Source organism: Globicephala melas, chromosome 5 (assembly GCF_963455315.2).
Source record: "Globicephala melas chromosome 5, mGloMel1.2, whole genome shotgun sequence".
Taxonomy (NCBI): domain Eukaryota; kingdom Metazoa; phylum Chordata; class Mammalia; order Artiodactyla; family Delphinidae; genus Globicephala; species Globicephala melas.
The window spans coordinates 73,916,034-74,060,212 of record NC_083318.1 but is presented as its reverse complement, the minus strand read 5'-3'; the positions used below and the strand labels follow the sequence as shown (position 1 = coordinate 74,060,212).

Here is a 144,179-nt window from a genome sequence, read left to right as displayed (position 1 = left end):
TCTAACATATGAGTATTCCTACTTGAATGACAGATCGTTTGTGTAACAGGTCCCTTTGTGATAAAAATGAGGTACTTGGGAAGATCGAAAGCAATTTGGGTTTAAGTCATTGTTGGCTTTGTGAGCCAGGGGGAATCAGCAAATGGACGAACATGTGCCTTCCTTAAAAATTGTATCAAAAATGTCATCACTGGGCAAAAATCAAACCTCCACATAATGGGATATTTTGGTTTCAAATCCCTAGAACAGCGATCACATCGTCTGCAACTTCTGGCCGTACATTATTAATAGATTTTCAGAGAAAGGGTTTTAGTAAATGCAGGTTTTATGGATTTGACTTCAAGCACAAATACTTTAGAGATGTCGCGTTTCTTCACTGGATGGGTTTTGGCAAGTGAGAGGTGCAGTGGTAGCTGGGACTCAGGAGATTAGCTCTGTTATATTTTAGAATTCAGAATTTTTTTGAACGCTTGTATAAATACAATAATGTGGACTTTAGATCTAAGTGTCATATTTTCTTTAAGCTGACTCTGCACCCTTCCTGTCATTTCTCCTCGGCAGCCCTGTTCAGAATTCCAGCGGCATTCAGGGTGGGAAGGCAGCGTGGTGATGTAGTGAGATGGGTGCTGGGGTCACATAGCTTGTCACCTGGGCACACCTCATTATATCAAAAGTGTTGAAGTGTTGTGTCCAAATCTTGCCTCCACCCTTTATTAGCTGTGTGACCTAAGGCAAGTTGCTCAACCTCTCCGAGCCTCAGTTTTCTTAACAGTAAAATGGAGATAATAGTGCCTACTTCAAAATAATATTGCAAGGATAAATGAGATGATACATGTGAAAATGGCTGGAATGGTCTGAGACCTGGGGGGCACCACTTACTTTGCCAGTTATGGGATAGAAAGTACTGGTACATGGACAATGCAACCTTGTATTTGTCAAACTTTTTGACAGATTAGGTTCATGGGTTCCTGTTGGACTCGTCCAAGGCCAGTCTTCGGAATGTATGTGTATGTGTCCACATCTGCATGCTGTTTGGGAGAAAAAAGGATTAACTTGTGATACCTGGAGAAATGGTTAAGAGCATGAGTTCTGTAGCCAGACTGCATTGGTTTAACTCCTTGCTCTGCCTTGTACCTGCTGTGTAGCCTTGGGCAAGTTCCCTAACCTCTCTGTGCTACAGTTTCCTTATCTGTAGAAGGGGAGAAATAACTTAGGGTTGTTGTGAAGAGTCATTGAGTTAATTCGTATAAAGTACTTAGTAGCAGCTATTTTTATTTAACCTTATATTTGTGATTGAGCTGGAAAAAGAGCTCTCTTTGGCTTTTAATCACCCAAGTCAACAGCTATGTTCTCCATTTTTAGGATCAGCAAGACATGGCAGAGGAGAAAACTGGGGCAATGAAAGTGACAGATTCCAGGGAGGCTTGTGCTCAAGGAGGTCCCAGGGCAATGATATGTGATGGGCACAGGTAGTGGGATAGAAGCCAAGTGCCTGCAGAAGTGCCACAAGAGTTGGGGAGGAAGCAATGGTATAGGGCAGCATCCAGGACCCGTGGGCTGGGGTCACTCTCTGCCTCCCGCTGATGACTCAGGATTTGAGACTTGGGGTTTGGGAATATGACAGGTTTCTAGGGTCACCCACATGGAGACATAGTTAGGCAGAGTGGAAGAAGCTTGTAGCTCCTCCTTGATGTCTGTAGAAGTGTTTAGGTCTCTTCCTAAAGCATTGTGTTCAGGGTACTGGCTAGTGGGGAAGGGAGAGGGCTCCAGGGGGTGCATTTCCCCAGGAGCTGGAGGAATGAAGCCACTGGGGCTCTTGGTGGTGACCTGGGTTAAAGGCCCCCAGGACAATTAGCAGGTGACAACCAGGGTTAAGACAAAGGAGAAGGGTGATTACATAAAGCTACCCCCACAAAGCTCAAATCTGTGTTTATAGATTTACTGCAACTTAAACCATTAAACGTGTGGAGTTCTGGGAACTGGGGCCTTATTGTCAAGCTAAATTTATTAAAGATGATAACATGGAATGGAAACACGGAATGTGCCGTGTTTCATTGCCTGGACTCAGGAACCAGACTTCTGCTACTTCCTCACTGTGTAGTTTTGGGGAAAATTACTTCTCTTCTGACCCAGTTTCCTCATTGTTATGGGCTGAATTGTGTTCCCCCAAATTCATATGTTGAAGCTCAGGAACCAGACTTCTGCTACTTCCTCACTGTGTAGTTTTGGGGAAAATTACTTCTCTTCTGACCCAGTTTCCTCATTGTTATGGGCTGAATTGTGTTCCCCCAAATTCATATGTTGAAGCTCTAACCATAGTACCTCCAAATTTGACTATATTTGGAGGCAGGGCCTTTACATAGATGATTCAATTAAAATGAGGCCATTAGAATAAGCCCTAATCCAATCTGACTGGTGCCCTTATAATATCAGGAAATTAAGTCACAGACACCAGGGATGTGCAGGCACAGAGGGAAGACCATGTGAAAAGGTAGCAAGTGGGTAGCCACCTGTAAGCCAAACAGAGGCCTAAGAGGAAACTAACTCTTTCAACACCTTGATCTTGGACTTCTAGCCTCCAGAATTGTGAGAAAATTCATTTCTGTTGTTTAAGGTACCCAGTCTGTGTTGTTTTGTCATGGCAGTCCTAGGAAATTAATATACTTGTCTATAAAATGAAAGTTTAAAATAGTACCAACCTTGTGGGTTTGTTGTGAAGTTTAAATGAGATATTCCATGTAAGGCACTTGTTATCTTGCCAGGGACATCGTTAACACTCAATAAACGTTAGCATCACAGAAGGTGCATCTGCAAGTTCTGTTATATTGTGGGGGTTGGATGGGATGGGGAGAGTTTCTCCAAAAATGCATAGGTGATGACTTAAGTGACACCTATCATGTACTAAGTGGTTATTATGTTCCAAAAATGCATAGGTGATGACTTAAGTGACACCTATCATGTACTAAGTGGTTATTATGTTTAGGGTCCTGTTTAGGATGAAATTTGACTGCAAGCAACAGAAAAATAATACAATACTTAGATGAAATGTATTTCTCTCTCCCCTGCCAACTTCTGGAGGCAAAAATCCGAGGCAGTTATGGTGCTCTGTTATGTTAGGGACTTGAGCTCTTTCTATTTTGTTTAATTGTCATGTGTGGATTTCATGCACTAAGTCTCCTCATTGTTTAAGATGGCTTCAGGAGCTCCCACCATTGCATCCCAATTTTATACAAGACGAAGGATGAAAGGATAAAGTACAAACCTGTGACTTCCCTGGTGGCACAGTGGTTAAGTTTCCACCTGCCAATGCAGGGGACATGGGTTTGAGCCCTGGTCCGGCAAGATCCCACGTGCCGCAGAGCAACTAAGCCTTTACACCACAACTACTGAGCCTGAGTGCCACAACTACTGAAGCCCATGCACCAGAACCTGTGCTCTGCAACAAAAGAAGCCACTGCAATGAGAAGCCCACGCACCGCAATGAAGAGTAGCCCCTGCTCACCACAACTAGAGAAAGCCCGCACGCGGCAACAGACCCAACACAGTCAAAAATAAATTTAAAAAGAAGTGCAAACCCTCAAGTTAAAGGCACTTCAAGGAAATTACCCACACCTCTTCCACTTGCGTTTCTTTGGCCAGGACTTAGTCCCATGGCCACACTTAGCTGCCATGGAGACTGGGAAATATAATCTTTATTCATTCCAGACTGCCAAGAAGCCAGCTGAAAATCCAAGATTCTATTATGGAGGATAAAAAGGAGAAGAGATATTCAGGAACAACAATTGATCTCTGTCACAATGGAATGTGTGTGTACTTATGAAACAGCCATCATTATTATGTTACCTTTTTTGGATGAGGAAACTGAGGCTTGGTTTCTTCTTCAAGGGCCATACAGCTAGGAAGTGGCCGGGGTTTGATCTGATCCCCAATATTTTTCTGCTACAATCTGTCCTCTTAACAAATAAGAGCGACTGCTTCTCACACAATCAAGGGTCCTCAAGGTGATGACAACAAGCTCCCAAAGCCCCACTGCCATCAGGTGGGAGATTATCAAGTTAGACGGCCATCACTTGTCAGACATGAAGAAGAACTTTCCACGTCTTACCACAATGATGCGTGGAAATGGGTCTTGAAGAAAAGTCTAACATCATCTTGCCCTTCCTGGGAGATGCTCAGAGATGGGCAAGAGAAAACTGCCTGGGATCTGGGGGGCCCTCTCCCCTGAAAGTTAGACTGCTAGTGAATCTGTGATTAGAAAGAAAGGGGCATATATACATGAAGAAAATAATAATAATAATGATTGCTGGATCTGGTTAGCGTAAAGGTTTCCAGGGAAAAATAAGTCTGACAGAAAAGCTGAAGGGGTAGATGTTAAATTGGAATAGGAAAAAAAAAGCTTTCACCAAAATGTCAGGGGAAAAAGAAATGCTGGGAAGTGAAGCCATTAACAAATGAGCGCTGGGTAAAGTTGGCGACAGTTCTTCAAGGGGAGAGCTCCTGGGCTACTTTTCTTGAAATGCTCATTTCTCTTGCTTTTTCTTCAGTTCATTTATAGGTGTCCATTACAGAACATCTACTCTCTTACAGGCAAATAGACTAACTGGAAAACATGAAAGAAATCTCACTCTGATGAATTAGGACAAAGCTGCAGCTCCAGGCAGCCCAGGAGACTCTACGGGGTGTTGGGAGTGAGAGTCTCAGAAAAAGAAAATTCTTGCCAACTCCAAAGCCATCAATGAGGGCAAAAAACCAACAGTGACGCATTGGACTAAGGGAGGATGCGTGGGGTGGAGGGTGACTGAATCCAGACACTGTCAAGGTACATGGACAAGAAAGAACAACCAGAATCTTGCCGGAAAGCTAAGATCTTTGTTGGACTTTTGTTTTAAGGTTTATTTTATTTTATTTTATTGAGGTATAGTTGATTTACAATGTTGTGTTAATTTCTGCTGTACAGCAAAGTTACACATATATGTAGTCTTTTCATATCCTTTTCCATTATGGTTTATCACAGGATATTGAATATAGTTCCCAGTGCTATACAGTAGGACTTTTTGTTTATCCATTCTACATATAATAGTTTGCATCTACTAATCCCAGCCTCCCAATCCTTCCCTGCCCCATCCCCCTTTCCCCTTGGCAACCACAAGTCTGTTCTCTATGTTTGTTGAGTCTGTTTCTGTTTCGTAGATACGTTCATTTGCATTGTATTTTAGATTCCACATATAAGTGATATCATATGGTATTTGTTTTCTCTAAGGGGTTCTTCAAAAAGGCCCTGACTAGCATATTCTTTCATTGGCTCAGAGGAGAGAAAACAATGCTAGGACTCATGGAACAATGTCCCTCACATGCCAGGGATCCTTCAAACGGTGGCTGGGTGGCCCTGATGTGGTCTGAGGGATAGAGAGCAGCCAGTACCCCACACGGATCTGTCTCTGGCCCTGCCCTAGTGTCTGATACCTTCTTGTGCTAACCCCCCTTTGGGGTAAAGTGTTGTTCATTCAAAGCGCCTGTTGAAAGGCAACGATTCCCCAGGAGGCTAAGCCATTAGCCCTGCAGGGCATTTAGCAGGCCACTGTTTCTAAGATTAGAGGGCTACAAAGGCCTGAAGTTGGGTGAGTTGACCTGATTGGAGCATTGGTGAGGAGTAGGGAAAAAGGAGGGGCGAGGGAAGGGTCCTTACAGGGAGAAGCATTGGGCCCTTGAGACGGGAGGGACTGGAAGAGGGTGAGATCAGTTATAAATGGGAATATGTGGGGTTCCTGAAGGTTTCCTATTTCTCCCCACAAGTTCTACCAGGGTTAGTTAGACCTGTTCCCATCTAAGGGCTCTTATTCTTCCTCAAGCCCGCTTATGAATTCACCTTGGGGGAGTCCCTGGAGAGCAGATGCCTCGCTTTCTTTTAATTATTAAAAGAATAAAATAACAGCACAATCATCAAGCATTAGTTCTTAATTTGGGAGGGAAGTGATCGATCATTCAACTCCTCTGGGAATCTAATGAAAGTTATGCTTTCACTTCTCAAAAAATGCATTTTATGTACAGCCACACAAAATATTACATATTTTCACTTGATTTATGGACACTGTGGGAGCCCATCTCTGGATCCCATAAGAAGTATAGTCCCCTGGTTAAAATGCTCTGATTTATTTTTTAATAACCCTAACAGAGGTTTCATTTTTGCACACTTCTTCTGAGTCTTCCGTATGCATGCATAATTGTTAGCATGCAATCATAATCTACATACAATTTATGTGTTCTAGTTTATAAAATCTAACATTATCTTGTAAACAATTTTCTGTGTTGCTGTATAGCTTTCATAATTATAAATTGAGTGAATGCATAATATTATATTGAATTGTGCAGCATACTTTTCTTAACTGTTCCTCAATGATTAGGTGTTTAAATGGCTTCTAATTTTGTAGTAGAGATAACGCTGCTTTGAATATCTTTATACATTTATCTTGCTTCTGTTGAATGTTTCCTTAAGACCAAATCAAAGGTTAAAAGCATTTATACAGCTCTTGAAATATGATGTCACACTGGTTTCCAAAGGGGTTATAATTTTTGCTACTGCAAACAACATAGAAGTGTCCCAGTTTCACTATACCTTTTCCTATAATGGATATTGTTGGGAAAATTTTTATTCTAATTTAATGTTTGCCATACCATCAAGGGGACAGCCTGATGTTAGGTTACCGAGGGGTGAAGTGGAGAATGAGAAGAATGGGTTGAGAGAGTGGGAAAAATCTGAGTCTATAATGGGAATGGGTAAAACTTCTCTATTTTTAAAAAGAGCTGGATCCAGGCAGGAGACGTGCCTTAAGGAGAACATCTACTCACTTAGGAAACAGTGTATCCCCGTCGCCTGCTTGTTCAATGCCTTCTCAAGCCTTCTTTGTAAATTCCACCAGTCAGAATGGAAACTGGGAGCTGAGGTTCGGGCAGGACCAGCAGAATTACCCTGGATCGCTTTATAAGGCTACTATGATGTAGTCCATGTTAATGGTCTATCCTCATGGGTATACTGTTCTCAAAAAATTGCCTTGTGCTAGATAGCAATACTGTCCAATAGAAACATGCAAGCCACGGGTGGACTTTTCAATTTTCTAGTAGCCACATTAAAAAAAGGAAACAGGTGAAATTAACTTGACTAGTATATTTTCTTTAACCCATCATATCCAAAATACTATCATTTCAACATGTAGTCGATGCAATGATTAAGTGGATATTTTTCATTCCTTTTTTTTCATACTAAATCTTCGAAATCTGATGTATATCTTTTTTTTTTTTTTTTTTTTTTTTTCTGTACGCAGGCCTCTCACTGCTGTGGCCTCTCCCGTTGCGGAGCATAGGCTCCGGACGCGCAGGCTCAGAGGCTGTGGCTTACCGGCCCAGCCGCTCCGCGGCATGTGGGATCTTCCCGGACCGGGGCACGAACCCGCGTCCCCTGCATTGGCAGGCGGACTCTCAACCACCGCGCCACCAGGGAAGCCCTGATGCATACCTTATACGTACAGCACATCCCAGTTCCAACCAGCCACGGGTCCAGTCCTCACCACTGCACTTGATGCTGGCCTGAGTGCGGCTCTGAGGGTCAGCCCATCATGGGCATGTGAGTTGCACCTTTTAATGTTCTGAGCTACTGGGAAATCAGAACCACGCTCTTTATTAGGAAGGAACACCTCATTAACAGTATAAAATATCCTGGATCAGAAAGTGGAGTGGTTGTAGGGGAGACCCCAGGAAACACTGGCCATGGGCTGTGATACTGCAAAATATAGAGACTCAGGTCCCACTTCAGACGCTGAAACAGGATCTTTGGGGGGAGTCTGTACTTCTAAAGCAGATTTTTAACTGCAGATTTTAACACGATAATACATGGTGCCTGTTATTAATAGGAGGAAATAGAGTCCCAGAGACAGTGAGTGACTCACACGTATTATCACAGTTGAGGGTCAGCCAGCCCTTGAACCTCAGTGCAAACCACCGGGCTCCTTTCCACGCCAACAGTCCACCCCTGCCCCGCCCACTCTTCTGCCAGCACAGATCCTGCCAACAAAATACCTGCTGGCGTGTGACAGGCATCAGTGGTTTTCAGAACAGTCAAAATAACTTTCTGGGAAGGTAAAATATGTTTACCCAATTCACCCAAATAAGAGGAGGAAGAATGAATTTCTTCCTCTAATCTGGCTTTGTCTCCGGTTGAAATTGCTCTCTTGTCAAACAGTAATAAACAGATCACGTCATGAGATTAGTGGGCCAACAATGACACTCATGGCCTGTCTCAAACAAAATCTGTAGCCCTAGCCCCTCTTCTTGTTTTCACTGTAGAAATACGCAGTTGTATGCTTAGATCATAAGGTTTGAAATAAATGCCTCAGAGAAGTTTCAGTAACGACCTAGCCAAATTGCCTCTTTGGCTAGGGCCATGTGGGAAAATGCTCTTCAGACCCAAGTGTGATAATGAAACAAGAATGGCCACAACAGCAGGTCTGTAAACATCCTGAGGACAATGGGGGACAAACAGCTGGGCTGAGACCAAATCAGTTCAGGCGAGTGTACTCATGCTTTTGATCCAAGTGCAAGACGAACGGATACAGGGGAGGCGGCAGCTGCAACACAGCTGGACTCGGGATACATGTGATGGCGTGACTCGCAAATCATGCTTGAAAAATTCGTCCTACTGAGCTTGGACATGAACATGGCCACATGGGCCCCCCATCAGCTTACACACTGCAGCCAAGAGGGAGACAGAAATGCAACCAGGCTGATGAGAAGCATTGGCCCTCACTTTGGGTTGGACATGGCTGTCTTTCAGGGAAGGAACTGCCCAGGAAATGTACTATGTTTGGAAATGACCCTAAATTTAGAGTAATTTGAATGATGGACTGGTTTGGGTGGGGAGAGAGCTTGACTGAGAGATGCTTAAATGCATTCCCGAAGCATGTAAGGCATTTATGGGGGTCTCTCTCCCAGGGTCTGAAGTGAAAGGTGATTCTGAGCTCATCTATTGGTCCAGCACTTGGGGTCTGCAAAGAGCCTCACATTAACTTTCACTTCACAAATGAGGAAATGAGGCTCAGGGAGATTAAGTAAATACTGGGTGTTGTGTTGAGGGGGGTGGTATGCACACTGTTATATATTCACCCCATGAATATACACACTGTATTATACACACAGTTGACCCTTGAACAACACAGGTTTGAACTATGCAAGTCCGCTTGTATGTGTTTTCTTTCAATAAATGTATTGGATATTTTTTTGGAGATTTGTGAGAATTAGAACAAACTCACAGATGAACTGCATAGCCCAGAAATATCAAAAAACTTTAAGAGGGCTTCCCTGGTGGCGCAGTGGTCGAGAGTCCGCCTGCCGATGCAGGAGACATGGGTTCGTGCCCCGGTCCGGGAAGATCCCACATGCCGCGGAGAGGCTGGGCCCGTGAGCCATGGCCGCTGAGCCTGCGCGTCTGGAGCCTGTGCTCCGCAACGGGAGATGCCACAGCAGTGAGAGGCCCGCGTGCTGCAAAAAAAAAAAAGAAACTTTAAGAAAAAATTATGTCATGAATGCATAAAATATATGTAGATATTAATCTATCCTTATGTAGGCATAAGGTGAGTGATATTTAATATAAAATGAATAACATTTTAGTTTCCTTACTGTTTTATAACTTTCCTTTCAAAGAATTACATTAACCTACATATACCTCTCTCTAGTAACTGAAGAAATTGCATATCAGCCTATCATCACAGGTAAGTAGTTTTTTTAAAAAAATGTAACAATGTTTTCAATGCTATATTATGAATATGACTGTGATGCCATAAAAATTTTATAGTGATTCATTCATTAGTATATAGGCTAGGCTACCATGAAGCAACCACATCGATTATGTTAGGCTACCACAAAGCAATCATATTGCTGCTTCTTCGTTATCAGTGCATGAATGTTATACCTGTAAATATATATGAATTTCTTTCTCATATTATCTTTTTATTTTGATGAGTAGTGTTAATAGTACATATGGCATCTACAGTGTTCTGTAGCATATAGGACTATATTGATGTAGGTACTGACAGACAGACGATTCATCTTGTAAACGGTATCAAAAAGACAGTACAGCACTGAAAATGTATTTTCTCTTCCTTATGGTTCCCTTTATAACATTTTGCTTTCTCTGGCTTACTTTAAGAAGAGGGTATACAATACGTATAACATACAAAATACGTGTTAACCGACTGTCTATGTTCTCGGGTAAGGCTTTCTGTCAACTGAAGGCTATTAGTAGTTAAGTTTGAGGGGAGTCAAGAGCTATACACAGACTTTTCAACTGCTTGGGGGGGGTTGGCGCCCCTAACCTCCACATTGTTCAAGGGTCAACTCTATTTATGCCTCCTACAGTATAGGACTATGTGCATACATGCTTATGTATAGTAGTATAGCATTCATTCAACAAATGTTTATCGAACAATTACTACATCCTAGGACCTGTGTAACTGCTGTCTCAACAAGGGTAAGAGATACAGGTATGGCCGCAGCTCTCATGGAACTTGCGATCTAGCCGGGAAGAAACCATGACATAAATAATCGCAACCTAAATATATAATTAGAGTCTGGAGCAAATGCTCCAAATCAAAAGCACAGGGGTCCTGAGAATGTATCAGTATAAGAAGAGGGGTCTGGCCCCGCCTGAGGGAGGGGCCTTTGAGCTGAGATGTCAGGATGAGCAGGTGTTAACTACAGTCTCTACGCTGTGTCTGCTGAGGATGTAGAAATAAAAACCACTGGCTCTGGGGTTTCACCATGGATGAGGCAGGAGATTCTCCGCAAAGTTCCAGTTTCGCAAAGCAAAATCGTAATTCTTAGCCCAAATCAAAAGGTAGAGCTTCATGGAAAACGAGGTTAAAGCCCAATCAATTTACTAAACACTAAGAATGGGACGTACTATAAAAATGGAAATCTGCGTGCAGACGAGGCGTCCAGCTTGTTTGCTGCCCTTAGAAGTTGCAAAAAGATACTAGCAAGAAGCACAATGCTTAGTTCTGGTGCCCAGAGCTCTCCTAGTTTTGATGTGGTCTGTTCTCTCTTCTCTCTTTCCCTTCGTTTCTCTGCTTGTCTCCTCTTCCCTCTACCTTCTTGTTCACTTTGATAGATTCACGTCAGCCAGTCTACTCATCTTGACTATAAATAGCCATTTTTTTCCATATTAAATGCTTATCAGGCGTTTCTAGGTTCCAAAATTTCAAAATGTGTATACAACATGGCAAAATTTTTATTTTATCACAAAAGCAAGTTTTATTTATATTTACACATGCATGCACGCGAGCGCGCGCGCACACACACACAGTAAATTAAAAAGGTTGCCTAGGTAGAGGCTAGAATCAAATAGTTTCTTAGTGTTCAACGCTTCGGGCCACACAAATAGTTAGCTCAGCCTGTTTCTAGATGGCTATCTAATTAACCTCGAGGGTCTTTTTAAACAACTAGTAAAATCAACATACTATCACAGCTATTTTCTCAAAAATAACAAGTTCGAATTCTTGTTGTAGTCTTCCTAAATTAAGGAGAGACTTCCTGCCCCTGGTTGCTCAAATTCAGCAGTTTCCAGAAAACAAGGGATGTCAACAATCTGGCAGAAGCAGAAGGAAACAAACCAAACAAAACAGCCAGTGGAACCCAAGTGAAGTTTCAACACAGTGGTTGCCTTGGAACCCATTTAGAGGTTAACTTGCTCTTATTTCCCCAGCATTTCCTTGCTTAAGGACACTTGTACTCCAATTCCAGCAAAAACTCCAATAAAATCGAGATAAGATGCCCTGGAGGGTTGAAGGCAGGACTGTGGTGTGAGCAGGGTCACATCATATCATGGGAACTAATGAGTTGGGATTTTACAGACTTTGAGTGTTAGCTGTTTTTCACTTGCCAACAGTGGGTTGTTTGTTCTAGTTGTTAAATAATTAAATAGGCAGTTTGTATTCATTTAACATACAGATTCTAGCCAATTCCTGCTGACAGCTACCAAAATAACCCCACATTCCCTAGCTCCGAATTGCTCAGAAAACTGTTTCCTGACCGCAGAGACATCACCGCAGAGCGAAACTCGCCTCCGAGTCTCCAAACACCCTTTTTCATCACTTCAAACAATAAATCAATTCACAGTCTGTGATCCAAAAACAATAGCCCAGGTTTATTGGATGAGGATCCTTCTCTGAGGCTCTTCCCACTACCAGCGCTGAGCTGTCATGAAACTATGCTTGGCTGGGGACAGATGAAAAAGTCGCCAAGTTTTCCTCATTTGTGTGTGTCCAGTAAAGAAAGTGAATTTTGACCTAATGATTTAAAAAAGGAAAAAAAGGATGATAACTTGAAGCAGAAAGTAAGGAGTTTGGGAGAAGCAGACCGATTGGAGAGTCAGGAAAGGAAAATATTTAAATGCCACATTGGGTAGTCTGGGGAGCTTTGGAACAATCTATGGTAAAGTAAGTGCTGGTTCCCTGATGGGGTAACGGGAGAGGGAAAAAAACTGAGCCGCCAAAGACAGCATCCTCTTCATTGGTGGAGGATGATGGTAAGAAACATACTGGGAATATTTATATATTATTAAGGCTTTTACCCTATCACATGTGCAGAAACCGTTATCAAAGGAGATACAGACCAGACCCCTCTTGAGGTTTCCTGGAGCTCATACATAGCGTTTGGGGTATTTAGGCAGTACGACTTAAAGAGAGGTCTTTAGTAGGGGAAGGATGCTATGTGCCTTGTCCTATTTGGCTACCCATCAGCCAGCAGCATGGCAATGTGTGGTACCACCGCACTGTACCATCTTCCTCCTGATGCCCTCACTAAAGTGGGCATCAAAGGACCACCCTGGGGGAAGAAGCAACCAAAGGTATGAAGCAGGAAGGAAGATTCTTTTCCTTCTCAGTCACCTCCTCCCTGACTCTTGAATGGTCTCTCTATTGTGCAATTTGCCTTTGAGTGATTCTCTCGACTGGCGGACACTATGAAGGCCTCTGTGTGGTCAATATTAAAACCGAGCATTGATGAGTCAACATGGCTCCACTCTGGAACTGTTCAATTTCAGCAGCACCGCAGAGATTGGAACTCGGGTAAAGAAAACCGTTCACACAAGTAAGAAGGAAGCAGCCTGTTAGAGTGGCATCCACATTTCATCTGGACTGTCTGAAGGGAGGTCTCTCTCCCTATTATCTGTGCATTTTCAACCATCTGAACTCAGTTTCCTCATCTGTGAAGTGGGTCTGCCCCACTTGTCCTTGTCACTGCATTGTTCTGGGGGTAGAAATGGAAGAGCTCTGCCCTCTGTTATTCATCGCTAGTCCTGTCCTGTTAATCAAGCTTGAGGCAACACAGAGTTCATTCTACCTCTTCCAGAGATGCAGAACTATGGACGCAAGCTCAGAAGTCGATTATTTTTTTTTAATTGTCACTCTGCCCCTCATTTTCCATTTGTATTATAAAAGGAAGAAAGTTTTTAGTAAGATCTCTAAGGTTTCTTCCAACCTTAAAAAAAAAAAAAATGCCAGCAGTCCATCCAAACATGTCAGTCATGGAGTCTTGACCTCCTTTGGAATGAGAGGCAATGTCTAAGTAAACTTCAGCCTAATCTCTATAACTCAGCCACAGAAACAGGTATTCTGGGCTTGGATGTCTCAGGAGCTGGGGAAGAGATTTTGGCGTATTTCTGAAGCATAATCAAATGGGTGTAGATAACAGAGAAGAGTGTCATCCTTGCTCATTATTTGGGGCCATATTGCTAGGAGGCTAATTCAGCTATTCAACAGCCAAGAAACATTTCTGATCACAGTCTCAAGTCTCCCATCAGACACCTGCTCCTGACATATCACCTAAGGTACTGTAATCCTTTCAATTCCCTGGATCATGAATCAAGTGACTGCTGTCGGAAGCAGTCAAGTTGCTGATGGTAGATTTTCTGGAAGGGTCCCTCACCTCTCTCTGCACCTGATTTCTTCTCTTCACCCCTTCTTGCCCCAGCCCCTGGGACCCTCTACAATCTTTATCATCCCTTTTCTCCCCTACTCCTTTCCCTCTGCTCCATGTCTTTCCTTCCTCAGCAGCTCTGATGGCAGATACTATCTTCCATATTTCTAAGTTTCCACTGGGATCGACATAGTCAGCTTCGCTCACACTGCCCTCCACCCTTCCTTCCCTGTCCCATTCCAATTCCTTCCCATGGAGGACAAGGGGACTGTATCCAAACTGGGACTGAATATAATCCACAAGGAACCTAATGATCCAAGTCCCATGTCCACAGCGCACTATATTCCAGTGCAATATTCGGCAGATCACAGGACCAAAGATCAAGCCCTTATTAAGGTGGAAGATTGTTGGCTCCCTGTGGAGAGTTAGCCTCTGTCAATTGAATCCCTGGACATCCATAATACAGAACTGGATAACGGGCAAAGAAAAAAAGAAGATGACAAGTTGGACGTTATGGGAAAGAAGGCAGAGAAAGAAACCAAGTTAATCTAGATACCGAGGGAGAGGGCTTCCCTGGTGGCGCAGTGGTTGAGAGTCCACCTGCCGATACAGGGGACGTGGGTTCGTGCCCCGGTCCGGGAGGATCCCACGTGCCGCGGAGCGGCTGGGCCCGTGAGCCATGGCCGCTGAGCCTGCGCGTCCGGAGCCTGTGCTCCGCAGCGGGAGAGGCCACAACAGTGAGAGGCCCGTGTACCGCAAAAAATAATAATAATAATAAATAAATACATAAATACTGAGGGAGAGACAAAAAGCTAAATGAGATGGAGAAGCATTTTGTGGGAAGAGGGGCTGTTAGTGACTGGGAATGCAAAGTAATATGTGGTGCAAGAGACTCAGGGGAGGAAAAAGGGGAGATGAGTAGTGTCGCTCAGTTATAAGTTGGATCCTCATAACCTCTTCTTAAAGAGATACAATTTAGAGCCTGGTTTCCTTCTTGATTACCTTTGGCTGTTTGATCCATAAATCCTTGAATAAAAGTCTCTGTATAAACTGAGCCACGTGGGTCAAGGAGGCATACAGGTTACACACCGAAGTTCAGATAAGTATAGGGACTTCTGAGTTGTCTTTGGATTAAGGTCAGACCACTGAAGTTTAGAAACAAGGATACTTACAGGAATTTCCCCTACAGTACTCTCTCATCAGACAGATTTTTCAAAGGGCAGTCATTTCAGCAGAATTGGAAAGAGATAAATGGCAGCCCCCTGCATTTGATATTTGATACATTCTTCCTCCACTGAGAATCTAATGCTTTAGTTCCAGACTTACCTGAAGCCATCAGGAGACTCTCAAAGATGTAAAACTCCTGTGCTATGCTGAAAGGAAGTAGGTTTTAGAGTCAGAAGAATTGTCTCTTTCTGTAGTTCAAATGCCATTCAGAAATCCAATTAATGTTTGGTTTTTAAAGCAGAATCTGTAATTGTGTTCAATACTGCCAGCTGTTCAGTTTGATAATAAAATGGGCTATTCTAAAGATGGCTTATAGTCATTAGGGAAAGTCTCGCTCTGTAGGATAAACTTTCTCTTTGGAATAATAATATTTTATGTTTTTATAATGTCTTTCATCCAAGAATTTCAAAGCATTTTAAAAGTTTGGGGTGATGGGAAATGTAATGCTTCATAAGTTAAGCTACATATGTCAATACTTTGCCTGGGGACAGAAATTAATTATTCCATGGAAGTAATGCTGGTACCTAATTTTATTCCATTTACACTTTAAAGGCATCATTATTATTAAGTATGATAGCTATTATTTATTGAAAGCAGAATGCTTATTCAGTTAGGCATTGTGTTGTTTTACGTGTAGTATCTCATTTAATCTTCATATGGATCTAATTCTTAATCTAATGTCATTCTAATGTGATTCTTTGAGAAAAGTACTACTTTTATCCTTCCACAGTTCATGTAAATTAGGTTCACAGAGGTTAAGTAACTTGTTCATTGTCATAAAGCTAGTAAAAATGATAGTGTCCTTTATTGAGTGAGGATCAGTTAGTAAACGTTCTGGTAGTCAGTTTCCTTTCCAAATGTCATTTGCATGGCATTTTATGATCATGAAGAGATGGTTTTCTTAATCCTGGAACAGTGTGGTGGCAATCTTTGCCGATCTTTGAATGTGTCAATGGTTTTGTTGTCCCTCGACACCTAGTAAGTAGAGAAAACTCAAGGGTGATTTTAAAAATGTAGTAAATGACACCCCTTCTCCACTGTCAGCCAGGTCTCTAGAATTACAATAATAGCACACACCATAACCAAAAATTCCAGGATTTAAAGATATAGGGCCATCAGCTTTCCCCTGGATTGTTGCAACGTCCTCCCCGTAATCGGTCTCCCTGCTTCTACACTTGTCCTCTACAGTCTAATTTTGATTGAGCATTTAGAATGATCACCTTAATGTGCAAAACCAAGTCAACTTCCCTGCTTCAAATCCCCCAATGGTTTCTCATCACGTTTAGAATAAAACCCATGGCTAACTGCTCCCTGTGATCCAGCAAAACCTACCAATAATCTGATCTCATCTTAACATCTCTCTTTTCCTGGCTCGCTCCACTCCAAGCCGACTCACTCAGCCTTCTTCAGATCTTCAAGCTCACCAAGTTTGTCCTGCCTAAGGGTCTTCACACACGCTGCCACCTCCTGCTGAAATCCCTTACCCTCCTCTTCTTCCAATTCCTTCCCCCTGTTTCTCAGGGCTCAAATGTTACAGTTGGTCTTCAGTGATACACACATCCCTCCTCACCACCATACACACAGACACACACCACATCTAAATTACATCCTTGCTACACTTTCTCCTAATACCCTGTGTTTTCCCTTCAGACCTCATTCATACGGATCATTTTCTATTTTTTTGAGTACTTCTTCGTCTCATGAGTGTCTCCTCAACTGGACTGTAATCTCCATGAGGGAAAATTCCTTATGTCTTGGATCACCGTTGTATTCTTAGTGCCTGAGACCTTGTCTGAACATGTTAGGTACCGATGAAATATTTGATTAGTTGAGTGACTCTTAAGTCTGATTCCTTCTCAACCACCTCATTGTTATGTGACCTTTGGAAATATATTCAACCTCTTCTCTAAGTCTCAATCTTTTCATCCGTGAATGGACTTCATAATAACCATGTTACAGGATCTGTAGGGAGAAGATATATGATAATGTATACAAAATGCTTCATAGATCGTTAAACCGTATTACAAAATTTCAAACATTAGATCCAGCATCATCTCTTTGAAGCAAAGGGCATTCCCTCCAGTCTACCAAGCTAAACTTGCAGAAGAAGCAAATGTGGACAACACGTGGGCAATTTTTACAAGGCTTGTAACTGGGCTCCAGGGCACTCAGAGGTTCAGTAAGGAGAGAAATTGACCCAGCTCATGCCCCAAGGAATAAACTGGTCCCCTGACTGAGCCTACAGGCTCATGTTGCTGACTTAGTCTTCATAAACTCAACCACCTCCTGTCTGACCTTTTGTCCTCTTTCCTAACTGACTTCTCCTCCAAAGCACAAAGCCAAAGGGAAACCCGAGGGGCATGTGTGTCGACAGAGCAAATGCCCTTGGAGGATCAGAGTGGCTGGTGATTTCTTTAAGGGACCGCAAAATGGAAAAGTTCTGCAGGTACATGACACATATGGTTTTCATCCGTCCTTAAGGTAGACATCACTCTCTTAAATGCTTAGCGAAGGAAGGGCTGTGTCCGATGTAACCTAAAACTTTTCTCAGGGGCTTTGATGAAAGTCTTCTTCCTTTTTGTTGATCTAGATTTGAAAAAGCAGTAGTATTTGTAACTATGTTAGGGAAAATGTCAGGATGGCTAGAGGTCATCTTCTGTGGGAAGGATCAGAGTAGGTAGAAGTCACCTGTGGAGACCAAAGTATAGGATATATGTTTTCCTTTGACTTCCTTCTTCTCAGCAGTGAGCAGACTGGTGACCTGGGCATCAGCATCCTTGGAACCTTCGAGAAGTTCTCTAATACCTTCCAGTATTTTGAGACGAACAGAGTGCCTCAGAACAGGCTAGATCCAGAGTTCTCCATTCCCCATGCTTTGGCTTCTGAAACAGGTGAGAAAATAATCCACAGTACAAGTGGTGTCCCAAATAGCTATTTGGGGTTCTTTTCTGGTATTGAAGGGGGGAAATCTTGTGAAGAGCCCCAGGGTCTGCTGGGCACTGGGAATCAACTCTTTCTTTTCTACCACCCCGAAACCTCATTCCAGCACCTCTCCTGACCCAGGCTCCCATCGTCTCTTGCCTGGGCCACTGCAATGGACTCCTAAGTGGGCTCCCTGCCTCTGGTCTGGCCTCTGCTCCACGCCACCCCCATCCATTCTCAACACTTCACACAGAGCAATCTTTCTGAAACTTACCCAATCACACGGCTCTCCCGCTTCAAGCACCTCTACTGTTCCCCATTGCACTTGAGATAAAATCCACGCCATCACATGGCCTAAGAGGCCTGGCTACCTCGCCAGCATTATCTCTTGTTAATTCTTCCCTCCAATCACCCCCCACCTCTGCCTGTCTCTATTCCAAGCCATGATTCCCTGCCCGCAGGTCCAAAACTGGCTCTCTTTCAAGAGTCTGGGGCTTCTCAGATGCTACCGTCCATGAATTATAAAGTCCATCTTCTCACTGCTGTTTATTCCATATGTTTTCCCTGAGCCCCTACGCTGCGCCTAACACTGTGCTTGCTAATGAATAAGGCAAAATTCCTGCCTTGAGGAGATTGCAGGCCAGCAGGGCAGACAGGTGGGTAAACAAAGAATAGTTCAAATGGGATAGAGGGAAATAGGTACAAAATGACAGGAACCCAGAGGAAGGGGCCACTGAGGGGTCAAGGAAGAGTCAAGGAAAACTGCACAAGGAAACTATAAGAAGAAGAATACAAATCATAATAACATGCATTTATTGAACATTTCTTTAGCTCTGTGCTAAGCGCTTTAGGAACATTATCAAATTTGTAAAACAATCCAATGAGAAGGGTGCTATTAGGAGGCAGGGGAGCATCACTGTTTAAGCACATGAGCCAGACCTTGGCTCAAACGGTCTCTTTCGTGTATCAGGTTTATGGCCTTTGGCGAGTTATTTAATGCCCAAAGCATTCCATCGTCTTGAAGATGAAAATGATGATTTTAAAATAAATCAGTGTTGCTTGTGTGTATTAAGAGAGAAAAATACATGTAAATAGCATGGTGCCTGGCACTAAGCGAGGGTCCATTAAAAGTTGGCTACTACTAATATCCTTCTTCTTGGTTTACAGAGAGTTTAAGTAATTTCCCAAGGTCACACAGCTAGTAAACACCGGAGCCAGGGTACAAACCCAGTATCGTCAGACTCTAGAGTCCAGGCTCTAATCCAGGATGTTTCTTGTGAGCCTGAACAATGAGTAGAACTTTGGGCTGAGTATTTGAAAGTATTTCTCAAACTAGGAGCCGTAAAGAAAAAAGAAAAGGTGGTGTTGACACGGCACCAGCTTGGGAACAAATACTTGGAACTGAAATCTGCCAAACGTTGTGTCCTGCCTAGAGAAGCATGTGCTGAGGCTGATCCAGCTCAGGTGGGCCCACACCTGCTGGGCAAGCAGTCCGCAGTTTACACTGGGCCCAAGACCAGCTGTGCGGGGCTTGGGCGGCCTCCAGGAACGCAGGACCAACTCTCTCTCTCCCTCCCTCCCTCCCTCCCTTTACCCAGGCTGCTGCTGCTAGGATCTACCTTAGTTCAAAACAGCTCCCTCCTTAAATACCAGGCTGCGCCCTTCCCTGCTACTCTGGCTGTAATAAGAGCTGGAGGGATGCACCAGTGAAACAGCAGAGCCAGGCATCCATTCCGCAGACTTTAATTGCTCCAAAGGAGCGGTTATGGTGTGTCTGTGTGAAAGACCCTAATTATCTGTTAACCCAACGAAACAAATTTCAGAGGGCCCACAAAGACCTATTACCCAAATGTGTAATCTGTGATTACAAATCATCCATTGGGCAATCAATAGACATTTTAAGCCATTGTTTGAAAGTTATGCCCTTCCATGGGAGAGGGTTTTCCTGAGTACTTTTATATTTGTTTATAAACTGAAATATACACAAAAATTGATCATGGGTATAAGTTACACATTTTTTTTTGAGCTGTATTTAGTTTATTTTTTTATTTTTATTTTTTTTACATTTTTATTGGAGTATAATTGCTTTACAATGGTATGTTAGTTTCTGCTTTATAACAAAGTGAATCAGTTATACATATACATATGTTCCCATATCTCTTCCCTCTTGCGTCTCCCTCCCTCCCACCCTCCCTATCCCACCCCTCCATGTGGTCACAAAGCACCGAGCTGATCTCCCTGTGCTATGCCGCTGCTTCCCACTAGCTATCTACCTTACGTTTGGTAGTGTATATATGTCCATGCCTCTCTCTCGCCCCGTCACAGCTTACCCTTCCCCCTCCCCATATCCTCAAGTCCATTCTCTAGTAGGTCTGTGTCTTTATTCCTGTCTTACCCCTAGGTTCTTCATGACATTTTTTTTTTCTTAAATTCCATATATATGCGTTGGCAAGATGAGGCACATATATACAATGGAATGTTACTCAGCCATAAAAAGAAACGAAATTGAGCTATTTGTAATGAGGTGGATAGACCTAGAGTCTGTCATATAGAGTGAAGTTAAGTCAGAAAGAGAAAGACAAGTTACCCATTTTTATGGAACTCGCACATCAAGATGGAATATCTCAGCTCTGATGAGTTTATTGAAATAGATTATGATGTTGAGAACAGTCCCTGAATCATACTGAAAGCAATGGATTTGGGGCCTTGAAAGTTGAAATTGAGTCTGCACTAATAAAATGCTGGTCGTAATCCAAGAACTAGCTGCTTTCAGTGTGTCCCAGAACATGCAGTCCAGGCAAAATGATCCTGGCTCTTGGGCTAGTAATACCCCTGTGAGGCGGTTTCATTCACATATTCATTCATTAGCCCAACAAATCGCTCCCACTGTATTGTGGATTGTGGCCCCGCTCCATGCCAGACCCTACACCAGGTAAGGAGGATTAGATGGACGAGGTCCTGCTCCCATGGAGCTTATATTTGGGAGTCGGAAAGAAATAAGTAAATAGATAAGATAATTTCAGAGAATGGTGGTGGCTATTAAGAAACTAAAAAGGTGATGAGACAGTGACAACCCAGTAGGAGGCTGGAGAGGGCCTAATTTAGATTGAATAGAAGGCCTCGTTGAGAACGTGATTTTTTTAGCTGAAGACTAAGCGATGAGAAGGATCCAGTAACATAAAGATCAGCTGCGAGCTTGCCATGTGTGAGAAGCAGAGGCCAATGTGGCTGGGGCATAGTGAGCAAAGTGGCAGCAGACAGTAGTGGAGGGGCAGGCAGGGACCAGCTCATCTGGGATTTGTCATGGTAGGGAGTTTGTATTTCATTTTTATTGCAGTGGGAAACTGTAGGAGTGTTCAAGTAAAGGGATGACATGGAAATATACATTTAAAAAGAACATTCTGGCTGCTGAGTGGATAATGGATTCTAGGAGAGCAAGAGTAGACAGGGAGACGGCTGAGAGACGATTGCAATCATCCAGATGAGAAGAAAAGCATAGGCTTGGATTACAGTGAGAACGGGAGATGGTGAGAAGTGGCTGGATTTGGAATTTGTTTTGGCATCAGAGCCAACAAGACTTATTTTATATGGAAAGTCAGGAAGGTGACAAATGGAGGCTAACTCCTGAGATTTTTTTTTTTTTTTTTTTTTTTGCAGTACGCGGGCCTCTCACTGTTGTGGCCTCTCCCGTTGCGGAGCACAGGCTCCGGACACGCAGGCTCAGCGGCCATGGCTCACGGGCCCAGCCGCTCCACGGCATGTGGGATCTTCCCGGACCGGGGCACGAACCATTGTCCCCTGCATCGGCAGGCGGACTCTCAACCACTGCGCCACTCCTGAGATTTTGACGTGAGCAATTGGGTGGGTGATGGACGGAGTCACTGAAATAGGGGAAGATAGAGGAGGAGGAAGTTTCGGGGATGCAGCTTCAGGAATCAACAGTTCTGGTTTGGAAGTGCGTTGTAGTGCCAGTCGGACTTCTAAATGAACATGACAAGTTGCGCTAAAGGACTTAGAGCCCAGACGAGAGGTCAAGGCTGGAGCTTTAGCATATTGAAAATTATCCCCATTTTAAGAAAACTGAGACTTAGGAAGGTTAAGGGATTTACCTAAGGCCATGTGGCTCATACGGGTAACCTGTAAAGGCCCCTAGAATGTGGTCTCCTTCTGCCCCATCAGCCACATCCATGACTCCCTGGCCCGTGCTGTCTAACCTCTGGCCACACGGACGTTCACTCCATTTCTCCGAGGTATACAGCTCTTTCCTGCCTTGGAGTCTTATACACAATCTATCTTCTGCCTGGATGTTCTTCTAGTTTTCCATCTACATCTACCACAAGGTTGCTTCTCAGGAAAGCTTTTTCTGACCCCCTGAGATAGATCATGTATTCCTAAAACAGGCATGCATGGCTCCTTTTATGTGTTACATGTCATAATCAAGTTTGAATATGTGTAATTATTTGATTAATTTCTGCTCATGTACTCCAATACAGGCTTCATGAATGGTCTCTTACTACTGTATACCCAGAAACCTGGGTAATCAAGAAATATAAGTTGAAATTGATCATTGATAAATAATGGTAATCAATAAATATGTGTGAAAGAATAAGTAATTTAAAAAATTAATTGATGACTAGATAGATGGATGGTTTTATTATCTGGATAATGTTGGGGGAGTTATTTAGCTTATCTTCATCTTCTACCAGATGTATAAAATTAAAATGAAAAACAACAAGGAGCTACGGTATAGCACAGGGAACTATACTCAATATCTGGTAATAAGCTATAATGGAAAAGAATCTGAAAAAGAATATATATATATACATATATATATAAAACTGAATTGCTTTGCTGTACACCTGAAACTAGAAAACATGGTTAAAAAAAAATTAAGACAAAAACATCTTCTTTAACCTTTTGGGGATATTAAAAGGCTAAAGATAAAGTGCTTTGCTAGTTTAAAAATAAGAGCTATATAAATACAGGGTATTTTTAAATCCAGAGGAAATACCAAGACATCAATTACTTAATAGCCACTCTACTTTACCAAACATTTTCTTAGAGTTGCAAACAAATTCATTTCTACAGATTCCCATTTCCTTTGCCTCTACTCCTTTGTTCACTCACTTTTAGGAAGGAGAAACACTTTTAGAAAATGTACCAACTAAGAGCGGCCAGGAACGTCCCAAGTAATCCTCTAATAACTGACGAATTAATCTCCAGCCAGAGGTTAGAAAAGCTGACTGCATTTTCCTCTCCTGTTACTTTTTTCACTGATTGTGGACCAAATGACCAAATGACCTGGGACCCAATAAAGTTTTCATAGGGCATCTGTGGGCCATGAGAAATAAAGTGCCATTTATTTAATAAATGAAATGAATAGAAATAAAGAGCCAGTTGGAACCAGTCCAGCTACCCTGCCGGAAAGACCATGTGCAGCGGGAGAGGTCCTGAGAGTATGTGGAGAGTGAGAGAACGGCCCAGCCATCCCAGCATCTCATCAGAACCCAATCTTCCTGCCGTCCCTACCAAGTTACCAGAAATGTGAGAGAACAAAGTCTGGAGATTTCAGTCATCAACCCCCCAGGACTACGGGCACAACTGACACTATATGTGAAGCAGAAAGACTGCCAAGTCAGCCCCCAGAATCATGAGAAATTAAAAATTATTGTTCCTTTTACCCTCCAATTTATGTAGTGATTTGTTAAGCATCAATAAATAGCAGAAATAGAAATTGCTACCGGCAATGGCATGCTCCGTAACAAAAGCCTAAAATAGGTGGCTTTGAAACCAAACGGCAGGTAGGTACCAGAAGAGCCTTGAGAATACTTTTAGAAAAGGCTGGATGGACACTAAGAACAATTTTTACTGGAGCCTAGAGAAAAGGTGACCTGTGTTAAGCAGTTGCAGAAAGTTTGGCAAAACTCTCACCCGCTGTCACAGGGAAGACAGAAAGGGTGTGTAATTAGTTAGTAGTTGGTCAAGGAAATTTCCAGGCAGAATGTTAAAAAAGCGTCAACTTGTTTCATCAAGCTGCCAATGGTAACATAAGAAGAGAGGGTTTAAAGAAGGAACTGTGCAGTTTTCAAGCAGAATTTAGAGGAAATACAAGAGATCCCAAAATAGTTTTTCCAATCTGAAAAAGGTTCTGAGAAATTAAGAAATGTTCTCCAGGAAAGATCAAATCCAAGGCACTGACTCAGATCAAACGCGGGGTAAGACTTTTTTGTTAAGACTCTGAGGAAGATATAAGGTAGTCCCTCCTAGATCCTCCCAGCTGCGGAAAAAAGGACTTCTATTCTTCAAGCACTGGGAAACAAAGGCAGGTTTTTGAGTGTGTAAATGGTGAGAAGAAAGAGAGGCTTCATAGCAATTCCTCTGGCAGTGGAATGTAGGATGGAAAATCCTGAGACATGAGGAGACCAAATAAGAAATAGCCACCTTGGTGCTGGAGGTTCCTTCTCAAAAACAGTTGCATGCTGTTTATAACTCTAAAAGAATACAGAAGCTTCAGCACCTATTGTAGTGCCTAACACATAGTAGACATGCAAGAGATATTTATCAAATTGATGAATATATGAATTATTCAAAAATATTACACAATATTAACTGCGAAGGATAAATGGGGCTAGATTAGCGCTCACAAAGACCCAGCTTCAAATCAGCTCATTGGATTAAGGTGATCCAACCCTAATCTAACTGCCTGCAGGAGCAAAAACAAACCTTCAAAATTTATAAAGCAGAATCTGACACAACTAAAAGAGGAAATGGAAAGGTTCACAAAGACAGTGGGAGACTTTAACGCATCTTCCCAGTTATTGATAAAATAAGCAGACAGAAATATTAATACAGATATAAAAGATTTGAACAACACTAATAAAATTGACCTAATTTATAAATATAACAGATGTAAATATATAAGTGGATAATGGATCTAAGTTGACCATTTGTATATATATACATACTCATATGAGCATACACGTATGTACACTATACCCAATCGTAGAATACATGTATTTTTTTTTTTTTAATAACTCCTTTAGGCTATTGGAGCACTTTTTTTTTTTTAATTTAAATTTATTTATTTTATTTTTTTGGCTGTGTTGGGTCCTCGTTTCCGTGAGAGGGCTTTCTCCAGTTGGCGGCGAGCGGGGGCCTTTCTTCATCGCGGTGCACGGGCCTCTCACAGCCGCGGCCCCCCGTTGCGGAGCACAGGCTCCAGACGCGCACGCTCGGTAGCTGTGGCTCACGGGCCTAGGCCTAGTTGCTCCACGGCATGCGGGATCCTCCCAGACCAGGGCTCGAACCCGTGTCCCCGCATTAGCAGGCAGATTCTCAACCACTGCGCCACCAGGGAAGCCCCGAATACATGTATTTTTAATATGCACATAGAATATTTATTTAATGTATCCAAATACTGAGCGACAAAGCAAAGTTCAAAAATTTCAAAGGACTGAAATCATATAGAGTATGCTCTCTGACCACTGAAGCATTAAGCTAGAGATCAATAACAAAAATACCCCCAAATGTTTGGAAATTAAGTGACCTGATTAGAAAAAAAGAGCAAATTAAAACTCAAGAAAGTAGAAGAAAGGTAATAATAAAGACAAGAGCAGAAATTAATGAAAGAAAAACAATATATAATACGGAAGATTAAAAGTTGAATCTTTGAAAAGACTAAAAACTTTATAAACTTCTTGATAACTGATTAAGAAAACAAGAGATGATGCTCAAACAACCAATATCAAGAATGAAAAAGTGATTGTCACTTATCTTACAGACACTGAAAATATAATAAAAGGATATTATGATCAATTTTTTGCCAATAAATTAAAAAATTTAGATAAATGACAACTAGAAAAACAAAACCTACCCAAACTGATTCTGGAATAAATAGAAAAATCTAAACAATTCTGTATCTGTTAAAGTCATTGACTCTGTAGTTAAAACCTTCCAGATGGCTTCACCAGTGAATACTTCCAAATATTTAAGATATTTAAGTAAGAAACAACATCAATCTTATACAAAATCTTCCTGAGGATAGAAAAAAAGGGAGCATTTCCCAACTTGTTTTATTAGACCAACAAAACTTTGATAGTAAATCCTAATAAGCACATTGTAATGTAGGTCAGAGTGTTTCATAAACATAGATACAAAATCCCAAGACGATTATTAGCAAATTGAATATAAGAAAGAAAATACATCAGGACCAAGCTGGGTTCATTCCAAGAATGCAAAGTTGATTTAATATTTGAAAATCAATAGATGCAATTTACTACATTAATAGAACAAAGGAAGAAATAATATAAATTATCTGAATAGAAGCAGAAAAAGCATTTCACAAAATTGAACACTAATGCAAAATAAAAACCTCTTGCAAACTACAAATAGAAGTACACTTCCTTGATTCGGTGAAGGGTAGCTACAAAAATCCTACAGAAACTGTACCTTGAAATCAAGAGCAAGATAAGAATGCCCGCTTTATTACTTCAATTCAACATTATACTGAAGGTCCTAGCCAATATCATGTAATAAATGCAATAATGTAATAAAAAGGAATAAAACGTAAAATAATTGAAAGACAAGAAATAGAACTGTCAGTTTTTACAGATGATGTGATTTGTATCCATACCCAAGAAATCTTCATATAAATTATAAATAAGTTAGTTTAGTAAGATTGCTAAATATAATTATTTATACTTTTATATACCAGTCATAGTTAGCAAATAAAATTTTTTTCAAATATCATTTACAAAAGCATCAAAACAATCAAATACCTAGGACTAAATATAATAAAATCTGTTCAAGATCTACATTCTGAAAATTATAAAATTTTCCTGAGAGAAATTTAAGAAATCCTAAATAAATTGAAGCATATGACAATTTTCATGAACCAGAAGATCAATTTTATAAAGATGTAAATCTCCTCAAACTGATCTACAAGTTTAATGCAATGCCAATCTGAATTCCCATAGGTCATTTCCTTAAAAATTGATAAGCCAATTCTAAATTTTATATGAAAATACAAAAGGTCAAGAATAGCCCCTTGAAAAATTGGGAAGAAGATCAAATTTAGAAAACTTAGATTGTCAGACATCCAGACTTACTCTGGTAATAAAGACTATGTAATGTTTGCACAAGGATTACAAATAAACTGAAGGAACATAATTGAGAGCACAGAAGTAATCTATACATATATGGATAATTTATTGACAATAAAAGTGGCAAAATAGAGCAGAGGGGAAGACATTCTCTTTTCAGTAAAAGGAGCCAAGACAATGAGATATCCATACAGAAGGAAATCCTGCTTGACTCTTACACCACACACAAAAATCAGTTCCAGGTGGATTCTAGTTTTAATGTAAAAGGTAAAGCTTCTAGAAGATAAAATATGAAAATATTGTCATGGCCTTGAAAGAAGAAACTATTTCTTAAACAGAACACCAAGAGTAATAACCATAAAGGAAAAAATTACTATATTAGACTGCATTGAATCTCTGATTCATCAAAAGATATCATTAAGGGAGTGAGTGAAGAGGCCAGCCACCGAATAGAAGAAATTTGCAATATAGAAAACCAACAAACGACTTAGTCCAGACTATGCATAGACCTCCTACCAATCGATAAGAAAATCTCAGAAAAAACAGTAGAACAATACACAAAAGACTTAGACAGGAAGCTTACAAAAGTCGATGACCAAATGGCCTAAGGAAAGGTCCTCAGTAGGGAAGATGCATATTGAATCCACAACGAGGTTGTGTTATTAATGCACCAGATTGGCCAAGTCTTTAAGCTATAGTCAGTAAATTCTAAGTGTTAGGTGAGATGTGGAGCAATGGGAACTCTCACACACTGCTGGTGTGAGCGAAAATTAATACAACCCCTTTGCAAAAATGTTTGGCAATATCTACTAAAGCTGAACGTATTCAAAGACTATGAAGCAGAAATTGCACTCCTGGGAATGTGCCCAACAGAGGTACATGCTTAGTTTCAACAACTATTACAACTATTACTAATAGCCCCAAACTATCAACTCAATTTGTCAATCAATTGTAAAATGGATGTACTGTGTTGTATTTTAAAATGGAATATTATACAGCAACATGGATGGACTTAGAGAATATCATACTAAGTGGTCTGACAGAGAAAGACTAATATCATATGATATCCCTTATATGTGAAATCTAAAATAATGATACAAATTAACTTATTTACAAAGCAGAAATAGAGTCATAGATGTAGAAAACAAATTTATGGTTACCAGGGGGGAAAGGGAGGGAAGAGGGATAAATTGGGAGATTGGGATTGTATATGTCAATGTATACTACTATATATAAAATAGGTAACTAATAAGGACCTACTGTATAGCACAGGGAACTCTTCTCTGTAATGTCCTATATGGGAAAAGAATCTAAAAAAGAATGGATATATGTATATGTATAATTGACTCACTTTGCTGTACAGGAGAAACTAACACAACATCATAAATCAATTCTACTCCAATAAAAATTAAACAAAAAGTAAAATGGAATATTATACAGCAGTGAAAATGAATGAACTACAACTATATCAATAATGTGGATGAATCTTACAAACATAATGTTGAGCCAAACAAGACAAATGGGTCAAAACATATATACGACTCCCTTTGTAAACATACAAAAATAGGCAAAACTAATCTATGATATGTGACGTCAGGTTAGCAATTACCTTTTGGGAAGGGGGAGAGAGGAAGGAGTGAATGAAAGGAGACCCAGGATGGGGTTTGGGGTGCTGCTAATGTTCTACTATGATCTAGGTGGTGACTATATGGGTGCAATCACTTTGTGATCTCCAACTGAGCAGTCCATCGATTATTTGTGCACTTTTGTGTATGTATATTATGCTTCAACAAAAGTGTTGCTTAAAAAGTTGCTTTGCCAACACGGGACAGATGGCTCTCCTCTGCCTTCAGATGTGCATCTTGAGACAAGCATGACATCACTCAGTAGCAATCCAGCCTGGAATGCGACCATGAATCTAACCTTGGGGAAATGTCACTCAGACCCCAAATGAGGAACAATCTACTAAAAAGGGGGAGGAAGGATTATATTATTTAAAAATATCAGTGTCATGCAAGAAAAAGAAGGCTGAGGAAATGTTCCAGATCAAAGGAGATCAAGGAGACACAATGGCTAAATGCAATCCCTGATCCTACACAAAAGGAGTCAGTAGTGCAAAGACAGTACAAAGACAGTAGTGTTCTAAAAGTTTTGTTTCCCTAACTCTTACGGATCCAGAATTACCGTGCTAAGGAAGCATGTGTGTTGTCATTGTTGCTTTCCACCAGTATGTTCAGAACTACCCCATCACCATAGCTTCCCATGGAGTCCATACCAAAGAGAACGGAAAGAATAGGAGCAATCATTTATTGAGCAACTATTATGGACCAGGTAGTTAAAACAGTATCCCGTGTTGTGAGATAAATTGTGTTCCCACCAAAAGATAGGTTGAATTACTAACCCCTGAACTGTGAATGTGATTTTATTTGGAAAATAGGATCTTTGCAAACATAATCAAGCCAAGGTAAAGTCATACTGGATTCGGGTGGCCCCAACCCAGTGACTGGTTTTTTTTTTTTTTTCTTTCCTGGATCTATACCCAGGAGTGGAATTGCTGTGTTATATGGTAGTTCAATTTTTATTTTTATTTATTTATTTTTCTATTTTATTATTATTATTTTTTATTAAACATCTTTATTGGAGTATAATTGCTTTACAATGGTGTGTTCGTTTCTGCTTTATAACAAAGTGAATCAGTTATACATATACATATGTTCCCATATCTCTTCCCTCTTGCATCTCCCTCCCTCCCACTCTCCCTATCCCACCCCTCTAGGTGGTCACAAAGCACCGAGCTGATCTCCCTGTGCTATGCGGCTGCTTCCCACTAGCTATCTATTTTATGTTTGGTAGCGTATATATGTCCATGCCACTCTCTCACTTTGTCCCAGCTTACCCTTCCCCCTCCCCGTATCCTCAAGTCCATTCTCTAGTAGGTCTGTGTGACTGGTGTTTTTATAGGAGAAAGGAGAGGGAGATTGAACACAGAGACACAGAGACATACAGAAAGGGGAGAAGAGAATGCCATTTGATGTCAGAGGCAGAGATCAGAGTGACGCAGCTGCAGGCCAAAGAATGCCAAGGTTTGCTGGCAACCACTAGAAGCTAGGAAGAGGCAAGGGAGAATTCTTCCTTGAGCCTTCGGAGGGAGGCTGGCCTTGCCTACACCTTAATTTTTAACTTCAAACCTCTAGAACTGTGAGAGAATAATTTCTGTTATTTTAAGCCACCTGTTTGGTGGTACTTTGCTAATGCAGCCCCAGGAAACGAATACAACCCTGCTTTATAATTGAGGACACTGGAGCTCAAAGATCTTATGCAAGTTGCTCAGGATCGTACAACTAGTAATTAGCAGAAACAAAAGTCCAAGCAAAGCTGTCTGGCTCCCAAGCCCATCCTGCCAATTGCTATCTCCAATCTTGCCTACTCTCCTGAATCATACCTGTAATATAATCATACCTGTAATGTCTACTTTATATTGTCATTTGCATGAAGATAGGCATCTCTTCCATGCCATGCTCTGGGACAGTGTCTTGGAGATTAGTCTTTTCCTGCCTTCAGACTTGGACTGAAACTCATGCCACAGGACCTCTCGGTTCTCCAGCCAGCTAAGTGTAGATCTTGGCATTTCTCAGCCTCCATAATCATGTGACTTAATTCTAGAATACAATAGAATAGATAGACATCCTACAACCTATTGGTTCTGTTTCTCTGAAGCTTGCTTCAGTGACTGCAGGGACTCTCTCTGGAAGGCAGCCAAAGTGGCATTGGCTGCTGTCCAGTGGAAGTGTCCAGTGACAGGGATGGTAGCACTAGAAATGTCAGTGTCCAGCTGCTGTCCCTTGCTCTTGTCACTTTTCCACATATGTCCTTGACAATCCTGTGGGCTACCTAAGTTCCTTTCAATAAATTCCTTTTCTGATAAAATCGTCCAATCCGTCTCTGTTACTTACTATTAGTTACAAAGGGACTTGTAAATGTGTCTGATAAAACCGGGTCGTTTCCTGCTTATCCAGTTTCATCACATATCACCTCTCCACTAGGTCCCTACACGTCATCCCTCCAGGTCTTTTTCTCCAAACTCTTCCCACCTTGAGTCTTTGGTGCTCGCCTTTCCCCGGGTGTACGTGGAGGCTCCTTCATGTTATTAAAGATTCAGCTCAACGGATCCCTTTCAGGGAGAACTTTCCTGATTGTACGATTTAAAGCGAACACTTCCCCACCAAGATGCGTTTACTAATTACTCTATTTTATTTTCTATATTGCACTTGTAACTACCTACAAGTTTATTAGTCATGCTTTTACTCGTTCATGGTCTACCTCACCCATTCGAATTTATCCCAGCAGAGCAGGGACCCCCTCTCCCTTCTGTCCTGTCAGTGCTGCCTCCTTAGAGCCTGGAATGGTGTTAGGCACATGACCAATGTGCAGGAATCATTTGCAGAATAGAGAAAAGGGAGGCCCCTCAAGGGAGATGCCCAGGCCAGACTTCTCGGTGAGAAGGGATCACTCTTCAAGCTTGAGCATTAATTTCTGAGTGCAGTAAACTCGTGAATTTTGTCTTTCTGTGGAGCCAAGCTTTGTCCCCCTCAGGGTGTCAGCAGGGGTGGTTCTGTCCATGTCGACTGCTGCCATTTAAACCCTGAAAACTGCTAGAGTGTTTGACAGTAAAACGTTAGCAGGCCAAAAGCCGTGATCACCCCAAGCTACAAATGTCATCAAGAGAGCCCTGGCTGTGTTGGCAAGAAAGGGCACCCAGGGCTACTTTTCCCTGAGAAGCAACAATAACAACAACAAAAAAGATTTATTTCTTTGCTCTGGTCTGCCTTCATTCTATTCTGATGCCGCTTGCTAGAGGAAGAGGGACGGACGAAGAGCAGAGGAGGGTCTGGTTTTCCATGCTTTGGAGAATGTTTGTAGGGCCAGCTGGGCTGGGATGGGTAGGGGCAGGAAGACCAGGGATACAGGGAGAGGGGTGGTGGGGAGAAAGGGAGGATGAAAAGAGCAGATATCAGAGGGCTGAAGGGAGTTGAAGGGAAGGAGAGGAGGGAGCAGAGAGAAAAATCAGACAGAGGGAAAGAAAAGAGGATGGAGCAAGGGAAAAAGAGAAGGAAGGGAGGTGAAGGAGGAAAGAAAAGGAAAGGGAGAGCTGGGGAAGAGGATGAGGCTGGGGAAGGGAAGACAAATTTAGGGAACTGTAGATCCTGGGCCAGGTATTTTTGTATTTTTAGTTTGTTTTTTTGGTACGCGGGCCTCACCCGTTGCGGAGCACAGGCTCCGGACGCGCAGGCTCAGCGGCCATGGCTCACGGGCCCAGCCGTTCCGCGGCATGTGGGATCTTCCCGGACTGGGGCATGAACCCGTGTCCCCTGCATCGGCAGGCGGACTCTCAACCACTGCGCCACCAGGGAAGCTCATGTTTGTTTGTTTTTGAATGCTGATAAGAGCAAGTTCCCTCTGGGAGTTACTGAAAGGAACTCCTGCGTTTTTAATCTGGATCCCATCTTCCCCTCCTTTCTCTACCCTACCAATCCTGTTCAGTACCCACGGTCATCGGCACTGACCCACTGACTGCGTGCCAAACATTGATTTGAGGACCTCACCTGTGTTGACATTTAATCCTCATAGGAACTCTGTGAGGTGAAGTCAGTACTATTAGCCCCATTGTTTTTCAGATGAGAAAACTGAGGCACAGAGGGGTTACGTAACTTGCCAAAAGTCTCATGTCTGATGAACTGAAGGAGCTGAGATTCAATTCTAAGCAAGTCCACCTTCTCAAACACCCCCTCATTCAGTACATATTTACTGAGGAGCTACTATATTCCACGCACCATGATTCCCCTTCCAATTCCCCAGGCAAAGCTAACTGAGCCCTTTGTGCTCCCAAGGCACTGTGTGTACCCTGATCCCCTGGTAATGGGTTGTACACGTGTGATCCATCTCCTCCAGGAGCCCAGACGTTTCTTGAAGGCACCATCCACGCTTTGTTTTTTGTTTGTTTGTTTGTTTTTGCGGTACGCGGGCCTCTCCCTGTTGTGGCCTCTCCCGTTGCGGAGCACAGGCTCCGGATGCACAGGCTCAGCGGCCATGGCTCCCGGGCCCAGCCGCTCCGCGGCATGTGGGATCTTCCCGGACCGGGGCACGAACCCGTGTCCCCTGCATCGGCAGGCGGACTCTCAACCACTGCGCCACCAGGGATGCCCATGCTTTGTTTATCCCTGTATGCCTGGCACCCAGTCCTGAGCCTCCTACGGGGGAGGTCCTCGGAAAATGTTTGTTGGATAATTGGGAGTCAATGATTGATTAATTAATATCACCTGCTGTGACTTTGAAGCTAGTGCCTCCGGTTCTAGAATAGCAGGCTTCACTTGGCTAGTGGGGAAACGCCAAAGCAGCAGCTAAGGTAGCCAAGAGAGAAAGCTGACAGTTGCCTGTCTGAGACCGGATGCATCTACTTCAAACCTGCGCAGCCCAAAGTAAGATTGGGGATGCGGGTGAGGCAAGCAAGGGAGAGCGATCGGATCGCCAAAGCCAGGCTAGGAGGCACTTTTCCAAAACTTATGTTTCCCAGGAAGCCGTGCACATCCCAGAGGGTTCAGTCCTGACACTGTGTGTCTGGGTTCTGAAGCCATGGCTGGGGCTGCACCTGTTATTTGCTCACATCTCAGAGAGGGCCTGGGTGGGACAACACACAAAAGCAAAGTCATTGCCCATTCTTAGCAGATTCTGCTGCATTCACAGAATCACAGACCCCAGAGATCAACCAAGCCAGTGGTGTTTACAACCTTTTTCTTGCTTTGGGTAGCAGACATCTTTCTTCTAAGCAGATATACGGACCAGATAAACGTCAGGTAGTTCTGGTTAAACCAAGGGTGGGAACTCAAAGTCCCCCCCACTCCCATCCTCCTGTTTACTGAGTATTTTGGAAATCGCTGATACATTGTGACCATCTCATTTCAAAGATGGTGAGTCCAACCCCCGCCCCCCGCCCCCACACACAGAGTTTAAACGACCCAGCAGAAGGCACCTGGGCGCCGAGCAGCCTTTGGTGGGATTGGGATTCGACAGATCTGAAGAGGTTTCCTCCATTATGTCCTGCTTCTTTTGTAATCAATACAAGTCCACTAAAAACAATGATGGGGACGGTGCCGTGTACTATCGAGCATGTGGCTGGCAGGGCCCACAACTGATGTGCTGCTGCTGGTTGGGACCAGCCGACAGACGGGTTAGACAGATAGTGAAGCCCTGAGTTATATTCTGTGCACTTGCAAAACACTTGACAGGTCAAAAAACTCTATTTTCAGATGCGGCAGTATAATTCGTTAGAAGGTTAATTTGTGTGACGGGCAGAAGCTGCTGGAAGAAAACATCCCCTCCCTTTTGGAGCCTTCCTTTTTTAAAGCCTAGATTCATAGAAGGCATTATGCTAGGTTTTTCCTGAAAGGGTGGGGAGGCAAGCGGCGACCTGCCAGGGAGGCTGGGGACGTATGTGGGGAGACTGTCGAGACCCACAGGGTGGAGGAAATGGAAAGCCAGGCCCTCCAGGTGCTCCAGGAAGACCATGAATTGAGTACTGTCCTGCCAACACTTAACCTGGATTATCTCATTTAATTCTACAAACAGCCAGTGAGCTAGGAGCTGTTCTTATTTCTATATAATAAATGAGGCAACCGAGGCTCAGAGAAATTACATGACTCACCTGAAGTCTTAGAGCTAATAAATGACAGAGCTGGGATTAACATTCAGGTCTTCTCAACTCCAAACACCAAACATTAATCACAATAATGTTCTTTTTACAATTTCCTTAATCTAAGGTGGAAGCTGATGGAATATCCCAAAGTGTAATTCAGCAATGGTACAATATAGTCTCGTCCATGCACATAACATTCTTATGTTCATGGATAGAACTTGCATTTCCTAGGGGAGGAGAGATGAACTGATTATTCTTTAGACAATTGTGCATAAGCACTGTTTCCATCAACTAGGATTTTGATGGATTCAGAATGTCAGGGAGTTGGAGGTTATACGGCCTGAAAGTACCTGGCATACAGTTGTTTTCATCATCGGTTAAAAGCGGGCTAAAGCTTTACTAATCAGCCCAGACAGGGGTAAGGATTGACATTCTTGGGGATAGGGGACTTAGAATCATTGGAGAACAGTTCAAAGAGAAAGTGATAGCCCATTGTTGTCTGAGCAGTGAATATCTAATGTAACCCTGGTGTGGTCTGGCTTTATTTATTTTTTTGCGGTACGCGGGCCTCTCACTGTTGTGGCCTCTCCCGTTGCGGAGCACAGGCTCCGGACGCGCAGGCTCAGCGGCCATAGCTCACGGGCCCAGCCGCTCCGCGGCATGTGGGATCTTCCCGGACCGGGGCACGAACCCGTGTCCCCTGTATCGGCAGGCGGACTCACAACCAGTGTGCCACCAGGGAAGCTCCAGTCTGGCTTTATTTTAATCATAGGCAAATGAACTGTAGATGCATATGTGTAATTGGAAAATAACTCCTTCTCTTCCAATTTCCTTTAGACATCTGAGAAAAGCTAATAATCTTCCTTTTAAAATTCACTGAATAAAAATCAATCCAGGCACACTAATATACCTTCTACTTTCTCAGCCCTTTTTTACTTACTGAAGGATATTATACTTTCAGATTTAATTAACCTTTAATGAGCACATGCACCTTACCTGGCACTGCTCTAGGCCTTCACATGTGGATTACCTTTATCTAATAAACGGACTAAAATCTATTATCACATACTTCCCCCTGACTCTGCTTTTAACCCAAACAAACAAATGCATTCCAACCTCTACATTTGTTAGAAGTGGGCCCCAAATATAAGGTCTTAAACTTCCAGTAGCTAATGTGACGTTTCTTACCTGAAAATGCCAGGCTTTTGGTATGTCCTTGCAATGTGAAATTATAAGTTTCATTTACATGTAGTGATCTGGAGTGATAATCATGATACAGTGGAAATTAAAAATGTAAGTTGCAGAATATATAATCCCATTCCTTTAAAGAACAAGAAATATATATACAGAGAGAGAGAGATGAGAGACAGATAGATGATAGAGGTAGAGATATATTTGTATGAAATAGAAAGTTATGAAGGAACCATATCAAAGTTAACATCGATTACCTAAGAGAGAGTAACAGTTAATTTGAAAACAACAGCCTTTGTGCTGCAGAAGACTGGAACACTTGCAGACAAGGAAGGTGTACTTCCTCCAGTATCTTTCTGTTGAGTCAAAACAGGAGTCTCTGTTTAATGGCTGGGAAATGCTCCCCAAGTGCCCTTGGACAGGAAATCTTCCAGCAGGAGGAGACATCGTTGGCCAGTCCAGAGTTGGGATGGGATTTTTAAGCTGCTAGACTGCAGGGAACTTTCAGGGGTTTCCCAAATGTGGTCTGTGATGGACTAGAGAGTCTGGGGGCTTGCTGTGGGAAAGGGAGGGTAAGAGCCTGCCAGGCGGGCCCCTGGGACCCCATTGCTACTGAATGTTTTGCTTACTGGGATTTCCATTTAACTGGGGATTCAGCAGCGACCCCAGCAAAAGAAATTGTAAATTTCTGATTCCATTGAGAAGGACTTTGGAGTCAAACAAAATTTGCTTACACTCCCTGAGTCTTAGTTTCCTCACTTGTGTAATGCAGATGAAGTCCTACCTCCTAGGGCTGTTTCGAGGATAAGATGAAATAATGCAAGTTAAGTGCCTAGTGCTTGATAAATGGTTATGTGAAAGGAAAAAGGCTCACCTGAGTGGTAAATAGAGGCACGGGTAGGGCAAGTGACGGGCTTGGAATACCTTCCATGGTACAATTATCTTCAACTTTTCCTGTCACCTTTAGACATTATTCATTTCAGAGACCTGGGTTTACCTGGACCTGTGGTTGTCACCCACACATGCTGTGTGCACCTGGGGACTTCCGCCTTCACTGTCTGTTTAAAAAAGTCATCTCCTTTTGCAAGGTCAGATATCTAAGTCCTGGTCATCCTGGGAGGGAGGAAGGGCCATAGAGACCCACAAAGTCCAGTAAGTAAGTATCATGGTGGAGAAGACCCCTTCTTGTATGTGATGCCAGGAAAAAATGTGAAGGTTTTACTGAGTGAGGCTAACCCAGGTAGTCTGACTTGATTATAATAGGACAATAGAGGCAGTGTGACACAGTGGTTCAGAACCTAAACTCTGATGCTAGACTCCCTGGATTCAAATCCTGCTTTGGCAATTTACTAGCTAATGAGCTTGGTCAAGCTACTTGATCTCTCTATGCCTTTGTTTCCCCATCTATAAAATTACATAGGGTCGTTGTGAGGATCAGATTAGTTAATGTACGTAAAGCGCTTAGAACATAATTAGACCTATATAAGGATGCTGTATGGGTTAGCACATATACTGCATTCCCCATACCAATGTCTAGGCAGACATAACTAATCAACAGCAGCATTCTTTTTCACTCAACCTGTTTGAGGTCCCTGTATCCTTCCCAACAGTCACTCCAAGTAGTTGTTGATTGATTAGCTCACCCAATGAAAACTGTTTTCACATCCTAGTCAACTGGAATATTTGGATATAAGCAGTGGAGAAAGTCAGTTTACCCATACCAGTTTTCTAGACCACACACTCCCCAAGGATAAAGCGTACCCTGATTAGCGGCAAATGATGCCATTTAAGGGCTGTTTGGCCTTTAGGCCCAGGAGCCTGTTGTGTCAACACAAGTGTTTTCAGCTGCCCTAGAATACATTCTGAGACAAGCAACCACGACAAGAGTGCTTGCCTGTCCTCATTCTTCATTACCTATAGAACAAGAGCAGCTGCTAAGCCACAGACCACAAAGAAAAAGTCAGTCTCACAAAATACACCAGGGTCCTGCTGATGTGCCTGAAAAAGCATACACAGTTCAAAGCCAACCACGGACGGAGACATCTAGACGAGCCACTTGAGAACATTTATTTCAATTAGGAGCCTTTACCCTGAGGACCTAGCCCCTGTGAGGTTAAACCCCTCAGTCGAACCCACATCATAAAAGCTGCATTTAACCAACAAAAGTGGAATCAACAGTGAAGGAGACATATGGGCGACAGCTTAATTTATGAGCAACAGTAACAACTGTTGAAGCAAAGGCAAGGTGGTATGTTCACCTACACGCTCACTGATCTGCAATTCTTGATTTGCCCTTTCTCCAATGCCTCTCTCTGCACTTCAGACCCCAGCCCCTTCTGCAAACCCAACATTTTGTTTTTCTCACAAGGCTCGAATGAACAAGACTGTTCTTTGAAATATAAAGGCAAAAATGTTCTTGAAGGATATGAGGAAGGTCCCATGGTGCATAAGGGAGGGGGCAGATCATGAACCTGGGAAATCAACAGATGATCCTGGAGCCTCACATTAACTTCGACTTCAACCACCATTCTCACCAACATTTAGAGGAGCTGGTAATAGGGAGCAAAATGGTTGATTTGCTTTCTCTACATTTTCTTGTATTTTTGAAGGGGAACTGAAATGGCTAAAACATCATCCAGAACCCAGAGAAAGACCATAAGGAGCTTGCCTATACACCAACTAGTTTATAGTGATTCGGATTCAGAGATCAAACAAACTAGAGCTTGCCTCTCAACTCCGCTGCTCATGGCTGTGAGGTTTAGGGCGAGGCAGTTTTCTCACCTTGAGACGGAGATAAATCACACCTACCTCCTAGTGTTATTCTGAAGCTTAAATAAGGTAAAATGTGTAAAACATCTGTTGGAGGACAGGGAGAAAAAAAATGCCCATCGAAATGAGAAATTGTCTTGAGACCGAAAAATGAGGCAGGCAGCTCGATTTAATCAACGGATCAGTTTATCATAGGGTAGCTTACTCACGGGGTGGATTGGGCAGACAATGATCTAGAAGTATTTGCAGCTGCACTCCACACTGCCGAGGGGCCACTGGGATACTTTTATAGATAACCTAGGGTATGGGGGTACGTGCTTGGAAACAGGGAGTGCATTCCTAAGTCAAGATTTATGAATGGGTAACTAGTCTCACGGGCGCCGGGAATACATCAACAAAGGATTTCATCATGGTTTGGAGACTACCAGAGCATAGAGGCCACCTGGTTGTAATGATTAGTAAACGATATCTATTAACTACAAAGCCCTTAACAATAAAGAAGTGATTTACCGCACAGCATAATCCTGGGTAGGGACAGTGGAAGAACAGGAGGAACTGTGTGGGCCCAAGATGGCATCAGTAATGCTAACAGTCATACAACATCCGATGTAGGTCCAGGTAAAGAGTAGGCGTTCAACAACTGGTAGCCATCATTATCTTCATCACCATTGGCATCATCATCACTGATAATACCCAAACAAGGCAACCTATCAATTGTCACTGTTATTTATATGACCGAAACATCTAATCTAGAAAGATCCCAGAGACATAAATGACTGCGTGCGTGTGCTGTGAGCGCCAAAAATGTGCCGTCATCTTACAAGGCAAGAATTATTGAAAATTAATTCATTTAAATTATCTGAATACTCATTAACTGCAAACAAGCATGAGATAAAATTTTGGGATAATGTTCTAAAACTGTATCATGGGGATGGTTGCACAGCTCTATAAATTTAATAAAATCACTGAATTGTACACTTACAATGAGTGGATTTCAATGTTAATTATACCTCAATAAAGGTGCTAAAAAAAAAGTCTCCCTAGGCAGGCGCTGAAGGGGGATTCAGATGACAGGAAGAACAGAAATTACCTTGCATGCAGCATAGAAAGACAAAAAGAAGGAAAATATGAAAGATTAAGAGACATGGAGGGCAGAGTGAGGGGCTCTAAGATGAAATGAATTGGAATCCTAGATGGAGAACTGAAACAGGATGGGCAGAGGCAATTTTAAAAGGGCTAAGGATTTGCCAGCATCAGTGAAAAACACCAATGCATAGATTCAGAGTCCAAAGAATCTCGAATAAGATAAATAGAAAGAAATTCGAGCTTAGATATATAATAGTGAAACCAAAGACAGAATGTTAGAAGCAGTAAAGAAAAAAAGATAACTATCTTCAAAAGAACAATAGACTGACCTGGCTTCTCAACAACAACAATGGAAACCAGAAGAAAGCATGGAAATAAGCATGCTGAAGTTGCCAACCTTGAGTTTTATATCCAGTGAATATATCTTTCAAGAATGACGGTGAAGTAATTTAGACAGCAAAAACAAGATTTCCCACCTACAGACCTTCACTAAAATAAAGTTCCTCCTCTGTGTTTTACAATCACTTTAACTCTTCATTTCTTCCACATGCTGGACCTTGAATATTCCCAAAAATCTAGACAAGGGTTATTAGATTTAGCAAACAAAATACAGGACACCCAGTTAAATTTGAATTTCAGATAAACAACAAATACATCTTTAGCATCTATGTGTCGCCAATATTGTATGGGACATTTAACTGGGTGTCCTCTGTTTTATCTGGCAACACTAGTATATACAAGGGGAGAAATGTTAGAGACAGAATTGGAATCGTCTGTTTGTAGGTGATGGCCACATCCCAGGGATGAGATGAAACAGACTAGGGCTTGATGGGAGAAAAGACATGAAGGGCCAGACTCTGTGCAACTCTGACCTTTGAAGGGGTGATGGAGGAAAACAGAGAGGAGGAGAACCAGTGAGGGCAGGCCAGGGGGCAAGTTCCAAGGAGAAGCATAAAACTTCATTCATTCAACAAGTATTGAGTGTCCACTACAGACCAGGTACTGTTCTAGGCACTGTTCTAAATAATCAAATAATTGAAAAGAGTGCTCTGAAATCGGCACAATGAAACGTAGTGATCATTTAAGGGTTACGGGTAAGTCTCTCCTTAGGCTAACTCCAATTGCGAAGTACAGGCTTCCTGGAGAAAGCTGAGACTTCTAAGGCATCTCCATGGGAAAGAGTGCTGTGTTACATGAGTGATGTCTGCACGGACATGGATAGCGAGATGCCAGCATGGGAAGACCAGGTACTTGCCACCACGGAGGTGCAGAGACTTCATATACCACTAAGCAAACTTGGGCAAGTCTTTACCTCCTGCAAACTCGTGAGCAATTTAACCTCTGGAGTGTCTAATTTTAACAAGTGAATGATAACCAGAGAAACTAGTGACCCACCACATATAGGTATTTCATGTTAATTAATTTTAACACCGACTATAGTATCGGTGGGGAGCAGATAACACAAAAAAATCAAAATAATTACAGTACCAGGCAGAATAGATTGATAAGAGCAATAAAAATGATGGGTACCAAATGTCATGGGGATTCAAAGGCAACTTCCAATTGAGTTTATTTCCCTGGTCTTGAAGGGTGGGGGGCTTGTTGGGAGAGAAGAGACAACATAAAGTCAGAATGGATGGAAGCAGAAGAGTGGGGCATATTTATGAGTCGAGGGTCACATGAGAGAAGCGTGGAGAGAAGGCTGGAGCAAGAATAGAGAGCCTTGAATTCCTGGCTAAAAAGTTGGGATTTTAATAAAACACAGAAATCTCTATAGCAAAGTCAATTTTCACCAGCAAACTAGTATGGTACTGTTTGCATTTTACAGAAAGACAACAGGTAGAAGCACATTTTTGACCGTAGAGTTCTATGCGGGGTAACCGGGAGCATCTTCTTCCTTCCTAACGAGCCTAATCAGCCATGACAAAGGTCACCATTTTTTAATTTTAATTTTTATTTTTTTTGCGGTACGCGGGCCTCTCACTGTCGTGGCCTCTCCCATTGCGGAGCACAGGCTCCGGACGCGCAGGCTCAGCGGCCATGGCTCACGGGCCCAGCCGCTCCGCGGCATGTGGGATCTTCCCGGACCGGGGCACGAACCCGTGTCCCCTGCATCGGCAGGCGGACTCTCAACCACTGCGCCACCAGGGAAGCCCAAAAGTCACCATTTTTGAATGCTATTTATGTAATAGGCATATGAACAAGGTGGTCTGACAGCTTCATTTTAGTACATTGAGGCAGTTACCACGGTTTTGGAAAATGAGATTTCAGGAGTTCATCTGCCCAATGTCACAGAGCAATAAGGGGTCGAGACAAGGCTGGCACCTTTGAACCCAGTGAGAGACTGGACACCAAGCATCTACTTTGTGATTAAAAGCTGGGCCAGTGAAGGTGACAGCTACATTAATAATATAAGGGCCAGGGATTGCTTCTAACTCTTGATTACACACACATGAGAAAGTCTAAATGACAATGAAACCATTCATAAAGGATTTCTTTGTTTTGTGGTCAATTAGCATTCATTCCTGTCAGTAATAATATAATGGAAAAACGCTTGACTGAGTTGTGGGTCTGTTTTTCATTGATTATTGATGTTTCTGGCCACACCATTCCCTCCTGATTTTAAAAGGATTCTTCTTCATTACAGTTCACCGTTCACCCCTTTTCCCTCTCCTTCCAGGAGTTACTTCTGCAGATGTAGATGCCATGTCAAAAAAGAAAATAAAACTGATGGTGTTTTGTGTGCTTAACTCATTTTTAATAGGATTTTGTGGTTGGGGGTGATTCTTTGTTTTAAGCTGGAGTAACACTCAGGCTCTATGCAGGTTCCAATGGTCTGGACAGTCCCTGCTGATCACAAAGGTTGCTCCAGCCAAAGGACAGTACCAAATTAAAAGGCACAAGTCACCTCCCTCCAAGCAAGTGATAGAACTTCACTTTGTTCCAGAAGCAAGTGAGAATGAAGATGAAAGGGTGGAACATGGACATGTCAGAAGGGATGTTAAAAATCCAAGCCAACAAGAATACAAACCACGTTCTTGGGATTCCTCATGTCAACCTTGTGAATTACTTTACTGTTCATATTAATTTTTAGACAATCTCTTTTAGGAAGAAACATGCCAGTTATATTAGATTGAACCACATAAAATTGCTGCTAACCAGGATGGTCATTTCACATGAGTCAACCTAATAATCATCACAGCACTGTGCAGTCATCTCAATGTGTTCTACATTTATTTCTCAATTTAAATGGAGACCTTGGGCTGTAGAGAGAAAATACAGCACATACAAATTCTTAACAGATGTCTGTTGAATCTTTAAGTATATAAATCCTAGCAATCTGGTAGCCTCGCGTGTATCTTACGCATCCTAGGTACAAACCATTCTAATGTCAGGGTGAACGCACTTTAACACTTTCCAGTTTAATTTCCCCGAGTCTGAAATAATTAAAACTTCCACTTGATTTATATATTTACACTTTTATTAGAATTCTTCAGAACTGTGAACAATTGGACAACATATCAGAGAAAAAACATATAGAACATCAACATCCTTTAAACTTGCACCGCTTACATATTTACACATAAAGTTACTTACTGTATATATAAAAAATATTTTCAAGGACTCATGGGCTTGGGAATATTCAAAAGACATTATTGCTACATTTCAATATTTACCAAAAAAAGCCACAAAATAATTTCAAACATTAAGCCACTGCCAAAGAAACATGGGATGTAAAAAAAAAAAAGAAAAAAATTATAAAAATATAAACTTTCAAGAATATCCAAGACAAAACTCTCAGTGAAGTGCCCCTGAAGTACCTAGACATCTACAATTAACAACCATTTTTCTTACTATAATCAAAGTCAATAGAAACACAAAGGAAATTTTCAAAGTATGGCAAACAGCGACAACTTCTTACGTGACAACAAAACGCCCCAACCTGTTACCTTTGGAAAGGTGCGAGAGCATAGAACTCCAGTGCAAATGGTTACTTCCAGATAAATGGCCACAGTTCTCTAAATGAAAGCTAAGAGACCTAGGAGGAGAAAACCGTGAGGGCAGCATACCTGAATCTCACGAGACAACACACAAACCTTGCCATGTACCCATGGATCTCTTCCAGTTGGGTAGGAAAAAAAAAGGTAAACTCTAACAGTAATATCCAGGCTACAGCCGAAAGTGTAAAATTTAAATCTGTTTCAGTGGGAAAGTAGCATTAATAAGGTCTAAGGAACAGGTAGAGTATGTTGAGTATAAATAACAGAGTGCCTTAAGTGCAGGTGGATTGCAAATCAACAGGTCCTTAAGCACTGCACCTCCTATATGCCTCTATGTAAGCTTTGGTAAGCTTCTCTACACAGCTAGGTGGAGTGAAACAAGAGCTGTGCTGAAGAAAGCCAAGCGACTTCTTGGGTACTGAAGGACCCTCTTGGGCTCAAGGCAAGACTACTCCCAAAATATTTGTCTACAAGCATACACACGCGCGCACGCACACATACACACTTATATAGATACTGGCCCAGTGTCTAGGACATGTCTGTGATGGAGGCTGAATTTAAAGTTTACTTCCGGCTACAGAAGAATCCAACTGAGACAGTACTGTTTTGTCACTTCTGCCGGAGTCATGCAGTAAATCGGTCACTTTTTCAAACGGCATCAAATCCACTGAACACAATGCCATTCTGAAGCTGGTCAGCTTGTTCTGGACAATCTCTAGAGCAAGTTCATCGGCTACAAAGGAGATCTCTGTTAAGACTGTGCTTGGCAATTATGTGTTTTCTTTAAAAAAGAAAAAAAAAAAAGCACTAACGGTTTCCTTCAAACTTGTCTGGCTCTTCAGCTATCCCTACACACAGCAGACTCAAGCCAGAATCGTATCCAGAAACTACATCGTGTGGGTTTCCCCCCTCAAATATGTGAATCTGTACAATTTACAGATGGGTATATACAAAATGCAGGCTGGGGAGGCCTTCTCTCCAATTCAGCTCCCTAATTGTGAACTCTATTTAGAAAACAGGTCAGGACCACAAAGGCTCACACCCAGCAGTCTTTATTCGTGCCTGGAAAGCATTTTTCCAAGGCCTACGTCTCACTCCCAGCATGAAATACTAGATTTCTTGAGCCCAGATACTCATAGGCTTCTGCCCTTTGAATAACATTCTATTTTCCACATCAAGGGATGAGCTTTCGGTTTCTAATCCTGCCGCATCATCGTATCATTACGGATGGTTATGAGGAATGAAGGTGACTACTGCCATGTATTCAAATAAACTATCAACTATACTTTTCAGGCAGAAATTGGAGAAGCCCTGGGAAGGACTCAGGGTGTCTATAGCCCATCCCACCCACCCTTTCTCCAAGTCTGAAGTTATTCCGTTAACGGGGGCTAGCTTGCTATTGGGAACATATGCAGCTCAATGGTAGCGGATGACAGAAATCATCGGCCACTAAAGTATGCTCATAAAGACAGGAGTACAGTGGGGTGTCCATTACCCTGGAGGAGGATTCGAGTCGAAGGAAAACAAAATAACCATTATGAAAACCAAAAGAATGGGGGCCGTTCTTGTCGGGGAGCCCCCCAACACCGACCCCCAGATGTGCATTCTGTTTCAGACGTCTTCGTGGACAAGCAGAGGCTGCGTGGAGGATGTGCTGCTGCCCACCGAGTTGATCCGCACGGAACGGTCCACCGAGGGGGTCTCCCGATGGGGGCTGCAGTTCGCCAAGTTGGAATAAATCTGAGGAAAGCAAGTCCGCAGTTAATACACCAGCCCCCATAACGAGCACAGCAACAAAGGGGCACGTCTGCAGCCTCAGAATCACAACTTATGAAGACTCCTAAAGCCAGAAGGTTTACAAGACCTTACAGCCAAGAACCAAATCATATTGACCAAAGACAAGCTTTGTTCTATCCCTCATTTTCCCCAAGGTCTGACTACCTAAGAAGTGATGGTGCAAAATGTGCTTTTCTGCTGGGACACATCTGGGAAAGAGAATGATCTAACTTTTATAAAAGGTGTATAAATCTCTACAGCCAACTCCAATCCAAAGGCTGATGTCAGTCACTAAGAAATCGGTGGTCCTTCCGGGGGTCTTCCATTGAGAACCGGGCTCTTGGGTGTGAAATGCTGTTTAATTCAAAATGTGCTTTGACACCCGGAAGAGCAAGCTTCAACCCAAAACTATCAGTGGTATATGCTGAAGAAAAGACAGTTCTAAACACACAAACCAGAAAAAAAGCAGGTTAAAAAAAATCTGAGTCAAAGTAAGGATCACTCATTCTTCCTTAAAAGCCAAACAAATGATGGATTTGAGTTTTGATTTCCCCCCTCCTCAAATCACTGGGAGGGATCTCCCAACTTCAAACAACGTCTTCATTCTCTATGGCTTGTGGCCATGACAGCTATCTGCCACATTCTGGCTATGCTTTCTTGAGCAGAAGGTTTATTTTACTGCAGCAACAAGCTGTCTTTTCTCTGATTTTATTCTAGTGCACATCACCCCAACCCTCCAAAGCCTGAATAGCCTGACACGTGAGGCAGAGCGCATGCCGACCCCATGACCAGCACTTGGGGTGGAAGAGGAAATGTGGCAAGTCCTTATGGAAACATCTATGTCCACACTTCTGAGTGCCAAGCCCTCTACTCTTTCACCTCCTTATTTCATAGCCCTTGGCCCAGAATGGAGGGGTTGGGTAAAAAGAAACTGTTTCCATTGCTTTACTTTCCTACCCAAAGCCCAATTTACAGCACAAGCCAAGGAGAGAAGGGGTGGGTAGCTTAGTCCTCACCCCCAGAGCCTGAGAAGGACACGCTTGGAACCAAGAGAGCAGAGGTCCTTTGCCCGGCTAGAGTGTACTCACGTGATTGGTGCTCTCTGAAATCTGCTTCTCAATCAGCTGCACAATCTGCTTAAATGTCGGCCTTTTCAGGGGATCAGCATCCCAGCAAGTCTTCATGATGTCATACCTGCAAAATGAGGGCCATTTATCACTCCTCAATGCCCTTCACTGGTCCTCGGGTGTATGCCATGCAGCAATTTCAAAAATAATTCCAGGGCTACGCAACTGGACATAGTGAATGACATGGGCATAAAATAAAACTGTGTCTATGAGATGCTGCCAAAACTTTCTGTATATTTGGTGACAAGAATTATGAAAATCAGCTACAGAAACGACCTTTGACCAAGATGTCATAAAAAGGGAACCAAGCGACATTTTAAACTGTGCTAGTGAAAACCCTCAACATCTGAGCTTGTCTTTAAAAAGGAAAATAAAAGGGGAAACATTATCTGAAGGAAGAATGTCCGGGCCCTTACATTTCCGCAGGTGCGTGCTCAGGGCTGAGCATTCGGAAACCTTCCTTGATCATCTTGTAGAATTTAGAATCGACTGGCATTCCAGGGTAGGGGCTGCTTCCTGAGGCACAAACAGTTTGCAATCAGTGTAACAATACGCAAGCAGGACGCTGACAACACCTTAAAGAAGATGCTCTAAGTCTGATCAAGGAGGCTTTGGCAAGGCTCGTTTTACCTAAAGAGAACAGCTCCCACAGAAAAATCCCATAGGACCAGACATCACTTTCAAACGTGTACACACAGTTGAAAATGCTCTCTGGTGCCATCCACTTCACAGGTAGCCGAGCCTGCAATGGAAGCATAACAGAGTCAACAATGTTAATTATGAAGCTCAAAAAAAAAAACAAAAAAAAAACGGAACAGAATATATTCCTATAAATGTTGCTTCTGCTGAGAGGTGGAGGTGAGAACTTGACGGGCATCTCACGAAGGCCCACCTAACCTCAGATGACCCCGACTGCCTCTGAAATAGGTGGATCACAAGTACAGCTGACCCTTGAACAACGAGGGTTTGAACTGCATGGGTCCACTTACACATGAATATGTCTCAATAATAAATTCTACACGGTCTGCGGTGAGTCGAATCCAAGAATGCAGAGGAACCGTGGATACGGAGGGCTGGCTCTAATTTATACTGAGATTCGTCCCTGCATTGTTCAACTGTATACTATCCCCACTTTCAAGATGGGGACATTGAGTCTGTACAGTGTGGTGGATAGGAGCACAGACAGTCAGACACAGATACATGGGTTCTAACCCTGGCTCCACCACTGGCCTTGTGTAACACAGAGGTTAGTTACCACTGAATGTTATTTACCCTTTTCCCTTGATAGAAACATGGCCTCCCACGGTAAGGACTGCATGGCCCAGCTCCTTCCCAGCTGCGTGCAGCCATGTGGCTCAGTTTTGGCCACTAAGGTATGTAAGTGTTGTGTGACAGCTTTAGGAGAACTTCCTTAAAATGAAGCTGGCATGTGCCCTGTGGCCTTTTCCTTCTTGTCTCTTCTGGATGTGTTGGCTGGCTCTCTCATGGCCATATCATGGACCATGAAGATAAGGGCTACACCAAGGATGGTAAAAAAAAAAAAAAAAAAGAAACAAAGGTGGAGGAATTCGCTCCCCCTAGTACATCATGGAACCTCCATACCAGGCCCGGCCTGCTACTCCTATATTTGTTTTACTTTTTTGGGGGTGTTCTGTCATATGCAACCAAAACTATCCCTTACTAATACAGTGGGAAAGTCACTTATGCATCTATAATTAAGCCTCAGGATATTCTTCTGTAAAGCAAAAATAATACTTCAAATTCCATGAGTTGTCTTGGGGGTTAAATGAGATAATATGGGTACCAGTGCTTAGCTGGGTACTGCTGACTCACTAGCGTCTGAAAACTTGCCCTGTACAAGCAAGCACGTGATAGAGAGTAGCGGATATGCTGACTATGACTATTCCAACGTGGTGAGTGGCAGATTTGGGGTTGAAATTCAATGGCTGAACTTCACATCCTGAACTCCTCCTGCTAACCTCGAGCCAAACTTTCCGTGACTAGTCCTCTTAGAGACATTTCTGAATTCCTGGATCTTAATTTACCGTAAAAAGCTAAATCAATCCTTCGCTTAATCCATTTAGGATTGAAAACTGGGAAGACAATTTTTTCTGGTCTTAAAGTTATTTTAGTCAGTAGGAAAAAAAAAATGCTTTCCAGTATCCCCTCCCAGATTTTATGCTAAAACTCTTATAGAGGCCCTTAACCTGAGATTTACAATGTGTCTTGAATTCAGGAGCTTGTGAACTTGGAAGGGAAAAAATTACATTCTTGTGTTGACTAACTAAAGTTGAGCATTTCCTTAAATTATAAATTCAGGCAATAAAGCACCAGGTCTTAGCAGTGCCTGTGACTTTGTCACCAACAGTAACATAGATACCTTCACATTACAGTTTTATATTCATCACTTAGACATTACAGTAGTTGTTAGACCCACAGTTAGAACATGTTATTCTGTGTAACAAAGAAGCACGTGTAATGAATATCACAGAGGTACTTTTTAATATTTTAATAACTTCATTTCCATTTAATGGCTTTTCTCAGTATCCTATGTATTTTATGCATTTAAAACAGTGTTCTGACAAGGGATCCACAGCTGTCACCAGACTATGATAGGGGCCACAGCACAAAAACGACCAAGAACGTGTGTGAAGAACTTTCAGAGAAACTGACACAACGAGGAGGTCTCAAATGACTATGATGTAAATTTGGGGCCAATAACATGTTGTGTGAGTTTCCCTGCTTTTAATTTTGTCCCATTAGGTCTCCTTACCCAGTAGCCTGGTGAAGGGTGATATCTGTGACTGGTTAGTAGAACTGGCTTAGCTGGAGTCCACAATCTGAAGCCTGGTGGGACCTAACCACCTGACCCATCCTTGTTAATTCCAACTAAGGTCACGAGCCAAGAATGGGCTATTAAGAAGCTGCAGCATAACCACTGTCATGATTACTTAGATTCTAAGTAAGACATCTAGCCATAATAATAAGTGCCTCATATAAGTATTAGCCACAGTGTGCCTGGCACTATTCTAAATACCCTACTATGTATATTAACTCATTTAATCCTCACAACAACTTCACGAGGCAGGTGACAGTATTATTACCAAAAGGAGAAAAACCAAGGTTCAGAGGTGCTGGGGTAATCCTTGCCAAATATCACACAACCACTAAATGATAGAACCAGGTTCGAACTCAGCAAGACTGGGTCCAGAACCCAGTAGCCTTCTGTCAATACTCAAAGGCCTGGATAGAGAACCACCTTTCATTCTTCCTTCCAATAGTGTACCAGGACGGAGAGGACTTGGTGTTATTAACACTCCTAGCCTTAGGGAGTTACTAGAAACGCATGCTATCATCAGGAAGTAAATCCAGGAACATTTCTGCAAAGAAACAAGTCTAGTACAGCCCACCCACAGAGATGCCATAGTGATGGAGAAGGAAATACTACATCATTATAAGGCACACAAGAGCTACCTCCAGGAACAGCTCTGGACCATAGGTATGGGCCTGGGAAAATAGATACAGAAGAATATATGTTCAAGACTATTGGCTTCCCATACTAATGGGATATTCCTCTAGAAATCATAGGCTCCGGTTTCAGCCTCTACTGACCCGTGTCATCTCAGACAAATATCACTAAAATACACTGTTTTTAGTTTCTCCAACTTTTAAAATGTGAAGACTTGCATTCTAATGCCAAGGGTTTGTCCTGATGATACAATGAAAACTGGCAATGAAAGCACTTTGAAATAAAATCACTATGTTCCGTAAGCCAATTATTCCTTATGAATGTCTTTAATAAGCTCTTGATTATAAGATTCAACATTCTATATACCTAACTCTGAACATTATCTTAGACTTAACATTATCTTTTTCACATAGCATGTCAATCTCAAAATAAAATTCTCCTGCTGTGACCTTCAGGTCCACATTTGTTTCACTTGAACAAAATCAAGTTCATTGCTATTCTCAGGCTATAATGAAAATCAAGGCTATTTCTGTTTCCTTCACATGCTCCATAATTACACAATTAGAATTAGGAATTCTATTATCGGAATTTTGCTAAAGTACACTTAATTTGACTGCTAAAATGCATGGTACCGCAAAGGTAGGATTTGCATTATGAAAATCCTAAAAAGCAATACTTAAGAAAACTTGAAACAAAAATCCTTCACTGGACTGTCAAGAGAGAGCGGGTACTCACATTTCCTTTGACCACATAATTAGAATCATTCTTGATGTCTCTGGCTAGACCAAAATCACAAATCTTTGTGATTCGACCATGAGTAAGGAGGATATTTCTGGCTGCCAGGTCTCTATGAATACACTATTAGGAGAGTGGGAGACAAAAGAAAACCATTTACATTTATTTTAAACTTTTAAAGAGTGAAAGCTATGTTTAATACTAGAATGCTGTTCATGTCATACAGTGCCAATACTTTTGCTTTACGTTTAAACTATTCAGTGCACCAAAAATAAATATCTAGATTACACTTTGAATGATGTTCAAATTTGTGTTTCACATTGTTAGGACCTTAATTACTATAATCACTTTCAAAACCAACTTGAATAAATGCTTCTGTTTTTCCTTAGGACTACTTTCATTCATAGGAAAATACATTATAAATAGTCCCATCATTTTTTTAAACGGAAAACTCATTTTACATGCTTCTCTTTGAATGTCCTTTTAAAGAGTTTCTAAAATGTCTACAACTTCAATCTGATACCTCCTAAGGACAAAGGGAAGAGGCTCTTTATTTCAGCCATCCTATATCCTCTTTGAGTTTGGTAATTGTTTGGAAATGTCACCAATGATAACTTAAGGGTAGGTTCTGTAACCTCATTCTATTCTGCTTGTCCCATTTCCTAAGGAATTCCTCTCACCCTTCCGGAGACCATGTTCCTTGTTTTGGTTCCATCATTCTCTTCCCACCCCCAACCTTCTGATCAAATGTTTATCGCTCTCTCTTGATTCCTTACTCCCCTGCACTTTGTAAACCATACATGCAATATTTGAGGTCTAACTTCAAAAAGACCCAAGTATATGCTTCACCGAGCACTGCAACTGCATGAGGTACCCCCTCCTTTGGCTGATCAAATAATTCTCTCTTTATTTTCTAAGAGCAGCTCCTATATCCTAAAAGCCAAGTTTTAAATGAATTCATTGCATATAAAAAATATATTCATAGAAAGCTTATTTAGACAAGCTTGCACTTTAAAGCTTACAAATGAGAACATGAATTCCGAAGAGACAGCAGTTAGAACATGAAGAAACTGTATTTCCTCTGCTTTTGGTTACCACATTTCAAATGACACTCTGCCTTCTAACTATGGCTCTAAAATGCCCCTTGGGGGCCATGGGGGCAAGGAGAGGACTCTTCTGAGAATCACCCTCACTTACATTCTTCGAGGCGAGGAATGCCATGCCCTTTGCCACCTGGTAAGAAAAGCTCAGCAAGTCCTCCAGGTCTAGGGCCAACTCATCATCTTCCATGATGGCAGGAGTCACGTCTCTTTCTATGTATGAACCTGGTAGGAGGAGAAGGGATTTTCCTAGCAATTAAAACCTTCAAGTAAGGACAGTAAAAGACAGTGACAACAATACCTCCAAGGGCTGGTAATCAAGGAACTGATGTTGAACTTGCAGGCAAATCACCTCCCCAATGTTAAGGACAGGTAGGTACTGAATCACAAAGCTAATATTCCCAATCCTGGGCTAAGTTACAAAATCTTCAGGGAACAAGAACAGTGGATGAATACAAAAGTCTCATATTTTTTATATGCAAAATATGTATTTGATATATTTTGATATGCATGTTATCATATATGCAGTAAAATGCTCAGATACAATAACACACGCTCTGACCCCAAATATCCACTTGCAACCCTTAACTGCCATTGACCACTGGCATTGCCACTGGATCCCGTGGCAATGGATCCTAGGCCATTGGATCCTATCCTAAAGGAGAACCGGTCACTACAGGAATGGTGTTAGATTCCACAGTGGTATGACAAACCCTCTGTCAATGAAGTTGTTTTTATTGCTTGATAGGTACCCACCTATTCTCGAAGATCTCCTTTTGTCTGCCTTGGTTGGTACAACATAAGAAACTCCGGGTTTCATGTCCATGTACTCATTAGTACTATCACCACTGGGAGAGATGAAACATGCATCAAATCATGATTAAATAAAATGGGAAATGGGGGAGCACACAAGGGCCAGGCTCTATCTCCCCATCCCTTTTTGAACATAAGAGGCTGCTTTTATTTAAAGAAAGCATTGCCAAGTTTCAATAAGGAAAATCTTGTTCAGTAAGATACGAGTTTTTTTTTTTTTTTTTTTTTTTTTTTTTTTTTTTGCGGTACGCAGGCCTCTCACCGTTGCGGCCTCTCTCGCCGCGGAGCACAGGCTCCGGACGCGCAGGCCCAGCGGCCATGGCTCACGGGCCCAGCCGCTCCGCGGCACGCGGGATCCTCCCAAACCGGGACACGAACCCGCGTCCGCCGCATCGGCAGGCGGACTCTCAACCACTGCGCCACCAGGGAAGCCCAGATACGAGTTTTTAATATTCAACATTCGGGTCCAATCCCCGGGAATTAGATGGCCGTTTTTGTGTTCAGTTGTAGATGGAACTCAGGTCAGAAATTTCCCATCTCTTGACGCCAGGGATTTAATGAGAAGCAGAGAACCAAAAGCATTATCCCACATTACTTCAAACTCTCTAAATTAGCCTCGAGAGAGACAAGATGAAAGAGACAAAGAACCAGAGCTTCTGAGATGTGTTATTAGTGGGGGAAGACAGAGATCACTAACATAGAGCAACTGATGGAAGAAGGGTTAAAAAAACCAAGTTTGGTTCAGATAAACACCAATAATTTGGATGATTTTCTGAACCATCTGGACCTCTTGAATCTGCAACATTTGGCTGGAGAGTCTTCAAGATTTCTAGTACTTCCTGCTTCTGATTAGCATAGAAACACCATGACAACAATCTCCTTCAGAGTGTGCTGGTGGTTCCAATCCCATATGGGATCCCAAAGCACAGAAAACACTACACAGGACTGAACAATTTAGGCCATTACTTCAGAAAGTTAAAAAATATACAAGGGGCCAAGGTTTTAGAAATAAGGCAAAGTGGCTCATTTATTCATATAAAGAGGATGTGCACTAGAGAAACTAACAAAAGATGGTTTGGTTTATACTGTATTTTACTTCCACTTGTCACTACTCAAAGTTTACAGGATTGAAAAAAAAATTAAAAAGCTTCACCTAGGATTTAAAACTTTAGCCAGAGGTATAGAAAAACACTTTAGGAGGTAACCGCCTATCAACAATATTTACCAAGGTTTCCTTGAGGGCCTGGGGTTAAGTTTAGGAGACAAGTCTTGCCTTCTCAAAATGTAGGGGATATAGCAAATAAAAAGGAAAGAGGAAACCCACCACACAACTGCAGAAATATAAAGTATAAGGGATTAGGCGCAATTACTAGGATTTCTGCTGGGCAGGGTGAGCTAGGAAATCTTAAATGGCAGATCTTAACAACACTTGGAAAGAAAAGGCAAGACGCGGCACAGAATTCTATTCTGGTTGTAAACTACACCAATTCTCCTTAAAGGAACTTGAAGCCCTTGACACATCATTCAAGTTCAGAATGGTATCAAGGATGAAAGAGATGAAAATAAGGCACAAGTTTTTAAAATGTGCTGGAGCAGTTGTGCCTTTGAGAGCATGAGTTAAGAAAAGAAAGGGTAAGGTATACAGAAATAATTCAGAGGTGGATGGAGAGAAACCTATGTGCAGAGAGCTGTCTGGAGCTCTTTGCCATTCTGTTAAAGGTTTTAAAGGAATTTACCGTGACAGTTTGGCAGCCTTTCCCACTTTCCCTATAAACAGTGTCTCACTGTAAAGACGCATACAGTACCCGGCTCAACAGCATAAAGAGAATGACACCAAGAACAGAACGATGAGAAGAGAAATAGGTACAGAATTCACTCAATTGAATAGAACTAAAGCTTAGAAAAACACTAAAGATGGATTTTTAAGAATCAACAGAAATTTAAGTTCAACGCTATTTCAATCCTTAAAAACACTATTTGAACTTTCTAAACCGTTCATCACATTTAAATGATTTAATAATTCTGGTTTTGTACCTCAAAGTACCTCAGGTTCACTTTTTTAAAGAATCAACCTTGATTGTAAACCCTCAGACTCCATGAACTGCCTGTCAACAGCTATTTATGTAAATCAGTCTTACCAGGAAGACTCCTTTGAATGGAGAAGGTTTTTATAAAGCGCCGCTTCTGCGTGATCTTCCTGCTTTGAGCAAATAAATGAATCACGCTTTCTTCTCAAAAAATTCAGAAGATCACCGTAGCAACAATATTCTGTAATGACCAGGGTAGGCCCTACGAGCATTTAAGAAAAGGTTAGAAAAAGGTGAGATATACAGACCATCCAGCCTCCCATAAAAATACCCAAGGGTGATCACGGCCATTCACACTCAGGTTCAAGGCTAAGCCTACTTAGTACAAGTACGATCCTATCTATTAACATTGCTTAGCAAAAAGCAGCAGAGTAACCTTTTTACCTGAATTTTTAAGTGATCAGGGGCCAGGCATGACTGCTGGTTTTAGACAAGAGTTATAGCTTTCACTGTTATATTATTATCAAGCCTGCTATTTGAAACCTTTGATTCACTTCTGTTTACAGTGGGGGCTCCATGCCTCTTGGTAACGTTATTATGGAAATGATGATGAGCACACACACACACACACACACACACAAAACTGTGGCATAATAGGAAAACCAACCACCAGAACCACCAGCTGAGACGAGGAGGTGGGGGAAACCCTGAAATGACAGGGCATCGCCTGTGTTCCAGGGCCTATCTGTCGAACTTTTTTTTTTTTTTTTGGTGTTGTGCACGCCTAAAGAACTGTAGCTCTGAAGTTAACAGGCAACTAATTAACTCGGGCAGAAATCTCTCAGGAACAATTGGTGATGTGGTGAAGCAACATTTATGGGGGCTGTTTTGAGAAATTATATAACCCTGTCAACTTGACAGTGGGTCTCTCCAGACCTTGAGGAATGGCTCATTTTACACATCTTTGTTCCTTCTGACCAAAATGCCTTCTGGCAACATCCCAGAAAGCCTTGATGAGAGGACTAATGACTGCTTCCGAATTGGAAATTTCTTTTTTATAGAAGTGAAATGTTTGCTCATTTGGTGTATATTTGAGGGCTGGAAGGCTTAGAGGACTATTTTTAATGACGGTATGTACATGAACATTAACCCTTTAGTGGCTAAATGTCATCCAGCAAAATATAAAAGCTCACAAGGTAAAAGAAAAGCTTTCTGGAGGAGATGAGACATTCTCGAGGTATTCAAGAGGTCAGTGTCGGTGAGACATACACGACTGTAACTAGGGTATGTCCTGGGCTGTCCTGCCCCATGATGATAAAACCTGAAATATACATTCTTAAAGTACAATAGCTTGGGTGGTGGGGTGCAGGAATCCAGCAAGAGGTTAGCCGCCTGGGTCAAAATCTTGCAAGGAGCTTATAATCAAGCATTGTCAAAAACCATATCAAAATCTCCCATCTTTTGATAATTTGACCCATAACAAGAGTCAGGTTGGCCATGGCCTTACCTCCAATGGTGCACGCTCCAAGAAGATTCACAATATTCACATGATTACCGAGGTAGCTTAAGACTTTGAGTTCAGACATTAGGGCTTCGCGTTCCGTTAAATGGGCACTTGCTAAAATTAGAAACATCTTATTTTAGCAAAAAACAAATCTGGAGTGGGGGGGCTTGGGATGAACTGGGAGATTGGGATTAATACGTATACACTAATATGTATAAAATAGATAACTAGGGCTTCCCTGGTGGCGCAGTGGTTGAGAGTCCGCCTGCTGATGCAGGGGACACGGGTTCGTGCCCCGGTCCGGGAAGATCCCACATGCCGCGGAGCGGCTGGGCCCGTGAGCCATGGCCGCTGAGCCTGCGTGTCCCGAGCCTGTGCTCCACAACGGGAGAGGCTACAACAGTGAGAGGCCCGCGTACCGCAAAAAAAAAAAAAAAAAAAAAAAAAGATAACTAATGAGAACCTGCTTATAGCACAGGGAACTCTACTTCTCTTTGCTATATGGTAGAAACTAACGCAACGTTGTAAAACAACTATATCCCCCCAAAAAAACCCAAAAAACAAAGCCCAAAAAAAGACAAATCTGGGACACTGGTGGTGAGCACGCACAGTAGCCTGCGGGAACTTACGTTTGAGCATCTTCACAGCAACAGTCATGGCCGCATCTGACTTAATTAGGCCGTATGCAGTGGCCTCAACAACTTTCCCGAAGGCGCCGGCACCCAAAGTTTTCCCTATAGAAAAGAAGACAAGGAAGTAAGTGGCAATGGTGTGGTGGGACTGAAGGACTATTTGTGTCATTTCAAAACCAATAAAGGATTTGGGACAAATTTGTCCAGATACACTTCCTTGAAGTGTGCTTGATGCCAAATCTATCAAAGGTGGTGAAATCTCACAAAAAACACTTATTGTTTCAGGTGGAATAAAATAAAGGAAGCTACTGGGGTTCCCTAAAGTCACTGTTATGTGTACACAGAAAGGTTATGTGGAAAGCCCCTGCTGCATACTGACCAAAACTCAGCCTGTTTCTGGGAAACTCCCATTTGTGATCATAAGGAAGTTGCGTTGGGTCTATGTAAACATAATTGTTTCCATTTATCTCCTCAACAACCTTCCACTGTACTTCATACATGGGTTTCTGGTGGAGGGAGAAAGGGAAAGAGGCATCATCTTTTAATGGTTAATAGTTCGGCCATTACAGCGTTCAAGGCAGAGAACAAATAAATGGTTACCTGCAAATATTTGTATGTAAGAATCATCACGATGATACACATCATACCAGCTGCGATCACAAAACCAATCAGCAAAGGCGTGAACAGGGTATGGGCATGGATTTGTTCTAAAATGAAGGAGGAACGTGGAATCACAACCTGTTAGTGGGGTTGGATCTTCACCACGACCACCTTGCCCCCAACTCGCCCACCTCCCACCTTACTGCCCATCACGGCAGAAGTCAAACCAGTTGCATCTGAGCTCCTGGCCTTGATGATTATCATACTCTTGTTATTCAAAGGAATCTTTTAAAATAACAGCTTTAAACCAGACGACTGTGGAAAAGAAGTTGCGATTTCCATAGCACAAGAATAACGTTACGCTGTTTGTCAGTGAAAAGCGACATCTCAGTGAACTTTGCACTTCAAATTCCTGCCTTGAACTTTAAAGTGTTTCCTTTATGGATATCTTATAGTTTCTTCTTTATGTTTTCCTGACTTTCCAAATTTTCTACACTGAACATTGAGCTTCTTTCACAACCGAGAAAAACACTTTTAAAGTGTTCTTTTCACTGCACTCCCTGAAAAAAAACCTATGATGAAGAACAATGTAAGATTCTTCCCCTCGTTACTCAAAAACTGAACAAACACCACTTTCTGGCACTCATCTTTGCCAACTCAAGAAACAAAAACCGAGCCCTAAGAATGTAGGTGTCTAGTTCCTTTGTCTTCTGACTTCATACCAATTCATCAATTCGTCCACATGCATGGTTCAACTTATGTTAGGAGAGCTGGTCACTCATGAATCAAATTTTCAAGATGGTAAAGAAGATAGCTCACTAACATGATTCCATAAAAGGTAATGTTAACTTTGTGATACGGTGTCTGGCAATCTGTTAAAATAACTGATTTTAAGTCACAACTTAAATAATTTTTCATTGAATTTAAATCTTTAAATTGTCCCAATTCTGTTTCTGTTTGGATATAAAGTAAGTCTAGTTCTCCTATTTTCTTTCTCTACCCCTTCCTAATAGAAACCGTTGGAAATACACAATTAATTTTATACAGATACATATGCACACACATACATACGTGCACGCACGCATAAAATACATATAGTACATGGTTACTGCACACATTTTATTAACAAACTAGCACAGGATGAAACTGAGTAAGTTTGATGACAATCAAATGTGCAATGTGACTATTACCAGAAATGACATGGCCAGGGATGGAATGGACTTAAAATCATGATGGACATGGCAGGCCGAGCCTAAACATCCCCTTAAATTGGATTAAAAAGAAATATACCTTTGCTGTTACCTTTAAATGCAAAGTTAAAATAGGCAGAACTCTTGCCCACATCGTTGTAAGCCCTGCACTCCACCGTGCCATTGTGCTTAAAGGCGCTGTCATCAATGGAGCTGTAAACCACTAGTTTTCCAAACGGTGACACAGATGAGTTTTGGATCTGCACATCCACTGGCCCAACAGGGACAGAACATCTAGCGGGAAAAAAACAGCAGTGCGGACTTACTCTAGGAAAAAGAATCAATCGATCAAACACATTGGATGTGGCATACTTTTAAAACTAAGTCAGAGGTTTGTAATCAGACATTTCCTTTTACAACTGAAGAGTGTGATGACGGATGAGCACGTCTGTGGCACCGTGAACAAGAAAAGCGCTTGGAAAAGAAGAAAGAGGTTTCAGAGTGAGATGTGGGTTCGAAATCTGGACTCAAACACCTATTCCGTTGACTTCCGACTAGTACTTAAACCCTCCAAGACTCAGTTCCTACAGCTGCAAACTTGGGGTGGTAATACCCATCTTGGAGGGTTATCGAAAGGATCAGAGATGAATTCAATAAGACGGTTGGTTCATATCCTGGCACACAGTAGCCTTTTATAAATAAATGGTGAAAGAACGTATGAAGGATTGAAAAGGAAGAGCGTGGAGGAGGAAAGCAGTAAAGTCTATGAGGATGAAGACAGGGCCAGCCGCCAAACACCAGACGTGAGGACCCTACGGCTCGAGGTACGATCATGCCGCTGGGCTGGACTCCAGGTGGCAAAGGCTCAGATGACCCTATTTTAAATTATCCCCCCCATATGCCTGGCAATTTTCTATTCCCTTACCTTGCTCTTTACTTTCCCCCTTAGCACTTAACACCTGCATATGGTAGTTATTTATTTCATCTTCTGCCCATCTCTGCCCATTAGAATATAAACTCACAAATGGGACTCAGGTGTTTTGTTCACCAGACCCATGTCTGGCCTAGAGGTGGAACTCCATAAATATTTGCTCAACAGATGTCTAAAACTACTGTGGTTGCTTTCCCTGTGGGCATACTTTCCAGGGGTCTTGAACCCCCTATTACTCCCCAAAGAAAACACTCCACTAAAACTCAGCTGAGAACAACAATCCTATGTAACCTCTTCCAACTTGGTGTTGATAAAAAAGGTCTATTCCGTGAAAAATGAAATTTCTATTATTATCCTGACTATTTAAATGATCGTGAAATTACACTGGCCTGAGTGTAAAATAGCATTTGATGGATAAAAACAGCAATGCTGACCCCATTTTCATCTCCAGGTAATGTGAAAGGACAGTTTAAGGTTTAAGTGTGGATTGTGAGGGAGAGGAAGTACAATGCCAGATGTGCTCTGCTCAGGGCCTGGGCACCTCAATCAAGGAGAAAACCTTTTTAAAACACATAGCTCCCAAACGCCGCATGTATGTGGTAATTGTGCGATCATTACTTTTTGGTAACTTGGCAATTAACTTCCGAGGTAATTTCTTTCATGATAACTACAGCCACATTTCCCACACATATTACCTCCTGTGTATAGATTGGAAATCTAATTACTCTGTCCTGGAAAATTGCTTTATCTACCTGCAGGGTGGAAATTGCATGATAAATCCAAGAAGATAACCACCAAAATAGAGAAGTCATTCAGTAATCATGTTTCAGCAAACAAAATTCATGTCTACCAAGAAAAATATAGCAATTATGTCCTTTAAAAAGCCACATGGATAGAAAAAAAATTAATCAAAACAAAGTTTGGTTTTTTTTAAAATCTGAAAACATATTTGAAACTCAAGTGAATTGCAGTCCTTTCCTTATGCATGTTAAGTAGTACCCAAAATAATCATCTCACCTCTGCTCGGTTCCTGGACAAAAATACCAATCAATGGTGGGCTCTGGGAATCCTGCTGCTACACACTGCAGCATGCCATTCATGAGCCTGTCACGAGTCAGGATTTCTGGCTTTGCTGCAGGGAGAGAGAAGTGGCCTTATGTCAGACTGCTGGAAAACCTCACCAAGGCTCACTCCACTATTTCTGAATCCTCAAAAACTTTCTCGAGGCCGAAGGGGACCCCGAGGAGCATGCTGTTCAAAGGGGAGAATCTGAACCAGTGAGTGGAAGGCACAGGGAAGGCAGATGTGAGGGTCTGACCAAGAAAGGCTTTCCCGGTTAGAGCTGCCCAGTCCACATGTGGACTGTCCATCCTACGGATGCCGGGGTCTCCGAGATCTCCCTGTCCCGGGGATGGCTGAGGTCGCAGGACCACCGGGCAGGGTTTCTGTTTCCAGTGAGGGGGAACCTGAAAGACGGCATCTAATCAGGATTCTAGGATTCCCAACTATCTTAAAGGTGGAAATCCGGTTTAAAGGTTTCCTGCCATCAGGATTTCAAATTATTGAAACTTTCATAGGAATTTCAAGTTATTGCAGGAACTAGAATACTTCCCCTTTTTTTTGGGCGTGGGTGTGGTGCAGATAAGGAGCTGAATCACCCTTTTACAGAGAAGTCAAAACATAAGAGTAAAACCCAATATGGGCTTTTAACTCCAAACTTTTATTTCAAATACAAAACAGGAACAGAAAATGAGAAGAGGAAACCAGCTCAAGAGTTTTATTTATACATATGTCTAAACCTGAGTATAATCACTGAAAAAGTAAACTGTATCATCAGCAGGAATGCTCTAATTTGACATTTCTGTGTAACTATAATAATCAACTGATGTTCAATCAAGGGTGCCCTAAAGCACTGCAAATTCTTGAGATTATTTCTAAAGTGAACGGAAGATGAATTTACATACAGTTGTTCTACTGGTAATATATCTGAAGGATTCTAACCCTTTGAGAATGAGTAAGCTCCACTGTGAGCACCTGATGGCAGGGACGGTGACGTGCTCATCCTGCATCCCCGGTACAGCATCGCATGTGCCGACGCCAAGCACGAGCACAGAGCTACAGGCGGCGGCGTGCGGCAGACAGACCTGCACCCCAGCTCTGACACTTAGAGGTTCTCTGCCTTCCACCAAGTCTCCTCGGGTCTCCAGTGGGGAATAACAAGAGTACCCATTTCATAGGGATGCTGTGATAACTAAATGAGATGGCGCACACAAAGAACCAAGAATGATTCACAGAGGCGAAACAATAAATGTATTAATTACTAATTTATTAGTTATTCAGTTACTCTTTTCTATTCAGAGTACCCACCCTCCTCGGTTAATCAAGTTTGCTACCAAGTAGGTTAACTGTATTTGCCACTCTAAATATTCTCTTCAATATCTAAAAACTGCTTCAAGATAAGCATGATAACGTGTGTGTTTTAACCCGATGCATTGGGAATTTGACATTGATTATGTTGCAACTGACAGGAAAAATATACATGGTCAGAGGAAAAGACTGACAGATCAGAAGCTTATTTCCTCGAAGGAAGGAAATAAGCTGATAAATGACATCTTTGTAGAACGACCTCTCAGCACCTCACCTCCTTGCAGGCAAATGGCTTGGCAGGGATCAGAGTGTCTGCATGCATGGCACACCCACCTGTCATTCAACCTGGCCCTGCTGATGCGCAGGCCATTTGGCTAATACACACAAAAGAGCAACAATCCACAAGCAGTCTCAAGGTAGGGGCATCCTTGAGAGTTTGGATCCAATGCCAGCTTTCACAAATAGAGCAAGAAGACAAGCCATCGTCTTGCGAAAGCATCCATCTGGCAAGTTTCATTTAATTATCATGGGCAACTGTGTGATCGGGCTGAAAAGTAGGACGTAACACAGAAAGCAGCGGAACTTTAGGAGAATGCTATTTGCTGAAGACTGCAGGCACCATACGGCAGGTCTCTCTGGACTCAATTCAAGTGTCATCTTCTTTTCCAAGCCGTCCTCAACTCTCCAAAGCCAAGTTGGTCAGTCTCGCCTCCCTACTCCTGAAGCCCTTTAGAGCACCTGACGTGCTTATACAATATCCTGGTGTGTCTCCTCCTCCGTCAGACTGTATGTTCTCAAGGGCAAGGACCATGTCTCACTGACTGTACCTCTGACTCCTAGCAGAGTCTGACCTATGGCAGACATACAGTAAGAGTTGTTGAATGATTAAGTCCCCCCAGAGTCACAAGTCCCTCATACTCCAAAGAAATTCAATTAGAGTCACAAAAAGGGACCTGGAAGAACAGCCTAATGGTGATTTTCCTGTGTAGCGGCAGGATTTACACTATGTTTTCAACAGTGGGCCAATGACATAAGAAATCCACACATATACCTGGCTGTGTGATTTTTTTTTTTTGCATACTGAGATTAATGATGAGAGGGGAAGGTCTACACATAGACAGTAAAGATAACTGGATAGGACTCAAATGGGAATCAAGTTCATAAGACAGATCTCCTCATACCAACCTTCCTTTTGTCACTCATTCTTCCTAACGCTACATGATGGATTTTTAGTGGAATTAAATATTACTCAGTATGGGGGAAAGGGCTGAAAGGATGCCTGATGACGTTCACAGTGGTTATCTCTGAGTAGCAGGGTTATGGGTAGTTTCTATTTCATTCTTTTGACTTAGTTTCTAAATTTTTTTTCTTTTTTGACAGTGAACACATAGCTAATAACAAACCTATAAGACATTTTTTAATTAAAAAAAAATTGGAACAGCCGAAAATTACATAATCAATTGCACTTAGCTTTGGTTACAAGAGCCAAGCCTTCTAGCATGACACCTGGTAGCAGTTATACAACGGCCAGGGCTGGCAAAAGGTACAGTCAGGCTGACCTACTTGTTCCTGTGTGCTGGTCAATTAGGCAGATGTTTAAGCTACTATCCCAACCTAATCTAAGGCTAACAGAGCAGCTTTTGTCCTGTTGGACCTTAGGCTGGCAAACCAAGCTCGGAGGGCTCCTCAAACTTCAGTGTGCATTTGAAGCATGAGGAGATGAGGTTAAAATGCACGTTCCTGGGCCCCATTTCCAGAGATTTAATAAGTTGAGCATCTGACCAAGCAAAGGGCTTTTTTAGACAATCTTCAAGCGACCCTATCAGGGCTGGGACTAGAGTGAGGCAAGAAGAGCACCTAAGGCGAGGAATTTAAGAAGCTTCTCACCCTCTAGGTCTTGCAAATACAGGTTGGCACCCTGAGTGAGCACCTCCTTAAATTTGGCAACCTAGGCATCTCTCCTGCCTCATCCTAATTCCAGCCCTGTCCCTAATGCTGGTGACAAGAGACCTCATTGTGAAAAGGCTAAATTACATGAGTACAGTTTGGGCTGTACATGGCAAGTTGCACTACAAAAAAATGTTTAATGCATAAAGAATGAGCTAGGTATAATTCTGATTCCTAAAAATGAAAATCTGGGCTCATCTGCATTTTGTAAGTGCCTCAACGCACCGTCTAAGGCATTAAATATACATTTTGCTTTTAAAGACACATAACTCCCTGCAATTCTCCAGGTTAAATCTGAGCTGTGTTTCCTTAGATATTCTGCAATCAGCAGTATACCAAATGACACATTCCTTAATTCCTCCCAAGTTGGAGGTTTAGATAAGCCTAAGAGGTGTATAAGCTATGTATTTCCCGTGGAGATAAAAATTAGCCTTGTCTCCTTTCAAAGCATCGTGGACCTCAGTCATCTGGCGTCTCCGACAACACTGATCAGCTCGTAGGCAGATTTCAGAGTGCTTATGACTCTTCTGAGAATTTATTGCTCATGCAATTAAAAATCCCAACCATTTCCTGACTTACCCTACAGATATGTGATCTTACAAAATATTCCTTTTCACCAACATCATGTCCATACGGAAGGCAAGAACAAATCGAATTTTAAAGAACACAGCACAGACAACAAGAGCTGGGGGGTGGGTGGGAGGAGGTGCACAGGTAACTGGTGGGGAAGCACTGAGTATAGTTCTTGGCTCAACTTAACTACCTCCACCAACTCCTGCTACAAATGCGTATATGCCCACACTCTCTAATCAGCAAAGAACACAGACTTAAGTGTCCATACAACAAAGGACAAACTGAAGAGGGATCTTACGGATGAGTATGTTTTTACAATTGTAGGTCCCATGATATTTAATGGCAATACAGCAATGATTTGTAGCAATTTGTCACTATCATGGTTTGGGTCTGAGTCAAATCTACGTTCCTGCCATAATATCGTTATAATAAAGGAATTTAAATCAACTAAAATAGAAGTATTAAAAAACTCAGGTTAACTTTTACTTACAAAAGGAGTATCATACTTTTTTAATACTTTAAAAAAAAATCCCCAGAACAGATATTTTGAAAATACATTTTGGATACGAACAATTATATATAAAATGGATAAACAACAAGGTCCTATAAGGGAACTATATTCAATATCCTATAATAAACCATAATGGAAAAGAATATGAAAAAGAATATATGTACTATATATGTATGTACAACTCAATCACTTTGCTGTACACCAGAAACACAACATTGTAAATCAACTATACTTCAATAAAAAAAAAATTAAAGAAAATACATTTTGTTTTATACATTCTTAAAGATATCCAGCAACTGGTGTATGGGTACTTTAATAGAAATTTGTTTAACGAACGAAACAAAACTTCAACTATAGTGTCCTACATCCAGTTCTGTTTAGCAGAGTGTCTATCATTAAAAAAAAAAAAATCATTCTCCTACTGAACTGATGTCCCAAATGAAAGGTATGCAAATTTTTAATGTAAAAGGTGAAACAGTAATATTTTACATTTTAGAGGCCATAGGTCTCTCACAAATACTCGATTCTGACACAAACATAACATGTAAGCAAATGTGCAAGGCTGTGTTCCAATAAGATTTTATTCATGCACACTGAAATTTGACTTTTATTTTCACATCTCACAAATCTTGGTTTCTTTTTTTTTTTCCAACCATTCCTACCACCCACCCGCCACCCCAAAGAAAGAAAGAAATTCTCAGCTTATAGGCCATTCAAAAACAGGATACTTGTCAAATCTGGCCAGAGGGCTATAGTCTGCCAATCCTTATTCTAAACAGCCATCAAAAAAGATCTCCCTATCCTGAAAGTTAGCTTTAAAAAAAATGACGAAACTACTTGGAGAAAGCCTTCCTCAGCCAGAATCACTGCGCCCAATTTACAGGAGCACCATCGCTAGGTGACCTAGACGGAGGGGGGATGTGTACACATATCACAATGCAACCCTCCCTGCTGCCAAGGAGTGCAGGCATGTGATAAAGTGCTATTTTTCTACTCTGTATGACTAGTGAATTCAATGTGCCACATAATTCAGAAGTGGAAGAGAAGGGTTACTGACACAATGCCCATGGAAAGATTATGTACCTATTCTTGGATTAATTTAAATCTCCACTACATTATAGATGACGCTGTATACATTTGTAACTGAAGGGGGCTAATCTGATGTAAGAACACATGTGGCTCAATTGGGAAGGAAATTTCCATAGAGCAGAAGTTCCACTAATATGAAAGGGACTACTCATGTTATTTTTACAAAAGTATATCCCAAGTCCAGGGTCAATTCTAGCTGAAGCTTACATGGTTCCAAACCTAAACCTCTTCTGCTTTTCCACCATAAACATGAAATAATGGCTAGACCACACCAACAAAGGGCCTAACGATCTAGATGGGTTACCTGTCCTCCAATTGGTTCAGCGTTTTAACAGATCTCCAAATTACCAAGAGACCCCACCAGACCAACTTTCTAATGAGACATGAAAGAAAAATGATACCAACACGTTTCCTAAATTTTTTCAAAATATAAGAGAATCAGACTCTAAAGTAGGTTGCCATGATATTCCTTTTTTCTTCCAATTTAAATGTCTATAGCAATTCTTGCATCCACAGAGATCCTCTTCATAAGAAGGAGATATTAAAGTGCCACATCAAAAACAACACTCATAACTCCCAAGCAATTTAAGAACAAAAACTCATTTCAAGTTCAGGAAAAGAAAATAAAAACAGACTTTAGATACTGTCAAGTATCTCAAATCACCTATAAAAAAATTAATGTAGAAAGATAAGAAACTATTTTTACATAGATTAACTACCCATACTAAGAAGATCTGAAAATTATTCCTTAATTTGGAACTGTCCTGCAAGCCAGCACAGTGTATCTTCCGTGACATATGTTCGAGACATAAGAGCATGAAAGATGACAGATGATAACCTTATCAACTTCCAGGCACTTAGCTGAGGTCGCTCATTTGAGATTAAACAAGATATAATTATAAACTTTAAATAATCATTTGGTTGGTTTCTTTAAAAACTCAGTCACATCATTTCAGAGTCCCACCCTCACACACCACAATGTCTCAAAATGGTATCAGATACGGGTTAAAGAAATTATGAAATAGCCATGCAGTGAGATTACCAAAGCAATACTGTAGAAGAAATATTATGGTATGGAAGATTGCTTACAATGCATTCACTGCTCAGCACCAAAGCACACAAGGTTAGCAAAAGAACCTCATTCTTGTTCCACCCCCGCAAAAAAAAAAAAAAAGAAAGTTTTAAAAATGGTCTGTAAAGATATATATGAGATATATTAGCACTGGTAATCCATAACATGTAAATAAACTTCAAAAGGTACAATTAAAACTTGTTTGATTCTTATTTTTGCCTATTTGTATTTTCAAGTTACCCCATCCTTCACATAACATTTTTATAATAAGAAAAAATTGTTTAAATCTAAAAACACATGTATACAAATGTTTGCACAAACCAGGCTACATTCTGGTTACTGTGGTAGCCTTACAGCAAACTCTCAAAAGCAAGTAAATAAATCAGAGAAAGGAGGTCTATTTAGCACTAGCTTTATTTAATGTTGAAGAATTCCAGTAATTTAGTATAGGAGTAGGTCTAATAGAATCCACCTAGAAGGAAAAAAGAAAAGAAAAAACAGAAAAACACTAAACAGCAAAGCTTCTCAAGTAAAACTTGATACGTGTGTTAGCAGTAATTTAGCCTCTACCGCAAGTATGGTTTGGACACCCAAAGGTTTGGAAGGCCCTATCATCTTTAAAAAATGGAAATAGAAAGGCTAACAGGTCAAGAGGTAGAAAGACATTTCCACCTTCCCAAAAGGCAAAGTCCTAGTAACTTTGCTCTCTTGACGCATGAGGACCTGGAAAGGTGCCCCAAACCCCCAAACTGGCACGGCCACCCCGGGTATTATTTTACCCTGGATAAAGTCACTGAAACTTCCAGCCAGGTGGATGACCCAGATGGCTGGCTGACTGGCTGGCAGACTGTCCAAAGCCATCTAGCTACACGGCTGTCCTGTTAGGTCTACCCTCACCTACGGCAAATGGTGGGCTGCGCGTGTGCTGTATTTGCACAGTGTTGCACTTAGGGTGGCTTCTCCCTGGAAGAAGGATAGTTTAGCTATCCATAACTGGATTTAACTATGACCCAAAATAAAAAATACATAAAAAGCAGCTCAGATTCTGTAGATGTGGTCAAAGGGAAACATTCCCATGAAGAAGCCTCGTTCTGGATGATTGATTACTTTGACCGATTTGGGTATATTGTATGATCTATAAATAATCGCTTACAGCAGACAGGATGTTAATTATATGATGCCGTGGTTTAGAAATAATACAGTATTTAGTATTTCCTTAAATTGTTTCAATCCCCTGTTAACACTCTGCCATAAATGGAGGGAAATCGGTGATTTAGAGAATTAATTTGGTGTAGAGTTCAGCAGTTGTTTGGATATCCAATCGAGCTTAACATTACCTGTGTTCCGTGTAATCCCAAAGATGAAAGGCAAGCGCTTTCATTCTCTAGACCTTACTTGTCCTGATGGCCTTGCTGTACCACCACCTGAGTACCACCATACTCTCACTCAACTGATAGGTCTGTCATTAAAGGATAGACCTTTGAGATTGGAGAGGGATCTATTTATGGCTCCCAGATAACATTTGCTACAAATTTTAAATTCATAATACTGATCTGGAAATGCTACCAGACAACATTTTATAATGCTACTAGTGTCATTTTAAGTTACTGGCCAATCAAAACCATAATGAGATATCTCCTCACACCTGTCGGCATGACTATCATCGAAAAGACAAGAAAACAAGTGTTGGCAACAATGTGGAGAAAGAGAACTCTTGTATCCTGCTGGTGGGAACGTAAATTGGTATAACCATTATGGAAAACAGTATGGACGTTTCTCGAGAAATTAAAAATAGAACTACCATGTGATCCATCAATCCTACTTCTGGGTATAAATTCAAAGGAAACAAGACTATTATCTCGAAGGATTATCAGTCCTCCCACGTTCACTGCAGTAATATTGACAACAGCCGAGGTATGGAAATAACCTAAATTTCTTTCAGTGGATGAATGAATAAAGAAAATGTGGTGTGTGTGTGTGTGTGTGTGTGTGAGAGAGAGAGAGAGACAGGGGGGCCAAGTGGATAATCAGGGTTAAAATACGTGTTTGGCCTCTTATTTGTCCTGGATCTGATAAAAACCTTTACTGTATGACATTGATTGTAACCAAAGAGACCATTAGGTTTCTAATCCATTATCACAGGCTACCTACAGAATCTTGGTGATGTCACTTTTTCTAAACATTTGCAGGAATTTTGGAAAGAGTAGCGCCTATTAAGAAAGCACTTTTGGGTAGTTTTATAGTTCTTAGAACTCTATTTTCCTCCCGATTTTGATCTGAAAGGGAAACAAATGGCCATTTTCACCGAAGATATCAAACTTCTTTTTAGAACTAAGAATCTGATTTCTGTATATACCTTCAATAAGCAATTCAAGACTAATTATAGTAATGCACGTTCAATGCAAAGAATCACTGATTTTTTGGCCATTATAAACCACCTTTAATGTCAGTGAGCCTACTTACCAGACCCACGTAAATCATGGCTTGTTAGAGAAGTTAAAAACAGTATTAAAACATTTTCAAGGAGCTTCCCTGGTGGCACAGTGGTTGAGAGTCCGCCTGCCGATGCAGGGGACACGGGTTCGTGCCCCAGTCCGGGAAGATCCCACATGCCGCGGAGCGGCTGGGCCCGTGAGCCATGGCCGCTGAGCCTGCGTGTCCGGAGCCTGTGCTCCGCAACGGGAGAGGCCACAACAGTGAGAGGCCCGCGTACCGCCAAAAAAAAAAAACATTTTCAAGTTTAACATGTACATATTTCTCTCTTAAAGGTTACACGTAAGTGATTAGAACACAAACACACACACACACACGCACGCACAATATCCTCAAATCTACATGTGGAATTTTCAAAACAAATGGGTTCTTCAACCACCAAACATTTAACTCTTCAAAATCAAGGATCTTCCTGAGCATTTCTCATAGCTGAATCTATTAAGCAATTATGCATCCCTGTCACTGAGTGAAAGCAGCCTGAATTCCTACACTAATAGCATGCGTTTATTATTCTGATTTTTATTCATTCTAGTTTTTGCAGAGCACAATTCCTTTCACCCGTGGGGCTAAGCTTATTTACAGAATAAAACATGCAGCAGATCTACATACGTAATTTGGCTCAGCTAAAATGGTATGTCAAAATAGACACAACTGGTCCAAGTTTAAATTTTAAAACTATTTTTAGCTTTTGATTTTAAATGTAACATCTTGCCCCATGATACATCAACTAGAATTTTTTTTTCAATCCAAAAAATAAAGTTAACAAAGAAATTAGCTAACTATATCTGTGAAGAGCAATCGGGACATACTTCATAAGAAACAGATAAAAGATTCACACAAAAATGCTAGCTCTGTCAAAGCATTTGGAGGTCAAGAAATCCAACATGTTAGGTAAGTGAAATAAATGCCTTTAGGGTCAGCTTAGTGTTTGTAATAAACTGACATCAATGAAGAGACTCCCTGAAGAGCTTAACCTACGAGGGCAGACACTACACACCCTCATCCGTGTGCCCAGTGCCATGAAGCAGGAGCTCAAGTACGTGCTGGGAGGTATCTGCGACCCAGGCCCCAGAATATACAATAGAAAAGGCCTCCTGCGCTAACAGGGAATCCAAGAAGGGATCATTTGGGACAGTTCAGGCCATTTCCTCTCTAGTTTCAAACAGGCGTGAATTCACCAGCAGAGGTCATTAACACCGATCCTATGGATGGCAAATTAGGCTGGTAAGTAAAAAGGTAGCAATTTTGTCACCCTGAGAAAAGTAAGGGTGACTTCAGAGATGTCTTTCTAAGGTCAGTGACTCATGACTGACTGGCAGACCACACACACTGGCAAATGGAAGCAGGAAAAAGGGGGAAAGAGACAGATCTTAATGCACCCTGGACCTTGAAGCCAGGGAAAGAGAAATGCAAACGACATAACTTTATAAAATTCCCAACTACTAAGCTTCTCAAAGTGAGGCCTGTCGAGTAGGCCATGTCCATGATCTACTGGTACTGGGGACCTAAGCAGAGAAACCGAGACTAAGCAATTTGACTTAATTGTATCTGTTGAATCTAATAATAAAAAAAATCCATTCTTGGATTTTACATATCTTTGCTCTTTTCCATCTCACTTTTCTAGTGGCTGGTTCTTTCTGTATTTTATAAGAAGTATTGATCCAGAAGGAACTGGAAATTAAAAATACAAGGTCCCTTACCACAGACAGTTTGAGAAGTACTGCACTACAACACCCTAAATAAAGTTTTGTACGGACAGTACGGATATGACGCTTGCAAGGATACTGATTTACCTGCAATCATCTCTTCAATTACTTGAACAGTAAGCAGGTAGTTTTGCCCATGTGTAATACACTAAACTCTTCTGATTAACATCTGAATTAATCTAGAGATATTTGAATTGCAGGCCAATGAGATACCACATAATCAAAACTGTTCCCGGGAACTGAGATGTTAATTAACGTGTTTCCCTTGGAAAAGGAGAGTTCTGTGGTCATACAAATGTGAGAGATATGCTCATTTCCATGCCTCCTCCTGGGCAGGCAAAATACACGTTAGCGTATGAAGGATGCCGAGAAGGTCTGCAGTTAAGAAAAATGTTTATGCAGATGTGATGCTCTTTGTCTAAATACATGTTAACACCTTGTTCAGGAAACACGATTTTGGAAATGCTGGAATTGACAAAGGACTCCAGATTAGCAATCAAAAACCTGTCTTGAGTGTCACTTGCTAGCTGCTTCCTGTCTTCATTTGTAAAGGGATCACGCTCACCACCCCACCACGCTAGTGAGCGGCTGCATCAGTGAAGGAACGATGGAAAATCACTCTATGCAGCAAGTAATAAGCTCCTGGAGGACACGGAACTGGCTCCCATCCTGCAGCCCAACACACACAAACTGTTACTAAGCTGCTCTCTAGGGAATGTTCCAGGTTGTCTCCTCACGCCCCCCCGTCCCTCCCTGCCATGCCCCGGATGGCTAATTCCGATGGTCATTTTGTGGGCTGGTCCCTTGAGATTCCGTGCCTTTGGAGGCCTCCTGCCTCTGGTCCCCTGGCTGGTGTGGTGTGGCAGGCACCTGCCACCCTTCCTGGGAAATGCAGGGGGCCCCAGAGCAGAGCCAAGAGCGGGCCCTACACTTGGCAAAAGTCCCAGCTGGTGAGCACAGCCCCAGGCATCAGCCTCTGTGCAGAGAAGCTGCCCCAAGACATTGTGGGATGTGGGCCACACAGGGCTCAGGTGTTCAGGTTCCCACGTCCACTGCCATCCTCCCACCCTAAACCACCTGCGCCCTTCTCCCACAGCCTCCACGTGACACGCAGTAGGGACCCACTGAGCTGAGCGATACTGCATTCATCTCACACAAAGAATACCCCAACGTGGGCTTCCCTGGTGGCGCAGTGGTTGAGAGTCCGCCTGCTGATGCAGGGGATGCGGGTTCGTGCCCCGGTCCAGGAAGATCCCACATCCCACATGCCACGGAGTGGCTGGGCCCGTGAGCCATGGCCGCTGAGCCTGTGCTCCGCAACGGGAGAGGCCACAACAGTGAGCGGGCCCGCATACCGGAAAAAAAAAAAAAAAAAAAAAAAAGAATACCCCAACCCGAAAGAGAAAGCGTTGTAACAAGAAATTGTTTGTCAGGGCTTGATAGCACTTCTTTCCCACCTAATACCATAATCTAGCTCCTATTCAACCTCCGGCTCCCCATTTCAACAATCAGTAAGAATACATTCTCCCTCAAACTGTTTGCTATTTTTAACTTCTATGGCTCCTCTGTTGACTTCAAAGGCAACACCCAGCATCTGAGCACCAGCTACAAGGTCATGTGGTTAGTGAAATGTAGGACAAGGAATTGGTTTTTGTACACAGTCTTCCAACCACCAAACCACGAGGTCTTTGTTAAGGTCAAATTATCATGAAACGTTATTGACCCAGTACACAATGAACTCAGTGCAGCAGCTGTTACAAACACTAGCCACAACTTAAAAGAATAAAAAGATAAGCAGCCATTCGTTCTACTCACTGTTCACGTAAACATTAAATGTCACGGAAGAATTCGCATCAGAATTGGACACGAGAAACGTGTAAGTGCCTCCTTCGGTCCCTTTTAATCTGGTTAGATGAAGTTCACTTACATATCTACAAAGAAAGGACAACCCATCAGTCACCTGTGGACGGCCTGCCTCGGGGCGTGTGGCTTTATCAGTTTCTACCTGAAAATACATGCTTATTTTGGAAAAATATGCCCCACTTAATTCAGTATTAACAAGATCCACATTAACAAACAAGAACACACACATATATTTCATTGGGGACAGATGCCTGGCGTGTGAGAATACAGAGTGGGGAAAGGCTCTCTCGGCATAAAGGCAACCTCACAGAGATGGCAGCCTCTTCCGCTTCCTGAGCTGTCCCCACGGCCGCATCCTTCTCTGCCCTGGTCCTCTGTTCAACCTCCCTCTCATCGGTGTCCTGAACTCGCCCGCCCTGCTTTAACGGCACCTGCCTGGCAAAACCCCAGGCTGGCAGGCATCTCCATGTAGGTGTCTCCCTGCAGATGCTTCAGGGTCACACGGCAAGGTCAATACCGCTGCCCTCACCTTCCTTCTTGTGACACCACCGTCTCCCGGCTTTCCTCCTTCCTCCCCGCCGCTGCTTCTTCCCAGTGTCCTCTGCAGCATGTGCTATTCGACCTTCTGTTTCACAGCAAGGACATCGTAGATGGCTGTGATAACTGAGCACGCGGTACCACCATCGGGGGCGTTACTGACACGGGCTCCAGCATGGACGGAGCACCCTGGGCTCCCCTTGACCCCCACAACCGATTCGACACGCGGTGGGTGGTTCAGTCTCTCCTCTCACACTGCATGTGCTCCCTGGGCAATCCATGCTCCCCTGAACTACTTACTGTCTGCTCACAAATCCTGACCTCTACTCCAGACCTCCCTGTCCTATGCCTTCCTTCCTCTACAGACCTATGCTCACATGCCACGCCCCCAGTCCAGAGTGTCCCTGTGACTGGACTGTGGCTCACCCACACCCTTTCTTCTCTCCTTTCCCCTCTCTACCCTGTTCCCCCCAACTCCCCGCCAGGTCTCTCTCTCCTTTAATGAAGACCTTGCCTGTGAATCCCTCCCGCAGGCGCTGCATCCAGGGAACCCGACCTACGATACATTCTACCTGAACATCTCGGCTCAAGATCCCACAGTCAACCTCAAATTCAACAAACCCCAAGCCGAGCTCATTGCCTTTGCCCCCTCCCTCTCCCCTCCCCCTCGAATAGTATTGCCTCTTACCATCCAACCTGGCTGCCACAACCAGACTCCTGAGAGCATCTTCAGCTCCTGCCTCTTTCCTAGTCCTTCGATCACCTTTAAGGAGGAATCCTGGACACCTCCCAATACATGCTCTTCCCTCCAACCCTTAGACCGAGGCCCAGGACAGCATCCTTTCTTATCCACACTCTTACAACAGCCAAGAGCTCCTGACTAGGAAAAAGTACTAACTCTATCTAGGCACCTACCTCTTATCAGCCTTGGGCTCTTGTTCAGATTAACACACCTAGGTCTCAGATTCCTCTTCTATAGAAAGAAGGGAAGTAAGAGTGCCTCCTCATCGAATTTGTGAGGACCAAAATTATTGAGTTAATGTACATGAGGGACTTTGAACAGCACATGGCAGGAAAAAAGCACACACAGCTTACATGAAATGTCACTATTGCTACTGTTTTTATTGTAAGTGTTTTGAGGATCAAATGAGAGGTCTGGGGCTTCCCTGGTGGCGCAGTGGTTAAGAATCCGCCTGCCAATGCAGGGGACACGGGTTCGAGCCCTGGTCCAGGAAGATCCCACATGCCACAGAGCAACTAAGCCCGTGCACCACAACTACTGAGCCTGCGCTCTACAGCCTGCGAGACACAACTACGGAGCCCGTGTGCCACAACTACTGAAGCCCATGCGCCTAGAGCCCGTGCTCCTCAACAAGAGAAGCCACGACAATGAGAAGCCCATGCACCGCAACAAAAAGTAGCCCCTGCTCACCGCAACTAGAGAAAGCCCGCGTGCAGCAACGAAGACCCAACACAGCCATAAATAAATAAGTAAGTAAGTAAGTAAAAATTTAAAAAAAAAAAGAGAGAGAGAGAGGTCTGATGTAAAAGAAACTTGGGTTCACCGCCTGGCCCAAAGATGCTTAATGATTCTTAGTTTTCTTACAGTCTTAAAATAAATGATTAAAGGCACTAACATTTCTCTTTCTCTGAAGAGAATTATTTAATGTGTCCCTAGTATATGCTAGTCACTGCTTTGAACTATCCTCAGAACTCTAGGAGAGAACTATCCTCCAATTTACAAACAAGAAAACTGACGCATGGACTTTTCTGTGTGCTCTAAACACACAGCAAAATGAAATGATGATGACTCAGGAAGCAGCCCCAAACTTCCTTCCGTTATCAGCTGTCCTCTCATACACTGACGGGTCACAGAAACAGGATCCGGTAAGCCAAGGGGACAGGGTGGGGGGAACGTGTAATTCCCCAAACAAGGCCCTTTTCTTACCTGATGTTACTTTCATTGTCAGACTTGGGGTAATCTTCCCACTTGTCAGTGGAAGTTCTGTTCATGTATATCCACTGTCGGTGTTCAGGTTTGGGATATGCCTCATACTCAACAACCAAATCCACATTCTCGCCATCGTTTACAAATACTGTTGTATTCATCATAGGGAAGATATTAATGAATCCTTTATCTAATCACAGCAGAATGAGACAGAAAGAAACTGTTATCCCCAAAATCTTGACAAATAACAAAACTTCACCTTTGGATTATAAAGATATTGAATGATTTCCAGTATTAATTGGCAATGACAAGTAAGAATTTTGACTAACCATTTTACATTTTATTTTGCTCTTGGAGAATCACAGTCATAAAGTGAGAAAGGACACACGTTGGAAATGTTTATTCTCTTATCTCTGCCTCTTAAGCAAGTCTGTTAAAGATCTATCACCATCTTAGAAGTCTTCTAGAACTACCAGTCCTGATGTTTATTAGGCTAAAAAGTATTTGGACTAAATAGTTAGCCCATACCCAGATCCAATATAATTGTATATGTGATAAGAAGATGTCATAAATCAAGAAGGGGAAGAGAGCCCCGATATTTAATAAAAATGTTGCAAGAATGTCATTTAGTATTTAGAGAAAAATAAACTTAGATCTTCTTATCATATCATATATCACAAATGAATCAAGGACAGCATTTTAATAATTAAACCATATTTTTAACTAAACAACGGAATTTACTTCTATCAAAACTTTGTGGAGGGGAGGGTGAGGGGAGTTTTCTAGGCTTTTTAGAAGCAACCAAAGAAATAAAAATCCTAAAAGACAAATCTAAATACATAAACATTTTCAGAAAGTATCTATATATAGGAAAATTAATTAAGGTAATAGGAAAAAGAGGACATAAAAATATAGAAGGAAAAATAAACTGCTAATTTAAATAAGGCATTCCTTTTCACATATTGAAAGTAGCAAAACTTCAATAAAGCTGTTAAAAAATAATGTATATCCACTCTATGGAAAAATAGTAAAACTAATCTGAAATAAACTCAATAATTTTGCAAGTGTACTTAAAGTAGCACACTGAATTACACTTTGTAAACGGGTACAACTCTTGTGGAAAGCATTTAGCGATATAGATTTTTAAAAATTATCTACTTTTCAATTTAATCCAGAGAACTCTTCTTAGTGAGGTAGATGGCCACGTGCAAAAAGAAGTGCTATTTACACTAGTCATAATAATTTTAAAGACGAGAAAATAGAGAACTGGCTAAGTAAATAAATCAGCCCTTAGAAATTATTATATAATAATAATAATAACAATACAAGGAAGAGCTTGGAAAAGACCATCATAAAATAATTGCCAATATCATATTTATAGCCTCCATTTATGGAATGCTTTTTAGCATACACTTTGTTTAATAATTATGACAAACATTTAACTTAATACTGAAAGAGAACGCTTGTAACCCCTAATCACAGATGAAAAAGAAATCAAGTCCTGGAAAGCCATATAGGTGGCGACCCAAAGCAGAGCCTACATGTGAATACAGGTCTGTAAGAAGCCAAGGCTGGTCTCTTTACTGTTGCACAGCCTAGAGTCTCCACATACTTCAAATGAGAAAGAGAGAGAACATAAGATTGTATGTATAATTAAAATCCTGTTGCATATAAAAATATAACCATATACCAAATCCTAAAAAAGCTTATATCAAGTTAGTGGAATTATGGAAGAGTTTTAATCTTCTATTTATTTTTCAAAATTTGAAAATTAATTATAACATTTTATATTGTCATTTAACCAAACAGTGCCATTGTCTTTGGCACTGTTTGGTTAAATATATTGATAGCCCCCATGATGTTGACATGAGAGTATTTGACTCTCCTTTAGTTTCCTACAGATTCAGAATAAAAAAATGGAGTCAAACTGTCCTTTGTATCAATGGAAAAAATATTTTTCAGGTGAAAATCAAAAATCATCCAAATGAAATTAAAACACCACTTTGTTCTAATACCTGAATCATAAAAGGTACACCCCTGCCATTCTTTAAGCTAATTTAGATTAATTTTGAGGAAATAAATGTTTTGTCTGAATGTTACGTTAAATTTTCAGGTACTCAAGATCATAAATTCAAAGATATCACACAATGCAAAATATTCAAACACCACAGACAACGATATTTCCACTGATTTCTCTCCCTCTCATCATGTACAAAATACTAAAGTTCTCCTGAGTTTTCTATAGTCCAGTTTGCTCAATATAGTTTTATGTCCTATAATAGGACACAGCTTCAAATTCATGAAGTGTAAGAATTATTAGACTCAAAGAACCCCACCTGGGTTTGTTACAGAGGATGATTTAAGAAATTGACGAGACATTAACATTTATTTAATCAAGGGCAAACACTGTGCCGGGCACATCTGCAAAATATATGGCCTTTCTCCCTCCACAGCCTTGGGAGTTAGAGGCTATGTTTCTTGGAAGAGAAAATGCAGGCAGAGTTAAAGTGGGGTGTATTTGAAAGTTAAGTGCCAGAGCTCCAACTCAAAACCAGGTTGGGGCCACCCAGAAGCCTTTTTTGCGCCACTCCACACTGTGTCCAAATCCTACTCCCAGCCCCTAAAGAAATTACTTTTCTCTTTGTCTCTTACTGTTCCTCCCATCCCAACCCACTCCTGAAATAGTACAAAGCCAGATTCAGGTTCCACGGCCTCCAGTCTTTCCAGTTATACAGTTATATTCTTGGAAATTGATGAATGGATTTTAAAAATCTGATTACATACAACAATAAGCTCCAAACATCCTTACTAATTGCTTTCTGGAGCTGAAGCTGATATATCAACATGCTCCCTAATCAACTTAGCAAATTAGCACTTATGGAGTTTAATATTTTAAAAGCATAGCCTTTTATTCAAATTAATAAATGGTTCACAATCACATTTAGGGACAGAGTAGTGCCCTTTCTCTGGGCTGGCTCTGTAATTGCAAGTAAAGTGTCTTTTTCACATTCAGTCTGGTGAGATACTTTCCATTACAACATGGGCAGAAACGCCAAAATCATATGAGATTATTGTGGGATAAATCGCAGACTTCTAACATTGGTACATAAATTATTGAAGAAATATGGGGGAAAGGAGAGAAATGAAAACAAATATCACACCATTTTATTATTGCTCATGATGAATTTCACCACCCTACAAGTACTTAAAGTCAAGCGCTGAGAATATGGTTGCATTAAAAAGACAAGAAAATAGATTAAACGCAAACAGTACTAAAAAGACAAGAAAAGTATAAACAAAGTAATTTTAAAATTATTATTATTTTCAGTAATTCAAAATACCACACTCTGATCTCATTAAGTAGGTGCTTGGGAAATAAATATTCAGTAAGATCTAAAGCATGGAAGACTAAACCAGTTGTGTATGCCAGATATGATGGGGTTAGGGCACAGGTTACTATGTTTCAGTTTATGCTCTGTAGAATCAATGACCCATGCCTGGTGGGCTGTCTTCCTGAAGGTTTATGCTACAGCCTATAAGGCTGGAGGACAGGGTGAGGTCAGGGGTGTACTGAGGAGGAGAAGCCAATTCAGTCCTTCCTGCTACAAAGGGTGACTAGAGCCCATGAATCATAAAACGATAAACCAAAAGGCTGAGGAACCTCACCAGAAGATTCAGAGAAATACATTAAGCTCTAAGCATATGCCTTCCTCCACAGAGAAAAGTCTCCATCCATTTCCAAAGTCAAGTCATTCAGCAAGGACTAGAGTTTCTGGAAAGGCTCAACCTACATTGTTATTTGTTGAGGTAGGGGAGGTAAGCAGAGAATGACATGTTCAAACAGTTACAACTTTCCACTTGCCTCTATTAAATTGGTAGAATTTGCTTTTGTGCTCTAGTTGGAAGAGGCTACGAAGATCATTTTCTTTCATATATTCATCCATTCATTCAGTAATAATAAAAACCCTAAGAATCTGTTCAACATTCCATTAACGTAAAAAGGAAACCATCTAGTAATTCCTTCATTCACTATGCCAGTAATTTATCCATTCCCAGAGATATTTACCTACTACTTCTAAGGTTGTTGTGACATTTGCTGATCCAAAAGTATTATTGGCATAACACATGAACACGCCAGAATCATTAACTCTTGCTGAGCTGATAGTCAATCTCTCCTGACGAAGAAAATTGAAGTCACCCTGATGCCAGCTATTCCTCTTCACCTGTTCTTTAGTCTGCTGGTTTCAGAAGGAGAGGGAAAAAAAAATCAAAGATTACCATAAAATTTATATTCAGGATCTTTCCTAGATAAATTAAAAATAGCAGCAATTAACTTCTCCGTATTAGCATTCATTATACACTACTTAAGTAAGTATAATAAAACATCATGACAAGTCTGTCATTGGAACACTTCATATTACAGGATTATATTGAAAGATAGTTATTACTGATGATTGTAAAAAATGAAAATTCATTTCTTAATAACCACAGCATACGTAATTCCAAATTCTCTGCAGTGCTAAATATTTTTTAACAGTGCCAAATTTTAGAAGTTCTTATATAAGAAATAATACAGGACACTGATATTTTAAAAGTCAGCATATTTATATCCTATCAATACTTCCTGTTATATATATATTTTTTCTATTCTACATCCCACTGGTTGAAAGAAAACACATCACTAGTAACAATCGTTCTATTATATTAACATTTATATTATTTTCATGAATAAAAATAGACTTACAGTGTCTAAGACTAACTCGAAAATTCATCCTATAGTTCTTACCCAGCAGAATTTTGGCAAGTATTAAAGGGAGTTCTAAAGTATATAAGACATATAAGACAAAATCCCCAATTATTTACACATGAGCTGAAGAGAAAAGGTTGTGCATTTACTCTTGTGATATCACCATGCCACTGTTAATATTTATCTGCAGATAAGACATGGAGAGATTTCTTGTATGGAAAACGTCATGGGGAAACAACCATAATATAAACTATAACCACTCTCTGAGAAGATTGAAAGAAATAGCATAGAGCTTTCTGCATCTTCCAAATTTTCTGTAACATGAACACATTCCTATTACGATGGGGGGAGGGAAGCAACTAAAAAAGAAACTAAACAGGAGCTGATATTGACATGAAACAAGATCAAGGGTGATTCCCTGGCCAGGCTATGGTGAACCTATTAGCATTAGACCATTCTGACAGTACTGTAAATCCGAACAGTCCTTCTGGAAAGCAACTTGGAAGCATGGTTCAGACCACTAAGCAACTCCAGCAAATTTATCTCAAGGAAACAACTCAACAGAAAACAAAAGGTCCAAGATATTTACTGCGGTGAAAAATTGCAGATGACCTAAATGTATACCAGGTATCAAAACTATGAATACGTGAAAATAAGAAAAATGCTTCTTTTATGTAAAAAGCATAAAATGAGTGTACCTTAAGACAGCAACCATGTGTTAATACATATGCATGAGGGGAGAGAGAAAATAAACATGAAAAAAAATGTGGGCAATATAGCATTTGTAAGGACTAACCACTTGAGACTACTGAGCACTTGAAATGTAGTAGGTCCAAATTGAGTTGTGTTGCAAATATAAAATATGTCCCAGATTTTAAAGACTTAATATGAAAAAAGTAGTGTAAAATATCCCATCAAAAATTTTTATGTTATGAATTTGGTAAAGTAGCAAGATACAAAATTAATGCACAGAAATCTCTAGCATTCCTATACATTAATGATGAAAAATCTGAAAGTGAAATTAAGAAAACACTCCCACTTACCATTGCAACAAAAAGAATAAAATATCTAGGAATAAATCTACCTAAGGAGACAAAAGACCTGTATGCAGAAAATTATAAGACACTGATGAAAGAAATTAAAGATGATACAAATAGATGGAGAGATATACCATGTTCTTGGATTGGAAGAATCAACATTGTGAAAATGACTCTACTACCCAAAGCGATCTACAGATTCAATGCAATCCCTATCAAACTACCACTGGCATTTTTCACAGAACTAGAACAAAAAATTTCACAATTTGTATGGAAACACAAAAGACCCCGAATAGCCAAAGCAATCTTGAGAAAGAAAAACGGAGCTGGAGGAATCAGGCTCCCTGACTTCAGACTGTATACTACAAAGCTACAGTAATCGAGACAGTATGGTACTGGCACAAAAACAGAAAGATAGATCAATGGAACAGGATAGAAAGCCCAGAGATAAACCCACGCACATATGGTCACCTTACCTTTGATAAAAGAGGCAAGAATATACCGTGGAGAAAAGACAGCCTCTTCAATAAGTGGTGCTGGGAAAACTGGACAGCTACATGTAAAAGAATGAAATTAGAACACTCCCTAACACCATACACAAAAATAAACTCAAAATGGATTAAAGACCTAAATGTAAGGCCAGACACTATCAAACTCTTAGAGGAAAACATAGGCAGAACACTCTATGACATAAATCACAGCAAGATCCTTTTTGACCCAAGTCCTAGAGAAATGGAAATAAGAACAAAAATAAACAAATGGGACCTAATGAAACTTCAAAGCTTTTGCACAGCAAAGGAAACTATAAACAAGATGAAAAGACAACATCAGAATGGGAGAAAATATTTGCAAATGAAGCAACTGACAAAGAATTAATCTCCAAAATTTACAAACAGCTCATGCAGCTCAATATCAAAAAAACAAACAACCCAATCAAAAAATGGGCAGAAGACCTAAAAAGACATTTCTCCAAAGAAGATATACAGATTGCCAACAAACACATGAAAGAATGCTCAACATCATACATCATTAGAGAAATGCAAATCAAAACTACAATGAGATATCATCTCACACCAGTCAGAATGGCCATCATCAAAAAATCTACAAACAATACATGCTGGAGAGGGTATGGAGAAAAGGGAACCCTCTTGCAGTGTTGGTGGGAATGTAAATTGATGCAGCCACTATGGAGAACAGTATGGAGGTTCCTTAAAAAACTAAAAATAGAACTACCATATGACCCAGCAATCTCACTACTGGGCATATACCCTGAGAAAACCATAATTCAAAAAGAGTCATGTACCACAATGTTCATTGCAGCTCTATTTACAATAGCCAGGACATGAAAGCAACCTAAATGTCCACTGACAGATGAAGGCATAAAGAAGATGTGACACATATATACAATGAAATATTAGCCATAAAAAGAAATGAAATTGAGTTATTTGCAGTGAGGTGGATGGACCTAGAGTCTGTCATACAGAGTGAAGTAAGTCAGAAAGAGAAGAACAAATACTGTATGCTAACACAGACCTACTAGAGAATGGACTTTAGGATACAGGGAGGGGGAAGGGTAAGCTGGGACGAAGTGAGAGAGTGGCATGGACATATAGACACTACCAAACGTAAAATAGATAGCTAGTGGGAAGCAGCCGCATAGCACAGGGAGATCAGCTCCGTGCTTTGTGACCACGTAGAGGGAGGGGATAGGGAGGGTGGGAGGGAGGGAGACACAAGAGGGAAGAGATATGGGAACATATGTATATGTATAACTGAGTCACTCTTGTTATAAAGCAGAAACTAACACACCATTGTAAAGCAATTAGACTCCAATAAAGATGTTAAAAAAAATTTTTTTAAATGTTAATTATATAAAATATTTTGGATATATTGGATTAAATAAAATACATTAAAATCAATTTTACTTTTTTTTTTTTTTTACTCTGTCATGTGCCTACTAGAAAATTTTAAATTACATAGGAGGCTCACATTCTATTTCTACTGCACAGCGCTGCTAATGTACAGTGGTAGAATTCTAGCTATTTCTCTTTTTTTCTCATGGTATTATATTTTTGGAAATTTTTTTCACTAAAATAAGCATACATAAAAGCTGACTGCCAAAGTTGAATGTTTTGGAATCAAAAAGAAGAGAAACCTGCTTGGTTAACTAACTGAGATCTTGGCCAAGTCAAGGATGCCACTATGGTCTCAGCTTTTGTTTCTAAAAGGCAATGAGAGAATAAAGGTCTTTAAAGGCCTTTCCGGTTTGGAGCACTATGTCGACTTGAAGATAATCCCTTCTAAGAGATTCTTCTAATAATTGGCAGAAAGCTGACATTTTCCTGCCTAAGAGTAATTGTTAAGAAGAGACAAAGGGGAAGTGACATTTTTCTCTGGCCTCTTCCAGTCCATCATACAGACATCTCCTCGGCAAAGGCAGAGTGACAATGGACAGGTCACAGACTATATTCTAGATTCCTGGTATCTTCCTTCTAGTTCCTGCAAGAGCCCAGGAGTCCCTGTTTAGGGAGCTAAACAGGACAATGAATACATTGGTGCTAGAAGGAATAGTTTGTTAATAATTGATACATCATCAGCACCCAAACCCGAAGGCCATAATTTAGGATACTGTCAAAGATCATAATAAAAGCAAGCAAAAATACGAGGGTTTAGAAGCCTTAGAAAAGCTAACCAAGATTCACAGTGTTGAATAAACTCCAAGACTCTCTTACGTTTTAAAACAAACAGTTGCAAAAATACCACAAGAGTCGTTTTACCCTAAATTTCATTGTGAATTAAACTTATTCTAAATGATCCAGATCAAATACTATGGATTTTTGAAAGAATCTGATAGTGCTATAACAGGGCTAGGTATTCCAAATTAAGCCAAAGGATATCAATAAAAGATTCATGGAGGAACCCTGGCATACAGCCATGAGCCCCATCTGCAAGTCACACATTACATATTGTTTGCATGTGATTTGCTCTTCCTTAACCCTTGGAGGTGCTCACTGGGATTTCCCCAAAGAGTTCCCAACACTGCAGGCTTATCTACCAGCACCAGCGGATTAATTGGGAATGGCATGCAGGACTCCTGGGAAAAAGTGGTTCAGAATCAAACTGCCTGGGGCAATTTAATTCTCATCTCAAAAAGGCTAATTTTCAAGCTATGGAGAGGCTCAGTTACGCACCCCGTAAATTGTTCTCTCATCTGAAATCAAGGATCATAGAAAGGCAATTAATATGGGACTGTGTTCTATAGGGTTAGTCAGAAATTCATGTGTAAGCTGTTGGTTTTATGATAGGACTTGTTTCTCTGACCCACTGGTTCCATTCTCCTGTTAGTGGCAGGCTTCACTTAGCAAGGTATCCATCACTGGTCTACATGAACGCCATCATAATGGTTTGCATTACGCTAATCACCATAGTTACTTGTTTAGCAAAGGATTCTCTAAACAGGCATGAAACTGCCAATGTTGAATACAGAGCATGAGGCGGAAGAAGAGGAAGAGGAGGATGAAAAGACAGTATTTCCTTTCTTCCAACGTAATACGCATGTGTGTACTCAGGAAAAACTACCATGAGAGCAAATTAACTACTTGGCCAAGATCATTCAAACAAAAATTATTAAAAACTCAGTCACGGGCTTCCCTGGTGGCGCAGTGGTTGAGAATCCACCTGCCAATGCAGGGGACACAGGTTCGAGCCCTGGTCTGGGAAGATCCCACATGCCGCGGAGCAACTAGGCCTGTGAGCCACAACTACTGAGCCTGCGCGTCTGGAGCCTGTGCTCCGCAACAAGAGAGGCCACGATAGAAGCCCGCGCACCGCGATGAAGAGTGGCCCCCGCTTGCCACAACTGGAGAAAGCCCTCGCGCAGAAACGAAGACCCAACGCAGCCAAAAATAAATAAATAAATAAATTAATTAATTATTTTTAAAAAGTAACAAATGTTCAAGTACAGTTGGCGTCTTTAAAAAAAAACTCAGTCAATGGGAATCTTAAGGCAAAATATTAGGGAAACCGGACATTTTAAAGACCTTGTTATTAATATGAGTATTAGAGAGGGAGAAAAACCTTCAAATATAACTGGATAAAATTTATTTAATTTTAAGATATGCCTAACACGGTATCTGACATACAGTAGACATTCAATATGCATTTGTTAAACGAATGATAACCTAAACGTGTCCAAATGTTTCAGATTGATGACAGCCATTTTATTAATAGCGACTAAAACAAATAGAAAACCATTAGCAACCTGATCTCGGGTAAGCAGGCTCAAAGGAGGAAATCAGATGCATACAAAAAGAAATCTCTCAAAGGGACAGGCCTCTCTGTGGCAGAGGGAAGGGCTTCTTGGCTGACATCTGAGACCATTGATTTATGTTTTTAATATGGAAGGAAAAAAACTGGCAACTTTCCCCAATATTTTAAATAATCTGGTCTGAACAGTTGCCATAGTAGCTTTAAAAATCAAGGTAGTTACTCACTGAACCATTAATTTTTTTTTCCCCCCACAAAAGTCATTCAAAAGAAACAGCATGGAGTAATAACAAGTCTGAAGTTTTCTCTACGACTTTCTCAAAATAAATTTACAAAATGACATTTCTTTGTTACTCATAATGAATATACACATCTACCTATGGTGCAATGAAAGGGGTAAATACACATCATCTGTACACACTCCAGAGAGTTCCACCTCTGACAGACACACCAGCTGAGCCATCCCCAGGACAATTAACAGACTTTTCTAGAATATGTAAAAGAATGTATATGTATGTATAACTGAATCACTTTGCTGTACAGCAGAAATTAACACAACATTGTAAATCAACTCTACTTCAAGAAAATAAATTTTTTTTAAAAATGGACTCTTTTAAAGAAAAACCTTCAACTCTCCCACACAGAGAGAATGATACTTTGAGGCAAATGGAGAAAACAATCCACTCACCTGGCTGTTTTCCCTTATCCACATTGATTCCACAGAGCTAGACACGTCTTTTATCAAGCACATCACTGCAAATTCTTCCCCTTCCCTGAGAAGATAGCTGGCTTTGGACACAGACACAACAGGCACAGCTCTGATGGCTAGAATAAAACGAAACGTGGCCCTCAAATAACTGGCTGTAGTAGAGCATAACGTTTTAACTTACCATTTTTCCTCAGCTCACTTTGTGGTCTTTTAAATAAGATATAAAGTAGGGTACTAACCGATCTGTATTACTTGTATATTTGAAGACATCAGCAATGAAATTGTACATCCCTCAAGTAACTTCATTAACACCGAGTGAAAAAGATAGACTGTCTACTTTGAGATTATGATAATCCTGGGCAATGCTATTTTGAAATAGGTAGAAGCCCTGGCATAGTGAAGCTGCATTCATCTTTATTTGACTTGCTGGTTTCATGAGAATGTGACCAACAACTAATTATATTCTTTTAACCAAACAGGCATCTTTCCCACGCGCTATAAAAATAACGTCTTATTTCTTAAAATCACAGGTTTTAAATAATCAAACTTGCCTTAATTCCAAAGAGCATCCTTTTTCAAAAGCCTTAATAAAAACTACTCAATAGCTAAATGCCAACTGGTGTTGAGTTAGATGATCTCTGAAATACAAAAATCTGGGTATCTTCCAGCTATCAAAATATTCTACATAATGCCACATTAAGAACAAGGTCCAAAGTCAGCTGGTACTTTCCTCCTCAGATTGTGAATAGTTTGAGAGGTATTAAAATTAAATAGCTGAGGAGGAATCAATTCATAGATCAATAGTAAATCAAGGAGTGAATTATCTGTATGCTAATCTTTTCAGTGTAACTAAGGCTTCCCAATGAGTTTCTCTTGGAAGGAACAGTTTGTGCAATTATGAAACTTTGGGATGTCCTGACGTCAGTAGGTTTAAAGACCGTCCCCAGGACCATCTGAATGCCCATCCCTGGCAGACACACCCAGCTGGAGGTGGTCATGGACCCAACACATGGGATGGAGGCTGTGAAATAAAGTATTCACAAGCAGCCAGCATTATTTTGAGGCTGGGCGAAACGATCCAAGAAGCTACCTGAGTGACATACTGAGTTGGACCAGTGAGAAGAGAGAAGTCTTCTTTTAGATCAAAGGATGCTCCGACTCCCAGAAGAAAGCAAACAAGGGCCCATACCTGCCCTCACTTTCAGGGTGAATTTCTTCGACAGCACGGACTTGCCCTTCTGGTTCGCCGAGCAGTGTAGACAGAGCCGATGATACTCGCGCTTCACATTTCTGATCGTGATGCCGGCCTTGGGGTCAGCGACAAACGTCAAGTCCTTGGGAAGAGGTTTCCCCTCGCACCCCGTGAGGGAGTAATTGGTCACCTCTGGGTCTGTCAGAGGACAGCGGACCAGCGTGTCGTTGCCTTCCTTCCCGTACAAGGGAAGCTCAACCAGGAAAAGCTTCTCAGGATCTACAGCATATCAACAATTAGTAGTTTGAATGGCTGGTCACAGACACTGAAAACATTTTATAAAAATCTAAAATATTGCCGCTCATAACAACAATCCCTAGTGGCCCAAATGGCTGCTGACTTTATTCTTTGCAAACAAGAGTAGAATTTATCCGAGTCATACTAATAAGGAAGAGTTAACACCTAGTAAACGCTTTCCATGTGTCAGGCACTAAGCCTGGACCATTACACACTTCTCACTCTCATTTAATCCTCAGTACACCCCTATATGACAGGCGCTATCATTATCACCATTTTATCGATAAACTATAGTCTCAAAAACAGTAACTCTCCTTAAGTGACACAGCCCAGAAATGGCAAGACAGAACTCAAAGCCAGGTCTGACCGATACCACAATCTGAACTCTTAAAGCTCTGGGAATATTTTATTGTAATAGTTACTTTTTTTCTACAGCAGGTAACACTCCAAAGAAACTGGGCCAAGAATAAGCCAGGCTGATGGTATCTAATAGGGTGGGAAAAAGTGGAATTATACCTTGTTCAGGACTTTCCCACCCACTGTCCCACCTGTAATTTGTTTTGATCTTATCTAATTGACACAACTTCTACTTTTGTGTGAGCCTTTATCACTTTTTTGAAAAGTGTCCAAATATACTTCCATGTTGTACCAGTTTCCGAATTAATCATATGTTTTTGGTTTTTTTTTTAATCTATTTAACAAGCAAGAAGACCTATTTAGTTCAGAAAGGTGAAATAATTTCCCTCTGGTGATACAATAACTTGCCTCATTTGTCCCCAAGTGTGCTTGACTTCAAAGTCAAATATGTACTCTACGCCTCCAAGACTAAGGGAGAAGCATGGGAAAGAGTCTATGAATTAAAAGAAGAATACAGGGCTTCCCTGGTGGCGCAGTGGTTGAGGGTCCGCCTGCCGATGCAGGGGACGCGGGTTCGTGCCCTGGTCCGGGAGGATCCCACGTGCCGTGGAGCGGCTGGGCCCGTGAGCCATGGCCGCTGGGCCTGCATGTCCAGAGCCTGTGCTCCGCAGGAGGAGAGGCGGCAGCAGTTGAGAGGCCCGCGTACCGCAAAAAGAAAAAAAAAAAGAAGAACATAGAGGTTTAGAGGCAGGCAAAATGACCACGATCTAGGAGTCATGTGAGGGTATTCAATGAGACGAAAGGGAAAAAAATAAGAAATGTTTAAAAAGGGGACTAACTCATGTTATCAGTACTCAAGATGTGCTAAGAAGAAAGGAATATGGGAACCCCATGGGTCAGCCTGAAGCCTGGATGATAATCAGTAGTAACAGTGCAGAGTACATCAATGTGGAGAATGAGCTGCAGGGGTCCAGATGTTTTTCCTTATATAGTGAGAGAATTACCAGCATCTCCATTGTTTGTAACAACACGGGTTTCAGAAAGTTCCTAAGAACCACCAGCTGAACACCCTGAGCACAGGGACTTTCCACACAATTCTTTCTTCATTAAGATAAATTTCAATCAGCTTATAAGTAACAATAGAGTACAATTAAGACTGAAAATGAACAAAACTGAATCATCATACAATTGTCGTTCAGTGTTTTCATTCCTACAAAACCCTAACCCCTCTGCGGGGGCCTCTTTCCAGAGTTCCCAGTCTCCAGGATCCTCCAGTTTCTGAATAGAATCTAGAAAACCATCAGGAGGCCACACAGTATAAATAACACGTGGGCCCCACTCTATTCATATTCCTTGAAAGGTATGTATAAATAGAACTTCTAGAAATCAAATAAACCGATATGCAAACGGGGAGCTTATGAGTTTCAGAAATGCTACGGCAAATACTTGATCGTCCAAACCAGGATACTTGTGACTGAAAGGGGTACTCTTAATAATTATGCCAGGACACCAGGCATGGACTGGGAAAGCCTCCGGTCGACTAGGATCTCATATAAGCAAATACAAACCTCATTCTGTATACACAATATGCTGCCGCCTCTACTGTGTAAAGGTAATACAGATACAGGGTTGGGCCCACAGATTACACTTAAAATATTTTTTAATTGTCCTTTCCATCTGTAAACCGGGTGTTCCACAAAAATCAATGACATAATTGAAATATACTTATCATAGAATTTTGACCAATTTTCAAAGAGTTTTCCAAAACAAATTATGCACCTCCCAGCCTTACTAAGTTATTCTGCAAACAAATTATCTCATAATGGCTGAAATATGGTTCGAGGCTATAGCTGGTTAATTTTCCATCTATTCTTTCTCAGTCACTTGAGTCATAGTTCCTATAGCAATGCCCCAATTTCCTTCACTGCTGTCTAAGACAAATTACTTAAGCATCCAAACATCTTAAATTGGTAATAATTAAGTATAGTCCTAAGTTATTGGGGATGACGTCCCCCATCAAGAAAATCTGTGAGCCCTGTGAGACTGATTTGGCTAATGCAGCAGTTTCCCTATTTAGTCAGCTGTCTACCCACCCTATTAATAAGCAGAATGATACTTCATTACCACCTGGAAATTACAGAGTACCTTCCTGAATGTCAAAGAACAGAACATGGTTGGCTCCACAATTATGGAACCAAACCCGGAGGCTAGCTGTGGCTTTTCAACGCGCGTCTTTCTTTGCAGCGACCCACCCAGGAAAGAGTAAAAGATAAACTAAGGAGAGGCAGCGTCAGTTTCACGGCAACCTTCTGTACAGAGAACATGAGAGTCAATTTTACTAACCCTTGACAGAACTAGAATTTGCACAATTTTGTCTCCCTGATAACAATTACATAAGAAAGACAGCGCAGGCGATCTTATCCAAGCATTGCCATGAGGAACTGTGACTCTAGGGGTGGCTCAGATCCACAATCTAGGATAAGTTTATTCGGTCCTCTTCCACAATACCATGCATGAGGTTGCAAGGACAATCCCAGGCCAGGTACAAACCCAGGACTAGAACTGAAACTATTTATCCTCCTATAATGTGGGTCTGTCTCTTAAGCTTTAAGTGCTTCAGTTTTTACATCAGCAGAAAGAGATTCCTCCCTTATCCCTGCCCCTAGCCCCCTAGGAAATTTCCTCCGGACAAGGATATTAAAAGCACAAACACAGATGAATCACTGCATTCATCACATGAGATGAGGTTCAGAAATCCAACCGTCACATTTTCCTTTTGTTTCTAAAAGGTCACAATTTTTAAATGAATGAACTGACTTCTATTAAGAACCTAGGAAGGACAGGAGGTGCTTAGCCAACTGAGTTATTTTTCTGGAATTTACTCCCTAAAAGTGGGTCAATTCATTTGAAGCTTTGGTCTGTTTAGGCCTTTAGAGGCCTTTAGTTCCCTGAAATGTTTTTACTAAGTGGGAGTATCTGGAATCTCAAGGCATTAAAATGCCGCCTTCCCAAAGGGCCTAATTTATTCTCAGGGTTTACTCACATCACCAGGACAAATGGGCTAAACCATATTGTAATCTCATTAGGAAGAGTTACACAGCCTTGCAGACCTCCAGCTGGAGTTATACCCAAAGCCACTATGTATCAAAAGATGGGGGAAACTAACAATAAAAATTTTTGTCTTATGCTTCCTAGACCCAGCCAGTAATATTTTATCCATGACTCAGCCATGTGTATGTCATCCCTAATTAAGGACAGGATATAAAGTTTTCTAAGTATAGCATCAAAGAAAGCTGAGCATTTACCTCTAACAAACACATAAATGGAACCGCTCAAGCCGCCTTCATTGGTGCACGTGTAATTGCCTGTATTTGTGGCCTCTGCTTTCTTGGTGATCCATTCTGGGTGTGTTTTCTCTCTCAATTGACCCAGAGTCTCAAAAGTCCACTTGACAAATCCTGGGTCGGTGCATAACAGCCTAATCTCATCGCCGACACTGACAATTAACTCTGATTTTGCCGGATGGATGGATGGTGGAGACAGTTCCCCTGGACTCACAGATGGTTGAGAAGAGCCTGCCAAGAAAAATGAAAATCGTGTTGAATGTGATCTTTTTCTTAGGCGAAATAAGGATTTCTTCCAATATTGATTTCCATCTTCTGTGTACTCGACAATAAAAATAGGACAAAGCTGCCCAGCTATTTATGGGCAGAGAGTTCTTTTTAAAGTTTCTCAAGTTCATCTAGAAAATTAAGTTATTTTCTGCAACCCTCAATTAACCCTGAGGGTCACCCTTGGTATACAAGCCAAGACTTGCTGGATGCCATGGCCTTCGCTGGGTTAAACACAGAGCGGGGTCAAGTTTCCACTCTTCACGTGGGCCATTGCAATGATACTGACATGCTGACACCCAGTCCAGAAACAACAAAAACAAAATCTTACACTATTAAAAAAGAAACTACTGGGCTGTCACTCTTTAAGCAAAATGTACATGATCATGATTAACTTGGCTTTTTCTTAAAACTTTGTGAATTCAGTTATTTCTATGCAATTCTCCTTATATGGTGATGGTCATCAAAAAAGGACTATCTCGAAGTTTCAAATAATAAGTCATAAAGTGAAAATCTTATTTTAATGATCAGATCATGAGATTTCCTGGCCTATGTTGGTTTGCAGCCTGATCTACCTACCTAATGCCTAGAGAGGTTTCCTACATAGGAAACTAGTTTAAAGATATAGACTCTGAATATGAAACTTGAACCTTAGAAAATTCACAGCAGCCAATTCATTCATTCATTTGTGCACGCCTGCATCTGTAGCATGAAGGCAAGTATCTGTTCATTACCTGTGATCTACAAAAGCATTGTTAGGTGCTGGGAGAAAATCCCCATAAACGGACACACAGTCCTTACACTCCAGAGCTTAAAGTACACAGTGTTCAATGTCAGAATAATGAAACAAAGGTACAAGGTTTAGCTTTAGTCTAAAGAAAAAGAAGTGGGCTGGATTTTCACAATATCAGAAGAGGAGAAAGAAAAGACAGACAGGTACCAGAGATATATACCACGGAGACACTCATGCACAGTGAGATACCAGAGGTCAACTAGGTTCACGGAAACCAGTGAAAAGCTCTGGTCCTCAGGTAGGCAGGAGCCACAGAACCCAACAGCAAGGATTTGAGATGAAAAGAGGAAGATCTGAGACTGCCAGAGGAAGAGCACATTAGTGGCTAGAGTGCCACGAAAAATACAAAAGGCTGACTCACACATGACCTGCGTGAGATGGGCTGGGGCACCAGGATACCAGAGCCCCCTGGGGGGCTTTCAGCTACTTCTGCAGGATCATGGGGGGAACGGTTCATGTGCCTGGGATTCGTGCCCCCCGCACACATACAAGGTCAGCTGGAGAGGGTGTGGAGAAAAAGGAACCCTCTTGCACTGTTGGTGGGAATGTAAATGGATATAGCCACTATGCAGAACAGTGTGGAGGTTCCTTAAAAAACTACAAATAGAACTATCATACGACCCAGCAATCCCACTATTAGGAATATACACTGAGAAAACCATAATTCAAAAAGAGTCATGTACCACAATGTTCATTGCAGCTCTATTTACAATAGCCAGGACACGGAAGCAACCTAAGTGTCCACCATCAGATGAATGGATAAAGAAGATGTGGCACATGTATACAATGGAATATTACTCAGCCACGAAAAGAAACGAAATTGAGTTATTTGTAGTGAGGTGGACGGACCTAGAGTCTGTCATACAGAGTGAAGTTAAGTCAGAAAGAGAAAAACAAATACTGTATGCTAACGCATATATATGGAATCTAAAAAAAAAAAAAAAAAGGTTCTGAAGAACCTAGGGGCAGGACAGGAATAAAGACGCAGACGTAGAGAATGGACTTGAGGACACGGGGAGGGGGAAGGGTAAGCTGGGATGAAGTGAGAGAGTGGCATGGACTTATATACACTACCCAATGTAAACTAGATAGCTAGTGGGAAGCAGCCGCATAGCACAGGGAGATCAGCTCGGTGCTCTGTGACCACCTACTGGGAGGGTGGGAGGGAGACACAAGAGGGAGGAGATATGGGGATATATGTACACGTTTAGCTGATTCACTTTGTTATACAGCAGAAACTAACACAACGTTGTAAAGCAATTATACTCCAATGAAGATGTTAAAAAAAAAAAATGTTACTGAGCACCAACAGTATGAGACGTGCTATGGACGAGACTCTGTGCCCTCTAGACTGAGCATCTAAATGGAGGAGCCAGAATGTGGGAATGAAGCGGTTAGGATTATTTTTAAAGTCGTACAGTGCATTAAATAATGAAAATGGGCACAGCGGTAAATAGAGATGCTATTATTTCAATTACTTATCCCCTTTAAAAAAGGAATACTTCCGGGAATTCCCTGGCATTCCAGTGGTTAAGACTTGGTGCTTTCCCTGCTGTGGGCCTGGGTTCAATCGCTGGTCGGGGAACTAAGATCCCACAAGCCACGTGGCACGGACAAAAAAAAAAAAAAAAAAAAAAAGGAGTACTTCCTAGTCCATATGAGCGACATTGACAGTAAACTGAATCCAAAAATTCTCAAGAATTTATATTGCAATATATTTCAATCAATTCAATCTTCTCATGAGTGGGTCTTAAGGGCATATGCAGATACTACAACCTGGTTGAATAAATACTGTTGACTTCCGGAGACCTGCCACCCCAACGTAGGCAAGGCTTAGCTGTGTGACCTAAGGCAGGCCACTAGAGCTTTCTGTGCCCAAGTTTCCACATCTGGAAAATGATGATAGAAATACCCTAATTTCACAGAGTCCTAATGCAAATCAAATGCGATAAATACACGCAAGGAGCTTAACACAGCACTGCGGTTTGTAATAAATGCTAGTTATTACAGTGAAGCAATAAAGCATCCTAGGTAAGAGCTTGACTCAATTTTTGAGGTTTCTAAATTGTCTTTGAATTTATTTTATTGAAGTACAGTTGATTTACAATGCTGTGTTAATTTCTGCTATAAGCAAAGTGATTCAGGTATCCACATATATATTCTTTCTCATATCCTTTTCCATTATGGTTTATCACAGGGTGTTGAAATTAGTTTCCTGTGCTATATGGTAAGACCTTGTTGTTTATCCATCCTATATATGATAGGTTGCAACTGCTAATCCCAAACTCCCACTCCATCCCTTCCCCTTGGCAATCACAAGTCTGTTCTCTATGTCTGTGAGTCTGTTTCTGTTTCGTAGATGAGTTCATTTGTGTCATTCTTTAGATTCCACATATAAGTGATATCATATGGTATTTATCTTTCTCGTTCTGACTTACTTCAGTTAGTATGATAATCTCTAGAGATAAGACTGTACAGATTTGCATCCTGGCTCTCTCTACCACTTACTAAGTGGGTGATCCTTAGGCAAGTTACCAATCATCTCTGCCTCGGTTTCCTCATCTTGAAAGTAGGGATAGTAACAGCACCTGTTCATAAAACTGTTATGTAAAGCACTCAGAATTGTGCCCAGGCACATAGAAAACACATAATAAATACGAGACAATTATTCGAAAAACAGAATCTCTTATCTTCCCTCCAATCAGTCCTGACTTACTTCCTATGGATGTGAATGGGTCCATCATTTCCCAAACAGATTTCTGCCTACTTCGCCCTCCTTGGCAGTAAAATCATAGCAATCTTTCCCCAGAGCCTCTGCCCCACATCCTTGTATGCCTTTCCACTCCTGCTGTCCCACCCCAGACTAGCCACTTACAATGTCATGGAGAGAACACCCTCTCCTGAAAGATCTCCATGCCTCCAGCCTCCACTCACCCCACCCCCAAATCATCCAACCTCATAACCCTGAGACCCATCAGCCTAAAACACCACTTTTTCAACAACCCCACTCCCAGCCTCAAAACCCCTAACAGAGGCAGCAGCAGCTAACACTGACATCATGTGCGGCTTACAAAGCATTTTCACGGGATTAATTTCTAGCTGTTTCCTCTGGACCCAACCTGCCTCTCCAGTCAGACAGACCCTTAGGCTAAGGATGCTGCAAACACTCTTCAGTCCTTGCTATGCCCATCTCTCTGCCCACGTCCCCAGGACACAGCTACTCCACCAATTCACCTCTTTGTCATATGGAAAGCCCAGTCTTCATGGCTGTTGTTCCCTAACCACTCCAGGTCGTGATCACCTGTCCCCACTAAATCCCTCTAACGTGTTCAGCCCCATCACCCATTTGGCTTCTACTGCTGTACCACAGTGGTCTACATCTGTATCTTACCTTCTCTACCTACTGCAAGGTCTTAGGGCCCTCAGGGTAAGGATCCTAATTTGTACTTTTTCCCCTAGCATAGTCATAAAAAAGATTCCCTTCAATCCCTGAACATATAAAAGATTGGAGGAAGGACAGGTTCCAAAACACCCAGCTCCTGTAACAGATGTTAACAGTCTTCCGACCTATCCCCAAAAGAGCACAACTGTCTATTCTGCTGCTCCACTAAGAAAAGGGAGTGGCTTAATTCATCCATTAAAACTACTATGGAGGGGCTTCCCTGGTGGCGCAGTGGTCGAGAGTCCGCCTGCCGATGCAGGGGACGCGGGTTCGTGCCGCGGAGCGGCTGGGCCTGTGAGCCATGGCCACTGAACCTGCGCGTCCGGAGCCTATGCTCCGCAACGGGAGAGGCCACAGCAGTGAGAGGCCCCGGCAGTGAGAGGCCCACGTACCGCAAAAAAACAAAAGAAAACAACAACAAAAAAAAAACTACTATGGATACCTCCAAATTTGATATCATTAGTTTGCACTTTACTTCTAGAGTTAGTTTTAAAAAATAAATTTTTTAAATAATCCCCACCAGAAACATTCAGGGTTTTATTTTCAAAATAAATGATAAGTTCAACCCTCAAACTCATACTATAAAATGAAAATAGAGTTTATATCAGAATGGGACTGTGGATATCATTCTCTTGTCTCCAAATAATGCTCTCACAAGAAAAAAAAAAAACTAGAGATTCCTGTTAAAAGATATATATGTGTGTGTATGTATATAAACAAACACACAGACATATATACACACATACTTTTATTATATTTAAAAATCAGGGCTTCCCTGGTGGCGCAGTGGTTGAGAGTCCGCCTGCCGATGCAGGGGACACGGGTTCGTGCCCCAGTCCGGAAGGATCCCACATGCCGCGGAGCGGCTGGGCCCGTGAGCCATGGCCGCTGAGCCGCCTGCGCGTCCGGAGCCTGTGCCCCGCGACGGGAGAGGCCACAGCAGTGAGAGGCCCGTGTACCACAGGGAAAAAAAAAAAAAAAAATCAATACCAATAATTTATTCCAACTGGCCTCTGAAATTGCTCTGGAATCACACATTTTGAAATATATCTGGTACATAGCAAGTTCTCAACAAACGTTTGTTGAATTGGGTTTTATCTGTATCAGGACCCTTTGCATTTGAACATATACTTCCCTAATTATGTTTGGCTAATAAAAATATCAAGAGTTGCTTTCTGTTTCCTGAACACATGTTAATTAATGAGCCCCCCCAAAAATGACAGATGGCAAAACCCACCATTCTGGGGACCAAGTACTATAATGAATGATGGCTCTGGGCTAGGAACTCCAGGACCTATTCAGCAAATACTTATCCCAGGTACCTTGCTAAGTGCTGGACCTAGGAAACAGTCCTTGTTCTCAAGAAGCACAAATGAGGGAGGAAAAGGGCACTTAGGAACAGTCAACAATGCAAGATTTTAACAATAGTTCACGATAAATACCAACATACCCTCTGTAACCTCCTTCTAGTATAAAATTCAACCATACCCCAAAGAATTGAAATCAGGATGCAAACAGATACTTGCACACCAACGTTCATAGCTGCATTATTCACAAGAGCCAGAAGGTGGAAAAACCCAGTTGTCCATCAACAGATGAGTGGGTAAACAAAATGTGGTATATACATAAAACAAAATATTATTCAGCCATAAAAAGGAACGAAATTCTGACATATGCTACAACATGGATGAACTCTGAAAACATTATGCTAAGTGAAATAAGCCAGACACAAAAGGATAAATATTGTATGATTCCACTTATATGAGGTATCAAGAATAGGCAAATTCATAGAGACAGAAAGTAGGATAGAGGCTACCAAGGGCTAGGGAGGAATGGAGGGTTATTGTTTAATGGGTTTCTGTTAGGGATGATTAAAAAAAAAAAGTCCTGGAAATGGATATGGTGATGGTTGTGAATGTACTTTAATGGCACTGAATTAGACCCTTTTAAATGGTACGCTTTATATTATGTATGTTTTACCACAATTTTTTTAAAAACTAAAGTTTTTAAAAAATCAGTAATTCTTCAAGGCCCGGGGGAAGCCTCAAATTTTCTCAGCTACCTGGGCTCTTTCTTATCTGACCACTCTGACCTCTAGTAGTAGCCTCTGTGGGCCCCCCAAGTTTATCTTAAATCACAGCGTTAAAAAATTAATCACTGTTATTATTTTTATTTGTTCCACACAGCTGTGTTGGAGGGCTTGAACACCAGCTCTCTTTCTTCCCAGTTCTCTACTACCTTATACAGAGTAGCCATTCACAGCAGAAGCCTCTTTTATTAGTGCTCTGGGCTGAATAAGCTAGAAATTTTAAACCACACTGACTACTGCCCAAGAGACTTGAACGCTCAGGGCTACTAGAGTTCTTCTCCTGTACATCTGTGCTTTTCTCCTCACACCATCTGAGTCCTTTGGTTTTATTCTCAAACCTGTTTATGGAAGTTGGACTTGATTTTATATTATATATAAGTACATGTTATGAAATCGATGAAATGAGTGTGTGTGAGTGTGTGTGTGTGTGTGTGTGTGTGTGTGTGTGTTTGGGGAAGGCTGTTGATTCTCTGATAACTAAGCAACACTCTATAAGGTGGCTCAACTGAAAAAACCCTACAGGTACTTCAAGTTAAACGTGGGTGAAACATGAGAAGACTGGGGGAGGGTCTCCACTTCACAAACACGGCGGGGGGGGGGGGGTGGATTCTGCATTCTGACTCTCTCACAGGCACTACGTTTAAAGAAACTGAAATTAGAAACTGCAGGCCTTATATTGTGGGTGTGGTGTACGGGGAAGACAGCAGCTCAGACTGCCTGAGAACTCCCATCAGTCAACCCAAACTCAAAGTCAACCAAAACTCAAAGAAAAAGTTCTGTTTCTCCATCAAAAAGAACAGAGCCATGATCTTTCTTTTCTTAAGTGAAATAAACCATTCAAGGTAGACCTGTATTTTTTGTGATCTGTGGCTTAAAAGACTCGAGTCCAGAGTGGGCTTCCACAGTACAAGCTTCTTAATGACCTGTGTAAGTCGGGGCGACTGGCTTGAGCACAGGGTGCTCCCCAATCACCTTCAGTAGTGGTTGGACCATGTCAACTGTTAATCATTCTGGAGTCTCAACTCTCCTCCTAAGGTCTTTATACCCTTCACAAATGTCTAAAGCTGCAAAGACTGAATTTATAGCTGGGGTTAAAAGTAAGGAAGTCATTTCAAAACCTTCTCCTCTTTGGACACAAATGTAAGGAGCCAGGCAAAATAATGGCAGGGAAGAAACCCCACATAGACAGGCCTATTCTAGTTTTGGGGAAGTAGAGCTGTGAATAAGGCAAAGCTCAAAGCTCCATTGTAGTTCAGCTCCTCTCTGGTTCACATACTGTTCAACCACAGTTCATAATAAAAGGGCTAATGATTTTGTATATCCTACTGTTTCTGACACACTTTTATATTCCCATAGGAGTAAACTGGATAAAAATCAAGATGGAAGGATCGTAGTAATTGCCCACAACACCCATGGGGCTTTAAAAACAAGTAGATGATACTGGAAATAGAATAAAGCTGGGGTGGGAAGTATGAGCTCAGTGAAAACGACACAAGTCCTTAAAAATGCTCTTACCCAGCGACAGGGAGAGTGTGAATCCACTCTGGATCCCCACGCAAATTGGAGGAAGCCACGCCATGGAGGATCCAGCATGGCCCCCATTCCACTGTGGTGAGGCCACGCCCCCAGAACCATTAAGAAATCTTTCATGTCAACGTGCAGCTATTGCATAATTATTACCATGGTAGTGAACGAGATGCTGATGGGGAACTCAGCCGTGTGTAGGAGACGAATCTAATACAAATGAAACAAAAATACTGAGAGGTCACAAACAGGTCCCAAGACTCAAAGGAAGCAGCTATCATTCTGCCCAAAAGGACCATGAAAAGCTCCAGGGGGAGGGGCCATGGGAGCTGAGCCAGGAAGTCTTTGTCTGTGTGTTTGCATGTGCCCGTGTTTGTATGTGTATTCGAGGAAAAGCTCATCCTATGAGGACCCCATCCCACCCACCCCAACCCCCCAAACTGTGAGCTCTCAGAATCCAAAGCAAGGTCTGTAGCCATCACTAGCCTCAAAGCCTCAGAGGGCATCAGGAATACAGCATGTGCTCACTAAGTGCACAGCGAAGGAATGACTACATATAGGAAATGCAGAGGTGCAGGATTTAAGAAGATAATCTGAGACATCATCTTACAGAGCAGTGCTTTCCTCATCTAGGGTGTTTGCTAACAGTCTTCTTTTTTTTTTTTTGCGGTACGCGGGCCTCTCACTGTTGTGGCCTCTCCCGTTGTGGAGCACAGGCTCTGGACGCGCAGGCTCAGCGGCCATGGCTCACGGGCCCAGCCACTCCACGGCATGTGGGATCTTCCCAGACCGGGACACAAACCTGTGTCCTCTGCATCGGCAGGTGGACTCTCAACCACTGCGCCACCAGGGAAGCCCACTAACAGTCTTCTTGAAGGTCAATTTCACTCAGTGACAAATAACAGTAAACATCCTTTTATATTATAATATGTAGCATAAAATAGAAAGAAAAAAATCAAACACATTTTTTTCAGGGGGAAAACATGAGCTTTCAAAGAAATTGAACTGCTTCACGACTTCATACTCACAAACACACCACCCAAATCCCGACCATCTCCAACCTTTAAATGTACCTCCACGGACAAGTTTGAGGACAGTCCTAAATGGATCACTTGAATTCCAATTCACAATTGAACACTGTCCAAAGGATTTTCTGGGTAACAGAAAAGTTCAGATATATCTTTAATCTTATAACATAGAGATTTAAAGTACTCAACTGAGAAGAACTCACAGCTAAAATCTACTCAGGTTTGGACATGAGATGAACAATAGGTAATTGACACAGTCTCCTCACCATCCTTTAAGTCTCTCACTGTAATACCCCTAAGTTCGGGGCCTGAAAAAACCAATTCCTTGGTACAATGCAAATTTGTATTTATCTTTTAAAAATAAAATTTCTCTCTGCATGCCAAGCCTTGGTACTACATTAGGTCCAGGATATTTAGTGATTATACAAAATCTGTTTCCATATTCGAGACAGCTTAAGGTTGCAAGCAATGGCAATAGACCATTATAAAATGATCAGCCATTTGAAAGTCAGTTTAAAATCACAAAATATCAATAACAAAGACATCCCGCAGCACAGTCTTTTTTTAAAAAAGCAGCTCCTTGAGCATATTTCAATGTTGGTGTAAAGATTATGAACTAATTGACAGAAGGGAACCGAAGGACAGAGAAAGAAAAACTGGAGCATTAGTCATTAGTGGCAAAGAGAGAGGGCTCAGTAACAAAGCCAGCACTTCAGAAACGTGTCTTCATGGATGCAATGGTAATTGAGCTCCTACCGTTTGGCCTGGGTGGGGCCTGGGTCCTGGGAGGACCAGGAATACAGAGCAGGGCATGACAGCCCAGTGGGGAAGCTGAACTCACACACACAGTGACCATACAATGAAGCAAGTGCAGACATAAAGGGCAACGGGGGGCTTCCCTGGTGGCGCAGTGGTTGAGAGTCCGCCTGCTGACGCAGGGGACGCGGGTTCGTGCCCCGGTCCGGGAAGATCCCACGTGCCGCGGAGCGGCTGGGCCCGTGAGCCATGGCCGCTGAGCCTGCGCGTCCGGAGCCTGTGCTCCGCAACAGGAGAGGCCACAGTGGTGAGAGGCCCGCGTACCACAAAGAAAGAAAGAAACAAACAAACAAAAAAAGGGCAACGAAGCGTGTGGGCAAGAAAAGGGGTCAAGGAACTTCCCTGGTGGTGCAGTGGTTAAGAATCCCCCCGCCAATGCAGGGGACATGGGTTGGAGCCCTGATCCGAGAAGATCCCACATGCCACGGAGCAACTAAGCCCGTGCGCCAGAAGTACTGAGCTTGCGCTCTAGAGCCCACGAGCCACAACTACTTAGCCCTTGTGCCACAACTACTGAAGCCCACGTGCCTAGAGCCCGTGCTCTGCAACAAGAGAAACCACCGCAATGAACAGCCCGCGCACCGCAACAAAGAGTAGCCCCCGCTCACCTCAATTAGAGAAAGCCTATGTGCGGCAACGAAGACCCAATGCAGCCAAAAATAAATAAATTTAAAAAAAAAAGAGGGGTCAGAAAGGATTCCTAGAGCTCAGATTAAAAAAATGTGTGTGACCTGGCCAGACTGCAGGCGCAGATGGTCTATCGAGTGGGGGAACCACAGGAGCAAATGTCACAGAACCAGCAAGACGCATGCTTAGAAGTCAGGTGTCACTCAAAATCCCTGCAGCATCAAGGTGTGAGGCCAGAGACCCAGTAGGGTCTTCGTCATGGTAAGGAGGTGAGCCTGCCCAGATGGGGAGCTACTGGTGTGTGTCTTGGGGGGACCCCTCTGGGAGCAGTGAAGGATAGTACTGACAGAACAGGACTAGAGACACGGACAGCTAGGAGACTAGGTCCAGACAGGAGCTGATGAGAACGTAAGCCAGAGGTATGGGACGGACAGGAGAGGTGGGTGTTTACTGGGTGAGTACAGGGCCTCGGCATGGGCGGATCTAGGCAGTAACGAAGCAAGAGGAAGGAAAGAAGACACCCCTGTTTTGGGCTTACACCTATGAGAAGATGGGGTGCCCACAGACTGGAGGGGGAAAAAACTGATTTAGACGCATTTGGATCAGCAGGTGGCAGCTGGAAGGTTCTGCAAATTGATGGGCGCGGGCGCAGCAGGGGAGGTCAGGGCCACAGACATATTCACCAGCACACAGGGGGTGGTATCCCGGGGTGCCCATAAAATCATCCAGGGAGGGAGCGGAGAGTGCAAAGAACAGAGGGGCCGAGAGGGAAATGCCAAGGCCCAAGGCGGCTACAGTAGGGTAGAGACGGTGATGACTCGACTGGTAAGAGAGAACCAGGAAATTCCAGGCTAGAGGGTGCGGAGGGACTTCTAGAAGGATGCTAGAATCTTGGAGGACATGGCAGCAGGCGGGGGAACAGAAATGGACAGAGAACCAGCCCTAAAGTCTTCAGCACAAAGGATTGGTCACTGGCAGTAGGGAGGAGGGATGGAGAGTCGTGGAAGTTACATCACTCATTTGCAACCCTGGCTGCACACCAGAACCCAATCCTGCCAGAATCTCTGACAGTACTGCAGGCCTGGGGTGTGGGACAAGAGGAGCCTTGACTGCACGTCAAGGAGAGGAGAGGGAGGAAGGGAGGGAGGAGGAAGGAGGACTCCTTAAGTCAGTGAGCAGAAAGGCAATGGCTGATGGGGAAATGGAAGACATGCAAGCTGCCAGAGGTCTCGCATGAAAAGCTGGGCGGGGATGAGTATCCAAGGGGGCAGGCAGCCAGGGAGAACAGCAAAGGAAGGAAGGAAGGAATGGGATTTAGGGACACAGAGGACTGACTAGCAGAGAAGACCACGACACAGACTGGCTGGAGAGGCCTAGGCGGCTACTGCCTGACCTCAAGGGTTGATGAATGTGGCCATGAGGTGACTGAGGCGGGGTAAAAACACTATTTTTAAGCCCCTCTTTCTTTTTTTTTTTTTTTGCGGTACGTGGCCTCTCCCGTTGCGGAGCATAGGCTCTCAGCGGCCATGGCTCACGGGCCCGGCTGCTCCGCGGCAATGTGGGATCTTCCCGGACCGGGGCACGAACCCGTGTCCCCTGCATCGGCAGGCGGACTCTCAACCACTGCGCCACCAGGGAAGCCCGCCCCTCTTTCTTTGAACACGCTCTTTTCAGAGAAACATCTGTGGCACAAAGGAGCCGGGCTACCACATGTGGCTCCCACATTCTCATGGACGTCCGAGCAAGCGTGATTCACCAGGCTCCCTGGTGCTAGAAAGGGATGCCCCAGTGCAAACAGGGGTGCCCTTCTCTGGAGAGGCAGGGTTGGGCCACATCACCCCAACTCCCACCCCACACTGGCTCACCTTTCTGCAGGCTTTCAGCTGGGGTGGGTTCACCTGTGGTTTGGGCCCTTCCGGCCTCTGCTCCTGAGAGCGGTTTCCTCCTGGGGGCCGAGTCAGCTCCTCTATTTTCTGCCTTAACCACATGGACAAACCCGGCACTAATAAATCACCTGTGTTGATCACACCTTTCCTGTAACGTGTATTTTCTGCTTTTCTGGCTGTTACTGTGATCCCTGGGCCAATCACGCAGGCCTCGTTCTCTGCTATTAAAGCACATCCCCACGCAGATCCCCCAACGATGCCCAACCGGGAGCTTCCTTGTACTTGAACCCCCAACTCCTTCTTTTCCATCAATTTTCCATTCACAAGCATGCCATCTGGGGGCAAGAGAAGCTACCCTCAGGCTGCTTTTGCTGTTTGAAAAGCACACCCAAGATCAAGGAGATGTTAGATGCTCTGCATTCTTCTGACGAAACTTACTAAGAGGACTCAGCAGCAAGGATTCAGGCTTCCAATAAATGCCTTCTAAAGGTACGACATCTGTCAAAGCTTTTCTCAGGTTGGAGGCACAAGCAAAATTACTGTTTGGTGTCTGCTAAGATATTTAATATTTGTACGTTTTACATGAAATGTGTAACTCTGTACTTTTGCTCTGAAGCAGTTAGTGAAGGAAAAATGTAATGGTGGGGACATAGAGAAATTCTGGATTCTAAATTAGGGGCAAGTCCCTTAGGTTCGAGGCGTCTGCTTCCTCTGCTGAAAAACGAAAAAGAGGCCATCAAAAGCCCTAAGATTCTAGGATCTGTAATCAAATAGTTAGGCCATAATAGGGTCAAAATAAAGAAACCCTTTATTTAAAAAAAAAAAACAAAGCTGGCTGGACATAAAAAGTACTCAACTATTTATGGCAATAATGAATAGCAGTGATTCTCTTATGATATAAATAATATAACTAATCACCTGCTTTGTTTTTAAACTACTGTTTGAACACAGAATTAAATAAGGGCCTAAACATGGAACTTGATTCCTGGCTCTTACATCTTATGAAGTGAACAGTAAGTGTGGAGATGCATGTATCACCCGTTCGACAATGAAAGGAGGATCCTTCTCAGCTTACGATATTGCAAAACTTCTTCTAGACATGCGTACATCCCCAGCAGCAAAGGCTTACATAGGGCTACTTAATATATTTCCTACTCAGTCACCCTAAGAAAAATACAACTCGATGTTTGAGGGAGCAGGACGTCCCCTTTTTTTTTCGTGGTACGCGGGCCTCTCACTGTTGTGGCCTCTCCCGTCGCGGAGCACAGGCTCTGGACGCGCAGGCTCGGCGGCCATGGCTCACGGGCCCAGCCACTCCGCGGCATGTGGGATCCTCCCGGACCGGGGCACAAACCCATGTCCCCTGCATCGGAAGGCGGACTCTCAACCACGGCGCCACCAGGGAAGCCCCAGGACTTCCCCTTTTGATCTCAAAGATACGCATGGCCATTATGAAGTGGGTCTTTGGGGAGTCAGGTGAGGTCTGGATTTGACAAACATAATGTAAGAGGATCCATCCCTGCGGCAGAAACGAGGAATGTCCTAATTTCCAGTGGGTTTTTCCTGATAGCCCAGTGCAGCTTCTGTTGTAAATACGGAGATTTCCACGTTTTGAATTCTGTAAAGCACTTAATGAAATAAACAGCAGGTAAGAAGCAGAAGGACTGAAATCCAATAAACAACAGAACAAGACCCTTACCATCTGTGAAGCTGGGGTGGGGAAGCTCCTGACTGCTTTCAACATTAACTTCCTTGACTTGAAGAACAATAAACAGCCAAGTGAAAGGGAACACGGCAAGAAGGGCGTGGAAGGTCGGCCTCGCTAGTCAAAGGCCAGCTTCACCCCAGACCTACCAAGTACCAAGGAAAACAGACGCGTGCGCGTCTCACCTCCAAGCAGACCTGGCTGCACGCTCTACAGAGGGCAACAGCTAGACCCTTGAAAGGACCTGCAGAAGGACCTGTCAGGCGTAAACTGCCTTCATGTTAGCGCTGTCCTGGACATGTGTGGTGGAGTGTGGGCCTGTAATCACTATGCCATTTCCTCCAACCAAGAAATTGACAACTCCTCAACATGCCAATTCCCAGGCTCAGGAGGGGAAATGAGTTTGTGTCAGCAGCAAATGAAAACTTCAAGAAATAAAAATATGCGACACCCACAAGCTCTGGTTCTAATTCTATAGCATTTCATTCTAATGACATCAAATGTAACACCAATAAGCAAGAGATTGGTCAATATTTTTACACTCACGAACATAAATATATGCCAACTGGGGCATTTAAAAAACACTTTTTGGTGGTAAAATATACATAACATAAAATCATGTTAAACATTTTTAATTATACAAATTTTGAGTGGCAATAAATACATTCACAATGTAGTGCAACCATCACTACTATCTATCCCCAGAGCTTTTTCATCATCCCAAAGTGAAACTCTGTACCTATTCAAGAATAACTCCCCATTCCACCATCACCTCCTCACCTCAGCCCCTGGTGACCACAATTCTACTTTCTGTCTCAATAATCCGACCGCTCTAGGGACCACGTGTAAGTGGGACCATACAATACTTACCCTTCTGTGTCTCGCTTTTTAAACTCAGCCTAACGTCTCCAAAGTTCATCTGTGTTGTTAGCATGGGTCAGAATTTCCTTTTTTAAGGCGGAACAGTATTCCACGGTATGTAAATATCATATTTTAGTTTATCCATTTATCCTGATATTTGAGGTGTTTTCCTGAGGCGGTTTTTAAACTCTGTCTTCAAATGTGACCTACATTTTTGAAAGGCCTCTCTGCTTTTCTAGTTCTGAAAGATGCCTGGAATAATACTTGGCTTAAATAGATATTTAAGCTAATTTTCACCATAATGGGTAAATCAATACATTTTACTAGTGATTATATACTAAATTCTGCTTTTAATACAACTGTCAGTTAAGGGAAATTGTACTTTCCCCTCCATCCCATACATGGAGCAGAGAGAATGTTTTTTCCTTCTGTTCCACTTTCAAAATGTTGTTTTATAGCCACTGGGCTGGTTTAAAACAAAGGAAGTAAAAACAAAAGTATTAATTAAAAACAAACAAACAAACAAAAAAAGCAATTTTATCTGAAGCAGCTGACAGAGAAAAGGTTACCAGAATTGGTAACTGTCTTGAAAAGAGAGGTGAATTAGCAGGGGCCAAACAGTTTAGCTGCAGCCCTGGATAACAAGCTGCGGCAAGTCCCTGGTCTCCCACTTTTTCACGAAACAGGGAGCCCCCTGTTGTTTGCCTGTGTTACCCTGCCATAGAAGAGGTTCTGTTTGTTAGGTGCTGGAGAGAGCCAATTTCCAGAAAGGGAGTTGGATGGGTTTTAGCCTCTGAATTAAATTTAAAGGACTGGGACTAGGGCTGAGGGCAAAAGTGAGCTGAGTGTCCCTCTTTGGAGCCAGGCCCCAGCCTAGAGGCCAGGGGGAAGACCACACAGGTGGGGGGCAGAAGAAGGAACTCAGCCTGGGGGGCCTCAGTGTTCTCATCAAACCTAAGGCTGAGGCCCAGATGGGTTTTCAGGGGAGCATGTTAGCAACTTACTCTTAATTGGGTCAGAAACGCCAATATGTATATACATGGACAAAGTAAATGTGGGGAAATGTTAATTGCAGAGTCTAAGTGAAGGGTATCCTGAAGTTCTTTGTAGTCATCTTGCAACTTTTGTAGCTTTATTCAGCAATATTTTAAAGTCTAGAAGCAAGCTCAGAGACTGGAGATTGATGGTGCTTTTCTGAGCTTGGATGAGCACGGGAGGCAACAGGAATATAATGGAAAAGGTGTACGTTTTGCAGATTCCAAGCTGAGTGTTGTGAAACTTTGGGGAAGTTACCTGACCTCTCCAAGCCTCAGAGTTTTGTTTTGGTTTTTTTGTTTTTTGTTTTTTGGGGTTTTTTTGCGGTACGCGGGCCTCTCACTGTTGTGGCCCCTCCCGTTGTGGAGCACAGGCTCTGGACGCGCAGGCTCAGCGGCCATGGCTCACTGGGCCCAGCCGCTCCGCGGCATGTGGGATCTTCCCAGACCGGGGCACGAACCCGCGTCCCCTGCATCGGCAGGCGGACTCTCAACCACTGCACCACCAGGGAAGCCCAAGCCTCAGAGTTTTGACATCTATAAATTGGGGGTGAGATACATCAGGATTCATACATTATCTCCAAATCCTATACCTACCTTATGTCCAATAAATGGTTGCAAGTGAGAAATAGTGTTTATGATGTTTGTTCCAAAACTTACTGTGTTTATTATGTTTCACTAAATCTAACAGAGTTTACACTGGGTATAAGAGAGTATGCTGAGGGGCTTCCCTAGTGGCACAGTGGTTAAGAATCTGCCTGCCGATGCAGGGGACATGGGTTCCAGCCCCGCTCCGGGAAGATCCCACATGCCACGGAGCAACTAAGCCCATGCACCACAACTACTGAGCCTGTGCTCTGGAGCCCACGAGCCACACTACTGAGCCCATGAGCCACAACTACTGAAGCCCGCGCGCCTAGAGCCCGTGCTCCGCAACAAGAGAAGCCACCGCAATGAGAAACCAGCGCACCGCACCGAAGAGCAGCCTCCGCCCACCACAACTAGAGAAAGCCAGCGAGCAGCAACGAAGACCCAATGCGGCCAAATACATTAAAAAAAAAAAAAAAAAAATGGAAAGAGAGTATGCTGAGCCCCAAATGTAAAACAAAAACAATTAATTGGCAAATAGCAGATTATCAGTTCCTCTATCAAAAGCAAGGTTCCCGCAAGCCACTCTAGATCTTAAATCTCCATCTTTAAAAAGAATTTGAGCCCTTGCTCTCAGTACGTGTATTTTTATAAATTACACCCATGGGTGCCATTGCCAGCCCTTCCATGAATTATCAATGTAAGGCTTACTTAGTTTCTGACTGGAGGTAAAATGCCCCCCACCTTGAAGCTGTCGCCTCTGGGAGTAACTCCCATGCTGTCACCTTCTAGAAGAGGAACGAAAACCCCTGGCTGTACCCAGGTCAGGACAAATTGACCAAAATGAGGCAAAGGAGCGCATCTCTGTTCTTCCACCAACTAGATCTGAAAGTGGGTGGGGAGAAAGAAGCTGCCCCAAGATCATCTTCTAGGAGCAGAGCGGGCAGCTCTTCCAGGAAGTCCTGAGGGGACTGGGGACAACTGTCATTTCCCTGGAAACTTCGCAGGTGCCACCTTTACCACTCGGGCTGCTGGCTTCCGGCCTGGGTATTATGAACATCTCCAAGGTCAGAGGATTTCCCTCCTTTCCCATATCCCTGGAAGCATAATACTCAAGAACTTCTCCTGGGGGGTCCACAGGCCAGATCCCAAATTAGAACCATAATCATAAGATTCTGCTGCCACTGTGCAAGGGACTCACTTTTCTAGCAGGAGGATTAGATGATGGTGACAAATACGCTCTCGTTAGGTGACGCCTCCATCCAAATTGCATACATTCACCAGCCCGCATGTCCTAGGGATAAAAATGGGACTGCCCCCCCCCCCGCATTCATGCATTCAACTAAAAATGTTTCTTGAATGCTTGCCATGGGCTGGGCCCTTGGGCAGCAGGGAAACAAGGCAGGGTCTCTCGTGGAACGTATATGAATTTATATTTAGCTCCACCGGTGAGCTATAAACCAATAATTATACAATTATATAATTACAATGTGCAGAGTGTGGAGAAGGGCACTGTACACAAGGGGCGCTGACCTGACCTACCCTGGGGGGGTCAGAAAGGACTGCAAAGGAAACATGCGAGCTGGGGTCTGAGGTGCACTAAGAGACCAGGGAGAAACACAGTGCCCCTGGCAGTGGGCAGAGGGGCAGGGTGGCTCCCGCAGCTCCAAGGAACAAGGACATCTTTAAGGAGTGAAGAAAGCACGGACGGCGAAGGATGAGGCAGGGAATCTGCAAAATGGAGATCCAGAGGAGACACTGGAGGCGTGGGATGGGATCTACAAGGACAGACTTTATTCCAGGAACACTGGGAAGTCTCTGAAAGGTTTTAGTCAGAGAGGGACACGATCACATCTATTCCTTTAAAATATCACCAAGAGGGGCCTTCCCATCACCCCTCCCCCTGGTACACGCGTGTTTTCTGAAGGCCCCTTGCAGCCTCTGCGAGGCACTGTCCCACAGTACTGCAATTGTCTGCTTTCCTGTCTGGACCAACTGAAACTCCTATCTATCTTTTTAGTGCCACAGAAAGAGAACTGAGAATTGCACCCTCGCCTGACATTCAAGAGGTCACACGAACTTTAATATTTTTTTAACGATCACTGCCCAACGCTGTGACACAACCCAATCATTTTTGCATTGAAGACTGGAGGTTCTCAAACTTTAGTCTGTACCAGGATCACCTGGACAGCTTGGTAAAAGGGACCGCTGGGCCCGCCCCCAGGTCTGGAGGGGAAGGGAGAGTTTGCATTCGGGTCCAGGACCCCACGTAGAGGACCAGTTATCCCCTCCCCCACAAGGCAGGCAGCTATCAGGAGAAACCCGTGGCATTAATGCAGCAAAAAAAAATTTTTTTTTACCAGAATCTGTATCTTGGAATTCAAAGCAAACCTGCAAAACAGATTTTCTTGAGTGAGCAAATCTGCCTGGCTTTTACACCTAGAAATCGGCCTCACACTGGGTCCCCCTGACAAGCTTTGGCAGCCAGTCGGGCACAGATTTCTCGAATCCCCAAGCTTGAGAAGTGGGAAATGTTGCAGAATTCACCAGTCACAGCTACAGGACTCTGGAATAGTGACACTGGGTGGCAAATACAACTTCTGTAGCACATCAGACCTCAATCTGGTGCGTGACATCCGAGGGCCCTGAGCCCATGTCCACAGCCCATGCTAACCCAGTGACGGCCTCTGGGCTCTCATCTGCCGTGGGTGAGAACCAGAGAAAAGAGCACAGGCTTCTCCTTGGACTGTATGTGGTCCTGCACCAGCCGTATCAAATGCCACGCATTTCTTGGTGAGTAGTCAGATACTATTCACCAATTTTCTAAATTGCTGATCAGATAATTGCTGCAATCGTAAATTCTGCAGCCATTCTACATTTGAATACACAAAATAAAAAATAATTAGACCAAAACAATCACATTGGTCTAAAAGCACACTAATGGACAAAATTCGTTTATTCAAATTTGTTGCGACATTCATCAAAACACTTGGCTGGTCAATTTGCTTAATGAGTGTTGACTTTTCCCTTAATTTTTCTTGGGTGACATTCACTTCAAGCAATACATTAAGCCTGCTACCCGTTTACAAAGAATTCTTAATGACCAGCCCCATTTTGAAATGATTTCTTCTCAATCTCTGTAGAAAACCAGAGGGAATGTCTGAAAATGATTTACTCTATTTTCCAGAATAAAAAAAAAGTTTCTAATATACCCACTGAGAAAGTTTTACTTCTTCCTTCTATGGCTTTAGAATAATGGCTATCCCTAAATACAGGAGGAAAAAAGGGCCAATTCTAAAATTGTCACCTTTTAGTATGTAACTTAAAGCAATGGCCAACTGGAGGAAACTCAAGTTGGAGGAAGGAAATTTAGTATTTTTGGAAATCTAAATTAATATTATGTCAAGTCCTGGCAGCACTTTTTTTTCAAATGACTATAATTAGAGATATGCAAATGCTTCACTGGGGGAAAAAAAGGCTGAAAGAGAAAAATGCACCTAATTAAGTAATGATTTTATCTTTACTAGATGGTTATTAAAAGTGTAAATGTGGTTGAACCCTTTTAAAACTATAAAATAGCATTATCTCCTTCAGAACTCAAGGAATATCAAACCAAACAAATAATGGCAAAAGTGTGTCACTCTTTACACCTTTTCCTCAGATATGGGCTTCCTGGTACTGAGATGATTTCAACTATTACATTTTGTCATAAACAATAAGCTTAGAGTGGGATGAATTGGGAGATTGGGATTGACATATATACGATAATATGTATAAAATAGGTAACTAATAAGAACCTGCTGTATAAAAAAATTAATAAAATTCAAAAACAAAACGAAACAGTAAGCTTAGAATATGGCTTAGGTAGCCCATAAAGTGGCCAGTTTTCAGATAGTTAAAACCATTAAGTTTTCTCTCTACTTTCTTATATTTTGGAAGAAAATTATTTTTAAAGGCAGGTACTACTGATTTAATGTTTCAAGGCTTTGCTACTTTCATCCTGACTTGGTAGACCCAAAGGTCTACAAATTTTATGTTAAAATGTCCATACAGATTCTGGCAAGATGGTGGTGGAAGCATAATTATTGAATATCCCCAGCTCACCCTAACCATAAAAACAAATAGAGCAGAACCAAAAACCCTATGGATAGCATCTACAAGAAAACCAGGTGATAAGGTATCCCCTACCCACAAAACCAGGTGATAAGGTATCCCCTACCCACAAAACCAGGTGATAAGGTATATCCCCCTCCTATGTATGAAGGAGGTGGGGACAAACTACCAACAGCTTCAAGAACTGCCGTTAGGTACGCACTACAATGCTCAGAGGGCCATTCTGGGGACACCCACAGAAGCTGGCAGAGGACTCTGCAGGTTCCAACTTCCCTAGGAAGTACAGAGGGGATTGTGACCCATGTATTTCTAATGGGCTGGAATGTTCTGGGGTGGGAGAGGTCTGATCCCTATAAACTAACAAACTAGGTCAAAGCCCCACACTGAGGAGAAACTGCTAAAGATGAATCTAAGATGAGTTAAATAGGCAAAGGAAAGGAAAGGTTCAGATAAGTAGGGGCTGAGAACGGAGACTAAAAAAAAGTAAGATCTTAGGTGTAGAAAAGTAAAGACCATTTTTTTCACCACTTTGTGAAAACAATGTTAAGTGGGTACTCTAGAACTGTGAAGCTAGAAAAGCTATAATGGCTCTAATAAGAGTATACGAAAACTCATAGCGAACAACAGAAAAGAATAGCAGTTGAATTCCAAATACGTTCTTTAAAGGAAAAATAAGGAATAGAATGACATCCCTAGTATAGAAAATAAAATCATGCCAGAAAGACACAAAAAAATGAAAACTATAACCTAATACTTCAAAAATGAGCTAAAAGAAATTAAATAAAAAGAAGGTATAAAGAACAGCCTAAATCAGAATTTTTAAAACTCAGAAATGAGCTGATTGAATATATATATGTAATTGAATCACTCTGCTGTACACCAGAAACTAACACAACCTTGTAAATCAACTATACTTCAATTTAAAAAAAAAAAGTAAAAAAAGAAATGAACTGGAGAAAACGAAGATTTGAAAATGGAGATAAAGAAATAAGAATTAGAAATGAAAGAAAAAAATCATTTCAGAAATAAAGGGTAAATAAAAAGAACACAAGAGCAAATAAAATGAATAATGTCTCAAAAGAAGGAGAAGATGGAAAGGAGAAAAATTTTTTAATTCAAACGAATTATGAAGACATTAAAAGGATTTGAGAGAAAAAGATCAATATAAAAAGACAGGCAAAGAAGATCTAACATACACACAATGGGAGTTCCAAAAGCCAAGAAGAAGAATAGAACAAACAGCAAAAGCTACACTACAAGAAAGTTTGAAATTACAGTCAGCTCTCTGTGTCTGCAGGTTCCACGACCACAATACAGAGAGCCGGCTATACTGTGCCATTTTATATAAGGAACTTGAGCATCCAGGATTTTGGTAGCCGTGGAGGTCCTGGAACCAACCCCTTGCAGATATGGGAGGATACTGTACTTACCAAAGTAGCACAGTATGTCCCTGAAAAAATCAACCCAGAGCATCTAACACTACAGAATTACTGGACTTCAAAGCATAAAGGCAAAAAACAGGCCTTTGGGTATCTAGGCAAACATACCAAGTTAAATATGAGGGAAAGAAAATCAGATTGCCAGCAGACTTTGACAACACTTTATGGCAAAAGACAATATAGTAAAATATTAAAGATCCTTGAGCAAAGAAAAGATGAGCCAAGGATTTATATCAGACAACCTGACTTTTAAGTATAAAAGCGAAGGCTACAGACAAGCTGTTGTGAACATAATTCAGGAAGCACTTCCCATGAATGCTTCCTGAGGTATCTGTTAGAGGATGAGCTTCAGAAAACCAAAATGTCAGGAAAGACAGAACATAAGAACTAGTGGCAAGCATTAAACATATATTTACTTGTAGAACTAAGATTAAATGGTGGGGGCTTCCCTGCTGGTGCAGTGGTTGAGAGTCCGCCTGCCAATGCGGGGGACACGGGTTTGTGCCCCGGTCCGGGAGTATCCCACATGCCGCGGAGCGGCTGGGCCCGTGAGCCATGGCCGCTGAGCCTGCGCGTCCGGAGCCTGTGCTCCGCAACGGGAGAGGACGCGACAGTGAGAGGCCCGCGTACCGCAAAATAAAAAAATAAAAAAAAGATTAAATGGTGATAACAAAGGAGACAGCAGAGTATGTGATTGCTGTATATTCTGGTAGTTTTGGTGCAGTTATCAGAAAAATTAGGGGAGGGAGAGCATCTGCAAAGTAGAATATGCTTGCTGACGGCCTTATAGTAAAAGGCTATTACTTCAAATCCCAAGTAGGGGAGAAAAGGGAGAGGAAAGAACAGGCTACTAGCTAATTTAAATTGTTACTCACAGAAGGAAACCAATAGAAAATAGAGCCCCAGAAAGAGCGAACCAAGGGTATCATATAAAGGTATAAGTATAAAGGCAACCATTAGAACAGAAAGCACAAATCTTTTTAAGTACCCAACGATATATCCAAAAAAGGGAAAGAAAATAGAATAATAGAGGAACACACCATCTATTAAGTCATCTTACTAAAAAAGAGATCAAACCTGAGTATGATCATACCTCTAAATGACCAATTTACAGGAAATTCTGGGAACAGAGAACATGTTCAACAGCACCACAGGAATGCAGCCAGCAGCATTCGGACTGTGGATAACTGCACAGGACTAATCCTCAGTTTTCTTCAACAAACACTGGAGAATAGAACCTATAAATAAGAAATGACTTAAAAGGCCATATCAACGAACTGCCATATATGGCTCTTGCTTAGAGTCTATCAAATATTTATATATTCGTATATGTCTTTATATTTATTTTCAATAAGGGAAATGTGAATCCTGGCTACTCAATGACACTGTGGAATTTTATTGCTTTGGAAGGCTGTGACATTGGCATTATCATTATGTTTAGGGAAGGGAACCTTTCTATTTTAGAGCTACATACTGAAAATGTTCACAGATGCAATTCTATGATGCTTATGTTTCAAAATAATGGGAGGGTGGAGGGAATTCCCTGGCGGTCCAGTGGTGAGGACATGGACTTTCACTGCTGTGGACCCGGGTTCGTTCCCTGGTCGGGGAACTAAGATCCCACAAGCCGCGTGGGGCGGCCAAAAAAAAATGGGAGGATGAAGTGGGTAGAGGTGAAGCAGAAAGACTGGTGTTGATCCAACTGCTGAAGCTGGATGACAGGTATATGAGGGTTCGTTCACTATTCTCCATGTGTGAGGTGGTCCTATGATAAATATATATATAATTACATTTCTATGTATTTTAAAGTTACATATTTTTTAAAGTTAACGTGAGATTCAATTCCTCCATCTTGAAATAAAATGGCTGCTAATAGGTTTTCAAATAACCCAGACTAGAAGTCAAAGCACACCCCTTTTTCTTTAAATCCTTTCCTAGTCAACTGATAGCAAACTTAAACAGGGTCTATTTAAATTTAGGTCCTGAAATTCTCACCCAAAACAATAGGTGCTAACCAATGATGATGACACCAGATAAAAAGAATTCTCTGGCTTAGAAACACTACAGTCTTTCGTCAAATCTAAACCAAGTGCTTTAAGGCAACTGATTTCATAATGAAGCATCCACACTTGTATACCTAAAGCTGTTGGTTTCATCGAAATTGTTAACTGACATGGTACCAGGCACCTGAGTATCTACCTTAATGCCTTCAATCCCAGCTGTGGTCAGTGGATGCCTTCCTGCCCATAACTCAAGAGGGTACCACTTTCTGTCCCTGGACAGTCTTTATCTTGGATTCCTTCCTGAGGATCAATACTAAAGGCAGCACGAGTCTTACTCCAGGCCTAAGACTGAACAGAGAAGGAACTTTCCAGTTCTGGGCACAAACAGTGGCAATTCTCATCTGGGGGAGTCCCCGATTTGAAGCTGGAGGGCTTATCACTTCATGGAACTCTGAAAGGCCACCCTAAGGCTAAAATGCAAAGTCAGATGAAGTCACCCTGTCACCTCACCCAGGCTGGCTGCAGCAACACGGGAGTTGACACACCATGCCCAGTATAACAGACGGTGGCTAAATGGCGCTCTGTCAGACTCAAAAGTGCCATTAGTTAAATACAGGTATATTAAAAACTGAAGGTGGTCAGATTTCAACAAGAAACAGATGAAAGAATTTAAAAAGGAGGTGCAGTGGCTTCCCTGGTGGCGCAGTGGTTGAGAGTCCGCCTGCCGATGCAGGGGGCGCGGGTTCGTGCCCCGGTCCGGGAAGATTCCACATGCCGCGGAGCGGCTGGGCCCGTGAGCCATGGCCACTGAGCCTGCGCGTCCGGAGCCTGTGCTCCGCAACGGGAGAGGCCACAACAGTGAGAGGCCCGCGAACCGCAAAAAAAAAAAAAAAAAGGAGGTGCAGAGCCTCCAGTGCTTGGAGACATACTGGAGAGCATTCAGCCTGGACCCCTGAAGCATCGCCTCTCAGCTGTGAAAAAGCATTCTGGTCCATTCTGGGAAAAATGGTTCTAAAGCCACAGATGGACGATGCACTTTGGCACATTCAAGGCTCCACAAAGTCCTGAAAGTGAAGACACCTATCGGTGTTCCCCCGGCGTTGCAGACATTTCTGCCACCCCCTTCGGTACATCCTTCATCAGTACATCCTCATACCTGCTGGAGAGGCTGAAGTTACAAAGACTGGAGCCGTGACAAGCTGGAAGGCTGGCGTGTGATGCTCAGCCCTTCCAAGGGCACTGGCGGGGCGGACAGGACTCGACTGACAAACATCTCACAGAGCTCCTCCTGAGTCGGCCCCGACCCAGGCCCTTCCCCAACCCACCCCTACCTAACTTCATTTTTGCGTCCTCTGGTCCCTCCTTCCCTGTGAACCCCGTCCCCCAACCCTCTGAGAAACCTTGCTTTTCTCTGCATCCTTCCTTAATTGACCATAATAAGAAACTGAAATAAATCTAAAGGAAGGTGCTTTCTCTGAGAGACTCTAGACTTTTTCTTCCTTCTGGGCTCTTTGCGGACCTGGACTCATGAAAGAAAAAGAATTCACTAGAACATAAGCCTCAAGAGGACAAGGATTTCTGCCTGGTGTGTTTACAACTATACCACTCGCCCCCCTACTGCGTCAATAATTATTTGTGAACAAATCTATAAATTCCTGGTACGTGTAGGGTCCGTTTAAAAGATACTGAAGGGACTAACAGAATGAAACTGTAAATCCTAAGCACTACAGCTTTATGCCCAGAGTTGCTGTTCCAAGTTTTCCAAATGGAGAGAGAAGCCATCTGCACCTGCCTTGGATTTGTCCTCACCTGATGGCATGCCACTCACTACCTGAGCTCTTTCGGCATCCTGGCCAGCTCCTTCTTAGAAGGCAGTCATTCTGAAACGAAGGTGATCGTTTAAAATACTATCCCTTGAAAAGACTGGAATGGAAATGAGGCTACACATTCAAATCTCCTAAAAAATTCATAAACCCTTCTACATATGCTAGTTTATTTTAAAAAGCTGGAAAGGGGGGTTCTTTTTCATGAAAGTGATACATTTTGCTTGAGCTAGAAACGTGTCTACTATTTCCCTGTAGTAAATATACTGACTATACTAAAATAAGGAGAAAAACCTTTAAACATCCCAATTAACTGTTTTCAAGTGGTGATTCTAATGACATATTTTTGGAGTAAGAATCCTGGTTTGACTTAACAATGACGAAAAGCCGAAAGGCCAGTCCATGCAGTTTTACCAGACCATTCCTTGAAATGCAAATCTTCCATCAGCCGTTAAAAAAGAAATCTACATTGTGAAAATTAGGATGGAAATGCATTTTAACATTTATAAACTTTAAAACTTATCACTTTATAACGTACCCATAGTCTTTCCAAGTAGTATAATTTTCAGTTTTTTAAACAGTAGTGTTTTTTTTTTTTTTTGCGGTACGCGGGCCTCTCACTGTTGTGGCCTCTCCCGTTGCGGAGCCAACAGGCTCCGGACGCGCAGGCTCAGCGGCCATGGCTCACGCGCAGCCGCTCCGCAGCATGTGGGATCTTCCAGGACTGGGGCACGAACCCGTGTCCCCTGCATCGGCAGGCGGACTCCCAACCACTGCGCCACCAGGGAAGCCCGTAGTTTTGTTTTTTTTTAAGCATGCACTAGCCAAGTAGAATAACAGCCAAATGCCACACAAAATCGCTAGTCAATGTCTTCCTCAGAAGTCACATCTACATTAGATCCCTTTCTATAAATACTTCCTTCCAATAAAAAGAGACACCAAATAATTTCCAAAGTTCTTTGTGACAACGCCACCTTTGTTCTAACCCTGCAAAGCAATTCCTCTGCTAACGAGTCTGCATAGGCCATCATATTTAAATTACTGGCAGCCCTGATTGCTTTCAAGAATTTTACAACACCCTTTGAAATAACGTGAGTCACCTGGGATAAACCCAAATGAAGTGGGATGTTTTGCCTCACTGAAGAACTTAAGAGACACAAGGGAAAAAGTAAGGATTTCTCCTTCTTTCATTTTCCCTATTATTTTTTAATCCATTAGGTCAAGAACAAGGCATTCCCTGGAAAGTACCATCACTCAAACTCTTTCCTTAAGTGATAGATTTCTGCCCGCCACCAACAGCCACCTCCTCCCCAAGGCTCACTGCTTTGGGAAGGGCAGTGACCAGCACCCCTCATTACCTTTTAAGGACCTTCTAAACGCAGGGCTAGGGAACCTACAGCAGAATCCCAAGATGGCCTAAGCCAGTCAGGACTCTTATCAGGCTTGGGGGTTTCATTTGTTGCCAGGTTGGTTGGTTGGTTGGTTGAACAAGTGAATTTATGCAGACTGTTACATTCCTGACTTATCATTTTAATAAATACTTAAAATTTGTTAAGAAGCAGAGACTCAAAGATCATCTCTTGCTACTATCAGATGTTGAGCCTACAAAACCTGTGATCTTGGCTGGGGCGGGGGGCGAGTAGGAGGTAGGGGAGGGTAATTAGCCCTGGACTTAAAAGCAACTCAAAGTACACATCCGTGGATCTCTCTGGATTTGCATTGTGCATACCATATATGTAATATCATGCAAAAGTGAGACCTATTAAAAAAAAAAAAGTGAGACCTATACTCTTCCGTTTTTTAAAGTTACTTCTCTGAGTAAGCACCTACTTGACCAGATGACACATACAAAAATCTCATCACATATGGTACCGCAGGAGACACTGCAGTTACTGAAGAAAAATCCAGGTGCCCTAAAAATTATCCTATCTCATCTTCTGCTAGTCTCCACAGAGATTTTTTTCTATGGGAGTCTTTCAGCTGACTGTAAACCTCTACTTCTGCTGTTCACACCTTGACCAATTCCTGCCCCATTCCTCGAGATTTAACTCAGGTCCCAGATCTTCCTTGGAATCAGCCATTCTACTCAAGAAATGATGCTCATTCCTCCAACCCAATGCAAATGAATGTGTGTCCTGGCTTCAGGACCAGCACAAGTATTTAAATCTTATTACAAATCTTAACTATGTTAACATCTACACCAAGCACTTACGTTTCCACAGATCCCAGGCCCCTTGAAGGCAGGGATCACATCTCAGAAATCATCATGCATGTTGACAGGACAAGTGAAATGATGTAATCAACCAGAGACTGCCCAACTGCAATTTCATTTCTACCACCTTCCCCTGCTGGACCACTGGCTGATCTAACGTGCCACTGAGCCATGACCACGAAATGACCAAAGGGAAGGGACGGGTGGGAAGGGAAGTGAGGGTGCTGGGTAAACCCCAGACTGAACAGTCCATCCCTGAGTAATCAAGGGAAAAGGATTTCCTTCACCCTTACAGATCTGTCAGCCTACATGCAGCATGGCTGGCTGTGTCTCAGAATCAACAGTCAGTCGGGTGATCACAGAGCACAGTCATTCTTAGGTTAGGGCTAATTATGGTCGATTATAGATTTCTCCAGACCTCGAACTTCCTTGTTTCGGGCACTTATTTTGGCACTCAGCTTAAGCTATCGTGCACTGCACAATTCATTCTGTGGTTAGATCCACTGTCCCCAACTCCAATAGATCGATCAATAACCCCTTTTTAGGTGTGAGTTCTTTATTGGCTATTTTCAATATAACCAAAAACTGTAAGGGTCGTGTTAGAGTCTACCCAGAATTTATAAGAAACAGTCCAGCCCAGAGCCGAGGCAGTGAAGAGAGAAAAACAGCTGGTTATTTTATTTAGAAAGATTTCAGCTGGGCCCTTAAAGGGTCATCAAGCCAACTGAGGTGGGCAGGACCTAACCATTTCAGAATGACAATTACTTTTGGCTTTTCTCATACCTATAGCCAAGGCCCTATAACTCTGGTAACACAATAAAGTCTTTTCCAACCCTTCCAATCAAAGAATTTTCCCTAAAAAAAAAAAAAAACCTCAATTTCTTTCTGGGGTAATTTCAACTATTCTCATTTTGTCCCATTCTTCACTCACATACTACAAATATTTGAAGACTGTCATTCACTAAACCTTCCTTTACCTTATCTTCTCCAGGCTTCATAAATCCAATTCTTTAAGTTGCCCTCAAAGGGCCTATTTCCCAAAGCTTTAATCAACTCTACGTCCTCTTCCGTGCCTAAAACATCCATTTTGTTCTCTGAGAAAACCAATAAACATACTTTTAAAATAGTCTCATGCAGAGACTAAATGAAGAATTATCTTCCTGCCATCGACTTCTTTTCATGAAAATTTACTTTTCATTACACGACGGGTACACAACACACAATTCTTTAGGATCCCCAAATCCTACTGTAATATTATAGAGCCATGGTCTGTGACCTTTGAGGTTTAGTTTTTAACATGGACATGACCCTAAGAAGATTTTCATTTATATCTATCATCGTGTCTGTGAAATTAAGTGTCAAGTAAATGCAGCCTGTAAATGATCAATAAACAAACATAGCGGAGTCCAGCATCTTATGGCCTCTTTCAAACGGGCTCCTCTTCTTGGCTTTATTTCTGTGAACTCCATAGCACCCCCAGATCTCCGTTACCACACCCACAATAGTTCCTGTTCCCCTTCCCCACAATCTCGTAGTGCCTGGCACATCCAAGATGCCTGTAAATTTGCCAAGCAAAGTAACTAAGTCTGCCACCTTTATCTTCTTCATGTCTCTTAAGTGTTCCCCCTTCTTTCCAGAGCATGCACCCCAACACGCAGGCACTCACTCCTTCATCCAGAGACCACCTAACCATCTAAAGAGTATGATCGGGCTTCCCTGGTGGCGCAGTGGTTGAGAGTCCACCTGCTGATGCAGGGGACACGGGTTCGTGCCCCGGTCCGGGAGGATCCCACATGCCGCGGAGCGGCTGGGTCCGTGAGCCATGGCTGCTGAGCCTGCACGTCCGGAGCCTGTGCTCCGCAACGGGAGAGGCCACAACAGTGAGAGGCCCGCGTACTGCAAAAAAAAAAAAAAAAAAAAAAGAGTATGACCGATGGTCCCTCTGCCCAGCTCCCCACCAACACATAGCTCTCAGCCGTGGGCCTAACCATCCTAACAGAGGCCCCTCAGAAACTCTCCGTTAGATATTTGTACACCCATGTTCATAACAGCATTCGTCACAATAGCCAAAAGGGGCACGCAACACAAGTGTTCATCGATGGATGAATGGAGAAAAAAATGTGGTCGGTACATACATATACATATACTGCCTTCCTTAAAAAGGAAGGAAATTCTGACATGCGCTGTAACACAGATAAACCTTGAGGACAGTATGCTAAATGAAATAAGGCAGTCACAAAGACAAATACGGAATGAGGTCCCTAGAGGGTCAAACTCATACAGACAGAAAGTAGAATAATGGTTGTCAGGGGCTCAGCGTTTCATGGGTAGAGAGGGTTTTGGTTTTGCAAGATATAAGTGTTCTGGACATGGGTTACACAACAATGTGAATGTAATTAACACCACTGAACTGTACACCAAAAAAATGGTTAAGATGGTAAATTTAATGTTATATGCATTTTACTAAAATTTAAACACACACACACACACACACACCCCTCCCTTAGTTTTGGCTGCCCACAGCAAGGGGATGTCCAAGTTTTTGGAGCAGGTTGAGGAGTGCGCTTAACAGGACAGAATAGTAGAGCGAACAGCCCTGGACCAGCAAGCAAAGCTGGGAGGGCCACTACTGGGTCAAGTCTACCGTAGCCTTGACTTCAAAGTTCTTTTCAGAATCTGGACCAAATTCAATACTAAATATACCCTCCCCCTCCAATGCTCCTTGAGGCTAATCAGAGTCCACCTTTCCAGCCTCTTCGCCTCCAATTCTCTATCCCCCAGTCCTAACACCAACTGAAAGATCTGAAAATCTTCAAATAAGATCTTAATCTCTTGCTCCCTGTTTCAGGAGCTTTTTCCAACACAAGCCTCAACTACAGACACTCTACCCTCTTTTAAAGTTTAAAAATTAATGTCAAATATTATCTCCCACGTGGACTGATCCCTGATCTCTATCACATGCCCACCAAGACGTAAACTCCTCTCCTGTGAAATATGGCCTGGGCACTTTGCACTTCTTACGACATCAATTCTCTCTTTGAATTGTTGGCTCTGCTCTTACTCTGTTCCTACCCCACCCCCAGAGCCCACACGTATAGTCCCTACAAGGACCAAGGCATAAGGATTGATCATCCTTTGTTAAACTGAATCTGAAATGTTGGCTCAGCATTCACTAGTTCAAAGCTCTGTACAAGTGCTGGAGAACAGGAGAGAAGTTAAACCAGTACTGCCTGAGCACTGCTGTGTGTCCAGCCCAGGGCAACAGACAAGTTCAGCTTGGTCCCTCACAGCTAGGGAAGGGCCTCATATAGTCACGGAAAAGCTCCTCCCTTCTCAAGGTGCTTTCAATGCCACTTTACAAGGCAATAGGGTTCATGGACCCTCTGTGAGTTACACTTACTTATTCATTGAGAAAATGGGCCATTGACAGAACTTTTGCCTCCTAAACTTTTATCCAGAAAGCTATATTCCCTTTGGTGGAAAGCAGCCTGTGAATAAGGTTAAACAAAGAACCAGGGAGAGAAGTATGCACTAACTGTGAACCTTTTAAAAAACTAGACATTGAATGGATAAGCTTCATCTTAAAAGAAACCCCTCTATATAATCTGGTTTAAAACCATTTCCAAATTTCTTTCCTAAGAGACAAACGCTGAAAAAGAAACATAAAATCAGCCTGATGGTGGAGTCCCCATGCCTTCCCTGTAAGGGACGGTATGCAAAGTGTGTTTCGTGCATGATCTAATTTACTCCTTTCAGTAGGCCTATGCCATCATCCCCATTTTACAGATGAGGAACTGAAGCTTAAGCAGAGGTGAAGGGTCTCGTCCCAGGTCACAGAGCTGGCAAGAGGCCAAGCTGGACAAACTTGTCGACTTCAGAGCCCAAATCTTAACTCTGATGCCTCATGCCCTGAATAACAATTTAGCTTAAACTTTAAAGTTTGCAAAAGCCTTAAAAACCTAACTGTCAGAAAGGTATGCAGCGGAAAATACCTAACCAACACATTTCATAACCAAAATGTAAGCATCAAGGCTAAAGCATAAGATGAATGGAAAAATTAGAAGGTATGAATGTTTTCACTAGAGAAATCTTCTGGGAGATATATGTATACATATAGCTGGTTCACTTTGTTATACAGCAGAAACTAACACAACATTGTAAAGCAATTATACTCCAATAAAGATGTTGAAAAAAAAATCTTCTGGGTTTTTCTCCCCCCGCCCCCCGTGGAAAAAATAGTCAAAGATCTGTTCACTCTTTAACACTAGTGATTCCCAACTGTTTTGTCAAAAGCTATGTAAAACTCAAGACAAAAATTAAAGTTTATTTCATTTTAAAAGCTGTCAGGTTAGTACCTATTGGTATCTGCGTGCAAGGATTATAAAGAGAAATAGTCAGATTCTACATACTCATGGAATTTCTTCATTTGTTAGGTGCCTATGCCATCCCAGACCCTGTGCCAAGTATCTTTACAAGAATCTGTTTCTAATCTTTAGAGTACGCATATTAGAGAAGGCATTATTCCCATTTTAGGGACAGCAATAATTCCTAATTTACAGATAATAAATATGTACAGAGCTTGACATGTGTTGAGCTTATACCATGAGCGTGCCGGGCAGTACCATTCTAAAAACTTTATATGTAGCCACACATTTACTGGCACAGAGAGGTTAAGTAATTTTCCCAAAGTCACACAGCTAAAACTAGGATGAAAAGAGTGCAGCTCAGCAAGGGTAAGCAATTTGTTCCGAAGTCACAAAGCTGTCGGTCATGGAGCCAGCAGACTAATACAAGGCTGTTTTCATTCCTTAGGCCTGTGCTCCTTCCACTAAGTACCTGCGTGGTCCCACCTGTGCTCACCGGGACCCAAGGCTAAATGCCTAAAAGCCTGACTGGCAGTATAGAGTGGTACTGTCTAGAGCAATGGAAAGAGTAGAGGTCCCATCTAAAGATGGGGAGTTTTCGATTCTTCGAGAGAATAAAGAAACCTAGATCTTGATATAAATTCTCCATATTTTAAATACTGCCCCAATGTTTTCTAAAAAAGCATCAGGTGGGCCAAACGAAACACAACCAAGCAAGGGCTATGAGTTTGCAATTAAGAGTCTGAAGTCAAAAGATGGGCTGTCTCGGGTCCAAAATGTCAAGAGACTAAGAGCTGCCAGGCTAGGCTTCCTCACAAGTCCTCTCTGCTTTCAACAAAGATTTACACTGGATTCGGCCTAGATTCAAACTTTTTCCTCTGGTGACTCCCTTGCAGGCCCTCTTCACTCTGGATTTGCAGCCACGAAAATAGCTATTCAAGTTACAGAGACTGCAGGTGAAATTTTGCATGCTTAGGATTTCTTCAAAAGTCCTTCAGTCCCCTTTTTAAAAAAGTTCCCATATGTGAATGAAGCAACATTAAGCACTTCCCTAGCCTATCAGCTGTTTAAACTAAATTCATTCTGGAGAAAATGCCGCTGCAGCCTTGACCGCTGCCTTTGAAGGGGTCCCTGCACTGCAGTCCAGCTTCAAGAATTCCCGCTCAGGACACCGCGGCTCATTTCCTGGTGTCCTTCTTTAATCAGCTGGGGGAGACTTGAGGAAATGAGTCAAAATCCTCAGGGCAACTTCTAAGGGCCGTCAACAACAGCAGCAAAATCCATCACAACAACATCTGTACATAAACGTGCTCCAAGGGAAGCCCACAAAATAACTTGGCACATTTCTGATGAGCATTTGTTTTGGAAAAAGAAAGGCTTGGAGTGTTGAGCTGCCATTATATCTCACTGTGCTCGTCCAGGGTAAACAGCCAATGATGTCACCCATCACTGGGGCTTTTCTCTCTCACAAGTACCCCACAAGTATATAATGCTAAGACCACTTTTAGTTTTTTGCAGTGGGGATGGAAAAAAATTTCAACTAACTTGCACCATCATGTTAGAGACAGTGCATCTTCATTTTGGAGGGACTCTACCTGGAATAGGACAGCTAACACCTAAAGCCCTCATACCCAGCGTCAAATGCCTACAAACGCCTCAGGGAAGCTATCACTGAATGACTCCCCCTTCAATGAATACTTCCCTCAAATTGAGAACACTAACTCAGACATCGTATGACAGGAAACCTAGGTCTTTTTCACCAACAATGGGAAAGTAATGATCTTGGGCATCCTATATTCCCAGAACCTCCAACAATGCCTGGCATATGACATAGAATAGTTTCAAATAAATCTCAATTTATAACTGATTCTTAGAAATCATGTGACTGGAAATACAGCTGGGCATATGGGGCCAACCTCAGGCTTCACCCCTGATTATTCTGGGAACTCGCTTATCCTCAGCCAGTTTCTCCAGCTTTAATGGTAGGGATGGTAACAAGACTACCTCCAGGGCTTGCTGAGAGGACTGGAAATTGCAGGCAAAGGCCCCAGCATTGGGTCTGGCACTAACGTGAAATTGGAGGCACCCTAGAAAACGTGTTGCAATAGCACAGCATGAATGGTTTATAAAGTCTGAAGAAAAAATGTGTGGGTGGGTGGGAAACACCAGAAAGTGGATAAGTGAATTATCTGGGTTCCCTTTTATAAGACCATCATGTTATTTCCAGCAGGACAGTCATTCAGAATGTTATGTGTCCAGCTGCTGGGGATGACTCTAGCCTCACACCTGCAGGAACGAGGGGAGGGTATGATTCACTATTCACTGCAGGTTCATCCTGCTGGGCACAGGAGTTGTAAACACTGGGGCGGGGCGGGCCTGGTGACGATGGAGGGTCCTGCAGAGTTGGCACCTCCTAGGCCTCAAAGGGAAACTGTAGGGGAGCATGTTTGGACTGGAGAAACACACATCTCCCTGCTTTAACCAGAGGCAGACCAGCAGGACACCACCAAGCGGTCGCTGTGACCAGGAGGCAGTGGAATTTCAAGGAGGCAGGAAGGATTCAGGGAAAGAGTTCAGAAGAAGTGTAGAGTCTACGCTCGTAACACTGGAAGAGGAGAATTTGGGACCCAAAGGATCCTTCATGGTGCAGACCCCTTGCTGCCCTGTTGAGGACCCCGGGCTCCCACAGATTTAAGGGACTGGCACAACGGCACACAGCCAATAGAAGCTGAGAAAAGGAGAACCAGAAAGGCAGCACAAGGCTTTGTCACTACACCACACTGCCCCCCAGGAGCCAGACCTTAAAATCCCCTTTGCCAAAAAATCTGTTCGATGGAGCCGGCTAATTATGAGGAATAAGGGAGCAATGGATTCATTTAATTTAAAAAATGGGAAATAGTATGTGTAGTCTACCTTTCTTGTGTGCCCGATGGGTCCACTGCACACCCCTTCACTGAAATTAAAATGTCAAGGCACAAAGATGGAAAGGACCAAACGTCTAATTTGAAGCTTAGGCAGTCAAATCCGCCACGGGAATCCGGACACTCATTCATGATCCCTCCTACCTCTCTTCCCCCACAGGAAAGCCCTCACAATGCCTTATAAGACCGGGAAGGGGAAGGCTGCATCTTAAGACTTTATGGGAAAACTGATCAGCAGTAGATAGAGTCCCACAATAGTCACAGCGATGCTTCCTTTGGAGCCCTTGAATTCCAGTTCAGACTCACTTTCTATCCTTACATCATCAAGTTAGCCTTAAAGGTTAAAAAAAATAAAAATGACCTGGGAAAAAGCAGGGCTTCAGGGGTTAGTCGGGTGACCTGCACTCGCTTGCGCACCAGCGACGCCCAGAAAAAAAGAGAAGGGGCAGGAATCTGAGGGCTTCCAGGAGCCTGCAAATCCTCCTCCACCTGAACACCCAAGTTCCCGCGCAGATATAACGGATTTTCATAACAGCTTTAAGATATAAGTAAGATTTGCAGAAAGTTCCACTCCATCTCCCACCCCTCACCTCAGGCAGCTCTTCAGTAGAGATATCATATGGGGGGGTGTTGCGAATCTCAAAATTCCCAAAGAAAACAGGGACCTGCGATTACAGGTCGCAGACACCGTGTAGAGGGGCTTGCAGAGCCCTGCCAGCCTGGCCGGGTACTCCGGCCGTGCGTGGATGGCGGCTGGGGTCAGGAACCGCAGGGTGCCGGCGCACCGTCCCCGCCTCCCCCGGGAGCAGGCAGCAAACGCAGCCCTCAGCCGCTCCGAGGCGCGTTGCAGGAAAGAAACGGCACCCGGCAGAAAGGGGCGAGCCTCGGGCACAGAATCTACAAAAGCAAAAAGTCTGCAACCTAGCGGCTGCTTTCCACACGCCCTACCCAAGTTGTCTCCGGAGCTGCACCTCCAGGTTCGCGGCCACAGAGCCGCACGCGGCACGCTCCCCGTGCAAAAGGTATAACCGGAGGACCCGAGGACAACGCAGTCTTCGACTCGGGTCCAGGATGGCGCCTGGAGCAGAAGAGGCAGCGGGGTCCGTCCCCTGCTCTGGGGCACAAAGAGCGCCGCGGTTTGGAAAGCTGCCGCCGCAGAGCAAAGAAAAGGCTCTCCTCCAACTTCGCCCTCCGCGCGGCTGAGAACCTGCGGGCCGGTCCTCCGGTGCGCCGGTCACACACGCACAACTTTTAACAAAAGGAAGCAGAGGTCGCACCTCGCCCGGCGGAGATTAACGCGCTGCATGCGAACCACCTCGCCGCCCGCCTCTGCGCCCGCTCACCCTCCGCACAAAAGCATCCCCAAACTCGCACGCAACCCGCTGCCCTCAGCCTCACCTCGCTCAGCCTAAGCCCCCCTCGCCGCCCCCATTCCCGGAAGACCCCCGGCTCAGTGCGCCCACCACCAGCGACAGGGGGCTCCCTGCGCAGGTGAGCAGGGCAGGGCGCAGGAGAGTCCCAGGGCCGCCCCGAATCTTCCCGGAGGCTGAAATGCCCCGGCACCAAAGAGCCGGCAACCACCTCTCCCGACACACCCCAACGTGTTCGGGCCCTACGGGGGCACAGGGTGAGCCGGGGGACGCGGTCCGGGTGCCCGCAGCGCCCTCCCACCTGTCTGGACGCGGAGCAGGAGCACCAGGACGAAGAGGAAATCCCAGGCGCCGGGAGCGCCTCTCATCGCGGTGGCTGCGCTGGGAGCGGAGCTCCGTTCCACGTTCCTGCTCTCGCCCAAGTGCACTGAGCGCGGCAAAGCCGGGCCCACAGAGCTGCGAGCGCCGAGCAGCGGCCCCTCCTCCCAGCGCCCTCCCACTGCGTGCCGGCCACGCCCCTTCTCCGCGCCCCTCCTCGCCTCCCCTCCCTCCCTCCCCCACTCCAGGGTCTTGCTCCCTGGCTGCGGCGTCTGACCCCTGCTCCTTCGACGAGCTGATCCCGGGGGACCGAGCCCGCGGGTAGGGAGCGGGCACACCGGCCCTCACCGCCCGCTCCTGACCCCAGAGCCCCTTCATCTCTCCACCTCTTCTCTCCTGTGATATAGTAGGGCTGCCAGAGGCGGTTCCCGGACGAGAGTGGCGCTGCCCACGCGCTTTGTGAAGCTGGGCGCCACGCGCACATCAGGGGACCGGCCCGCCACCTGGCAGGTGCTCCCCAGACAATAAAGGTCCGCCTCCGCCCCTCGAGCACGCTCTCGAGGGAGGAGGCTGGACGCCGCTAGTGGTGGAAGGTGGTGCGGGGGACAGGAACGGGGGGGGGGGGCGATGGGATTGGGCCCCGACATTCTTCTCTATTCCTGTTATTCGAGGGGGATCAAGCGTGGCGCCAGGCGCCGCGGTAAAAAGCTGAGCCCAGGCGTGGGTAATTATTAATGCTCTGTTTCTCCACCTGCTCCTCAACCTGTAAGATCACAGTTGGTTTCTATTGGTCGGTGTGGCCTCTGCCCAACAAGCCCCTGCTGAGACCTTTCTGGAGACTGGGGCTTTGGGGTGGGAAGGGGCCTTCAGAAGTTTACTCTGGGAACCCGAGTTTTTAAATCCATTTGCCCCAAAGTCGTTGTTCTGGAAGCCCTCTGGGCGCCTTTTTTTTTTTTTCCTGTAGGGTTTCTCTGCCTCTCTATCAGACGACAGTTACAGGGGTGGGGATTCTTGTGTTCTTCTTAGCTGCCCTAGCCTGTACCAAGGCAAAACAATAGTAAAATGATCTTCTTAAGCCAAGTTTCACGGCCTAGGAAGTGCTTTACCCAAGGAAACAACAGTATCTGTATGGGGTTTTATAGTTCCTCCTTAGGCTGAATGCTATTTCATGCTCACAGTAACAGCTCTGTGAGGTCGCGGAACAGATATGTATATTATTTCAATTCTAAAAGTAGCCCAAGATCACACAGCTAAAAGAGGGGAGACCCAGTCATTATAAGACTGACCCCAGGTATGATGAGCTTTCCCTGTGCATTCTAATAAATCAGTAAACACCTCTCCAGAAATCTTCAGAATGGAAAAGAAATGGGAAGTGCCCATAAGAAAAAGCTATGGAATAATTTAGATACACCTAGACTCTTCTCTAAAGTAGCAGCCAAAATTTATAATTAACCAATTCTCTGCCACCCCCTTTATTTAATATTGAAAGCTCACCTGTTCGATGTTGATAGGACCTAAATTGGTTTAAGAAAAGTGACTTTTAAAGCTAATCACTTGGACTTCCCTGGTGTGGCGCAGTGGTTAAGAATCCGCCTGCCAATTCAGGGGAGGTAGGAGTTCGAGCCCTGGCCCGGGAAAATCCCACATGCTGCGGAGCAACTAAGCCCAAGCGCCACAACTACTGAGCCTGCACTCTAGAACCCACTAACCACAACTACTGAAGCATGCGCGCCTAGAGCCCCTGCTCTGCAATAAAAGAAGCCACTGCAATGAGAAGCCTGCGCACCAGAAGAAGAGTAGCCCCCGCTTGCTGCAACTAGAAGGCCCGCGCACAGCCACGAAAACCCAACGCAGCCAAATATAAATAAATAAAATAAATTTTTAAAAAAGCTAATCACTTAAAAATTATCACTACTTCATCAATATATATGATCGCCTCTCTTTAAATGTTTTTATTTATTCATTCAATAAGCATCTAAGTGTCTACTGTGAACGAGGATGGGCTAGGCACTGGGAGGACCACTGTTCATAGACAGGTGGGGGTCCTGCCACAGTTCTTACAGTCAAGTGTGGGAACCCACACCCCAATGTCCTAGCAAATGATTCAAGGCACACAGCTGTGGGAGAACTGAAATTTAAAGGGCTCTGTGCTCAGGACCATCAGACGACATCTTCTTCTTAAAATGACAGAGATAAAACCTACCCTACAAAGCAATCATAAGTTTCTAGGATCTTGATTTATTTCTAAAATCATTCGTAGTGGGGGGAAAAAATCACTATGTGTTAAAAATATCAACATTTTGCCTGAAAGAAAATTTACAATTTTCTTCTTCAATCAACTGATAGTGGAGAGGATAACAAGTCTTCAGAAGAGTGGCTGAAAAGAGACCATATTGCAATTTAATTCTAGGCAGGAAACGTCTATCAGAAAAAAAAAAAAAAACAATAGGGAATTATACAATGCTGGACTATCATTCATGTTCACCATTCAAAAACACCTATGAGCACCTAGGTAGGCATACGATACAAAAATCAGTGAGACAGAGTCTCTACCTAGAGGGATTCTTGTTCCAGGAGGAAAAACAGATACCCAAATAAGAAACTATAATATCTGTTAACAGGGCTCGTGTTCAGCCTGTACATACCCAGGCTGGCCATATCAGTTGGTAGAATATTGAAATCTTTCTGTACTGATTGGAAACAAACCTACCTCCCTAAACACCTTAGTACCCTCTCACTCCAACTCCTCCCTTGAGATACCCCAAATCTCCCCAGATCCAGCAATTAAAGGTTTAATGACAGGCACAACAGAGAGCTTCCAGTCCTTGTGGCTTTAGGGTTATTAGCTATTTTTAATAGTACCCCCTGCCAGCTATGTACTAAAAGGAGGCATATAGAAGGTGCTATGAGTGAACTTCCAGGGGAATGAACTATACTTTAGATCATGTCCAGTAGAAACATTTACAATAATGGAAATGTTTTATGTCTCAGGTACGATTTGTGGGACCAGTTCTGTACTCTGTTGATTGGCCCTGGACCCTTTCATGGATTATACTTTATGTATTTTTATTGTTTTCGTAATTGTATTAATGAGAACTCTTGCTTGCAACTTGTAGAAGTTGTAAACTAGTTTATGCAAACAAAGAAACCTAAAATGTATTAGCCCAGATAACTGGAAAGTCAAGGGGTGATAATGTCCCAGACTTGCCTGGATCTAAGAGCTCAAAGTCATCAGACTCGAAGGTGGGGTGTGTGTGTGTTTGTGTGTGTGTGTGAACACACGTGCGTTCTTTTTCATCTCCATCCTTCAGCAATGCTTTCCTGTATTGCTTCCCTGACCTTATATGCAGCTCTAGACTTATAGCTCATTAGTACCAATGCAAGCTTTTCTGCCCTCAGGAACATCTCCTGCAGAAGTACTGATCTGGCTTGTCACATGCCCATCTAGAACCAGTCACTGAAGCCAAACAGATGGAACATGAGGATGGGCCAGGCCTGGGTCACATGCCCATCCCTGGAGCTAGGGTTGGGGGCCCACTTCATCCACATCACGAGGGAATGGGGAGGACTGTGTTCTCAAAGAAAAACCGAGGTCCTCTCAACAGAAGAAGGAGGAACGATGCTGCAAAAAGAGAACCAAAAATGTTCAGTATAGTCTCACACAGCCCAAATCTGTAATTTGAAGAGTTTTTATATTTCTGATTCTAAAAGTAAAGATGCTTATTGTAGAAAATTTAGAAAATACCAAAAATTATAATGAACAAAACAAAACAAAAATCACCCAAGGTATAATTACTGAAGAGTTCATTTTGGTATGTTACTTTTTTTTTTTAACAGAGCCAAGCAAAGCAATTCTTTCCTTCCTTCCTTCCTTCCTTCCTTCTTTCTTTCTTTCTTTCTTTCTTTCTTTCTTTCTTTCTTTCTTTCTTTCTTTCTTTCTTTCTTTCTTTCTTTCTTTCTTTCTTTCTTTCTTTCTTTCTTTCTTTCTTTCTTTCTTTCGCTATGTTGGGTCTTCGTTGCTGCTCACAGGCCCTTTCTAATTGCGGTGAGCGAGGGCCACTCTTCATTGCGGTACGCAGAAGCATGGGCTCTAGGCACTCGGGCCTCAGCAGCTGTGGCACGTGGTCTCAGTAGCTGTAGCTCAAGGGCTCCAGAATGCAGTTCCAGTAGCTGTGGCGCACGGGCGCATCATGTGGGAGCCTCCCGGACCAGGGTTCAAACCCCCGTCCCTGCATTGGCAGGCAGACTCCCAACCACTGCGCCACCAGGGAAGTCCCTGGTGTGTTTCTTTCAAATCTTTTTTCTCTGCCTATTCTAAGGGGTTTTTTTTTTTTTCATTATATGATTTGATTTTACAATATTTGCTAATTTTCTTTCTAGCTTTTTCACTAATCATAACACAAGCATTGTCCCAAATCATTAAAAATTCTTTGGAAACATACCATATAATGCTAATATAATGTTGTCAGTCCTATTTATATACCATAATTCTGGATGTTTAATCATTTCTCTATTTTTTTCCAGTTTTCTTCTATCATAAATTACTTAGTGATGAAGATCTTGGTGAATAAAACTTCCCTGCCTCCTATTAATTATTTAGGGTAGATTCCTAGAGGTGGAATTGTTACATCAAGGGAATAATCCTTTTCATGTTTGCTCCTTAATAGACCTTGTTTTTCCAGTAACGGTTTGAAAGTCTTTTGTCCATCAAATGGGAGAAATGAGTACATGATCCTTACTAGTAGACTCTGTACTGATGATAACCCTCACAGTTTGTGAGGATGAAAAAAGATAATGTATGTTCTTAGTTCAAGCTTTCACTCAGTATCGATTGAACACCTTCCATGTGCCAGATGTGCTCTATTTGGCGCTGGGAATGCAGAGTTAGACAAGACAGAGATGCTGTCTTCATGGGATTTACAGAGAAAGAAGAGAGACACATAAGGGGGTCAAATTGGTTACAGGTGCTCTAACAGAGCTCTGCACAGGGTGATGTTTGAACACAGAAGAGCACCTCGATCATGTCGTACAGTGGCCTCGTGAAGCTCCCCCAAAGAGATGGCAGATTCTGAGGCATCCAGAGGAGAGGAAGGCAAAACAGGGAGAGGTAGGAAACACGCACGCAAAGGGCTAGAGGCAAGAACCAGCGTGAGGCATGTGAACCACGAGTGGTGCAGCACAGCTAGGAAGCGGGGCCTCACAGGGAGGGAAGAGTTGAGACAGAGATAAACAAGAGCTATTCATGCCAGGAATCATGAACTTCATCCTCTGATGAAGGGTGAAGCTATGAAGAGTCACTAAAGGACTTTACTCTGGGGCCAGATGTGATAAGGTTAACATTTTGAAAAGATAGTGGGAAGACTCAGTGAAGGATGTATGGAAAGGGGCCCAGACTTGAGAAAATAGGAGCCTAATGTGGTGATCCACAGGAGGAGTGGTAAACTGGATTAAGTTTGTGGGGGTGAGAATGGTGAGAGGGGGTGAAGAAGAGAGAGGCTGAGCAGACCTGTAGGCCTCGATCCCCAACAGTACTGTGGAAGATGAGTGGAGAGAGAGACCCATTTCTGATGTCAGCGCCAACGTGCTTCCTTCCAGCAAGACACAGAAGCAGGTTTTTAATGGAAAGTGAAGGATGTGGAGTGGAGCCTGGTGGCTTTGAGGTGCTCGTGGATGGCATGCAAGCTAGGCACCCAGACCTGGAGCTCAGCACAGGCCAGGCCATAGGGAGGTGGCTGCCGTCGAGGGTTTGGATGAGGTCACCCCAGATGGAGTGTCCCCCTTGAGGAAAACAGAGGGCTGATGTCAGCACCTAGGGAAACACCCACATTTAAGGGACAAACAGAAAAAGAGGACCCCACAGAGGATCCTGATGAGCAAGGGTCGGAAAGGCAAACACAGAGAGGGCTGTGGCACAAGAAGATTTCAGGAGAGTGGGAGTGTTCAGGTGTTGCCTATCTCTTAGGGAAGTCAAATAAGATAAAGACAGAAAAGCATCGGTCGGTTTGTTATCATAATAAGAACTGGCAACGCCCAGCCAGTTCCAAATTATTTACATAAACTAGCCCGTTTCATCCTCACAATAACTCTACCAGGTAGGTACTCTTGGTCTCCCCTACTTTATAGCTGAGGAAACTGAAGCTCGAGGAAGTTAAGTAACTTGCACTAAACTTACACCAGGATTCGAACACTTGGAGGCTGACTCCATAGCTCCTGCCCTTAATTCCTGTGATAACTCCCCTCCCTAGTTAACCTAGAGGTCATTGGTGACTAAATCTATACTCTTACGCTCAGACACACACCTAGACACACAGACAGACAGAGTTTGTGACGCCAGGATTCAGGCTGCAGTGGGTTGAGAAGTACATTAGAGGTGATGAAATGGATCGAAGATTTATTGCTTGGTACGTTTTCAAGAAATTGAATGGTATGAAAAAGGAGGGTATGGGGTAAGGGATCAAAGGGAGATTGGGAAGCCTTGAGCAGTTTGTAGGCTGAGGTAAAAACACCAGAAGAGGGAGATTTGGAAGATCCAGCTGGTGGGGGAGGATGATTGAGAAGGGGAGATGAAAACAGAATCTAGGGAATTCCCTGGTGGTCCAGTGGTTAGGACTCAGTGCTTTCACTGTCTTCCGGGTTAGATCCCTGGTTGGGAACTAAGATCCCGAAACTGGGCAGCGTGGCAAAAACAAAAACAAAACAAAACAAAACAAAACAAAAAACAGAATCTAAAGTCAAGATGGAGGAATTAACATTAGAAAACAGAAGGGAGGAGTCCAGTGAGAAATGGGGAAAAGTTGCAGGGGGGTGGGAGGTGTCAGTTTTAAAATCCTAGAGTCATTTATATGTAAATATAAATATATACATATTCATATATTTTAGTACTTAATATTTAATACTTAAATATGTATATATATATATTTTTTTAGTACTTAAAAGATGACACTAAAAGATTACTTAATCATACTTAACAGCAATTGCTCCTCCTGGGGCACCGTACAAAAATGAATAAACAGAAAACAACTCAATAGGGCCTCTTATCTAAATCCATGCTACTTCCCAGAATTAGGAGTATTTCTAAACTTCAGAGTCACATTTGTGTTCCATAAATCCCCACAGCACATTGTTCAGGCATCTCTTAAAGTCATATATCTTTCATTGCCTTTTATTAGAATTATTCGTAACCTTGTCACAGCCTCTCTCCACTAAATAATACATTCTTTGAGGAAACTGCTGTAATTCAACTGTGGATCTCACTGAAGGGCTTGCCCAAAACGAAGCCATGATGCACACAGTAGTCACCGAATGTCTGCAAGATGGAATTACGGACGAACTATGTAACTTGGTGTCTTTTCCTATAATTTTTATTTTACCAGGGCTTATTCAGTCTCCATGAAATCCAGCTTCTTTTTCTGGAATTATTATTGTCATAAATTTGTATAATCCAAATCTGTCTTAATCTCATACTGAATGCCATGATCTTTTCACCTTTTGACGTTTTGCTTAGGATCTGATAAAGAAGTCACATCGCAGGAATAAGGAAGGAAGAAAAACTTGCTTTACGATTAAAAGTATTAAATGGTCAGGAAAATACTGGGAGGAAAAACGTATTTAACACACACAAAAACGAGTACATGTAAATCAGGTCTCCTGATTGGTGAGGGAGGGAGGGAGCAGAATTGTTTAATCTACTTACAGTTCTTGAAATTTGCAACTAAATAATCTCAGATTAGGGACCCACTCCTCATTCTTTTGTTTTTAAATTGAAGTATAGTTAATTTATAATGTTGTGTTAGTTTCAAGTGTACAGCAAAGTGATTCAGTTATACATATATATATTCTTTTTTCAGATTCTTTTCCATTATATATTATTACAGGATATGGAGTATAGTTCCCTGTGCTACACAGTAGGTCCTTTGTTGTTTACCTATTTTATATATAGTAGTGTGTATGTATTAATCCCAGACTCCCCTCATTCTTTCTTTTTTTTTTTTTGTCCGTGCCACACAGCATGCCGGATCTTAGTTCCCGACCAGGGATCGAACCCGTGCCCCCAGCAGTGGAAGTGCAGAGTCTTAACCACTGGACCGCCAGGGAAGTCCCCTCATTCTTGATTGATAGGAACTATTTCCACAATTGAAGGAATAGTAATGCGAGCATGGCCCTTGTTACACCAGTGCTGCAGCAGAAACCATTTCCAGCGACAGAGTAGCTCTGCTCGTGGCTTGTCCTCAGGTCTTCAGTGGTTGAAGTGTCCGTGGAGATGGGGGTATATACAGGGCAGGAAGGGGTAGGGACGAGCATGAGGAAGGGGTCTGAGACACTTTGGGGAGTGAAAGGGGGCAACAGACATAAACCAAACCCTCCAGGATGAATAGTTATCCTGAGCATAAAGATTATAGCAACCTCTTGGCAGCCACCTCATTTCAATTAGGAATCAGATCCCTTCTATCCCTTGGGCCCTTTAAGACAGAAACGCCTTGGACATGTGTCTGCAGGGATTGAGTCCTTCAGCCCTCAGCTTGAAGGAGGTGTGAACCCAGAGAGGGGGAGAGAGAGAGAGAGAGGATGCAAGTTCAAAAGCACTTGCAAATTGTGATTGACAAAGTCAATTCATTTTTTAAAATACATTTATTTATTTTATTTATTTATTTTTGGCTGCATTGGGTCTTCGTTGCGGTGCGCAGGCTTCTCATTGCAGTGGCTTCTCTTGTTGTGGAGCACAGGCTGTAGGTGCACAGGCTTCAGTAGTTGTGGCTCGTGGGCTCTAGAGCGCAGGCTCAGTAGCTGTGGCGCACGGGCTCAGTTGCTCCGTGGCATGTGACATCTTCCCGGACCAGGGCTCGAGCCTGTGTCCCCTGCATTAGCATGCGGATTCTTAACCACTGCACCACCAGGGAAGCCCCTAAAGTCAATTAATTTTCATTGACTTGCACATTAAAAAAAAATCAGTCCTGGCCAAAATCATCATCATCATCATCCTCATACATAATAATTATTATTGTGTATTATAATTATTCATGCCATAATAACCAGAACTGCCCACCTTTCTACTATAAAATGCCTTTAAGACTTATTAATGGGTCATAACCATTTCAGGATATAATAATAATAGATAATGTTTATTGAGTAATTACGATGTTTCATGTGCTGATTGAAGTGTTTGTATTAACACATTTCTTTTCCAAACAACCTTTAGAGGTCATTCTGTCATTCACCCCATTTTACAGATGAGAGGAAGGCACCGATAGGTCAAGTGACTTAGTTACAGTCCCCTGATTAGTAAGCAGTGGAGGTAAGCTTGAACCCAGGCAGCCAATGAGCAAACATCCATCCTGTGCTGCTTCCCTCTGCACACAGTGCATGTTTGTTTCACGTTGATAATAGGTTTTCAACTTCATCCTCAACTGTTCAGAACCAAAGGGTGGGGATTGTTTCTCACCATCTCTGTGTCTTCCACAGTGTCTTGTACTTGTTGAAAGTTCAAAACTTGCTTGCTGCAAACTAACTTTTAAAAAAATGTGCGTTAAATGGGGCAAGCAATTTGAACACTGACAGGTTGTTTGATGAGATTATTATTATTTTTAAGGTAATAACATTGTGCTAATATTAAAAATAGAGTCCTGGGACTTCTCTGGTGGTCCAGTGGCTAAGACTCCGCTCTCCCAATGCAAGGGCCCCAGGGTTCGATCCCTGGTCAGGGAACTAGATCCCGCATGCATGCTGCAACTAAGAGTCCACATGCTGCAACTAAGACCTGGTGCAGCCAAATAAATATATATATATATATATATATATATATATATATATATATTTAAAACAGAGTTCTTACTCAGCCATAAAAAAGAATGAAATATTGCCATCTGCAACAACATGGATGGACCTAGAGAATATTATGCTTGGTGAAATAACTCAGAGAAAGACAAATAGTATATGATATCACTTATATTTGAAATCTAAAAAATAATACAAATAAATCTATATGCAAAACAGAAAAGGACACACAGACATAGAAAACAAACTTATGGCTACCAAAGGGGAAAAGGAGGTGGGATAAATTAGGGATATGGGATTAACAGATACAAACTACTATACTTAAACTAGATAAGCAACAAAGATTTATTGAATAGCACAGGGAATTATACCCCACATCTTGTAATAACCTTTAATGGAATATAACTGCAAAAAAAAAAAAAAAGAAACCCCAAATCACTATGCTGTACACAATATTGTAAATCAACTATACTTCAATAAATATTTTTTAAAATTGGGACTTCCCCTGCCAATGCACGGGACATGGGTTCGAGTCCTGGTCTGGGAAGATCCCACATGCCACGGAGCAACTAAGCCCATGTGCCACAACTACTGAGCCTGCGCTCTAGAGCCCGCGAGCCACAACCACTGAGCCAGCGTGCCACCCGCGCGCCTAGAGCCCGTGCTCCGCAAAAAGAGAAGCCACCGCAATGAGAAGCCACCCACGGCAATGAAGAGTAGCCCCCACTCGCCACAACTAGAGAAAGCCTGCACGCAGCAATGAAGACCCAACGCACCCAAAAATAAATAAATAAGTAAATTAATGTATTAAAAAATATTTTTTTTAAATTGAGTCCTTACAGTTTAGATATATACTAAACTATTTATCATGAAATGTATGATGTCTAAGAGTCCCTTCAAAATTACCCAGTGGGCACTGGGAGGTGGGGAGTGGATGGGAATACAGACAAAGCCAGATTGGCCAAGTGGCTGATGAACCACAAGAATGGCTGAGGGCAGTGGGCAGCAAGATTAACGCCTCCACAGGCTCATCAGCGAGATTTTTTTTTTTTAACATCTTTATTGGAGTATAATTGCTTTACAATGGTGTGTTAGTTTCTGCTTTATAACAAAGTGAATCAGTTATACATATGTTCCCATATCTCTTCCCTCTTGTGTCTCCCTCCCTCCCACCCTCCCTGTCCCACCCCTCTAGGTGGTCACAAAGCACCGAGCTGATCTCCCTGTGCTATGCGGCTGCTTCCCACTAGCTATCTATTTTACATTTGGTAGTGTATATATGTCCATGCCACTCTCTCACTATGTCCCAGCTTACCCTTCCGCCTCCCCATATCCTCAAGTCCATGCTCTAGTAGGTCTGTGTCTTTATTCCCATCTTACCCCTAGGTACTTCATGACCTTTTTTTTTTTTCTCTTAGATTCCATATATATGTGTTAACATACGGTATTTGTTTTTCTCTTTCTGACGTACTTCACTCTGTATGACAGACTCTAGGTCCCTCCACCTCACTGCAAATAACTCAATTTCGTTTCTTTTTATGGCTGAGTAATATTCCATTGTATATATGTACCACATCTTCTTTATCCATTCATCTATTGATGGACACTTAGGTTGCTTCCATGTCCTGGCTATTGTAAATAGAGCTGCAATGAACATTTTGGTACATGACTCTTTTTGAATTATGGTTTTCTCGGGGTATATGCCCAGTAGTGGGATTGCTGGATCATATGGTAGTTCTATTTGTAGTTTTTTAAGGAACCTCCATACTGTTCTCCATAGTGGCTGTATCAATTTACATTCCCACCAACACTGCAAGAGGGTTCCCTTTTCTCCACACCCTCTCCAGCATTTACTGTTTCTAGATTTTTTGATGATGGTCATTCTGACCGGTGTGAGATGATATCTCACTGTAGTTTTGATTTGCATTTCTCTAATGATTAATGATGTTGAGCATTCTTTTATGTGTTTGTTGGCAATCTGTATACATATGGTCACCTTATCTTTGATAAAGGAGGCAAGAATATACAGTGGAGAAAACACAGCTTCTTCAATAAGTGGTGCTGGGAAAACTGGACAGCTACATGTAAAAGAATGAAATTAGAACACTCCCTAACACCATACACAAAAATAAACTCAAAATGGATTAAAGACATAAATGTAAGGCCAAACACTATCAAACTCTTACAGGAAAACATAGGCAGAACGCTCTATGACATAAATCACAGCAAGATCCTTTTTGACCCACCTCCTAGAGAAATGGAAATAAAAACAAAAATAAACAAATGGGACCTAATGAAATTTCAAAGCTTTTGCACAACAAAGGAAACCATAAACAAGACCAAAAGACAACCCTCAGAATGGGAGAAAATATTTGCAAATGAAGCAACTGACAAAGGATTAATCTCCAAAATTTACAAGCAGCTCATGCAGTTCAATAACAAAAAAACAAACAACCCAATCCAAAAATGGGCAGAAGACCTAAATAGACATTTCTCCAAAGAAGATTTACAGATTGCCAACAAACTCATCAGCAAGCTTGAGCCCAAGTCTCCTGAATGCTCTGGGCCCAGCATCTTTCTCCCTTAACCTGAGAGGTTTACCCTTGACAGTCTCTGAGGTTCCATCCTGCTCCAAAATGTTGATGATTCTCTGATTTGGGGGCAATAACTGAAAGGAAAAATACCCCACCAACTCTTTGTGCTGGTGGCCAAGAAGAGATGGTAGAACCGCTCATATTCTTTTAGCTTCTTCAAACATTGCACCTCTGGCTTTCATTCCTGTCACTCCCTGGCTATGTGACTCTGGGCAAGTTATTTAACCTCAGCACCTCAGTCTCCTCATCTGTAAAATGGGGTAAAAATAGGGCCAGAACCACCTCACACGGCTGTGAGTTAATATATGCAAAGTGCTAAAAGCAGTGCCTGGCATATAGTAAGCACCCAATAAATGAGAGATCTTTTTTAGTATCTTAATTTTATAGCTATTAAAACGAACTGTGGTTCAGTGAGGAGAAGTGATTTAGCCGAAGTCTATCCATTTTAATAAACAATGGAGCAGACGTTTAAAGGCAAGTTTTCTGATCATAAATCCAAGGCTGCTTCCACTCAAATTGCCCTCTGAGGGCATTATTATGAAAAATAGCAATTATGAAAAATTATACTAGACAACAATCTAGGAGGATCAGCTACTAGCCTAAGAGTCCGGCAGTCATCAGAAACCAAGTTAACATTTGTTGTTAACACAAAAACTTAGTCTGAGTTTCAGACTACGGGCTCTGGGTCTTGGAGCCAGTCAGCCTCTCTCCCAGACAGCCTGGAGCCCGGCACAGTGCAGTCGGAAAACGCTGGATGGCTGAAAGGTAAATTACATGAGGCAGCAAGAGCCAGCCCAGCACAGGGGAGGGGATGGGCCGTTCTTTTGTTTGCAAATTGAAAAGCTTCTTAACCATGCACACTGGGTCCCTTGGAAAGCACGGGGGCTCTGGTCAGGCTGACCTCAGGCGAGCAGTTTATTTTTCAAATGGTAGCAAATGATGAGTAACTTTTCCAGCAGCTCTACCATCATCAGCCTTAATCTGTCATCTCAAGATTATTTTTTTAAATAATCCTTCTAGAGATGTTAGGTGACAAAGAAATAAGGTTGATCTCTGTTTATTCACATAGAGTTTAAAGATATGCTGTTGAAGAAAAAGGGAGGTCACAGAGTAATACGTGTAAGATGACTCAAATCATGTTAAATATTAGGTGGAATCCTACGAAGGTACTGATAATTTGACCATTTTTGACCAACGGAAGCAGCAATTTTGCATGGTTCCACCTAATATGGAACTACGTTTCTGAAAGGATACACATCAAACTGTTAACTGTTCATGTTAGGCAAGGAGGGTAGATTTGGAGAAGGGGGAAGGAAGTAAGGGAGTTCGCTTCTTTCTGTACTCTTTGAACTTTTATTCAAGTAAATTCATGTATTACTTTTATCATGTAAAAAATAAAAAATAAGTTGCTATTTGCCAAATTTAGCTGCATCAAATGGTTTCTGGAAGGAACTTAGGAATTAAGAAATATTTATGTTTAATAAATGTTAAATATTCCTATACTCAAATACTTTTGCATTTTGCATATCCCAGGGCTACACACTTCAGATGTCACCAACATTCAGGTTCCCCCTTGATTGAGGTTATTTTGGTTTTTTTCTTTTTAAGTATAGTTGATTTACAATGTTGTGTTAGTTTCTGAATGGACCTAGAGATTATCATACTAAGTGAAGTAAGTCAGACAAAGTTTTTGTATTTTTTTTTTTCTTTTTGGCGGCACGGTGAGGCTTACGGGATCTTAGTTCCCCTGACCAGGGATTGAACCCGGGCTGGCAGTGAAAATGCGGTGTCTTAACCACTGGACGGCCAGGAAATTCCCCAGAGCTTTGTATTTTTATCATCAGTGTGACTTACTTACTTACTTGATTAATTTATTGATTTACTTACTTACTTATTTATTGATGAGGGAAGTGGGGATAATTTTCTTTTTATTTGTGTTTGAATAGAGGCAACTTGTCTAACCCCTGAAGACTGAGTTAGGGGCCCAACTATGTGTTTCAGTTGGATGACACACCTTCTGTGTCTTAGGACTTTTCACTCTGTATTATGATGTATTATAATGACCCATTTACCTGTCTGTGTCTCCCAGGATCCCCCTCCCCTGCTTCCCCTACCACAGCAACTAGAAAACCACCACCATGTCCGCTCATTGAGACCTTAGCACACAATGTCCAGCATAATAGGGGCTCATCAACATTCAGCAAATGAATGAAAGCTTACATGCCAGGGGGGTGGCAACTCTTTTCATAAATTGTTCATTCTTATCTTAAAAAAAAATACTAGCCATGTTTATAGCAATGGCAGAGCAGAGGTGTTAAGAATTACTCATGTAATGGTTCAAGGGCAAAGAGCTAAAAGCAAGTCAGAAACTTGTTCACGTTTTGTTCAAAGCCCACTAACATTTCAACATGTGTTAAATGTTAATAAGCAGCTATCTGGGTCAATGGGTTAAGTAATAGCGGTGGTGGAAGGTGAGAGGTGAAGAAATGCATGGAAATTACATTTGCAGATGGCTTGGCTCAACTTGCAGAATAGCGGGCAAGTGATTTAATCATATTATCATCTTCCCTTTTCTCCGCAGCAGGCTTGGTAATGTGACAACGTTCTCTTTATTCGGGCATCTGCGGAGCCTGGTAAAATCTGAAAATATCAGGAAGGATCCAAGGGTTGGGTCACCATCTTC

The 144,179-nt window shown here is 42.5% G+C and overlaps 1 protein-coding gene across 1 annotated transcript; it reads right to left on the bottom strand.

Moving 5' to 3' along the window:
• Window positions 1-43,411: 43,411 nt before the first annotated feature.
• Window positions 43,412-129,284, bottom strand: KIT (KIT proto-oncogene, receptor tyrosine kinase). Its single transcript, XM_030880558.2, has 21 exons — window positions 129,115-129,284; window positions 91,870-92,139; window positions 87,908-88,189; window positions 86,698-86,834; window positions 80,026-80,197; window positions 75,960-76,149; window positions 73,427-73,542; window positions 60,871-60,985; window positions 59,023-59,216; window positions 57,733-57,839; window positions 57,512-57,638; window positions 57,130-57,234; window positions 56,504-56,614; window positions 55,108-55,258; window positions 52,913-53,004; window positions 52,254-52,381; window positions 51,057-51,179; window positions 47,483-47,594; window positions 47,269-47,368; window positions 46,814-46,919; window positions 43,412-45,689 (listed from the first exon to the last, which is right to left on the bottom strand). The coding sequence occupies exons 1-21, from the start codon at window positions 129,179-129,181 to the stop codon at window positions 45,561-45,563; spliced, it is 2,934 nt and encodes a 977-aa protein (XP_030736418.1). The 5' UTR covers window positions 129,182-129,284; the 3' UTR covers window positions 43,412-45,560.
• Window positions 129,285-144,179: the final 14,895 nt, after the last annotated feature.

Bases quoted from the DNA above. Each gene is read 5' to 3' on its own strand.
- KIT (XM_030880558.2), bottom strand. From the start codon at position 129,181: ATGAGAGGCGCTCCCGGCGCCTGGGATTTCCTCTTCGTCCTGGTGCTC. The intron at 57,235-57,511 runs GTCAGTATGCAG...TCTTTTCTATAG, and splicing joins CAGAAACAGGCTGAGTTTTG to GGAAAACTTTGGGTGCCGGC. The intron at 52,382-52,912 runs GTGGGTACCTAT...TCCTCCTACCAG, and splicing joins AAGGAGATCTTCGAGAATAG to GTTCATACATAGAAAGAGAC.